The sequence below is a fragment of the Loxodonta africana genome, chromosome 1 (assembly GCF_030014295.1).
Source record: "Loxodonta africana isolate mLoxAfr1 chromosome 1, mLoxAfr1.hap2, whole genome shotgun sequence".
Classification (NCBI taxonomy): Eukaryota; Metazoa; Chordata; class Mammalia; order Proboscidea; family Elephantidae; genus Loxodonta; species Loxodonta africana.
In genome coordinates this window covers 155,603,531-155,747,709 of record NC_087342.1, presented here as the reverse complement: position 1 = coordinate 155,747,709, position 144,179 = coordinate 155,603,531, and the positions used below count along the sequence as shown (strand labels likewise).

The 144,179-nt window shown below is 35.6% G+C and overlaps 1 protein-coding gene across 1 annotated transcript; it reads left to right on the top strand.

Annotated features, from left to right (window-relative positions):
* The first annotated feature begins 29,217 nt into the window (after nt 1-29,217).
* LOC135231871 (ephrin type-A receptor 7-like) lies at nt 29,218-108,639 on the top strand. Its single transcript, XM_064289070.1, has 5 exons — nt 29,218-29,497; nt 33,791-33,855; nt 37,533-38,202; nt 106,058-106,213; nt 107,218-108,639. The coding sequence occupies exons 1-5, from the start codon at nt 29,401-29,403 to the stop codon at nt 107,625-107,627; spliced, it is 1,398 nt and encodes a 465-aa protein (XP_064145140.1). The 5' UTR covers nt 29,218-29,400; the 3' UTR covers nt 107,628-108,639.
* The last annotated feature ends 35,540 nt before the right edge of the window (nt 108,640-144,179 follow it).

Here is a 144,179-nt window from a genome sequence, read left to right as displayed (position 1 = left end):
CCAATCCTGATGCCTTGTTCTTCATATAGTTTAGCTTTTTGGATTATTTGCTCAGAATACAGATTGAATAAGTATGATGATAAAATACAACTTTGATGCACATCTTTCCTAATTTTAAATCATCATCCCATATAGATAGTTCTTAAAAGCAGAATGCTGAAGGCAGAATTTTTTTTTACTAGTTAAGCAAAACTATTATTTGGTTTTAAGAAGACTTCAGAGGATATTTTTGGTTTAAGGTTTAAAGATCACCTCCGGGCAGTAGTTTCAGGGGTTCATCTAAACTGCATGGCTCCAGAAAGTCTGGATTCCATGAGAATTTATTTCTGTTCTACATTTTCCCCATTTTGATCAGAATTCCACTCTAGAGTCTCTGATCAAAATGTTCAGTAATGGTAGCTGGGCACTATACAGTTCTTCTAGTCTCATGGCAAGAGAGGCAGTTATTCGTGGAGTTAAATAGCCACACATTCCATTAAAAAAAAAAAAAAAAAAAGTAAGCTTCTTCCTATTCCTGACTATCTTTCTTCCTCAGTTGCTCCAGGTGAATAAGAGCCAATTGTCATGCCTTAGATGGCCACTTTCAAGCTTTTAGGACCTCAGGAGCTATGTAGGAAACTAGGAGGTAGAACAGAAGCAGTAAACACCTTATTAGGCCAATTAACTGGGATGTCCCATGGAACCATGACTCTAAACCTCCAAATCAAGGAACCAAGTCCCTTGAGGTTTTTGGTTATATATAAGTAGTCTCAGCAGCTACTCTTTTTTTTTTTTTGTCATTGTTATAAACATATCTAGCACACAACAAGAAATGAGAAATCTGAAAGGAAATTAGGGAAACAATTGCATTTACAATAGCATGTCACAGAATAAAATACCTAGGAATAAATCTATTCAGGGATGTGAAGGACTTATACAACGAAAATTATAAAACACCGCTGAAAGATACGAAAGAAGACTTAAATAAATGGGAAGATGTTCCATATTCATGTATTGGAAGCCTTAATACTGTCAAGTTGTTAGTACTACCCAAAACAACCTATAGATTCAATGCAATCCCAGTCAAAATTCTAATAGCTTTATTTACAGAAATGGAAAACCAATCCTCAATTTTATATGGAATGGCAAGAAGCTCCAAACAGCTAAAGTAATGGTGAAAGAGAAGAATAAAGTAGGAGGAATCATTTTCCGATTTTAAAACATATTATAAAGCTACAGTAATCAAAACAGCCTAATACTGGTATAACAATAGACACATAGATCAATGGAATAGAATTTAGAGTTCAGAAATAAATCCACATGTCTATGGTCAAGTGATTTTTGAAAAGGGTGCTAAGTCCATTTGATGGGAAAGAAGAATCTCTTCAAAAAATGCTGTTGGGAAAACTGTAATTCCACATAAAAAAAAAAAAAAAAAACTACTATAAAACAGGATCCATGCCCCATACCATACATGCAAACAAATTCAAAATGGATTAAGGACTAAAATTGCAAAACCTTAAAATTCTTGGAAGAATATGCAGGGGCAACACTGTTGGGATAGTGTATTTTTATTGTTTATCTACTTTTATTTTAATGGGTTATTTTTTTATATTCTAATCTGTTCAACTACAAATTGAAAATAGTGATCAAGGGACATATATATAAGACAATCTATTCTGAGGATAATTTGAGCCTAAAAGAGTAAATTTAGGTTTATATCACAAAGACATATACTCTCCTTAAACAGGTCCCTGATTCTGGCCTTGAATGTGTTCCTGTAATTGTTTTGTGTCTACAAATCATTGGCTTGCCCTTTCCAGAGGCAGTGCAGGCAAGTACTACACAAATGCTGCTATTTGTTTTTCAGGAATACTCTGTATTTGAATCAAAAACAAAACAAACCTACTATATCTATTTATGTGTATACACATACACATATATTACATACAGAATATTTATATATATACATATCTGTGTTTGTATATCAAGAAGTAGTCTACTTCTTCATCTTCTACTTCTATGACCTAGACACTAGAACCTAAAGACTGACCAGAGACCAAAAAAAAAAAAATCTGTCCCCACTTATTCCTCACCATAAAGTACCTGTGCATAAAGCCACTTCCTTCAGTCTCAAAGGATTCAACCTCTCCTATGTTTGACCTCCTATTAGCATTTGTCAAGCTGACCACTCCCTTATTCTTGAAGCATGTTCTCTTAACGTACTTTGGGATACCAAACTCTCCTCTTTACTTCTTCCTACTGGCTCCTCTACTCCATGACAGCCTTTAAGTGTTGGCATCTCTGTGTGTCCTCTTCTGCATCTGTATTCTTTCTCCAGGTGATTTTATCCAGTTCTGACACTTTTAAAATGTGTGTCTTCCTATCTGACTTCTCTGTTGATCTCCAGATTTGCAGCTTCATTTGTATGCCTAGCATCTTCACTTGAGTATGTATTATAAGGGTCTTAAAATCAACAGGTCTAATAAGGGCACTGAATACTCATCACTCTCTGAAATATATTTATTTACTAGTTTTCTCCATCTCAGTAAATAATAACACTAGTCACCCAATTTCTCAGATCAAAACCCTACTATTCATTTTTGAATCCTCTTTTATGCTCACTCCACAAATCTAATGCATTTGTAAGTCCTATCAGCTCTACTCCAAAATAAGTTGGAAACAAAGCAATTTTTCCCCGGGGTTATACTACCATCACCTTCACTGAGATTTCTCCAAGAGTCCCCTAACTGCTCTCCTTGCCTCTGTTTGATTTCTCCTCTGCCTTCTTCTTTTCCCATATATTACTCAAAATGATCATTTAAAAAATGTAAATTGCATTACTCCTTTGTTTAGAACACACCGAAGTTATTCCACTGAATTGAGAATAAAACAGAAAAGTCTCATCAGGGTCTACAAGAGCTGACCTCCTCTAAATAGCCTCAAAATGGAATCGAACTACCCTCCTCAACTTCAGCCACACTGACCTCTGTCTTCAAAAAAACAATGGAGCTCAAAGCCAACTTAGAGTCTTTGTCAGTCTGGAACACCCTTTACCAAGATCTTAGTCCAGTTTTTTTCCTTCCATCTCTTTATTCAGGATTCAGCATAAATATCACTTCCTAAAAAAAATTTCCTAAAATTGTATTAAGGGTAAGTTTGCACAGCTGGTTAATGTAATTGTTGCCAATAAGTTGTACACCTGTAAAAAGTTGAATTGGTGGGGAAAAAAGTACTTTCCTTACACTTCGATGTAGCTCTCTCTTGTAATTGACTTTAGCATATTACCAGCATTTTCTAGTCTCTAAACACTTCTTAATCTCTGGATCTATAATGTTTGTTCACATTATTTGTCTCGTTTATGCAGAGTATAAGCTCCATGAGTATGATTTGTTCACTGCTATATCCCAGCATCTACCATCTGGTAGTGCTCTGAAGAAGGAGAAAAAGGGCAGGAAATGAAGGAATAGAGGAGGAAAGAGAAGTAAAAGAAGAGAGAGAAAGAAGGTATGGGAAAAAGATGGAAAGATGAGAGGTAGAAAAAAAAAGTGAATAAACACTGAGCCCCGACTTGGATTACTTGAATTGAATTAGCCAAATTCCAGATATGTTAGTAAGTTTGGACTGACACACTTAAAATACTTCTTAATGACTTGTACAATGTACCAGAAGGGGGAGGCAGATGCAAGGATATTATCCTGCCAAAGTTTGCAGTGGTTTTCAAACTTTGCTGAGGAAGCCTTTCACAAACAGTGCTAGAGCAATTGGAGCATTGGCATAAAAATAAAACTTGATCTAAACCTCATACCTTATTTTTTAAAATCAACTCAAAATCGATCACAGGCTGAAAAGTAAATGTAAAACTATCAATATTTTATTAAAAAAATAGGAGAAAAATCTTCAGAATCTAAGGCTAGGAAAAAGGTTTTAACCATGACACCAAAAGCACAATACCTAAAAAAACAAAACAAAACAAAAAAAACCTGAAAAATTTGGCCTCACCAAAATTAAAAATATATATATATATATATATATATTGAAACAAGTAGCAACTACTTGGTCCAATCAGTATGTCATCAATGTAATGGACCAATGTGATGTCTTGTGAAAGGAAAAGTTGATCAAGGTCCTTTTTTTTAAAGGCTAGGAGAATAATTACCTCTGTAATTTTTTGGCAGTTGTAGCAGGGTCCTTCCTGAAGGAAATCATTCAAGGGGTTCTGGGCCTACAACTGGCTCAAGTCTGGAAATTGGCTGAGGGGCTGTGACTCTCTGTTTTGTTAGTTCTAGCAAGACTTCTGTTCACTTGGCTAGAACGACTCTGTTTATACAGATCAAGTAAGAATTTAAGAGACTGCCCATCTATTTCTCTTCTGAGGACTCTCTGATCAACTGAATAACACCATGGGACTCTGAGTCTGATTATTGTGGTTACTGCTTTGACTCCACTGTTCATTATGTTACCTATGTCCACCTTGTCTTTGGTGATGAAGTACTGCCATTTGGCTCCTGATACCTCAGGCCAGGATCCAGTTATCCACCGGTCAATGGCAGCAGTTGTCATAAACGGAAGTTTTAAATCTATAGAGAAGAGTAACCACACGGCTCTTCAAGGATGTTGAGGCTCCCCTCACAAATTTCTTTCTTTCAGTTATGGTGAAAGGTGAGACACCTCAGGGTGGGTGACCAGGTCTTACATGATAAATCTAGTCTAACATTCCAATCTCCCTAAGACTTGGATGTATTCCTCTACAGTATACCAAGGCACTTTTGGCATTTGAACTTTCTTTAGTGTAGGTCACTTTTGGTCCAGATTTCAGCCAACCAACCAAACTGTTATAGTTCTTTCTAACCCTTCAAACTATAACACTGAATCCAGAATCTCTGCTTAGTGGACAGACATCAATAAATTCAACTCAATCCAACTTTATGCTCCTTCCACCGTTATCCACACCCTTAATATCCATTTCCACATATATTCTCAAGATTTCTGTCTATTCTTTTGGAATTCAGGTCACTTTTTAATGGATCATAGTTTGAAGCTTTCCCTTCAGAGCCTGTTGGGATTTAAGTCCAGTTATAGGTCTAGAAGAAAGGAGAGGTTATGGGGGTAGGCCCTGAAGAGAATCAGCAGTGTCTTGCAAGGTAACTGTCTTGGGGGTGGGGTGTAAGGAGGGAGAATTACAGTTTCTGTAGGCAAAGTGGGTTAATCTTCTCAGACGGGGTGGCAGGTTCTGCTTACACTCATAAAAAAAGACTCAGCAGAACTGAGGGGTTCAACACTCCCAGCTTGATCAGGATTTACCAATACATTCTCTTTCCAGTTTTCAGGATCTCACTCTTTCCCAACAAATGCCTTCACCTTACCAGGAGGCATTCTGCAAGGTTGGGAACTCAATTTGTATTGTAATTCAGCCACTCGTAGGATGATACCCCGGGTTTGGTTTTCAGAAATCTCAGATCTGTGTGTATAGGAGAATAGGATTTCTTTCAGGACAGATAAAAAACCTTTCAGGTCATTTATGCAGAGCTTGAGCTGGAAATTTGAAGCCCTGATCTCCTCCTTTTCTCTCTCCATTTTCTTCAGCAGTATTAAGAGCTTACTATTATGCATTAATTTGACAAGCATGATCTGAGGTATCAAATACATGTTCACCCAAAATTTGCCTTTCATAAGTATTTAAGTAGAAGTATCAAGTAGTGATGTCTTGTGTATCTCTATTGCCACATAATGGTGTGGTCTATCAGTGTCCTTTTTACAGCTGGAAATGGAGTCAGTAGTGTCTTGAAATCTAATTAGGTTAGAGAAACGATTTAAAAAAAAACAAAAATCAACTCATAAAACCCATCATTAAGATTCTGTTCATCTGGAACTACTCTCAGTACCAAAATATGCGTAAGTCAGGGTTCTCCAGAGAACCAGAACCAATAGGAGATATATATGAATGCATATATGAACTGGTTCACATGATTGTGGGTTAGATGGCAAATCTGAAATTCACAGGGCAGGTCAGCAGGCTGAAAACTCAGGTAGGAGTTAATGCTGCAGTCTTGAGGAAGAATTTCTTTTTCTGCAGGAAGCCTCAGTGTTTGGTCTAAAATGATTGGATAAGGTCCACCCACTTTATTGAGAGTAATCTCCTTTACTTAAAGTCAGCTGATGGTAGATATTAACCACATGTACAAAATACCTTTACAGCTTTTTTTTTTTTTTTTATAGCCTAGTCAGAAGCTCTGGTGGCACAGTGGTCACTATGAGCTGGAATCTACTCCACGGCAACAGGTTTGGCTCTTTTGGTTTTCATATACTCTAATCAAGGAGCCTTGGTGGCACAGTGGTTAAACATTCAGCTGCTAACCAATAGGTTGCCAGTTTAAACCCACCAGCTGCTCTTTGGGACAAAGATGTGGCAATCTACTTCCATAAAGATTTACAGCCTCAGAACCCTATGGGGCAGTTCTATTCTGTCCTATAGGGTCACTACAAGTAGGACTCAACTAGGAGGCAATAGGTTTTGACAGACTGGTCAAGTTGACACATAATTCCAACCTTCATTCTGGGGGTTAGAAATGCTAGGGAAAGGGGGGTGAGTGTGACTATAAACAGGTAGCATAAGGGGTTTTTGTCATGATGAAAGATTTCTGTATCTTGATTGTGGGTGGTGGTTGCATGAATTTATACATGGGTTTAAATTGCATAGAACTCTACACACACGTACACACACACACAAATGAGTGCATGTAAACCTGATGAAATCTGAATAAGCTCTGTGGACCATATCAATGTCCATTTCCTGGTTCTGACATTGAACTATAGTTTTGTAAGATATTAAAATTGGAGGAAACTGGGTAAAATGTATACAGTGCCCCTCTGTACTTTTTTTTTTTTTTCAACTTCTATGACTCTATAGCTATTTCAAAACAAACAATTTAAAAAATCACCTGGAGATTTTTCTAAAAATCCAATACTCTGGTCTCAGTTCAGACTAATTAAATCAGATTTTTTAGTTATGGGACTCAGGTGGTAGTATGTTAAAAATTTCCAAGTTATTCCATCAAAGAGCTAAGATTAAGAAACAGTGCTCTACAGCAGTGGATCTCATAGTGTGATCCCAAAATCAGAAGCAATAGCATTACCTGGAAACTTATTAATCATGGAAATTCTCTGGCCCTGTCTCTGACACCCTGACATGCTAGATCAGAAGCTCTGAGATTGGGAACCAGCAGGCTGTGTTTTAGAAAGACTTCTAGGTGATTCTAATCTACATTGTCTTGTGTGATAGCCACTAGTTACATGTGGTTATTAAGCCCTCGAAATGTGGCTAGTGCCAAGTGTTGAAATGACAATATTTTCAACATGTTAGTTTAAATAAAATATATTACTAAAATTAATTTTACCTATTTATTTTTACTTTAGTGTGGCTGCTAGAAACATTTAATTCCATGTGACTCATATGGTCTATCAGACAGTGCTGGCCTAGAACAATGATCCTAAGTATAAAGTAGAATCACCTAAGGAAAAAAAAATACTAGTGCCTCTACCCCACTCCAAATTAAATAAATTAAAATTTCTCATAATGGGGCTCTAACATTGATAATTTTTAAAAGCTTCCTGGGTGATTTTAATGTAATGGTTGGTGTGAGATTCACTGATCTAAGGGCAAGTTCTCAATTCTTTTCAGCCTGGATCCCTTTGACAACTAAATTTGGGAAAGTCTACCTCAGAAAAATGTATATTCACATACGATCTGAATATATTTTCAAGGTATTTCTAGGCACTGTATAAAGAACTCTGCTATAGGGCTTTTACATAATTTATGTTTAAGAAATTTGGGCTTTAGAGAACAAATATTTTCATGTTCTCAGATCTAGGCCTTTATTACCACACTTCATTTCCAAGTAGAGAAGTTGGATTTAGGGTGAACTGCCCATCCTGATCCTATTTGAACTCTCAGAAGGGATTTTTTTATTTACTAAGTGTCATGGATTAAAACGTGTCCCCCCAAAATATCTGTCAACTTGGCTAGGGCATGATTCCCAGTATTGTATGACTGTCTACCATTTTGTCATCTGATGTGATTTCCCTATGTGTTGTAAATCCTATCACTATGATGTAATGAGATAAATTAGTGACAGTTATACTGATGAGATCTGCAAGATTAGATAGTGTCTTAAGCCGATCTCTTTTGAGATATAAAAGAGAGAAGCGAGCAGAGAGACATGGGGACCTCATACCACCAATAAAGCAGTGCCGGGAACAGAGCGTGTCCTTTGGACCTGAGGTTCCTGTGCTGAGATGCTCCCAGACCAGGGGAAGACTGATGCATCACAAGGACCTTCCTCCAGAGCTGACAGAGAGAGAAAGCCTTTCCCGGGAGCTGGCACCCTGAATTGGGACTTCTAGCCTACTGGGCTATGAGATAATAAACTTCTCTTTGTTAAAGCCATCGACTTACAATATTTTCTTTTATAGCAGCACTAGATGACTAAGACACTAAGCATGTGTAATGAGAACTTATCCTGCTTAATTCTGCTTTATTTCCCCAATAATTATCTGCTATATTTTAATATCTACAGCTTTCTTTAAAAATGAATGCATATACTGTGATATATTTTTCCTTCTTTTGAATTTTACATATTAGCTCTACTAATGGCATTGCGAAAACTCTTGCTTCCAGATATAATGCAAGAAAATCCTTGTAGAACATTTCTTTAGAAATAACTTTATAAATTTAATTATAATATACATGGTCAAATTAATTAAAAGCCATTCATTCATTTATTAACCATATAAGAAGCACCTACTCTGTTACAACTGATGACTGCCCTGACAGGGAACACAACAGAGAACTTCTGAGGGAGCAAGAGAGCAATGGGATGCGGTCCCCAAATTCTCATAAAAAGACCAGACTTAATGGTCTGACTGAGACTAGAAAGACCCCAGTGGTCATGGCCCCCAAACCCACTGTTGGCCCACGACAGTAAACATTCCCAAAGCCAACTCTTCAGACATGGATTGGACTGGACAATGGATTGGAGAGGGATGCTGGGGAGGAGTGAGCTTCTTGGGTCAGGTGGACACTTGAGACTATGTTGGCATCTCCTGCCTGGAGGGGAGATGAGAGGGTGGCGGGGGTTAGAAGCTGGCAAAATGGATATAAAAAGAGAGAGTGGAGGGAGGGAGCGGGCTGTCTCATAAGGGGAGATCAATTGGGAGTATGTAGCAAGGTGTATATAAGTTTTTGTGTGAGAGACTGACATGATTTGTAAACTTTCACTTAAAGCACAATAAAAATTATATATATATATAAAAAAAGTACCTAGTATGTACTTGAGTGCTGTTCCAGGCAATAGGAAAAAGAATTTAAAAATTCCCTCTCCTTATGGGTTTTATGTTCTAATGATGAGACAATGAATAAAGTAAATAAAAATATTATCTATTGAGTAATGATAAATCTGTGGAAACAGTTGAACAAAGAGGATAGGGTTATCTAAGGAAAACCTTGGTTAGGAGAGGCATTTGAGTAGACCTGAAGGAAGTTAGAAATGAACTATGCAAATGCCTAAGGAAATATATTCCAGCGAGAGGGCAGGAGAAATTCTGCTCTGAGGCAGAATCATGCCTGGCCTGTTAGAAGATGAGCAAGGAAGCCAGTGTGAGAAAAAAACTGAGGAAGGAGAATAAGAGCAGGAGAGAATAGTCACCAGGTAACAGTTTGGTGAGATTGCATGGGCCATCAGTGAGTCTGATTTTCACTACTAAGTGAGATGGGAGCCCCTGGGGAGTTTCCAGAGAAGAGCGATGTGGTCTGACAAATGTTTTACAAGGATCAGTAAAGCTAGATGGTTGAAAATGGACTAAGTGGGTGGGCAATTCCAGAAACAGGGAGCCTGGTTAACAGACTAATCTGAAAATCTAGGAAACAAAACAGGTAATGTATTTTAAACTTAAACATTGTATTCCATACATACATTTCTAAGTTACTATAATCACTTTACTTACAGCCACTCTCCACCCTGTGCTCTGTCCCAGATTGGATAAAGCAGGAAGAAGAGGAGACAGCAGGAATGCATGGCTCCCTAATCTCGCTCTCTCTCTCAGGCTGATGGACGTGCCTCTAAAAGCTTCTTTATCCTTTGCTGTGATTCATAGCATCATTCATGGCACTGCTTGCTACTTCCTGCCCAGGGAAACAGAGGAATTTGGGCCTATGAAACAGCAGTGGCTTATCTAAAGCAAGCAATATATTCTCCAAGGATCAGGGTAAACTTAAAATGGGTCAAATATTACATCAAAATATATAGACAGTAAATAGTATGAAGTTCTAGCAACAAAATACTAATCTTTATGAAATTATTTGGTGGAAAAGCATTCTAAATACCACATTATTTTTCTTATATGCAAATAAAAAAAGAAGTCAGATTTCTGACTTTCATGGTTTCTTTGACAATAGAATTTGCTCAAAAACTTATTCAGTAGGATCTTTCACGCATAAACACTCACCAGATATATGGCCAAAGCACCAGTTAGTACCATGGTAAAAGCAGGCCTTCCAAAGAATTGATCCTGAGACTATTGGATATATCCAAGGGGGCGTGGGGGACGTAAAACAAAGAAATACATTTTAACCTTTACCTCCCACCATAAGCAAAAATCAATTTCAAATGCATTTCACATCCAATTATGAAAGACAAAACAAAAAAGATTTTAGAGAAAAACATAAGAAAATATAGTTGCAACACTGGATTGGCTGGCTGGTTGGCACAAATAGGTAAGTGCTGGACTATCAACTAAAACTTCGGCAGCTCAGATCTACCCAGAGGCACCAGAGACACCACTGGTCCACTCGGCAATGGACCAGGTCCACGCTGCACACAGGGGGTTGCCAGGAGTCAAAATGGACTCAATGGCAATGAACAACAACCACCACCTTGGACTAGGCAAAGATTTCCTAGACATGCTACTAAAATCACTAATCATAGAATAAAATAAGGATGAATTGAACTATATTACAATTAAGAAATTCTTTTCACTAAAAGATGTTATTGAAAACCCAAATCGATACCCCTTTCCCTTCTTTCTTTGTCTTGCTAACCACAAGCTTGTTCTGAGCAATATTTTCCAGAAAGCCACAGCAGGTACTGGCTCTGTCCACTACACCGGCCCAAATTATACTTTGGGGCATTAGCGGATCGAAGAGATCACTTCCTTCACCCAACCCTGGATCCGATTATCACCGGAAAGGAAAGTATTTCCCAGCTCACAGTGTCACCGAGCCCTTTCGAGAAGTGAGAGTTCCTACCACACGGCTGTCTGACAGAAGATGATTTGGCATCCAGACCTCCAAATGTGGACACAGGAGGGCTAAGGACAGAGTTCTGGGTACCAAACACAAGCCCTGAATGCCATTGGAAATAAAAAGCTCCCCAACCCTCTCAGGTGGGGAGCATGTGGTCTTATGATCACTAGACCCTGTGTGTGCTACTTTCTGTTTCCCTTGCAATTAGTGTCTATCTTATTTTGATTGGCTAATAGGACAGGATAAGAACCCGAGTAGCATTCAGTTACATTACTGGAGTGAAAAGGAGAACCACAGAGCGTGATATGATATCTGACAAAAAAAAAAAAAAACTGGTATGTAGATACATAAAGAACCGCTATAATCAATAAGAAATAGACATGAAAGTCAGAAAAAGAGCAAAAATCTTGAACAGAACTTTCACAAATGATGATATTCAAATGTTCATTAAACACATAAAAAATGCACTCAACTTATTTAATCATCAGGTAAATACTAAAACCACATTATGTTACCATTACACACCAATCTTTTAATGGTTAAAATAAAAAAAAGATGAAAATGTTAAGCATTGTTCAGTATATGGAGCAACTGAACTCATACAGTAATAGTGGGCATATAAATTGGTAAAATGACTCTGGAAAACTACTCAATATGTATGCTCTGTGAACCAGTAATTCTACTCCTAGGTATACACCTAACAAAAATGTGTATATATGGTTACCAAATGAAGTGTTCTAGAATGCACTATTTGTAATTTTCAAAAGCTAGGAATTATTTAAATGTGCATAACAGTGGAATGAACAGATACATTTGGCTTATTTATGGAGTGAGATAGTATAAAACCATGAGAACAAAGAAACTACAACTGAACAACATAGATGAATCCCACAAATATATGTTGAACAAATATACCAGATACAAAATAATATAAACTATTCAATTTACATAAAAAACACAAGAAAGAAAAACCACTATTAAAGGCTGAAACTGAGTAACTAGCATTTTTGAAAGCTGTTAATGTTCTCAATTCGGGAGCTGGTTACAAAAGTGTGTTCACTTTTTGAAAATTCATCAAGATGTGCGCTTATATACATTTTCTATATGGACATTGCCCTTCATTAAAAATATATGATTTTAAATTCTAAATTATTTGCTTTCAGTATGTTCCCTGTGAAGGCAATCCCACCCTGAATTTTTTTCTGATGTGTCTCTTTGTTGCCCTTTTCCCAACCTAAGGAACCCTATATTGAAGCACTTATATAATAATAAGCTATGGTGAGAAGGGAAACCCTTAACCTGATTTTGTCTGAGGACTCAGTGCCTCTTAGAGCTGAGAACTTTTAATGGCTTTGTTATTTAAAGTCTTTTACATAATATCTTCAGAAATGTTTGGGTTCACAGGATTCTGCTTTGCAGCAGAGGTTATTTTTTAAGGACCAAACGTTGTGGACTTCATTCTCTCTCATATCTACTCTAAACTTTGAGAATTCCTGCTGAAAGTATCAAGTAATAACTAACCTACCCTATGGACATTCTCTTTTCCAACCTCTTCATTTAAAAGTTACATATTCAGAAATCACCAAATCTACATGATTTACAGTAGCCCCTAAGAGGATAAAATACTTAGGAATAAATCTTACCAGAGATGTGAAAGACTTATACAAAGAAACTACAAAACACTACTGCAAGAAACCAAAAGATACCTACATAAGTGGAAAGACATATCTTGCTCATGGATAGGAAGACTTAACATTGTAAAAATGTCTATTTTATGAAAAATAATCTATAGATATAATGCAATTCTGATTCAATTTCCAAGAGCATTCTTTAATGAGATGGAGAAACAAATCATCAACTTCATATGGAAGGGAAAGAGGCCCCGAAAAAGTAAAGCATCATGGAAAAAGAAGAACAAAGTGGGAGGCCTCACTCTACCTGATTTTAGAACATATTATACCACCACAATAGTCAAAACAGCCTGGGACTGGTACAATAACAGATACATAGACCAATGGAACAGAATTGAGAACCCAGACAGAAATCCAACCACATATGAGCGGCTGATATTTGACAAAGGCCCAAAGTCAGTTAAACGGGGAAAGGACAGTCTTTTTAACAAATGGTGCCAGCATAACTGGATATTCATCTGCAAAAAAATGAAACAAGACCCATACCTCACGTCATGCATAAAACAAACTCAAAATGGATCAAAGACCCAAATATAAAATCTAAAACAATAAAGATCATGGAAGAAAAAACAGGGACAACGTTGGGAGCCCTAATACATGGTACAAACAGTATGCAAAACATTACTAATACTGCAGAAGAGAAACTAGATAACTGGGAGCTCCTAAAAATCAAACACCTATGTTCATCCAAAGACTTCACCAAAAGAGTGAAAAGATCATCTACAGATTGGGGAAAAGTTTTTACGTATGACATTTCCGATCAGTGCCTGATCTCTAAAATGCACATTATACTGCAAACACTCAACTACAAAAGGACAGGTAATCCAATTAAAAAATGGGCAAAAGATATGAACAGGCACTTCACTAAAGAAGACATTCAGGTAGCTAACAGATACATGAGAAAATGTTCACAATCATTAGCCATTAACGGAATGCAAATGAAAACCACAATGAGATTCCATCTCACTCCAACAGGGCTGGTATTAATCCAAAAAACACAAAATAATAAATGTTGGAGAGGTTATGAAGAGACTGGAACACTTATACGCTGCTGGTGGGAATGTAAAATGGGAATCGATTTGGCACTTCCTTAAAATCTAGAAATAGAACTACCATTCTAGAAATAGAACTACCATACAATCCAGCAATCCCACTCCTTGGAATATATCCTAGAGAAATAAGAGCCTTTACACAAACAGATATACACACACCTATGTTCATTGCAGCACTGTTTACAATAGCAAAAAAGATGGAAGCAACCAAGGTGCCCATCCACAGATGAATGGGTAAATAAATTACGGTATGTTCATGCAATGGAATACTATGCATCGATAAAGAACAGTGGTGCATCTGTGAAACATTTCATAACATGGAGAAGTCTGGAAGGCATTATGTTGAGTGAAATTAGTCAGTTGCAAAAGGACAAATATTGTGTAAGACCACTATTATAAGAACTTGAGAAACAGTTTAAACAGAGAAGAGGATATTCTTTGATAGTTACAAGAGGGGGGAGGGAGGGAGGGAAGGACAGGAGTATTCACTAATTAGATAGTACCAAAAAAAAAAAAAAACCAAACCCGTTGCCGTCGAGTCAATTCTGACTCATGGCGACCCTATAGGTCAGAGTAGAACTGCCCCATAGAGTTTCCAAGGAGTGCCTGGTGGACTTGAACTGCCAACCTTTTGGTTAGCACCTGTAGCACTTAACCACTATGCCACCAGGGTTTCCAATTAGATAGTAGATAAGAACCATTATAAGTGAAGGGAATGACAACACACAGTACAGGAGACTTGGGCACAACTGGACTAAACCAATAGCAAATAAGTTTCCTGAATAAACTGAACATTTTGAAGGCCAGCATAGGAGGGGCAGGGGCTTGGAGACCATAGTTTCGTGGGACATCTAAGTCAATTGGCATAATAAAATCTACTAAGAAAACATGGAAGCAGCAGTCAAGAAATCAAAAGACGCATTGCATTGGGCGAATCTGCTGCAAAGGACCTCTTCAAAGTGTTGAAGAGCAAAGAGGTCACCCTGAAGATCAAGGTGCGTTGAAGAGCAAAGATGTCACCCTGAAGACTAAGGTGTGCCTGACCCAAGCCACGGCATTTTCAATCACATCATATGCATGTGAAAGCTGGACAATGAATAAGGAAGACCAAAGAAGAGTTGACGTCTTTGAACTGTGGTGTTGGTGAAAAATAGTGAATATACCATGGACTGCCAAAAGAATGAACAAGTCTGTCTTGGAAGAAGTGCGGTGAGAATGCTCCTTAGAGGCAAGGATGGCAAGACTGCGTCTTACATACTTTGGACATGTTATCAGCAGGGATCAGTCCCTGGAGAAGGACATCATGCTTGGCAGAGTACAGGGTCAGCGGAAAAGAGGAAGACCCTCAACAAGGTGGATTGACACAGTGGCTGCAACAATGAGCTCAAGCATAACAACGATTGTAAGGGTGGCACAGGACCGGGCAGTGTTTCCATTCTGTTGTGCATAGGGTCTCTATGAGTTGGAACTGACTCAAAGGCACCCAACAACAACAACAACAATTAAGAAAACATTCTGCATCTCACTTTGGAGAATGGCATCTGGGGTCTTAAATGCTAGCAAGTGGCCATCTAAGAAGCATCAATTGATCTCAACCCACCTGGAGCAAATGACAATGAAGGCTACCAAAGACACAAGGTAATTGTGAGCCTAAGAGACAGAAAGGGCCACATAAACCAGAGACTACAGCAGCCTGAAGACTAGAAGACCAGAAGAACTAGATGGTGCTGGGCTACAACCAGTGACTGCCCTGACAGGAAATACAACAGAGAACCTCTGAAGGGGCAGGAGAGCAGTGGAATGCAGACCCCAAATTCTCGTAAAAAGACTAGACTTAATGGTCTGACTGAGACTAGAAGCACCCCAGTAGTCATGTTCCCCAGACCTTCTGTTAGCCCAAGACAGGAACCATTCCCAAAGCCAACTCTTCAGACAGGGATTGGACTGGACAATGGGATAGAAAATGATACTGGTGAAGATTGAGCCTCTTGGGTCAAGTAGACACATGAGACTATGTTGGCATCTCCTGTCTGGAGGGGGAGATAAGAGGGCAGAGGGGGTCAGAAGCTGGCCAAATGGACACGAAAAGAGAGAGTGGAGGGAAGGAGTGTGCTGTGTCATTTTGGGGAGAGCAATTAGGAATATATAGCAAGGTGTATACAAATTTTTGTATGAGAGACTGACTTGATTTGTAAACTTTCACTTAAAGCACACACACAAAAAAAATTAAATAAAAAAAATGAAAAGTTACATATTCTGCCTTCCAACTTTATTGCAGGCAGTAGTTTTACTAAATGTTTTGCCACAATGTACTAGGTATTTCCTCCCTTCCAGGCTGCTTTACTAGTTTTAGGAACCACTTTAAAATTTCATTTTGAGTTTATTATGGAAGTTCCCTACTTCTGGCATAATTTCTGTATTATATATGTTAACACTGACTATCATAACAAACCTTGGAATTTCAGAGGCTTAATACAATAGAAATGTGTTTTGTTCCTGTAAAAATTCATTTCTGATGTTCTTGGATGTGAATGGTTTTTCTCTGTGTAGGCCTATTCATCATAAAATGCCACCATCACTTAAAGCATCAGAATCTTCTACTTCCAGTCATTGGTAGGGAAAGAGGATTGGAGAAACCCTTCTTAAATGCAATGGCCTGAGAGGAACACATATCACTTCTTTGGTGAACAGTAGTAATGTGGCCTCATCTAGATGTACACGGAAAGGTGGCAAGTGATGTCTCTGTCTGTGTGCCATCGTTCTGCTCCAGTGATGTTGTTCTACCACGGAAGAAGGGCACACATTTTGGAGGACATTAAATTGCTGATGAACATTAGGTTGTCCATGATGGAGAAACCCACATTTGAGAGAACTAATCCTCTTGGTCTTTTAAGTGCTGTCCATTTTTCTGGTCACTACCTATAGGATTTCTCATTCTTTTTCCTATTTCTAGGAATTCTCTTCCTTGGGGTTGTCCCTCTTTTTTTTTTTTTTTTCACTTTTCTCTGGAAAAATTAAAATATTGCCAAGTTTCTAGAAGATGGCAGGCTTTCCTGCAAATTTGTCTTCTATAATCAACAATTAGGTTTTTGTCTTTATTTCTGTTCCACATCAACTGAAGGTAGAAAAAATGGCCCTCTAGGTTAAAGTTATAGGGTCACTATGAGTCAAAATAGACTTGATGGCAGTGGGTGGTAGGTTAAAGTGAGGAAGGGGAAAGAAAAAGAGAAACTGGCAAGTTTATTACAAAGTGTATATCTAAACCTGTTGTGTCACTGAAGCAATATTGTTTGGAGGAAGGAAACAGGGACAAAGATTTAGGAAATCTTGTTCTTTTTATCCTGGTTTTTACTAGAACAGAGTATAACACATTTTTGACAAGTCATTTAATGTCTTCTGCCTTCTATTCCTTTAGTTGAGAAGTGCATACCTTATGTACTTGGGAGGAATCCCTGGGTAGTGTAAGTGGTTAACAGGCTCAGCTGCTAACCTAAAGGCTGGTGGTTCAAGTCCGCCCAGGGACACCTCAGAAGAAATGTGTGGTGATCTACTTCAGAAAAATAAGCCATTACAAACCGGTTGGAGCACAGTTATACCCTGACACACACGGTTGTCATGAGTCAGAGCCGACTTAGGGCAACCTTGTTTTTTAGTGAACATAGGAAATATTCATTTTCTTCCCTCAACTGGAGGGAGACTTGGAGATCTATTCCTATCCCTCTTCATATTTCTTCCACTTATATTTTCTGCTATATCTCTGGTCATTCATTCTGCTTTGAGGGGTCCTTTTTCTATGCCTTTTCTTCAAGTAGTGTTGTTTTCTGGAGACTGCTTCTTTCCCTTTTTGCCTTCTGACTTTCCACAACTTTCTTTGGTGATCTCATATTTTCCCATCACTTTAATTATCATATGTTCTCTGATGATTCCCAAATGTCCAGCTTAGCTCTCTCTCCTGAGTTTTAGGCCTACATAATGAACTATGTAATAGATATTATTCATATTAGGTACTCAAATTCAACAGCTTCATTACTTGAATCTTCACACTTTCCCAAAACCTATCTCAGGCTAATAACCTTGATGTTTCCTTCCTCTTCAGCCCCCTTATTCAATGGGTCACCATGACCTATAGAGTCTATCTCCTTAAAATCTCTCAAATTTGACTTTTGTCTCTATTCTTTCTGCCTCTTCCTTTGTCTAGGCTCTTATCATTTTTAAACTTAGATTTTAAAGCTACATTCTAATGTCCTTCCTAGCCTCCACCTATACCCATTCAAATCATTATCCACAATGCAGCTAATGGGGTCTTTTTTGAAATGTCACTTTCCTGCTTAATATCCTTTAGGGATTTCTCAATTTTTACAGGTTAAAGTCCAAGTTATCCTACAGCCACAAAAAACTGCAACTGACCCTGTTCACTACTACAGACTCATCTTTTATCATTTCTTCACTTTCATTGAAGCTTCAGCCATACTGAACTATGAACACACAATACCCCGCTAATCTGCTATTCTAACACTGGAGGACAGTGTGCATTAGATACTTTAATCTTCTTTTTCTGATTGGATTAGGTAACTAAAAACTACATTTCCCAAATTCCCTTGCATCTAGATTTATGGATGAGAAATAAAAAATTCCCTTGCATCTAGATTTATGGATGAGAAATAGGTTCCATAAATTAAATAAGTTCATATGACACTTGGAAGTTGGAAGTAAAGCCACAGCTATTTCCCTCTTTTTTTAGTTTTATATTCCGGCAAGCTGCCATGGGAATACCATGTGTTTTCTGTAGTGGCCTTCTCCTGACTATTCTCCAGTTTTCTGGTGGGTGAGGACAGTTGCAGCAATGACAGACAATGGCAGTAAGATTCTCGATTCCTGCTTCCTGATCCTGGAATCACAGCAGCAAAGATGCATTCTTAAACTCATAGCTCCACAGGTGGTCTCAGGGATAGTAGCTTTCATGTTGGAGACTTCTGCATTAATCTACAGATCATTCCTGTAAGGCCAGTCTAAGGCCTGTTCCTTCAGCTTCATTGTAGGCAATCTCTAAAATAGCCTCAATGATCCTACATCCTGGACTTCAAGTCCTTTTATAATGGCCTCTTCTTAAGTGTGGACAGGACCTAGTGACCAATTTCTAATGGAAAGAAAAGTATAGGATGCAACTTGTGAGACTAGGTCACAAAAAGATTGTGACTTAGATCTCACTTGCTCCTCTCTTTCTCTTGAAGCCCAGTTTCTGGATAGAAGTAAACTGCCATGTTGCGAGTAGCCCTATTAAGAGGCCTGTGTGGTAAGTATCTGACATCTTCTGTTAAAAGCCGGTAAGAAAATGAGGTTTGTCACCATAACATGAGTGATCTTAGAAGTGGATCTTCTGAGGCCTAACAATAGCCACTTGAGTGATTTAGGAAGCAGATCCTCCTCCAGTTGAGCCTTGAGATGACCACAGGCCCAGTTGACACCTTGATCGTAACCTTGTGAGAGATCCTGAGCCACAGGACCAAACTCATAAATTGCACCAGATTCCAACCCATACAGAAATGAGATAATAAATATCATTGTTTTAAACCCCTAAATTTTCATCTAATCTGTTATGCAGTCATATATACTAACAAAAACACTTTCGTAAATTTTTACAAGAATCTGATTTTCCAAATCTAAATTCTTTAGCTTAAAATACCTAGAGTAGTTTTTGATTCCTGAAAAAGCATTTAACTTATATACTCACTGTTGTGCCTTTTACATATTGTCTTTGCTCTCTGAAATTTCCTTTCCCCCATTGCCTTTGTGGGTCCCTGGTGGTACTGTGGTTAAGCATTTGGCTGCTAACCAAAAACTTAGCAGTTGGAATCTACCAGCTGCTCCTTGGAAACTCTATGGGACAGTTCTACTCTATCCTATAGGGTAGCTATGAGTCAGAATCAACTGGATGGCAATGGGTTTGGTTTTGATTATTGCCTTTGTTATCTGACTAGCTATAGCTATTATTTGCAATCCAAGGCCAATCTAAGATGCCAGTCTTCTAAGATGCTCTCCTCAGTCTGACTTAATACTCTGTGCATACATAGATCTGTACATCTGTCAGAGCATTGATCTCATTTAAAAGGCAGTCTCTGTTAATTGTGTGTATTTCTGTTGCATATTGTTTTAAATGTATTAAACTGTTTTTTGAGGACCAGACAGACACAATTCCATTTTTTTTTTTTTTTTGCATACCAGTACCTAGGCAAAGGCTAAGAAATAGAATGTATTTTTGTAAAGTATGCTAAATGAATCCATTGCTGTTGAGTCAATTCCAACTCATAGCAACCCCATAAGACAGAGTAGAACTGCCCCATAGTGTTTCCAAGGAGCTGCTGGTGGATTCAAACTGCCGACCTTTTGGTTAGCAACACAGCTCTTAATCACTGAGCCACCAGGGCCCCTCTAATCTCAAAGAGGTAATGAATGCTATGGTATCCCATAATGTGGTAGGCAAAACGTGGGATAATGGAGTAGAGTAGTGGAGTTTTTTTTTAAGGTTGCTAAGGAAACCCTGGTGATGCAGTGGTTAAGTGCTACAGCTGCTAACCAAAAGGTCAGTAGTTCAAATCCACCAGGTGCTCCTTGGAAACTCTATGGGGCAGTTCTACTCTGTCCTATAGGGTCACTGTGAGTCAGAATCAACTCGATGGCAATGGGTTTGGTTTTTTTTTTGTTGTTGTTGAAGATTGCTAAGAGTAAAACCCAGATCTGTAGGTGATGGGAGTGGTCTAGAAAATATTTTGACAGGAGAAATGGTACTACGTGCAAATAGTTGGCATCATACAGACCAAGGAAATACAGTAGTAATTGTCTAATAAGTGGCAGTCAAAGAAAGGTATTGAAGAATTGTTAAGACGGTAGGCTATCCACATCAAGATGGTGTATTAGCAAAGAGCAAGGCTTGAAGCATAAGGCTGGGTACTGGACAGGGATCCTGTTAGAGGGATGGGGTAGTAGGAAGCTTAACTAAGGGACTCACTCTTATGAATCTAAGATAGGAATATGAATACCAAATTTAGAAAACCAGATACAGATCTTGATTCAGGCATGGAAATATGGTTCTATGCATAGATACTAAGGTGGAGTCCAATTGGTTTCTACTGTGTATAGAGAAATATGAAAAAGCTATGAGCCAAGTAGATTTTGGAAATAATATGTATATCTGAAAAATGAATCTTTCTGGATCTGTACACATGATTCAAATCAGACATTTTAAAATAAACATGATATGAGAAGCATTTAATTTTAATATTGGGATAAGTGCCTTATATGGTGAAGTCATAAAAAAAATTAAATTCTGAATTACCGGTATTACTAGAAGGCATCTTTCACTCTCCTATCTATCTGTAAAACACAACAAATGGAAAATTATATATACCATCATACTCAGATTTCATATATATCTCTAAATGCCTTTTTATAGTATATTTTCAGCACTAAAATGTATAGATCATTTATACCTTAAAATAGATATATTTCTCTAAGTGTTAAATTATATTTTAAAAAACTAAAATGGCTGAATATAGACAATTGTTTTTCTTTTTAATATTCATTATATTTTGAGATATTTGAATAGGTAGAACTCTGACACTGATCCTAAGCTTATAATAGCTTCCCACTCCCTTTTCCCTTGGTGTCCTTCCCTATCCCCTTGTACAGACTTGGAAACAAGTATAACCAATTGAATTGCAGTTGCTAATCCTGTAAAAATTACAACTCCCATTTATCTAAAATATGATGACTTATTGGATGGTTTCCCAAAAGCACCTGAGGGAACACATGTTATTATAGTACATCTTTATTTAAACTTAGAAAGTAATAGTTCCCTAAATGTTTAACCCAAAGATAAGTATCAATATATTATAAATTGTTAAAATAAAGACTGAGATGTGCCTGTATAGAAAAATTAAATCAGAATTGAGATCTGAAAAAAATTCTCATAAGGGGTCTTTTTCTTCTTAGTTAAATGGAGGAGAATTTTTTCCTTTCTCTGTACTTGTGAAGTAGATACATTGTGCTTTGTCTTTTATGGTTAACATCTATCCTTAAACAAGGCAACTTTCTGCCTGGTTTTTCACATCTCTACTTTTAAAGATTTTGCCACCAAAGCCTGCCTTTTAAAAGATTGCCAACAGAGTGACTATTTGATATTAAAATATTCAATTAAACCAAGATTGACCTCAGACATTTCATTGATCTAAAATCAACTACAGAGTGTGTCAGGTTAACCAAGCAGTGTTATTTAAAGAAATATTTCCATTAAACCAAATAATAAGAATGGTCTCATAGAATCTGAGATGGGTTTTAAATTTTTATCAAATTTTCTATCTGATTTGAATGTAGAAAAAGGAAAATAAAACTTCTTTAGACAAACCAGATGATAAAATTCTTATTGTGTATTGAATCTTCTTGTAGTTTATGGTCAATAGTTTGATCATGAAGACATCATTGCTGTTGACATGGCTGAAATCAACACTGAGAACACCTGACTGGTTACCTATTTTTCTAAACATGTGGTCCGCTCCCTGATTTTACAAGGGAACATGAGTCACAAATGCAGCCTGAAGGATGCCAGGCCTCTTGAATTTTGGGCTATGTTTCATTTATTTGTGTATGCTCCCATTGCCTTTCTAAACGTTTAATAAATATTTGAAAATATTAATTGAGTTTTAAGTCAGTATTCTCTTTATAGTTTTATAGCATTCAGATTATTTATTGCTAATCTAATTGGCCCATACTTTCTTCCAAATGCTTAGTACGTTCAGTCTACTAATGACTCATTTTATCACTGCCACACTGTATAACTTTCAAAAATTACCTTTATACAGTATTGTGAACACTCGTCCACTGCTGCAGTGATGCCTTGATCTACAGATCTCTCCAGAACTGTAGTTTCTCTCCATGCTTGACATACATGAGTATAGCTATTTTACTTCATACATAATAAGCACAACCACCACAGTTTGGTTGTTGGGTTCAGAGGGTCGTTGAACTATAGGCACATGTCCTCACTCAGCAAATTTTAAACCCAGAATTTTCTTTCCCTTACAATGAATTCTTCTTTGAGGTACCTGGCTCCTTCCCTTCTTAGTGAGAATCATTCTAATCATCCCAAATAGCCCTTCTAATATTGTTGAAACTCAAATGGGAATGGGTTGGGGTCTTATGATGCTTTTCTTCTCAAGAGGAACCTTGTTATCACAAATAATTGCCCACTTTATCCATGGAGAATAACTCTGCATGCCAAGGCAAAGGGTATTATAAGGCACTGCCTTTTTGACAGCATACAGAATTTCCTTTATACTCTTTGTCAGAGGAGGGACTACCCACAGCTTTACAGTTTCATAACTAGGAGCACTGTTCATGTGTTCCCCCCCCATAACATAGAGACTCTACTTCTAATTACTTTGATTCATAGAACCTCCTGTTGTTTAGCACTCCTCCTTAGACCTTCTTGAGATCAGCTAGGTGAATTTTGACAGGATTTTATTTTTAGTACTAACAATGGCAGAAGACGACTCTGGTGAGGAGTGGTCTCTAAAATGCTCCTCACGAAAGAGTTCTGGGAACTTCAGAGGATCCTTAAAAACTCAGGACTGTCAAGTCTCAGAGAATACATGATCCTGCCTGGCTCTGTTTCCAGGGTCAGACTTTGGAAGTAAGGAAGTAGACAGTAGGGGGAAAGAATATCTCGTCTATTTGGGGACTCAAAATTCTTCACATGTTTAATAATAAGAAGAAGAATGCAGAGAGCCTTTCTGTAACAGAATTCACGTTCTAAGGTACGTTTGAACCTCTTCAGTTGCCTTGGCCTCTACAGACTGAAACAGGTTTGTATGACAACACACACATTTCTGAAAAGGTCTTTAGTAGGCTGGCATAGACACAAGAAGAATTAGAAAAAAAGTATTGAATGGGACAAACACACACACACGTATATATATATTCATAATTAAAACAGTTGCCTTCGAGTCCATTCCAACTCCTGTGTGTCAGCAGAACTGTGCTCCATAGGGTTTTCAGTGGCTGATTTTTCAAAAGTACATTACCAGGCCTTTCTTTCAAAGAGCCTCTGGGTGGACTTGAACTGCCCATCTTTCAGTTAGCAGTCGAGCCCCTTAACTGTTCGGACTACTCAGGGACACCAAAATCATAATTCCAATACCTACTGCCATCAGGATGACTCTGATTCGTTGTGACTTTATAGGTCAGGACAGAACTGCCCCACAGGATTTCCAAGGCTGCAATCTTTATGGAAGCATACTGCAACATCTTTCTCCCGTGGAGCAGCTGGTGGGTTTGAACCACCAACCTTCTGGTTAGCAGCCTAATGCGTAACCACCGGCACCACCAGAGCTCTCCCTTATTTCAGCGTGGACTTGATTGGCCAGGACACCAGAGGTGGTCCTGGTGCCCCCTGGTGGCTATTGAATTATTACAGCTCTGGGTCTCCTTGACAAAAAGCTAAAACTTGCCAAGATGAGAAACCATGAAAGCATGTAGAACAAATCTTCATAATTTAAGCTACTTCTTCCTGTTAGTGCCTGTCATTTATGGCAAAATGAAGTGTAAGTAACAGAAAAAAAAAATCTCCCCAGACAAAACCAAATTTGAAAAATATACATGTATTCTTCTTAAGAGTCCTGAACATGTATTAAATGATTTCAAGTATCATATGCCACATTCTTCTATATTTAGCAGTTCTTTTTAACATTAGTCAAATAATGAAACAACAAAGAGTTATTTGATTCAATGCTTTTGGATTTTTTTTAAAGTACTTAGAAAATTTCATTGAATGGCACCTTTGTGATATTTGATTGGACTCCTTTGGGACTCAGATGTAAATTATATTTTTATTTGTTCAACTGTCTTAACTTAGCTCCATAATTGCAGTTAAAGAATTATGATTAAAATAGAATAAATGCTCCCAATTTATTTGAACTCAGAAAGTGGACAAAATTTTAAAGGTGCAAAACATAGTCTTGAGTTATAATCTGATTCATGACTTGTAACTTCCTGTATCGTCAGCTACATCTGAAGCTAAGAATAAGTGAAATTGCTACTGTGTGTATTTTTATAAGCTTATTTTATGTACCTTGTTACATTAAACTGCAAATAAATATTTTATATACACTACATAAATCATGGGAATGTAAATATGTTAGTTATTTTTCCACACAGTGGAAAGATTGTTTACATTTTGACTAAAATCACAACTAGAGAACCCATTTTTCTGTAATATCTATTAACTGAAACGTAATGCTTCTTTTTTGTTTATAATCAGTTTCTTCTGCACAGTACCTATTCTAATTCAGTTTAAATTACCCCTTTTTCTGTGATGAACTTGGATTTTCACATTTACCAGCTGTGAATGCATTTAGACAGTAAGTGCAAAAGTAATAGGTTCAGAACCAGTGCTTTGATGTCATTGTTGTTGTTGTTAACTATTTAGTTTGACAGCCTGGGATTTGTAACACACTGAAATCTTCAGTTGTTTTTTTACCCTCTAAAGGCCTGTTTATGACATTTAAAAAAAAAAGAGAGAGAGGGCTTTTATTTTAAATTTATGGAACTTATTCTCTGAAGTCATTACAATTTACTCTAAGGAAATATTTCACTCTTAAAATCAGAGTCTATTTCCCAGAGATAGTGAGATAAATATTAGTATTGTAATAAGTTAAAAAGAAGATAACAATTGTACCTTCATTTATAATGTGTTTTGAATTTGTGCATTTATTTCATATATGTACAGTTATGTGTGATCATGAGTAATTAGGTAAAATAACAGAGTAATCTAAAAATTGGGTGTAATTTCTTTGCATTTGATGATAGGCATTTTTATCTTCTACTATACATTCATCACAGATGTTTCAAAATGGGAAAATAAATAGAAATATCAAACCGTTTTATAGCCTCTTTTCTCATTTATTTAGAATTAGCTAAATGAAATAACTTACTTATCAAGTGCACTGCACAATGAATAAATACATTAAAAAATAATTGTCAGAATTTCAGCTTTGGCCCATAGATGTTAGTTATATACATTATCTTGCATTGCTCAGGAAAATAATTTCTTTCTAATTCATTATTTCTAACACACATACATGCATTTACTTTTCTCAAACTCACTCAAAATAATATATAAAACTCATTCTAAATAATGTATAAAAATCATAGATATAAAGCTAAAATAAACTGTTTTAAAGTACTGTGAAGAAACATGCTATTGTTATTTTAAAACAGGAAAGCTTTGTGCACTGATTTTTTTTTTGAGTGATTTCATGTATAGATTCATATGTTTTATCATTAGTTAATTACAGTCAAATTACAATTTACATGTTAATATATATGGCGAATAATACTGCATAAAGAGAATCCTCTCCTTGACTAAGCCATTTAATTTTATTTACATGCCATAACTCCTTTATCAATATACCGAGGTATGACAAAAGAAAGAAGGTTGGTAAACTTAAAAATGAGTATCATTGTGTAACTCTGCAGGGGAAACTGTCAGCAGCCTGGCACATGTGCATTTAATGTGAAACCTCTTGTCTCTAAAAATAAAAGCGAAGCTGCACATGCCTGTGTCTGGTAGAAAGAAGGGACACAAAAATGGGGCTATACCACCTACACTCATCAGAGGAGTAAAAGATGTTCTTTGGTTTCCTGGTTTTAACGGAAAGGTATTTGTATTCACATTACTGAGTATTAGTCATTCAACAGATGAAAGGAATATTTTAACCTTTAAAGGCTACCTTGGTGTCATTCTAAGAAGTGGGGATGAGACCCTGGGGAATGTATTGAAATCCTAGAGAATTTATTTTAACTATTGTTATTGTTAGGTGCCTTCCAGTTGATTCTGACTCATAGCTACCCTATACACAACAGAACGAAACACGACAGGGCCCTGTGCCATCCTCACAATCGTTGCTATGTTTGAGCCCATTATTGGAGATACTGTATCAATCCACAGTGTATTTTGCCTGCCTTCCAACCTGAGGGGCTCATCTTCTGACACTATCAGAAAATGTGCTAAGATTTTTCACTGGCCAATTTTTTTTTTTTCTTTTTTTTTAGAAGTAGATCGCCAGGTCCTTCTTCCTAGTCTGTTGTAGTCTGTAATCTCCACTGAAACCTCTCTAACGTGGGTGACCCTGCTGGTGCTTCAAACAGCAGTGGCATAGCTTCCAGCACCACAGTAACAGGCAAAGCCACCAAAGTGTGACAAACTAACAGACAAGCGGTGGATTTTAACTATTAGAAGTGGTTTAATACTTGTTAGTTTCTGTTTCTGATTTAATAGTTTTGAAGTCAACGAGTGGGAATTTAAGTTTTTAATTCTAGTGTTTTAGCTCACAACTTTTAACCTTAAAGTCTGTGTAAATATTGCTTTAACTCTCTTTAACAAGAGTGCTGCTCTCTCTCTCTATATATTTTTGTCTCTTTCCAAGGTTAATCTATTAAGCTATTACATTCTCTATGCATCTTTTAAAGAGCACTTAAGATGCTTTTAGATATAATTTCTAAAATGTTTAATAGACATAATGGCTAGGAATAGATAACATTTAAGAAATAAACTACAGAACCAAAGAAAGGTTAGAGAAGAAAGAAATTTCATTTTCTCTTTTCTGCGGAATCTTATTAGGCAAGTAAAAACTATATGAGACAATTATAAAATGAAATTTAAAAAAATCTGGGGATTGTCATCCTTGAGAAGTCTTTACTGTAAATATTAGAAACAACTCAATTCACTTTCTATTTCCAAATGAAAGAATGGAAAAAAAGCTTGGAGTCACAGGCCAGGTCAAACTTTGTCTTTAATAAATATAGACAGATCATGAGTAACTGTGATGTTTTTCTTTTAAGGAAGAAACACAGGATTGAGAAGAAAATGAAGCTCATCTTAAAAATGTGATCAAGTTACTTTGTGACCTTTGAAATTGATGACTTGGTAATTAAGGTTTTACAGTTCTTCCTCTTACTATACTGCCCCTCTCTTGAATTGCAAAGTGTCCGAAACTGCTTAATGGTAAACAGATTTCTCTAAGCATCCTCGCTGTTCTGTTCGGGTTCGGTGAATTCACTGGATATACTGGTTACATTTTTTAATTCTTAGTTTCCCTTTGAAGATACTTATGGGATAATTACTAAAAAGTAGTAAATATTTGCGGTATAGGAAGGTCTTGCTTTATGAATAGTGGTGGCATAATTAAGAGATTTATGCAGCGAAATGGAAAACGATCAAGGTAGGGCTATCCAAGGAAAACCTCAGAAAATGAAAAACACGTAAGAAAAATGATAAAGGTTCTTTTGAAAGTTATCTGTTAACATTCCACTTCAAACAAACTATTGGGAAATGCTAGGGCGGGGTGAGGGGGTGCGTAAAACAAAAGGCTTCCTTTCCCCACTCCCTTTCCACTGTTTCTTTTGCCAAAGCTTGTTGCAAACTCTTAGAAACATTGTTTAAACACAATACATTTGGCTACTTTTATTCTTCCAGGGACTGTGGTGGGTGGTACCCAGAACTGACTGCCGCTGGCATAAAAGAAAAGGAGAAGTAGAAACCCTTCAAGAAACGCGAAGAACAAAGTTACCCGACCCGCGAAGGTTGTGAGTCACAATAAAAAAGTAAAAAGCACTTTTACTTAAAGGCACAGCTCATTTCACTGTCCGGGCTTGGTGGTTGGTAACTGAGAGACAGCTTGCATTGCCTAAAAAGACCGTGAGGAGTACAGCTATACGCAGGAGTGTAAATTAGGAGCGTTATTCTCGGATTTGTTCTGGTCTAGGAAAGCTACGGTTGCTAAAAGCAGCGCGGCCACAGCAGCACGCACCTCGCCAGCTATCCCCGTCTTCCCTCTCCGAGCATCCAGCGAAAGCCGAGAGCTCAGAACCTGGAGGGAATCCTGGATTGGCAACCCGACTCCGCTCGGCGCAGATTGGCCTGCGCCCCGGACCCCGCCCCCGAGGCCTGGGCGGTCGTATCGCCAGGGCCCGCCCCCCAGCCCTGGGAATCGCTACCTGGCAGGCCAGCTGAGCCTGCCACTCAGCCCGAGTGGCGGGGGCTCTCGGCACGGAGCCCCGCCCCCTCCCCTAATTGATATTATTGGAGTGTGGAGCGAGCGGCCGGTCTGCAGTCGGAGACTTGCAGGCAGCAAACGCGGTGCGAACGAACAGGAGGGGTTGGGGGTGGACTAAAAAAACTAAACGTGGAGCAGCCAGCCGGGGACCGAGAAGGGGTAATCGATGCAAGGAGCGCAATAAAAAAAAACAGCCCACTTCGGAGCAAACAGCATTTAAAAAGCTACGACTCGAGATAACTGAAACCTAAAATAAAACCTGCTCATGCACCATGGTTTTTCAAACTCGGCACCCTTCATGGATTATTTTATGCTACATCTGGCTGCTCCGCTTTACACACACGGGGGAGGCGCAGGCTGCGAAGGAAGGTAAGGTGATAGAAAAGCAAAGTTTGTTCTGATTTATTTAGCTGTCTACCTGAACCAGCAGGCTCGTCAGCGGGGCTGCCGGCCGCGCCTCCGGCGCTGGGTGACCCTCCCCCGTCGGCTCCCCGCCCCCTCATCGCTCGGGCTGCTCCTGCCTGGCCCGCGGGCGGGCGGGAGGCTAGCCGGGCTGTTTGGAATCTCCTGCAGCCCGGTGCCCGGGGCCGTCCTCCAGACGGGAGCGGGGTTTCTGGCTTGGGCAGTCCAGAGGGAGCGAGCGGCAAAGGAGGGCGGGGGAGGGAGGTCGGCCGGTGAGCCAGTTCTCTAGGACCTCGGACGGGTCAAATGTCTCCCTCGCCCCCTCTTCTCCTCCTCTTCCTCCTCTCGGTATTCGCCTCCGGTGGGGAAAGCCGCGGCCAGAGTTTGGTCGGAGACTGGGGAGTGCAGCCCTTAGTGTCCAGCTAGCCCTCCAGCGAGCGGCGGGAGTCCGGACCCTTTCCGGCCGGGCCGAGATTTGTGTGAGCTCGGAACGCTCAGGTTACTAATGAAGTCCTCATTGCGTCGGAGGTGGCGGCCGGGCCCTGCGGTTGGCGCTCGGCCGCCGGCGCGGAACAATAACGCCGTGGAGGTGAAGCGGCGCGAGCGGCGGGCGCCCCGTGGGCCAGCGGCGTCTCCATTCAGCGCGCTCCGAGCGCGGGTCCCGGCGGCCTCGGGGGCAGCTGCAGCCCAGCGGGCACACAAGCGGCGAGCTGGGGTTGTGCAGTTTGTAACGACATGACGATTGGGTGACAAGGAGTCCCAAATCGTTTGCCCCACAGCCAGGCGTTTGAGGTGTAGGGCGGCCAAGCCTCGCCAAAGACCTGGACCCTGAGGGCTAGTTTTGACTGAAGAGGGCAGGTTTCGTTTGGTCAGCCAGTTACGTCTGTGTGTGGTTATTTATTTATTTACTTCTCCTTTGAACCGTTGACAGGAGGTAAAATACCTTTCGATGCCTGTAGTTGGAGCTGGGGAAAAATAAATCCCGTCAATGGAAATGTCTTGAGCAGTGTCACAATTCCGCCCTCTCCTCCCCGCCTCCCATGTCTTCCAGGCTGTATGTCTAAGGTGGAATTTTAGTCATTTAAAAGCAGAATAATTACTTGTTCCTTAAGTGTGGAGGATAGAGGAATGTTATCAGATTTAGGTGGGGGGTGGGGGGTGGGAGAGAAATATCGGTCCTCGCTTCATTTATTCCTGAAAAATAAGTGACTTAGTGCTCATCTTTATTTTCGTCGTGCACCCATCTTCGTTCATTCTCCACCCCCTAACACCATATCCTACTCCTTCATCCAGCCTGACCTTCTGACCCCAGTTTCCACATCTGCAACCTGTGTTGAAGTTGAACCCATTCAGAGGAAATCGTACTCCGAACTGATTGTTCGCGGAGGAATAGACGTCTGCTAGGAACGCACACCCACATACACCAAAGAATACATGCCACTCTCCTCACATTAGTGACCAGAAACATTCAATCGTGGGACCTTAGACTGAGTCCCCGGGAATAGCGGGACCTGAGGAAAAGTTTTCACCGCCGCGGCGAAGCCCGGCGCGCGAGCACACGCAGACTCCAGCAAGAGTTTGAGCTATAAATAACTACATCACTAGGGGGAGAGTTTCCCGCAGCCAGAATTTCTCGCTCGCTTTTCTGAGTTTAAGAAACGTGGAGGGGGTTCACGATCCTAGACATCTGAGTTCTTTGAATGCAGATGTGAGATGTTTAAAAGGCCGGTGGGGGTGGTGTTCTCTGTGGCGAGCGGGTGTCGAGTGCGTCCGGCTTCTCGGTTAGCGACGCTCCCGGCGCGCAGTGGCGATCTAGAGCTGTCGCTCTGGGAGCGGGCAACCCGGAACGGCCCGCGGCTTCCTCAACGCCCAGGGACGAGCGCTGGGAACTCTCTCGAGCAGAGGCCCGCGCGCCCGGGGATGGGGTGGGAGCATTTGGAGGAAGACAGGCGACCCTATTTCCCTCCCTTCCCAACACGTTCTTCGGGAGGTCAGTTCCCGCTATTGCGAGCGCGTGTAAAAGTCAGAGTCTGACGCTTGGAGGCGAAGTGCAGCTGCTGCTTTTTCTCTCGATAAGTGCTGCCGCCGCGGTTCCCTCAGTGGAGACAATTCCCGAAAGCCTCTCTCTTCCTCCAGGCTTCTTCTGAAGCCAGGGCGCCAGCGGCTCCCAAGAGTGCCCAGGTCTGGCGGAGGGTAATGGACGGTGGACGCGACTGGCTTGCTGGTCTGCAGCCCCCGCCCCGCCCAGCCGACGGCCCCGCCCCTGGCCCGGGGCGCCCGCGGCTGTCCGCGCGGTCCTCGGCTGCCTGGGCCAGGGCGCGCCGGGCCTCTCGCCCTCACCTCCCCGCGCGCGGCGTGTGTGCTCCGCGTCAGTGCTGGCGGCCGGGCTGCCCCTCTGCAGGCGTCAAGGGAGGGTGACGCGCAGTGCTCTGAGCGGGAAGGGAAGAGCGCGCACTTGAAAGTTTATTCGGGGACCGGACAGCGGTGAGCGAGACTCACTGTCAGTAAAGAGCTGCTGCTTATTAAACGCTCTCTGGCCTGTTTCTGTTTTGTTTTTATTTGTTAGCTTGTTTGCCTGTCTTTTAACTTGTTTGCCATCACCTCCCTGCCGTTGGCCACTAGCTCCCCGCCACAGGCTGTGCAGGTCGGTAACAGGACGGTGATAGACAATGCTTATCTCACTCTCAAAAACGACACAGGAAAGTCACCTGCTTTTAAAATCCGGTTGTCTCTTGTCCATGCCGAAGACCAAAAAAAAAAAAATCTCAAAAGGAAAGTACCAGAACCCACATTGTTTTCTTGTGCTTAGTTTCTATTGTTGATGGTAAAAATAAAACTTTAAAAATTATTTTATATAAATTTATTAGTCCAACGATTTACTGATGTTCCACGTGTGAAATGTAACTTGGTATTTTAAAACTGTTGTTTTCGTATTTGAAAGGGAGTCAAATGGTTGTGACCAAGGTTTTTCTGTCATAGTATCTCTGAGTCTTAAATGTAAAAGCATTTTTTGGGGGAAAAAACAAAACAAAACACCAGAAACAATGTCTTTATCTATATTCAGTTACAAGCAATAACCTTGACTAGAGAGAAGGAGGTGACTCCATAATCAACTGTTCCTTTATTTTCTTAGCATAACAAGTTTTTATTACGCTTTAGATACACCTTTTTTCCCCTAGTGATTGAGTTTTTCAGTATTTAAAAGTTCATGTAAGCATGTATTTGAAATCCAAATCCTAACATTTTGTTGAGATTGATTTTAAGCATTTTTACATACTTGAAAATATATTCGCTACTGTTTTGGACAAATCAATGCCTTTGTTAAAATACTGTAGTCAAAGAAATGTTTAAAGAGTAAAAACTCACGTATAACTTGAACCTAGTTTTACCAAACAGTGCTTTAGGAGGGTAATTGTCCTAAAAGGCAATAAAATATGTCAAATTGGAAGTATGATGTGTATTTTTGACGTTCATATGCATTCTTTTATATTTACTACACTTTATGTAAATTATAAGTATTAAGTTAATTGCATTATGCTTTTTGGTGGCATACAAGTGGAATACAACCATTTTGAAAAGTCGAGTCCAAATTTAATTATAGCATCTTGAGGATTAGTTTTGAAATATTTGGCAATTAAAAAAAATTGAAATATTGAAAACAGATATCTGACTAACCCATGAGCACCTTTTGTAAACAATAGGCAATTTATTCTTCTTCATCATAACATTAATGTATATTTTTTAACATTTATGTGTTTATTTTGGTTTAAGACACTGAGTGGACAATTAAATAATTTCCAATTCTCAAAAGGCTCTAGGAAGTATTTTTGGAAGATTACAAATTAATGACAGAATAATATGGGAGTTACACTATGTTCATTTCTTTATATTTAATAAAGTTCTGAGGGCTCAATGGTTTATATAAATAACTCTTTCTAACAAACATATAAAAAAAACTATAAAATCAAAATATGTTACAAATTTTTTTACCTTTATTTCCATACTATTGTTAAGTTTTAAAATTTATTTTAATATTTATAATCTAAAAATATGAAATATAATACTGTTTTTTTAAACCATTTTTCTCCTTAAGATAGTGGAATGTACTTGTATAAGGTGAGTATTAATTTATATAAATAAGTATCTACATATCTTAAGTCATAAAGTGATAATTATATAAAAATTACATTTATTTTGATTTATATACAAGTATGTTTAAATTTTCCATGTAAAATTTCAAAATAAAACTTTCTTTTTCAGTACTACTACTGGATTCTAAAGCACAACAGACAGAGTTGGAATGGATTTCCTCTCCACCTAATGGGGTAAGTACTTTTTCTTATAAAATAATCAACTTTTATTTTTTAAAGTAAAAAACAAAATCTGCTCTCATGGGGGGGGCACGTTATTACTGTTATTCATATTTAACCTAACTGTTTTAATTATAAATCCCTTGTTCAATATTTTGTTGTGTTCAATATTTTGTTTTGTTTATAATGAGACATTGAGTTTTCTGATTAGAGAAGGTATACTTAGAACCTGGGGAAGTGGATAAAAAAAATCTCTATAGCCAAGGCTTTTTGAGTTCCTGTTGTGAATGGAATCATACCTCAGATTCCAGGCTGTAAATGCTAACTAACTACAGGGAACATTCCTTTCACAAACTCACTTAAACCTTTTAGTTGCTTTATACTTCTGTATTGTAATCACTAGGTAGGTTATGTATAGTTCTTTAAAACAGTATGCAATCTGCTTTCCTCTTTTAAAAACAGTTTTAGCTTCATTCAAAATATGCTTTAAAATGCAACTAAAAATGTAATATAGTTAACATTTTAATGTATAAATTGCTATAAGATATTATTTAAGGTCTTCAAATTTATATCATGTGCTATCTCTGTTATTAATCAGCAGCAATAGAAGAACATGCACATAGTACAGTAAAAGTCTGCTGCGATAAATATGAGTGGAAGTTCTCCAATAAAAATCTTTTAATATAAGTAGCCCTAAACAAATGCTGACCATTCGGTTTCATATATCTAGAAAGACATGCTACTTACTTAAATTTAGTTCAGTATCCAGGTTTTCAGTTCCTTAACTGTGAGAGAGGGCACATTGTTCATTCCTTAGTAAGGAAGAAGGTTGTGAGAGAGGAGAATATACTCCATTGTTAGTTAAGTTAATCTTTGGCATAGTAAGAAATCTAGAGTCAAAAGAGCGTGAAATAGGAGGAGGGTATAAAAAGTATAACAAATCCTGCAAAGAGAAGAATGAAAGTCCAAAAGGGATTTTGTGTATAAGAACAACAGAAAATCAGTATGTCATGAACTGGAAGTCAGTTAGGAATGCAAAACACTCAGACTTTTAATTAAATTAATTTTTAGAAAGTTCTTAAAACCATATTGTAGTTATGTGTATTGGTCACAATAAATTATGGAAAAATGATGAAATACTGTATAGATTAAATGTAAAAAGTCCACTGAGTCTGAGGTATGAACGTAATACTTTTCATGGAAGTGATGTAGTTTTCATGAGTAAAATAATATATATTGTAGAAAGACATTCACTATAAAAAATGGAACACCTTTCTTGCCAGTGACAGATGTAGCCCATTTTCTACCATCCATCAATTAAAACAAATAGAGGATGGTTTTGTCTCTGAAGAGAAGTAAACTGGTATATGATTGTAGTATTTCATCCATGTAGTCCACAATATGATAAAATATGGCTGTCAATGTTATCTTGGACTTAAAAGGGCTTTTTATCAGTCCAAAGTATCTGGAGTTAACAGTTAATCCTAAATGTATGTAGGAATCAACAGATAATATTGGAAAATGATGAGTGACAATATTTTCAATATATAAAACAGTTTGGGTCACATATGATTAAATATCTAAGTGGAAATGTTACTAAGACTTATGTCTCTAAAAAATATTTTTATAAGCACACTATAAAAATACAGCATCTGAATTAAGATGTCTTTCCCAATGGTGTCATTTGTGGAAATTATTGTAGTCTCTTAGAAAGTGAGCTAATAAAACAAGAGTTGCATTAAATGCATTTATGTGGTCTCACTATTTGTTATCTATTCAATACTTGTGTTGAAATTCTCCTCTCAGGAATACATTTTTTAAAAAATGAAAATTAACTGGGTTTCATGGGTAGGGAAATTGTGTTTTCATACATAGAACAAAATAATATAATTGTTCTTAAAGTTAGAAAAGGGGATTCTTGAGATATATTCCTTTATAATGATTTGACTTGGTTTCTTCAAACTGGAGAAATGTTAAAAAGAGCACATTTATCCCTGGAGTACTCAATTTTTTTAGTAGATACCATTGCTAGCATTGCTTCTTTTAAAAATTTAAATGTCATTAACTGATCAAAATCTATAGGTCTAAATGGGTGAATTTGGGTATATGTGGCCGACTATCGTTCAAATAGATAATAAGCAGCTAACAGAAATAAAGAGAAAATATGCACACTTAACTAGTAGCAAACTCAAATCATGTTGAGTAAAAGCTGAACATGAAAATGGGTACTTTGCTGCATTTGAGAACCTTTGATAATAATAGACTGTATAATAAAACTGTAGCAGATGTTATACAACCATTACACAAGAAATTCCCGAAATGTAATATATTGTTAATTTGTCAGTCTTATTAATTTTCTAAGGACCACAGTTTTAAAAGTAGACATAAATATCGTACAGAGCATTTAAATAAGTTAATACTCTGATCAAGTTTTAAAAGTTAAACTCGTTAACCATATGCTTATTGATAGTTTATTTTCCTATTTTTTTTTCTTTGAAACAGTGTTTTAAATATTGCAACCTATAGACTTTGAACTTGAATACTAATATATTTTTATATTTGGTATTGTTTATTGGGGAAATGAATATTAGTAGATGACAGTTTCACTATTAAACCATCATAAATGTCAAATGGAACATTTTATAATAATGGTGATAAATGACCTAAACAAATATTTAAGGGATAACTGTAATTTTAGGCTTTTAAGACTATGAGAGTGAAATGCATTTGTTTATGATGAGTGATATAGGTAGTATCATACACGGTGTAATAAATAATCTTTGAAATTGTTGCAAGTTCTAATAAAATTAGTTTTTTCCTTTTTGCTTAACATATGTAATACGGGTTTACTTATAGTACACATTGTATCAATGTGTAAGTGGACAATTTCAAACATCTGATGTTTTTCCTGTCAGAAAGCTTATCACTAAATATGATCGGCATGCTAATTTACTGTATTCATTTGATTGCCTATTGCAGGTAAATTATATATAAAATGGATCACACTGTTATAAATATTGATTTATAGTTGTGTGGCTTCATGGACAATATATATATCACTACAATAAATAAATACCTCTTTAGAGCATTACTCCCTTGAGTAATATTCTCCCATCTTGAGATTATAAAATATTCTGCATTATAAAAATCAATATGTCAAATAATGCTTTTTCATTTGAAATTATTCTTAGTATTTTCTTCCTTACATTTTAGGCACACTAAGTATAAGTATAAAAGTATAGGTATAAAAGAATAAGTATAATACGGACATTAAAATGTCAACCACATTGTCAAAAATTCTGCCATGTATCCATATGTATATGCTTTAAATGACAATTTAAATAATTGTAAACTTTAGTCTGTAAAATTTTATAATCTCAATGGAGAAGGTAGACATAATAGTGTAAAAAGAAAATACTAAAAGACTATCAAAGAAATATTGAACAAAATGAAATATTTATTGTACACACAAACAATGCAAGCAACCTAAATGATTTTCCACCACCAGGATGAAATTGAACTCTGAATCCTATATTCTCTGTTTATAGTGTCTGCCAGGGTAGGAAATCAACCTAATGCCTTCAAAGATCCACATTCATGATACACTGAAAAAGATTCCTCACACACTTATTGAAACAATTATTTTTTTGCAGGATGACTGATAACATTTTTTTTTTTTTTTTATTTTACAGTGGGAAGAAATTAGCGGTTTGGATGAGAACTACACTCCCATACGAACATACCAGGTGTGTCAGGTTATGGAACCCAACCAAAACAACTGGCTGCGGACTAACTGGATTTCAAAAGGCAATGCACAAAGGATTTTTGTAGAATTGAAATTCACCCTGAGGGATTGTAACAGTCTTCCTGGAGTACTTGGAACTTGCAAGGAAACTTTTAATTTGTACTATTATGAAACAGACTATGACACTGGCAGGAATATAAGAGAAAACCTATATGTAAAAATAGATACAATTGCTGCAGATGAAAGTTTTACGCAGGGTGACCTTGGCGAAAGAAAGATGAAGCTGAACACTGAGGTGAGAGAAATTGGACCTTTGTCCAAAAAAGGCTTCTATCTTGCCTTTCAGGATGTAGGGGCTTGTATAGCTTTGGTTTCTGTCAAAGTGTACTACAAGAAGTGCTGGTCCATTATTGAGAACTTAGCTATCTTTCCAGATACAGTGACTGGTTCAGAATTTTCCTCTTTAGTCGAAGTTAGAGGGACATGTGTCAACAGTGCAGAGGAAGAGGCAGAAAACTCCCCCAGGATGCATTGCAGTGCAGAAGGAGAATGGTTAGTGCCCATCGGAAAGTGTATCTGCAAGGCCGGCTACCAGCAAAAAGGAGACACTTGTGAACGTAAGTAACATGTACTTTTAAAATTCTGATTTGCAGTTTTTTTACTTTAAATTTGTCAATATCTGAAATTCTGGGTAATAATAATAATTTGAACGTCGAGTATTCTTTATACCAGCAGCCCGGTTCTGTAGATTTTAGGCAAACAAAAATGATTGCCGACAGTAGTATCTGCACTAAAGGTATGCAATAAATATTAATGATAATGGTATTTGTTGCTAAAATTTAAATAGCCTTATGCATGACATGGCAGTCAACAGTTGTGCATTGTGCTTTGAGGTTTAAGAGAGGAGATTAGACAGGTAAACTTTAGCCTGAGAAGACCGAGGTGCTATTAAACAGGATTTAAAGAGATGTAATTCCTTTTGTCTTCGAAACTGTGTTGTTTGGGCCTATGAGTAGCAGAAAAAAGTAGAGCTCTACTGATTGGCAGTGCATGTACAAATACATTTCCAAAGTTTTACAACGATCTTTTATGGACACTACAACTTTGATTTAGAATAATCAAATTTCACTTAATAAACATATGTGTATATTCCCCCCCCCCGGGCTAGATAATAAACAAATAGTTTCCTGATAAACCATTTGACAGTAGACCACATTTTTGTGGACATGGGCCAAAGTAAAGATTTAGTTATTTTAATAAGTTGTTGAGAGTTTTCTGTTTGTTTTGAAAAATAATAACATACGAAGTAGTAAGTCTTTCTCTTTGTTTTGTAAAAGTAGATTTTTTCGTGTATAACATTGTTTGGTCCTAATAACTGGCCAGTATTTTTCCGTTTAATACTATGTCACATGAACTTTCAAAATTGATATTTATCTGTTTGTTGGTGTCCTTTAAGATACCTTATAATTAGGTTGTTATTTATGTCTCTCTAAACTTACAAAATGTAATGCTTTCCAAAAACATTTCTTTTATATACTCTTTGAACTCCTCAGCCAGCAGCATGGTTTTGTATTTGCAATTTCCAGTTACTGTAGAGGTCTCTGTAGCTAATAAAAGCAGTTGTAGTGTCACAGTTGGTTAAGTGCTTAGCTGCTAACCAAAAGGTTGGCAGTTCAAACCCACCATCTGCTCTGCAGGAGAAAATGTGGCAGGGTGCTTCTGTAAAGATTTCAGTCTTGGAAACCTTATGGGGCAGTTCTACTCTGTCCTGTATAGGGTTGCTATGAATCAGAACTGACTTGAGGACAACAGGTTTGGTTTGGTTTTATAAAAAAAAAAAAAAAAAAATTTTTGGTTGTATAGCTAATAATAATTACAACTAAATTTTTTTTCATGACTTCTATGTGCAGATACTTTTCCACGTACCTCACATATATTAGCTCATTTAAGGAGGTAGGTATCATACTGTATCTATTTTACATAATAGGAAATTCGGGTTGTTAAGGATAAATAGCTTACTTACAGTTACATGAGTAAGCAATATACTTCTTACTTTAGATTCAAGCTCAGGGCACTCTGGCTCTGGGGCCTGAGCTCTTAGCAATGATATTGCCCTATTCTCTATCATGAAACAAGGAGAATCCTAGCAAGTATTACTCTGTTTCTTAATTTAAAATGTGGCCATTCTAAATTGAGGTGTGCTGTAAGTATAACATATACACTGGACTTTGAAGGCTTAGTATCAAAAAATGTTACATACCTCAATAATTTCTATGTTGGTTACTTATTAAAATAATCGTATGTTTTATATATTGGATTAAATATGTTATTAAAATTTCTATGATTTCTTTCTACTCTTTTTCACATGACTACTCAAAATTTAAAAATTACTTATGTGACTTGGTTGTATTTCTGTTGAACTTAAATGATTAAATGTAGTAACTGAACAAGTACACTTTTCTGGCCCTGTTGGAAGAGTTAAATACTTCAAGTGGATGGTTGCTGAGCATATGAAGTACCTACGGCCTAATACTCACTTATCATCTGTATCATATCTGACGTTATGAAGTTAACTCCGATCAAATGAATGGAGATGCTGTAAGTTTAGTTCCTATCAGTCTGTTTAGCAGCCTCATTTGACACCCCCTGAAGGAGTCAAACTTGTCTATACTGTCCTCTTTTCCCATACCTCACTGGCAGAATTTCTAATTGAGTAGAAAATCCTTCAATTTCTGTATATGTGAGAATTAAACACTGGTGAAGATTTATCACTACAAGTAGGCAGAATGCTATTCCACTGGGTAAGTATAGAAATATTCTTAGTGAGCTAATCAATTCAATGAAGTACAGTGTTCTTATTGCCTCGAAGTTAGCAACAGTAACTATTATAAATATATTTTAAGAACACGGAACTAAATTTTACCTGTAAAAACAGTCAGTTTAAGTATTATGCAGATTTTGAATAATGTGAAAGTGAAATATTTGTGCAGTTCAAAATGGGAAAAATAAGAAAGCAGCAGTACATGTAAAAATGTGTAATTAAATTTAAGAAAAGCCTAGAAAATGACATTAAAATCCTGTTCCTTTAATGTTTAATAATTTTAAAGAGAATTACAGTATTTTTTATTTCATTTTGTGTAATTTAGCTCAAATGATTTCAACATTTACATGTTGATAAGAAAAAGCCAGCAGGAACTGTTTGAGTTCCATACTTCTAAGTAAAGAATTTAGTAAGAAAAAGCAGTCTTTAACTGTTTGAATTCTATACAAATACATTCACCATGAACAAAATATTCCAGTTTCTTCCAAATGAACAAAATAATACCATTAAATATGGTAACATGAAAATTGCTCACATTCATTTATTTTGGTTTCAAGAATTGAAACCACATTTGAGTATCAAAATTACTGTCATCTGCAAAATACACTAAGTTCCTTAAAAACAAAGTGAAATCACTCCATCATCATTGACACTAATTCCGTTTTGGAATAGGTGGAATTAGGTATTAATAGTAAGGACCGAGCAGTGCTTCCTTCTGTTGTGCGTAGGATCACTATGAGTCAGAACCGATTCAATGGCACCTAACAACAACAACAACAGTAAGAGTTCATTAAAATAAAAACAAAACCTGATTAAAAGAGGCAAGATGCCTCATTATGGTTCAACTGAAAGAAGATGTGGTCATTGTAAATCAAGTCAATTGTTTATGACCTAACTTTCTTAATTTTTAACACTGGTGATATTGACAGAGGAATTAAATACCTTATACTTGACCATAGGAGCCCTGGTGGTACGGTAGTTACGTGCTCGGCTGCTAACTGAAAGGTCGGCTGTTTGAACCCACCAGCCACTCTTTGGGAGAAAGATGTGGCAGTCTGTTTCCTTAAAGATTATAGTCATGGAAACCCAGTTTTACCCTGTCCCAAAAGAGTCGCTATGAGTCAGAATCGACGTGATGGCAGTGGATTTGGTTTGGGTTTTGATATACTTAACTATGATACTATGTTCATTTGCAAAAACACTTTCTCTGTTGGCATAATTCCAGTGCATTGCTGAGAGTACTTGCTTCTGGAATCAATCCAGGCCTGTCTTTATAGTATTTCTCCTGTTTCCTTTCAATGATCCTGTAAAGAGTGTGAAAACAAATTCTAGTCCCATATTGAGGGAAACCAATGTGTTTGAGAGAGGATGCGAAGGAGTCCCAAGCCAAATGAAGGTGATTAGCCACTTAAAGCCAAGTATGTAATGGTACTTGGCTTTCTGGAGTAGCAGCCCATTGTAATGTGTGTTAGGATTTTTCACATGTGAGGAGAACATAAAATATGAATAACTGTGAAACTGATTACAGTTTGATTCATTGATGTAAGAGTTTTTTTTTTTTCATGATTTTGAAAAATAACTCCGCCTTGAGAAACAATGCCACTCAAGTCTACTAATATATGGAAAACTTCTAATTCTTTAATACCATGCTTCATAGTAAGTTCAAAACATAATTCCAGTCTGTTAGCATGCTTTTATTGTCAAAAGCCCCTTTTAAAAATTTCCTTATAAGGTGTGTCACAACTTCTATGCAAACTAGCCAATGTATTTTCTTACACAAAAAGTATAGCTGTTTTTAAAAGTGAGAGCACACTGTATTGTCTTTACCTATTTAAATATTTTTGGAAGAGAGAGAAAATTGGATACTGAAATATATTTGAAACTTTTGTACAATTTGATTCCATTTAGAGAGTAGAACAGTATTTGTTAAAGTATGAAGCTCAGTATTATAACTTGCATTTGTGTATGGAATTTGCAATTTATACTGAACAGTCATGTTCATTTTCTCACTTAATCCTTACCACATCGCTAAGAACACATCTCTCTCTCTCTCAAACATACAAAGAAACTGAAGCATAGAGATACTAATAAGTAACAAAATTGGATGAGAATCCAAGCCTCCAGTTCAAATCTTTTTCCTTACTATGCCACACTACTTCCGTAAAATTTGTCTTGGACTTCAACCAGTGGATTTCAGTTACTTAAGAACTATTGAAATCTTATTCTGAGCGAGGTGACCAACCACATCCACAGTTTGCCTGGGATGCAATTGTTTTGCTTGTTGTCCTGGAATAATAATTAACACTACCTCTTTTTACTTCGAAAGTGTCCTGATTTTGACGCTAAAATGTGGTCATTAATTGTAAAAAATCCAGGAGTGTAGTGCAGTTTTTATGCATCTGTATCTGAACTAGAGATGTGATATGCTTGTATTATTTTTATAGCTTAATTTCAATTTTTTGAGTTAAGTCAAAGATGAAGAAATTTCCTTTTTGATATTTAATGTAATGGTGAATTCAGATATCATAAATTACTAATTTTTATTGTAAGAAATATCACTAATAGTTGCTTCTTAATGTTTTATATGAATAACTTAACATAGTCTATCATTATTTTAGTAGTATATAATTTATGCATATATTAACCCCATGTGTATATTATATGTATAATTCAGTAAATTAAAAAAAATTATTTTTATAGAATTAACAATATTAAAATGTGTTTCTTGATTATATTTTTGAAAATCATGCTTTATTTCCACACAAGATTAATGTGTAATTTGTACCATCAACTTTTATAAAAATAAGTCTTTATAATATATAGTATTTATAATCAGATACATACATAACATACTCACAGGTATGCAAGATACACTACAGAGTTAATAGCTCAGATTCTTGACCCACAGAGAGATTTTAAATTCTGGCTCTACAATTTACCAGGTGTATAAATTAGGACAGTTTCTGTAAGCCTTAATTTCCTTAAGTATAAAGTGGAGCTAATAAAAATAGTATCTCCCTCACAGCATTCTTGTCAGAATTGAATGAAATAATATATGTAAAAATCCTAAGAATAGTATCTGGGGCATAGCAAATAATCAATGAATGCTTGCTATTGTCATATTATCGAGAATTAAACAAGGAGTTTGCTAAGTAAAAAAGTCTTATGATAATGAATAAAGGAACATGTATCTCATAAGTCACAAATAGTTATGCCTCCTTTGAGATGGTAATTACATCCCTGGTAATTTACCTAAAGATACATTTCAATAAAAGAAAAGAAAACTTTATATGACCTTTTCCCCCAGAATTACATATAATGTGAAATATTGGAAACATTTAAATATCCAGTGTTAGAAGAGTAGATAAGTAAATTAAGGTGCATTACCATGATCAAATTTAGTCATTCAAATATCAGTGATACTACATATAAATTTTGAACTCTTTATTAATAATTATGAAAGAAGAAATAATAAGATTTTACATACACTGAGATTTAGAATTATGTAAAAATATGCGTAGAGAAAAATAGATGGGGATATAAAATATAACAATGACTATGTTGGTGTGGCGTGATTGCAGGTGATCTTTTGTTCGCTCTGTGATTTGTTAAAATATCTTGAACATTGACTTTTTCTTTTAACAGTATAAGTTATAAATAACCTGGTAGATCATGTAGGGAAAACTTGAATTGCGTCTCCCAAATCTAAGGTTTTAAATTAATTTAGCTTTGTATAAAACACAGGGCTTAGCTGATAGAGCCGTAGTATACGGCGGGTATAGTTTAAATGGTGTAAATGGGGGAAAATCCAAGGCATTTAATAAGTACAGCTCATAGATTGTGTTTGATTTTTAGTTATTAATAGTGCCAAGAGCTGTTTTAAGTGCTTCGCATAGATTAATGTATTTAATCTTATAGGGAGATTTTTTGCAAATGGTTAACACACTCAGCTGCTAACCGAAAGGTTGGCAGTTCCTACCCTAAGGCACCTCAGAAGAAAAGCCTGGCGATCTACTTCTGAAAAATCAGCCGTTGAAAACCTCATAGAGCGCAGCTATACTCTGACACAGATGGGATCGCCATCAGAATGTACTCGAGGGCAACTGGTTTTAAGGGGAATTATTATTAATTTATTTAATCTAAAGACAGACACTATTATTTCTCAACTTAGAAGAGAAAAAAATACTCTTATTGAAGTATTGCATTATATGTATGATGTATATACACTTTTTTTGTAAGGAAACTGGGGCACAGGGAGAATGGATTATGTACCCACCATCACATAGAAGCAGTCTGGCTCCAGAGTCCTAGCTCTTCCCGACAGCTTAATCACATCTTTATACATGAGTATTTTATCTGTCGCAAAGTCCTTTGTAAAAATAATCTTTCTTTTAGGACATCTTGAAAGGTGATAAAAATCTGAACATTTTCTTTAATTTATAATAATTTCAAAATATTTATGTCAGTGTCTTTTCCAGCATCTTAAATATTTCATGTGCTTTGCATTTCTCTTTTCTGCTCCAGTTCATTCAGTTCTTCATATGGCAGTCAGAATGCACTCCTTAAAACACAACTTCATATCACTTTATTATTCAGAAACTATAAATGGCTCCTAACTATATATAAAAAATAATTCCTTATTTCTTAGGCTAGTATTTCTACAATGAGCCATTATTCAACATTTGGCTTCAGACAAATAGAAAAGCAAATAAACCATCATGGGCCCTCACTATTACCTATTTCGTCTTAACCCTATCCTTTAAAAAAAATTTTTTTTTCAGTAACTCTTCTCTTCCAAATACCGATGATAGTACCATTCTCCTGGATCTTACCATGCTGTGCTTTTTTCTATCATCATCCCTATTCATAAGGTCTCACCTAGCCTATCTCAGGCTGTTGGAATTCTGCCTTTCCTTAGAAGATAAAATTAAATACCACTTGTACCCAAGTTAGAACAATCTCTCCTTTTGAATACTTAGAAATACTTTGATCCTGTATTATGGGAACCATCACATGATCTCTAACATTACCATTATTTACAATTTTCCTTTACAGCTTCTAAGCTTCTTAACTGAGGTAGTTTACTACGTACCATAGTACCTAGCACAGCACCTGCACCAAGTAAGTCTTCCAGTAAATATTTACCAAATTTCTTAGACTTACTCATATACTATCCCCTTTCAAGGCAAATATTTTCTTATTTCGAATTCATATCATTACTTAATTTCTTGTTGTATATACCTGGTCCCTATGAGTAGTCTTAAATTTTGTGCGTATGAGAACTCTTTATTATGTTTCGTTTTCCTCGCAGTATACAGCAGGGTGCTGTGCAAATAAGTAGCAAACATGAGGAGTCAGCGTCAGATTTGAAAAAAAATTTTCTCTGAAAATAATATAGCCATTTATATTCTTTTATTGTCCCATTCTCACTCTCCATTTGTCAATGTCTTTGTATGTCTTTTCCTTTTCCATTTCTTTGTATCTCTCATCTAATGACATGTAAGGCATTTTACTTTTTTTTTTTTTTAATCATTATCTATATCTTGACAAAGAGAGCAATACAAGAGCCTGATAACATTTTCTAAAAAAAGAAAAAAAAGCCTTGAAGTGTGTTGAAGTTTATCTTATATGGGAAAGTGACTTTTGCTGCAATAGTATGTCTTTCTTCCAAATTATATATTGTAAATAATTAGCTTGGATTACAAAATAAACAAAAAAATCGTAGACATAAAATCTGAAAATCAGCCCATGAACTATTATTACACTTAATTCTATAAATTGGAAATCATCTGAACTCAGTATTATGTCAAAATGCATTTCTGATATTTGAACTATACCTGTATGTATTGTTTTTTACACTCTTGTAAATTATTCACTTTGCAGAAGGTGGTAATACTTGTTTGAAGATATTTTTGAATAGGTAATGCGTACGGCCCCTTTTCCTGGAAGCAACTATTATTTTCAGTTGCTTGTATACTTTCCAGAGATATTTGTTCAAAATTTCTAAATATATATAGATATGTGTATGTATATATATAGAGAGAGAGAGAAATCGTTGATACTTAAAATTAGAATCATGTCACAATTTCCTTCTAGGACATTTTAGGCTTCATTTAAAGTTATACTGTTTTTTACTGATCTTTAATCATCTTTTTATGTATCCACAGTGTCTTTAACATAGTAATTATTCAATGAATATGGAGAGACAAGAAGAAGAAATGATGCAAGGGAGGAAGGGATAATGAAGGAAGAGAGTAAATACAAAATTAGCATTTCCGATTTATTTTTTCGTGATTTATAAGATCAGTATATGATTTCAGAGTTTCTAATTAACATAGCATTGGCAAGTATGTGTCACTCTTTTATATTTCTAATGGAAATTTAAATTTGTATCAATTTCTGGCAGGCAAGGTAGTAATACAAATCAATAATGACTTAAAACTTTGCGTTAAATTTTATTTTTCTATACAGCTTCTAGCGATTTCCTCTAAGATGCTTATCAGTAGTCTGTGGAAGATTTGATTTATGATGATATTTTGTATAATTGTTTTGTGTAAATGATATTAATGTTATTTTCATGGCAGGAATTTGACCTGACTACACATTTAAAACTTTTTTCTATGTGCATAAAAAAACTGGTGCATAAATCAGAGAGGCAAATTTCAGAAAATCCTTGTACTTCAACTTTCCGTACATTTAAGTAAAGTGAAATTAGTCCATCTCCTGCAAAATATCTCAAAAATTATTTTTATGGATGGATACCCTGATTATAATATTCATATGGGTTTAATACTTAGACAGTAGAAGGTCACAAACATACATAATTAGAGATTTTATAAAAATCCTGTAACAAAAACAATTCAAATTTGGGTACAGGCTGAGCTAATGAACTATAGACACTATATTTTGTTCTCTACCCGTAATATAAACTTTGTTAAAGTTATTGCATCCAAGGGTATACATCATAATATTTATCCTAATTAATAGCTTTTCATGGAGAATAATATGTACCTGAGATAAAATAAATGTGAATTTTTCACTCAAAGTCTGTGATCTTATGGAAAAAAAAAATTTGGAAAGTTTATTGTTTGGTTTCAGTTGTTTAGCTGTATTTGGTATAAATGAATGCTGTAAGTAGAAAGCTAGGGAAAATATATACTGGGATACAGTATTAAAAAAAAAATCACATGGCATACATTTTATATAGTGTAGACTTTTAATTCATTTATTTGGTTCCTTCATTTAAATAATTTACTGTTGATTATATTATTTCTTGCTTTCAGTGTATTAGAAAAGCAAATGAGTTGGAAATGACACGCACTGTGTTTTATATTTTAGCTCGTGTGTCACCCAATTAACACCTAGTTTAGCCCCTCACCTATGGTGGTGTTAGCCTCAGACCTGCACTGAAGCCATTAACACTATGGATTATAGCCTTTTATGGAGTCCCTAGGTGGTGTAAACAGTTAATACAATCAGCTGCCGACCAAAAGGCTGGTGGTTTGTGTCTGCCTAGAGGTTCCTCAGAAGAAAGGTCTCATGACCCACTTCTGAAAAAATCAGCCATTGTAAAGCCTATGGAGCTGAGTTCTACTCTGACATATGTGGTGTCACCATGCATTGGAATCAACTTGAATGGACTTGTTTTTGGTTTTTATAGAAAACCTAGATCTGGAGACAGATGTACCATGATACTTTTATTAATAAAGTATAAGAGCATTTGGATATAATTATTAACTATATACTTGCATTTATTGTTTATGAAAGTTGGATGGTCAGTAGCCTACATGTTAATATTACCTATTTATTTTTAAAGAATATCATTCTAAAAGAGAGTTAGAGTAGGGAAGATATTAAGGGTGGAAGTGCATAGGTAGGAAGCAGTAGAATGTATCTAAATAATACGTTCATATTAGATTTCAGAAACTTCACCAAACTACTCTATATTTTCCAGTGCTTTTGATATTTGTATCTATATTTATTTTAATAGTAATTCACTATTATTATTTAAACTAGTTCCATGTAGAAAATACTTCATGACATTAATTTAGCTAATATTAACTAATGACATTAATTTAAAAGAGGAGATGAGTAAAACTAGGAGATGAGTGCAGTAAAACTAATTGATTTTAAAACATTTCTTTACATCTTCTACTTGTGTTTTAACAAGGTGAAATACTTTACACTATCCTGTTTTATTGTGAGGGGAGCCGTGGCGATCCAGTGGAAAATTCTCGCCTTTCAAGCGCAGCACCACTTGCCTGTCAGTGGAGGCTAACGTGTTGCTGTGATGCTGAACAGGTTTCAGCAGAGCGTCAATACTAACATGGACTAGGAAGAAAGGCCTGGCAATCTACTTCCGAAAACCAGCCAATTAAAAAGCCTGTACATCACAGCAGTCTGGGCTCATTGTACATTATAAAAGATAAACTAGAGGTTTCTTTTTTGTTGTTGTTTTGTTTTTTAATAAGCAGAGTAACTGATGTTCTCATTTATGGCTCTGACAGTCCATTAATGACAAATCCCAAAGTAAAATCCGCACTTTTTACTCTTTCTAGTTTGCTTTCCACTTCAACTATACGCACAAACACTGTGTACATACAACATACATATACATGCACTTAATGTGCATACACGTGTACACACATACACATGAACACATATACTGTTCACCCACAGCCCCACCAGTGGAAAAACGAAAACAAAAAAAATACATAAATCAACATAATGAAACAAGAAAATAAAGCTTATTTTTCTCCTTGAACCCATTTTTAGATTTCTAAATAAAAATAGATGTGTGATAATCCCTTAATTTATAAATGCTGAGTAATTAAGATTTTTTTCTCTGGGAAGGTCTCAATTCACAATTAAGAAGAGACTGAAAACTCTTTTAGAATATTCTTGGATTACTGCATATCTTTTAAAAAAAAGCTACCTCAGTAATGTCTTTTAATTTCACATCAGTAGGCAAAAAATTATTAACAGTAAACTGTCCTTTATTCTTCAAGCGGGTGTTTAGGTTTCCTCTGCTGTGAGGAATTTGTGAAGGCTGTTTATGTCTAAGAAGAGAAAAGAAAATATATATTTTTTTACCTACTCTAAATTTCTGCCATATTTTATCAGATCCTAAGAAGGTGATTTTTAGCAACTAGCGTATGTTTTGGATATTGTGACTCTTGTATGTAAATGTATTTTAAAATGAGAAACGGTGTCACCTCTTATAGCATCAGAAACCGATGGTTGGGGGAGGAAACACAGGCTCTTCTGTTTAACCATGTGTTTTCTGACTTGATCTTGTGTAAGAAACCTTCAGACTTTAGTCCCTCAGCCCTTCCAAGGACAGAGTGACAGTCATGCTTCTGTAAAATCTGCTTATCAAAACTGACCTTTAAAATTAACACGTGTTAAGAAGTATAGACATCCTGGTTGTGAGCTGAAGTGGGGAAAACACGTAGCTCTGGCCTTATTATACTGAGGTGGTATTTTAGTTTGCAAAAGAGACCTGACAAGGACTTTTTAAGTTCGCTGTTTTGGCCATGCTTCTTACCGTGTCTAATGTTTATTCTGCACAAACGTTATGCACAAGAGCACTGTAATTTTCAGGGCTGAACATTAATGGTTTGATAATTTTCCTTCGTTTGCAATTTTTGCCAATAAAACAGCATTGGCATGCAAACTTAAATTCACACAGCTCTCTCATTGATTTTCAAGATTTTTAGCCGGGCTATCACTGTATATCTATTCATGCTTTTTTTCTAATATACCTTATATGGTAAGTTAGATATTCTTTTACCTCTCTGCTCCCTCTGGCTTCTTTTTTTTTTTTTTTTCCTGCGTGTTCTCCTTTTGTGCCTTAGGCTTTAGCAATAGCTTTACATTTACCACCTGAAAGTTCTACGTTATTTCTTGTTTTAAAACATTTTAGAACATACCTTCACATTTATTAAGTGGATTAAAATAGTGAATGTAATTTTCCTTCCTCATTCGGTTTCTTTATTTATTAAAATATTAGTATATAGCTGGTAATATTTTTACCCTTGATTCCTCACATAACATCAATTTTATATAATTCCGACTCGATGACAGTGGGTTTTTTTTATTAATAGTAAATTAATAAAAAAGATTGTACTTTGTTAATAACTGTTACTTATTGCAAAACTTTGATCAAATGGTGACATATTTCTCTATTTTGAACTACACCGCTTTTATGCTTCCTGTAGAATCCTTAATTAGGTATAATAGCAAATATAGTTTTTACTACTTAAGATCATTCATAATATTGATTATTTACAAAAGTTTTAAAGTTAATTTTTCAATATTAATCTGGTGAAAGAATTTCATATTGGAAAGAGGAAATGGTAAATTTAAAACAAAAAGTTTTAAACAGCAATATTGTTGGATGCCGATTAGTCGGTTCTGACACACAGTGACCCCATCTACTGTACTGTAAAACTTTCAACATTTGAATTCCAACCTGTTTATAGATCCATGAAAATAAACCACTCTTTGATCAATGTCGAAGGTTGTAGTCCCTTCGGTAACATTTGGACTGTGACTATATAAAGCCAGAAGCATCACTGTCAGTCAATATTATAAAGGAACTCAGTCAAGATGTGTATAGGAATGTCTAATCAGTTCAAGTTCTTAATCCTTTTTTTTTTTTTTCGAAAAGCTGTAACAGTTTCTCTTATGGCATGTTTAAAATCTAAGTGAGAAATGTGGAAATGATCAGCAAATGGGAGTGTAGTAATAATTTAAATAGTTTTTCCCACCAGGGAGACAGGTTATAGGTGAATGCTGAAGAGGGAACAAGGTTAGAATAATGACACGACTTCTGATCTGTAGGTTTTAAGGATTTTCTGTCATTATATACTCTTCTGCGGAGACCACAGACTACGTGTTAGGTTTGTAGAAGGCAGCATAAATATTCAGGAGCCTGTGAATTCAGCTCAGTTAAGCTTATATGATACAAGCTGAGACAAGGTTGACTTGTTGAAAAACAAAACACTGATGTATACCAGAGTTCACATTAAGCACAAATTCTTCAGTGCAGCCACTTCGTTTTTGCCACTTCCTAACAACAGCCAAGTCTGCTTTTTCATATAAGCGAATCTACGTGGAAAATGATAAAAGTTTTATTCATATAAATATAAAAGGCGTGGTTGTTTATTCATTGATGTCAGTAGATAGCTGGCTGTCACTTGCCAGTCAGACGGTGTCTGATAGAATGTTGACATTGATTGATAGTCATGTTCATGAGAATATGTTCAGGCAGACTTTTTAGGTCAGTTGAACACATAAAACCATCCTGGACCCAAATTGGGGAGTAAGGAATCATGTTGACATTTTTCTTTATTTTTGTACAAAGTTTGGGTAGAAAAAGGGGCTTTTTTTTTTTTTTTTTTGTGAAAATGTACACAGTATAACCCGCTTCATTCCAGTTTCTAGACATAAAAATCAGTGACATTGGTTAAATTCACATTGTGTCAGCATTCTTGTTTTTTGTGTTCTAATTGTTTCACTTCCATTGATTTAATCTCCCTGCCCTCGATCTTCTCATCTATGCTTTAAAATAGATGTTGACCCTTTGGTCTTATATAGGTAATTTTTTTTTTTTTTTAAGTAGTGCTGTACTCAAGGGTGACAGTCTTTACTCTTTGGGCTAAACTGTTACTTAGTAAAGATGACTTCAGGGAATAGTTTCAATTCAAGGTTTGTAGAGCAACTCAGGGCCATAATCTTGGGGATTCCTCCAGATTCAATATATCTAGCAAGTCTGGATTCTTTAAGAATTTGAAGTTCCCTCCCACATTTATCAGGATTTCTCTCTTATGTTCCTAATCAGAATGTTCAACACTGGTAGCCAGGCACCAGCTAGTTCTTCTGGTATCAAGGTGGAGAAGGCCGTGGTTCATGTAGGGACATTTGTCCTGTAGTACAATTCCTTCCCTGATTCTTCAGTTTTTGTCTCTTTTGTTATGTCCAATTAGGACCAATAGTTTTATCTTAGATGGCTGCTTGTAAGCTTTTAAGACCCCAGACACTACTGTATTTTTGCACAAATAACGCATGCCTTCTATGTTTTTTTTTTTCCATGGTTGCCAACAGTTCCAAATTTTTTTTATAGGAACATGTAATAAAAAATTGGCATAGCAGCAGTTATGAAAATATCTTATGGTAGGAGAGCATGGTTGGCAAACAAATGTAGACGGTACGTGTTGTGTAAAAATATGATACCATACTGGGAGGTAGAACCTAAACTTTAAGAACTATATTATGCCGATTGAGTGGATTGTCCCACAAGACTATGGCCCTAAGCCCCCAAACCAAGAGAACTATGAAGTGCTTGGTTATGTGCAATTAGTATCAGCATCTGTAGCCCTCCCCTTTTTTTATGGTGGTTGTTATTGATGCAAAACCATATACAACCTAACATTTACCCATTCATCCCTTTTCCATGTGCAGCTTATTGACATTAGTTACATTGGTCATGCTCTGCAAACTTCTCCCGTATTCAGGACCACCTTTTCTATTTCTATAAACAAAAAGTGACTACTGCCTAAGGAGTGCTTCCTCACCAGCCACCCCCAGTAACCACCAGTGAACATTAGTTTCTGTATATTTACCTATTCCTGGCATATCATAAAAGTGAAAACATATAATATTTGTTTTTTTTGTTATTGACTTTTTGTTCAACAATGTCCTCCAGGTTCATTCACATTGTAAGATGTTTCAGGAACTCATTTTTCTTTATTACTAAGTAGTATTCCATTGTATGTATGTACCATGTTGTACTTATCCATTTACCTGTTGATAGGCTCTTAGGTTGTTTCTATTTTTTTGCTGTCCTGAGTAGTGCTGCAGTGAATGTAGGTGTGCAGGAACTCATTTGATTTTTAAGATCAATTTTAGCTTTTTAACACCATAGTCATCAAATAAGAATAATGACTGGTTTTATTAAAAAATAAATATACAAAAAGGAGGTATTTGTTTCTGGTGCCTCTGCCTCACATCTTAGAGAAACAATTTTGATTTTGTTCACTCTGTTTTATAGAAAGAGAATTCTAAATAAGAATTGATGCATGCTTTGCCTGTACATACCTGAAAATGTTTGAAATTTTATTAGGATAATACTATTTACATGAGAGAGTAAAAATTAAAACTCATTGATGTATGATCTATATGTATTAAAAATAAGAGGGAATTATGTTCCTGCATTTTTTCCTTGAATAACTGTAGGCATTTTCTTTTTTTAATGGGCTGCTCCACATTAATAAGTATTCTTATCTTAATGATCGTGGTAAATGATATTCCCTGAAGAAAAATGTTTGGCTACAGAAATTTTAATTGATAATTATTTTGAACTCTGTTAATTTTCTCAAATTGAATGAAAGCATTAATGTAAAAACAATATGCAGAATTTTAGAATCTTTTAGTCTAGGCTTAATAATTTTTATTTCAGAGTACCTGAAAATTATTATATTTTGTCCACAGTCTAACAAGAGGGTTAACCTATTCAGGCATCCTCATTTTCACTTTTGGTAAAATCCACTTTCGTTTTTAATCCTTTCTTTTACTACTGAGGATTGGATATTTTATATACAAACCAAAACAAACCAATTGCCATCGAGTTGATTCCGACTCATAGCGACCCAATAGAACAGGGTAGAACTGCCCCGTAAAGTTTCCAGAGAGCGCCTGGTGGATTCAAACTGTTGACCTTTTGGTTAGCAGCCGTAGCTCTTAACTGCTACACCACCAGGGTTTTCATTTTATGCATACATGTATTTATTAGTTAACTCTATAGTTCCAGATATGAAAATATGTTAAATTATATTTTGCGTGGAATAATGTTTACAGCTATGTACTGTTATATTTAGAACTTCTGAGATATATATTCATTTATACTAAAAATAGTCCTTTTTCCTAAAATGTGTTACATGTAAATCTATTTGTAAGACTTTTCATCATTTCACCATTTGGGTATTTGAACATTTGGATTTGAGGTTATGTAATTTCTATCAAATTATTCAAATATCAATAACAGATCTCCAATGTATTAAAATAGCCCACAGCAAGGACCTCAAAGCAACATGTAATTTATTACACATTGTTAGAGCAACTTTGTTAGGTATTAAATAGTTTTATGTATTTTTTTAAAGTGAGAGGCCATATTTCACAAGGTCAGCCACTAGTAGAAAGCAAAAATAGTGTTGTGAAAGTTATGTAGAATAGGTACATTCATTTTAAAATATGGTAGTAACTGTATGAAGTGACTGGGGTGCACTTTTTTTCTAACTAAATAGTTAAACTGAATAGTTTTGCATAACAGTTGTTTTCATATTAGTCAGTCATCAAAATGACAGGAAATTTTATTTTCTACTTAGAAATATACTATGATATTACCTAATGGTTAATTTCTGCAGGCAAATGACATATCACTTTCATTAAAATCGTATTGGGAAACTGAGATAAATAGTTCAGTATTTTCTGTGCTGACATGATGTTTGTCTGTCTGATTGTTTCTTTTCCAATAGATAGCAGAGAAGCAATTACAAAAAAAGACATCTATGCCAAGGTTTAGCTAGCCAAAAAGGGCAAGCTTTTGTGTTTAAAAGGTAGAGAATCCAATCGATGAAAATGTCTGGACTCGTTAGCACCAATAAAGCTGAAGGCCACTGGGAAGCTCAGAGAGGGTCTTTTGTTGTACAGATATAAAGAGACCCAAACTATGACACTTTGGGGGGAGCAAGGTCAGCAAAGAAGATCATCCATCTTCTTCAGTGGCAGCTCTCTGTCAGATTCTAACCCTGTTCAGTGGAAGAACTAAGCCTCTACTGTTGACACCAACTGATTCTCAGCCAAGTGTAAATGAAGCTAATATTCACTGACCTTATGCATAGCAAATGGAGCCCTTGTGTGTCATTTGAGAAATAATGTTATCTGACACTTCAAAAAGCGAATCAAAAGCAAATGATGACTGGAGTGTGTGTGTGTATGTGTTTGTTTTTGTTGTCAAGTAAGCAAGGATGTATCCTCTAGCCATTCCACACTTTCAGTTCATTTTCGTAATAGCCACAGATTTACTATTTTGACACAAATTAACTTTGAATTATTTTCATTTATATGTCATGACATTTTACATGCAGAGCTTGATTTTCCTGCAGAACAAGCCCTTGTTTGGCTTCCTTTAGTCTCTAATACAATGCCACGTCTCAGAAAAAGAAGATTCAGTTTGTGCTAAGAAAAGATATAAATTGCAAAGACAATTCTGAGTTACCACTTCACATTCCAAACATAATGAAGCAGAATATATTTCCTTATTATTGTAAAAAATGGATTGGTCTCATTAGAGAGCAAGACAGAAAGGCTGTATTTTGTTTATCATTTGTAAAGCTTTGTCTGAAACCTCATTTTCTTTCTGTTTAGTAATGTCTGTTGCAATCAAATTGTCTTTCTTAGACTCTAAATCACATTTTTTATACATTTTGCTTACTGGGGATTATATTTAAAATTGTGCATTGCGTATTGCTTATTCTGAAGAAACTTTCACAAAAAATGAGGGTTAAAATGTACCAGTGGTCATGAATATCCATTACTTCAACAATTTTAAGTAGCCACTGTAAAAGTAAAAAAAATCACCACTGATAAATGTGGAAAAATAGTTATGGTAAACATAAAACAGTAATTTCAAAGAATGAGTGGAATTTAAGGTTTGGAGGAAAAGAGAAGTTAAAGCATAGTGTTGCATTTTCAGAGTTTCATGGAAAGGGAATATTTGACATGGTGGATTTCATGAGAATCACCAGAACAGATTTGCATCTAATTGACATCAATCATGTTTTAACTGAAAATAAACAGTTGTAAAATTTTTGGAATCTGTTTATTGATTTTTATTCACCTCATAGGTCTTGTTTATTTGTACTTGTTAAAGGAGTGAACATGTTTTCTGTTCTACGAAGATGGCATCTGATCAGTAAGATATTTTCTTCTTAGTTCTTTTTTTTGACAAAAATGAGGTAACATCATACACAAAATCTCTTCCTGGAAGTCTTTCTGAACCTAGTCATACAAAGACCCTAAACATGTGTTCTGTCAATTCTTACTATTTTTTCACATTTGTCTAAATCTAAGCACCATCCTAAGTAAAAATGATGCTCAAAGACCAAAGAGTAATTATCCATGTTGACAGTAACTTCACAGAGTTCTCACACCTCTCCCTCTCATCAGTAGTTTATCCTCTGCAGGATTTAACAATGATTATAACCCTGGTGGTGTAGTGGTTAAGACCTATGGCTGCTAGCAAAAAAGATCGGCAGTTCAAATCCACCAGGCGCTCCTTGGAAACTCTATGGGGCAGTTCTACTCTGTCTTATAGGGTCGCTATGACTTGGAATTGGCTCGAAAACATTTTTTTTTAATGTAAAAGGCAATTATTTAGAGTTGTAGCTTCATTTATGAAATATGTACAATACCTACTCATATAAAATTTTTTTTTTTAGGTATTAAATATTAAATTCAGTTAGTAAATCAATTATTTTCAAAGCAATATCCTGACGAAGAGTAAATAACTTTTATTGGTGGTGGTGGTGCTGGTGGTGATAGATTAAACTGAGTTATTTTTTTAAATATTTTGGATTAAAATAGTCTGCTTGTACAGAATTGTTGAGATAAATCCAGTACATACAAATTAACACAAACGCACGCACTTTAGAAATGACAGGAGTCACCTACCCTGGAGATAAACTTTCTCTAAGTGATCTACACAGTCTAGTCTAGTTCTCTTCATTTAAAAAAAAAAAAAAAAAATTGTGAAAATTTTTATTTTGATTAAACTTTTTACATTATTTGTCATGGGTTTTCTTGATTTCTTCAGATACCTCATTCAACAAATTTCCGTAATAGAGGAAAACAGGGAAGAATTGGTTAGAAGACAGTGCATTTTGCTACATGGAATCACCGGTTAATGAATTTAGCCAGGTGTTTGAATCTACATTGAAAAGGCCAGTTGTCCTTTATGATCTGCAGAAGTCAAATTAGTAACACTGAGCGTTAGAAGCCAAGTGCCATCTACTGCTGCTGTTCAGCACGTCTCAGCTCCTTTGCCCCGCCTGTTCAGCTCAGGCCTGCTAGGTCAGTACAGAGTTTGTGTGTGAATCGTGTATTTTGGTGTTATAGAGGCTTCTGGTAACTTTCTAAACTTATTTCTGGTTGAATAATTTTAACCAAACTGGGTTGGCTCGTCGAGCTTCTTAGTTTATTGTTAGAGGCATTGTTTGGATGGAAACTTCTGAGACCAGCATGGCATTAAATAGCATTCACGTACTATATTACTCAACATTGTTCTGTCTTCACATACAACACTGATACCTAAACAAACAAAAAAGCGAAACCCAGTGCCATCGAGTCTATTCTGACTCATAGCGACCCTATAGCTACTTCACATTTTTAGGAACCAAACAAACATTGAAATAATTGGGGTTTCTAGATTCTGGTCTGAAAGCTTTGGTAGCTGAGGGCTGTGGTTTGAGAAAAGATGCCAATAAAGGGTTACTACATATGGCTAAACAAACCACACCATGTCAGCACGAATAGTGATTTGCTAGAACAGGTCTTAAAATGACTTTCAAAGATTTTTTAATTCAATCAGACTGGAATGTCAAAGCATACTTTTCCATAATTGATTGCAATTATTGCTGTTTATTATGATTAAATGAAATTAGATATTTTCTCCTAACTAGTGTCAGGTTCAAGGAATCCTGGTGGTACAGTGGTTAAGCACTTGACTGCTAACCAAAAGGTCAGTAGCTTTGAACATACCAGCCATTCCACAGGAGAAGTATGTGGCAGTCAGCTTCCGTAAAGATTACAGCCTTGCTAACCCTATGGGGCAGCTCTACTCTGTCCTATAGGGACACTACGAGTCGGAATCTACTTGACAGTAGCAGGTTTTAGTATCAGGTTCATGATATTCTGTGAAGTAGGATATTGCTATAATTTAATAAATAACTTTTACACAAGTGTTATTTCCGTGAAAGAATTTGTATTTCTATTTATTTTCAAAGAGAAATTGAAGAATAATTCAACTAAATTCTTAAATTTACATTTTATATTTTAATTAAGCTCTCCTGTGGAAAATATAAGGTGGCACTCCGGTGGCACGGTGGTTAAAAGCTCAGCTGCTAACCAAAAGGTAGGCAGTTTCAACCCACCAGCCTCTCCTTGGAAACTCTATGGGGCAGTTCTGCTCTGTCCTATAGGGTTGCTATGAGTCAAAATTGACTTGATGGCAATGGGGTTTGGTTTGGTTGGTGAGAAATATATGATATCAAAATAGACATAATGTTTATTGTCTTTAAAATAATTATGCTTTTTAGTTTGTAAAGGGTAGGTTTGAAATGCTAATATTTTTAAATGTGAAATAATTTTTTTTTTTTTTTTAATGCCAACAACAATGTCAGTTTTTTTTCTGTGGTAGTAATTTTCTCTGTTGGGTTAGATTCATGTTGCACTAAAGAGTACTGCTGTACCTTCACAGAACAATTTATGCAAAAAAAGGTAAATGAGCAGCATTCAGTTTTGAATGCTTTAGTTAGCTTTTCCTATTTAAAACGTTAAAAAAAAAAAAAAGGGGGCAGGTTCTTTTTAGTATATTCAATAAAAGAATCATCAGGTGAATAGTGGCATCTCTAACTGAGAGTCATGAAAGTTGCTGGATTTTTTGTTTGTTATTTCAATGTGGCAATCTGAAGGGAAAAATAAACCAGCAGTTCCAATATCTGGTCTAACGTTTCCTGTCTTTTCCTATTGAGACGGCCAGGCAGAAGCACACACAGCAACTGAAAAGGTAACCGTCATCCGTTTGAGGGCATGGTTGATTTTACTTCTGATTCCTACCATGCTACTGGGGTCAAGGATTTCCGGGGAGCTTGACCTATGTTTGCTGTCAGGAAAAGGGGGTGATTTTTACTTTGTGTACCTGCAGATCTCTGAAGTTATGTGTAGATTGGAGTTTACTCTGCACTGCTGTGTCAGCATAGCTGAGACTTTCTTTGACAGTTGTAAAAGATCCTGAGATGGAAGGAATTGAGTGTAGAAATTGCTTTCTTTTGTAGAGTTAGGGACTGTACTATATAATTAAAAAAAAATTAGAATGTGCCATATAAGTTTTTTTTTTTTTTAATTTAGTTGTGCCATTTTATAATTAAGGAAATTAAATCTAATGTTGTTTGACATGCTCCAAAGTATAAAGCTTGTAATGTAAGTCAAAATCCAACTACAATTCAGATCATAGATATTTAGTTTAGGTTCACTATCTCCTAAACAATGAAGAGTTTAACATTTACTCTATCTTTGGGTAGGTGGAAGTTAAATTATGAAGTCACAGGTTAAAAAATTGGGTTATTTTATTCCATTACTCTTCTAACTGCCTAGCTAAATATCTGACCAACTTCCCTGCCTTTATATCTCCCTCCCATTGTTTCTTCTTTCATTTCATAACTTATTTATATTCATAAATATTATTTACGGTAGCTTTCTCAGGACAACAGGATCTGCTGTAAAGCCTTTCTTATTCATACTTCTTTTGTGATTGAGAAAATTATTGGTTGAGTTCTGCTACATTCAGTCGGCTTACCTTAGGCTGTCATTTGTTCTACCAAGGCATAACCATTGACATAAGAAGAGGTCAAGATGCTATAATTTGTTCCTGGCAATACCATAGAATTACATTGCACCATTTGAATATTGGGAAGTGTTTTCCATTTCTCTTTTCCCCTTTTCAGTTGTCTGCTTTTTTTTTTTTTAAGACACTTGCATCGTATCAGTAGTTTTTCAGTTGAGGATGACTCTGATATTTCCATTCACACATTTATATCTGTAGTGGCCTTTCTTGACCTCAAAGTAGAGATCAAAGTTTCCAAATCTGTTTGAACCTCTGGAGAGCTAGTACTAGGAAGGAAATCTGGAGGAATTGCTCTCACTGGAGTATACTTATAGCAAGGGTACAAGTACTTTTAAGCTAGATTTAATATTTGACAATTTAAATTATTACCCAATTATTAAGCATTTTATGGAGGAAAATGATTAAACAGAGAGTAATATATAGGGAGATTAGGTATACTTCAGTACTGCATGGAGAGTTGTTAGTTGCTGGGTGACGTAGATTCTGACTCAGTGGCCCCATGTTTGAGGAGTAGAACTGTTCCATAGAATTTTCAAGGCTGTGACCTTTCGGAAGCACATCACCAGGCCTGTCTTCCAAGGTGCTTCTGGGTGGGTTCACACTGCCAAAATTTCAGCTAGTAGTTCAGCACCTAACCATTTGTGCCACCACCACCAATGCATGGAGAGTAGAATATCAAACAAAGCAAAAATACTGGCCTTAACAAAAATTCAGTATTAAAATGGTTGTTGGGGAAAGATGTTTGGAATATAAAACCAATTTAATGTAGTTCAACGAACATTTCTGAAGTGCTTTTTGTTTATGAATAACTATGATAAATTTGTTCAGGATAGAGAGAAATTTGCATGTGTTCATAGATTGTCAAAAACACTTACAATGAATAATGTTAACAATCCAGCAATACATTTTTAACTCCATTTGAGAAATTAAATTCTACCTTACACTTTTTTTCTCTTAAAAAAAAAGGTCAAACTTACAGAAAAATAGAAAGGATAGTATGATGAATGCCCTAATGGTCTTCAGGCTTTCTTTCCAGTTTTTAAAATTTAGCACCATCTCTCCCTCTTACCATCCTTCTTTCCCTCCTTCCATCTTTCCCCCTTTCCTTCATCTATATACTGCCCCTCTCTGAACCACTCAAAAGTAAGTTATAGACATCAAGACACTTCAAAATACTCTACCGTATTTCCCCCAAACAGCCATTCTCTTCCATAAACACAATATCAGTTTTTGCAACCAAGAAATTTAACATTTAAAAAAAAATTAATATATAGTCCACATGCCAATTACCCACTTGTCTCAACATCTCAAATGGTTCTTTATACCTGATTTTTATTTTTTTCAATCTAAGATCTTTCAGGATCCCGTATTTTGTTTGGCTGCCATATTTATTCTTTCTTTTTTTATTTAGAACTTTATCTGATTTTTTTTCCATTTTTTAGACTTTTTTTTTTTTTAAGAATCCATACCAGTTACCTGATAGACTGTCCTGCATTCTAGATTTTTCTAGCTACCTTCTCGTTATTAGATTCAAGTTAAATTTATTGATAAAAATATAACATAATTGATATAATTTATGTGCCATTGCATCACATTATGTCAGTTTGTCTCAATTTTGTGATGCTAAGTTTGATGACTTAGTTAATTAAGGTTATACACACCTGTTCTCTGTATTGTAAATATACATTTTTGTTCTTATAATTAATCGGTATTCTATGGAGTGATACTTTGAGACATGTAATTATCCAGTTTCCCAACAATCACAATCTTTCACTCAGTGGTTTATCATTCACTGATGATGCTAGCTGGAATTATTTATTACATTGGTAGTTACAGAATGGTAATTTTCTTATTCCTCTTACACTCAATAGTTTGTTTTATTCAATTACAAAGAGTATTTTTCTTTTTTCATCCCAAACTTTCTTTTAAATAATACTATTATCTCATGGATTCTAATGAAAGAACAATTTTAAAGAATCCACACTTTTATTTGAAGAAGAATACTTGAATATTCATTATATTTATTTTGATGTCATTTGCTTTTAATTTTTAGGCTTGAAATTGTAGCCCACTGATTCCTGCGTTTGTTCTAAATATTTGTTTTTTACTTCCTTATTTTCTCCTGAAGAAGAACTTAATGCAACCTCATTTTATGTGTCCTTTGTAATAAGTGAATGCGTATTTCATTTTCAGGACAGTTATTCAGACATCCTTCAGATTGGCAGCATAACCCTATTAAAGTAATTATATGATGGTTAAAAATATCTCTTCAAGGCTAGAGATAGACAGAGGTGCCAGTCCAGGATCCACCACTAATTAGCTCTGTGACTAGGCAAATTACTTAATCTCTCAAGGCCTTGGTCTTCTACTTTCAAAGTGGAGAATGTTAACAGTATCTTTTTCAAGAGGTTGTGTGAGGACTGAACGATCTAATACACATAATGCAGGAGCGCATGGGAAGTAGAGAATAAAAAAAGATAATAAGGATGCATAAAAGTGAGATGATGCTTGCAAAGCATTTAGCACACTGCCTGACACATGGTAAGCAATCAATAAATGTTAGCTACAATTATTATTCAAAGCATTACTTTGTGTTTCCATTTTAGTAGATGTGGCTGGAAATGATCCAAAAGTCTTAATGATTCTACCTCCATAAAACCACTTCAACCTATTCAGTCTCTCTCCATCCTACTGAAACAGTTTTAGTTTGTCTTGTCATATCTATTTTGGAGAATATCAATAGTCTCATTTATTTGTTTGCATTTGGTCTTGCTTTCCTTCAATCTTTTTTGCACTCATCCTCCAGAGTGATTTTCTAAAAATGCAAATTTAATTATACCATGACCTTTATTAAAATATATAATCTCCTCACATAGCTTTCAGGATATTCTTTAACATCTGATTCAAAATCCTTTTCAATTATTTTTTTTCCACCCCTTATTCAGCCACACTGAGTAATTTGTGGCTTCCTAAATGCTTTATTTCTCCTTGTTGATTTTTATATAACTTTCTGCTTAGGTTGTCATCTCTTTCTGGAAGACTTTACAAATCTCGCCATCCTCCCCTATCTTCCTTATCCCGTTTCCCACCAGTCCACAGACATTTTGGTCAGGCAGGCTTCTACCTTTACTGTAATGTGTCCCATTAGATTATATGTTGCTACAGAACAATGACATTTCTTTATATCCCTTACATCTAACACTCTACCTGGCATACAGTAGGAAAACACACACACACACACACACAGACACACACACAGACACACACTTGTCGTCAAGTCGATTTTGACTCATAGTGACCCTATAGGACAGAGTAGAACTGCCTCTAAGCTTTCCAAGGAGTGCCTGGGGAATTCGGACTGCCCGCCTTTTGGTTAGCAGCCATAGCTCTTAACCACCATGTCACCAAGGTTTCCGGCATATAGTAGGCACTCAGTAAATATATGAGGGATGATTAAACAATGAATGAGTTATTTAGTTAACTTCTATAAGGTAGGGCACAAAGAGTGCTTAGTTTTTGATTCAATGTGCAGTTAAGTGCTAACAAGTAGTTTTGATGATGATGATGATGACAAAAGGGATTCTCTTCCAAAGCAAAAAAAAAAAAAAAGTTCTTTGACTCTTGAAAAGGGAATATCACGTTAATTGTTTTAAGAATAGAGGATCAATTAAGACTACTCTTAACCCTGTGGAAAACCGTATAGAGCACAGTTCTTCTAATTTATTTAATAGATTATATATCTACCAAAATGAACTCTATTGCCATGGAGTGAATTCTGATTCATAGTGACCCTGTAGTATAGAGTAGAGCTTTTACGGAAGCAGGCTGCCACATCTTTGAGCAGAGCAGCTAGTGGGTTCAAACTGCTGAACTTTTGGTCAGCTGAGAGCTTTAACCACTGCACCACCAGGGCTCCCTATATATAGCTTCACTAAGAGTAAAAGAATATGAGAGAATATAACAAAATTATTGCGTCCTCGCCTTGTTCTTAAGTTTTCTTACACATAGTATGCAAGCACCTTTTTTGATTGCTGTTAAATACATATGAGTCTTTTTCAAGTTTTTTTATTTTCAGGAATATTTTAGTATTAATTAAAAAATAAAATCTGGACCAATTTAGAGATTGCACCACCATAGAGGGAAAACAGGGATTTCTTGTGGGGTTTTAAAAAGTTATGAAACGTTTAATTTTTATTATTCCTTTTTGGGTGACATACAGAGAAGTGGGTAATTCAAACACTTTGAAATCTCTCTCTCTCTATATATATGTGTGTGAAATTTATTTCCTCACTTAATTAGAATTTACATATAATTATGTAAATAATTAGAAAGATATCCCATGTGTATTTAATAGCTTTCAAAAAAGTTCTTGCACACTATATGTTAAAATGACCTATGAACAAGGCAAGGTTGAGATAATTTCATCACACACACTCATGTATTTTATTTTTATGTGTTACTAGCCTGTAGCTGTTACTAATAAACTGTTTACATTTGCTGTAAATTGCATTATTGTGTAACAATAGCAATGGGTAGCAAGAATTCTAAAAAAAAAAAAAAAAAATTGCCATTGAGTCGATTCTGACTCATAGCGACCCTATAGGATAGAGTAGAACTGCCCTATAGGGTTAGAGTTCTAATAGATTGTTAATTTCCCAAAGGTAAATGTATCTTTCCTTGTAGGGAAGGTAAGGAAGAGATCGATATATAATTGCATATTTATCCAAAAGCAAAATTAACTATTATATAACTTAACTACCAAAAGGAAACAAATACATTGCTACTTTATGCTATTCTTCAATAGCGTAATTAATTTTGCCATATCTTATATAGTACACATATATTTTTAGTGCAACTAATTTTTGACTGTCAGCTGTGGTATACCCAACATCTCTGGATTTCTTAGTCCCATTAAAAATGTAGTTTTTAACTCATAATGGTATTCAGTAGGCCTGTTGTAAGAAATTAACACTAATTTCATGTTAGTCTACAGAAAATATTTCAGGGAGACCAATCATTTGCTGGAGGAACCCTGGTGGCATGGTGGTTAGGTGCTTGGCTGCTAACCAAAAGGTCGATGGTTCGAAACCACCAGCTGATCCATGGGAGAAAAATGTGGCAGCTTGCTTCCATAAAGATTTACAGCCTTGGAAAAAGCCCATGGGGGCAGTTCTATTCTGTCCTATAGAGTTGCTATTGGTTAGAATTGACTGGACGACAGTGGGTTTATTTTTTGATTTTTGATCATCTGCAAGTCATACAATAGAATTAATTTATAAGAATTTTTTTAAGGATATAAAAACATCTGGCCTCTAGCCCTGTTTACTCCTACGTAATTTTTCAAAGGTCAACTTCTCTCCTCAAATGCTCAGGGAATAAATCATTTAACGAGCACAATCTTAGAACCTTCTGCAGCACCAGGAAATGTGTGATTATTAGAGTGGATGGAAAATGGTGCTCAAAGCTTGTATTTTCCCATCACAACAGCTGTTGCCCCGCCTAAGACTTTCATCAGGAAAACTTCTACCCCCTCTGACAGTGTCTTCCCAAATTTATTTTCCATCCAACAGCTGGAAAACAAAACAAACAAAAACTAAAAACAAACAAAAAACTGTATCGAACATCTATTAGTAATACCTAGTACCTACAAAAATAATGAGATATAAAAGGTTACGTATAACATTAGGGTTTTGATACTATCTTTTACTGTCTTGGAAGAAGTACAACCAGACTACGCCTTAGAAGCAAGGATGGAGATACTATGTCTCACACACTTTAGACATGTTATCAGGAGGTATCAGTCCCTGCAGAAGGACATCATGCTTGGTAAAGTAGAAAAAAAAAGAAAAAAGTAAAGTAGAGGGTCAGCAAAAAAGAGGAAGACCCTCAACGAGACGGATTGACACAGTGGCTGCAACAATGGGCTTAAGCACAGCAATAATTGTGAGGATGGTGCCGGACCCGTGTTTCGTTCTGTTGTGTATAGGGTCACTATGAGTTGGAACCACCTCGATGGCACCTAACGACAACATTATCCTTTTTAAGCCCATTTCACTTCAGATAAGCTAATTTGTTTAATATTCTCAAAATGTAGCCCTTACCCTTTGGTTTCAGCATTTTTGATTGTGCTTGTTTCATGTAACCTGACACTCGTTTCCTCCATTGCATAAAATATTCATATAGTGTGAGTCTTTCCAAAATTCAAGTGTTAACTACTCCCGAAACCCCTCCCTGATTTTTGTCATCAAAACTAATCTCCTGTCCTAGAAGTTCCAGAGCATTTTATTTGTATATTTCCATGACAAATTAGTTACTGCCTAAGATACTACATTTCAGTGGTTAAGAGTGAGAGTTTTGGAATCAAGTTCTTACCGTACCACTGTGGGGAGGAGGTCGTTCGGACAAGCCAGGTGGCCATGGTTTTCTCTGTACCTCTCCCTGCTGGCATTTTTTAGGCCTCAGAACAACCTCCTACCACCTACTTTGCTTATTTTCCTTTTAAGTTAGAATTTATCACATTAGACTTTTCTCAATTTGTAATTGTGTTATGAATGTTTATTAGCCTGATATTTATTAGCAGGGTTCAAAAGATACAATTAGTCATGTAGGCTGTGGGTATAAAATAGCTGGGAGAATAAGTTTTCTTGGTCTCCTCAGCTGTGGTGCCAGTGGGTGGGTCATGTATAGCTTACAGCCCACCTAAGTGTGCCTACCTGACCAGGGGGAGACTCATGGTAGGTAAGCTCCCATTGTGTCTCTTAGCCATGATGCCAGATGGAAAGACCAGCATGGAACAATGTATATCCACTGGGACAGTTTTTCCAAAAGACAGGGGGGTCAACGTGTCATGGTACAGTTCCGTTTAAGTCTCTCACCCATGACACGAAGTGGGGTGTGCATGGAAAAGTGGTCATTTCTGCCTGGACAGCTTTTGTGCTCATCTGTTGCTTACTGTCCACTTCTTATTGTAAGTAATAAAAACTGCTTTCTATGTACTGGCTTAGTGGTTAAGAGATTGGCTGCTAACCAAAAGGTTGGCAGTTTGAATCCACTAGCCACTCCTTGGAAACCATATGGGGCAGTTCTGTCCTATATGGTCACTATGAGTCAGAATCAGCTCGGTGGCAATGGGTTTGGGGATTTTCTTTCTTCCTTTTTTTAAAATATCTTCAGGCTCAGATCAGAAGGACATGATATTGATGAAGCAATCCATCTTAGTTATTGGTGCCCTTTTTCTGATGGCTTCCTGACTATCTAGAAATCGGGTACAACCTGGGAATACATCACAGATTTGTCATGTTGCACCTCAGAGCAGGGGCTGACATTGTTGTCTCTCAATCATTTACTAGTTGTGCCCTTGGACAAATTAGTTAATCTCACATAACCCTAGTTTCCTCATCTTAAACTGGAGAATCACAATAGAATCTACTTTATGGTACTATTATTGGTATTAAACGATATACTTCGTATATATTATTGAGTCACATCCCTGGAACAATATAAGTGCTGGGTAAATGTTATTTTAACTATTAAGTGGTCTGCAAGATGATGTTTGAGTTACTTAGAAGATTTAAGGCAGTGAGACTCTTCTATCAAATGGGGGACCAGTCAAATTGAGAACTGTTAATACCAGGCTCTTAAAAGAGGGTAGAGAGTTGTTGACTAGAAGGAACAAAGAAAGTAGTAGCTTCAAACACCAACCTTCCCTAAAGTCTCACCTTTGGTTGGGTCAGAAAATCCAGCAGCTTGTGCTTCTCCCATAAAATTAATGTGGCTGTGAATGGTGGCTCCTTGCAATGTGGTGGTACCTCTTGGAAATGGCGTGAGTATGCTGGGACCTTGTAAGGACAAGTAGAGCTTAATCCATCATATAAACAGAAACAAAATTCAGGTGGATCGAGAAATGAATTTTAAGTTAGAAAACTGATGGAATGAGAATAGACAATTGTCACAAAAGAAGGAGGGGAATGATCAAGTAAACTTATTAACAGAGTGGATAGAAGTTTATCTATTATTTAGATGGTCCGCATAGAACGGGTTCTATTCCCTTTTGGGATATTTACAATGTGATACAATTACAGACTTTGAGAAGTTGATATTTCAGGCTTTTTTATGCAAAGTTGCCTAAATTTATTCGATAGAATGTGGGTAGTTGGCTTTAGCGCAAATCTTTCTTAGTAATATAGCATCTTTTACAAACTCATTTTGGAAAATGATCATCTAGGGTCCTGGAAGGAGAATGCCATAGCAGGCAAGGATTAAAGTGGAAAGGGAATAAGATACAAGGTTGAGATCAGAGTGGGGAATTTCAGAGTTAATAACTGGGAAATGAAAAAATTCTGATTGATAATGATGGCTTAGGTATGACTATGCTAGTTGACAAATGGAGATTCTATCAATTTATCTTTCCAAAAGACTGAGCAGAGAAATTAGGATGAGAGGATCACAATTTATAGGAAGAGGAAAAAATGGAGCATTATGTTACAGAATTATAGAATTTTAATTGTTTTCTCCTAACTTATTAGTTCATTGCTTCTAAAAACTATTGATATAAAGTTTTCTAACCTTTGTAATTTATGTTGTGATTAATTTACTAATGTTTATTAATTATGCGGTTGTTAGAATTGCTAAATACATATCATCACAATACTAAAAGAAGCAGATTGTTTGACCGATTGAATAAATCAAACTTAAACCATCCTAGTTTTTAATGATGTATTTTTTTTTTTTTTATAACTTTTATTAAGCTTCAAGTGAACGTTTACAAATCCAATCAGTCTGTCACATATAAGTTTACATACGTCTCACTCCCTACTCCCACTTGCTCTCCCCCTCTTGAGTCAGCCCTTTCAGTCTCTCCTTTCTTGACAATTTTGCTGGCTTCCCTCTCTCTCTATCCTCCCATCCCCCCTCCAGACAACAGTTGCCAACACAATCTCAAGTGTCCACCTGATATAATTAGCTCACTCTTCATCAGCGTCTCTCTCCCACCCGCTGACCAGTCCCTTTCATGTCTGATGAGTTGCCTTCGGGGATGGTTCCTGTCCTGTGCCAACAGAAGGTCTGGGGAGCATGGCCGCTGGGATTCCTCTAGTCTCAGTCAGACCATTAAGTTTGGTCTTTTTATGAGAATTTGGGGTCTGTATCCCACTGATCTCCTGCTCCCTCAGGGGTCCTCTGCTGTGCTCCCTGTCAGGGCAGTCATCGATTGTGGCCGGGCACCAACTAGTTCTTCTGGTCTCAGGATGATGTAGGTCTCTGGTTCATGTGGCCCTTTCTGTCTCTTGGGCTCTTAGTTGTCGTGTGGCCTTGGTGTTCTTCATTTTCCTTTGCTCCAGGTGGATTGAGACCAATTGCTGCATCTTAGATGGCCGCTTGTTAGCATTTAAGACCCCAGACGCCACATTTCAAAGTGGGATGCAGAATGATTTCATAATAGAATTATTTTGCCAATTGACTTAGAAGTCCCCGCAAACCATGTTCCCCAGACCCCCGCGCTTGCTCCGCTGACCTTTGAAGCATTCATTTTATCCCGGAAACTTCTTTGCTTTTGGTCCAGTCCAATTCAGCTGACCTTCCATGTATTGAATGTTGTCTTTCCCTTCACCTAAAGCAGTTCTTATCGACTGATTAATCAATAAAAACCCTCTCCCACCCTCTCTCCCTCCCCCCCTCGTAACCACAAAATATGTGTTCTTCTCAGGTTTACTATTTCTCAAGATCTTATAATAGTGGTCTTATACAATATTTGTCCTTTTGCCTCTGACTAATTTCGCTCAGCATAATGCCTTCCAGGTTCCTCCATGTTATGAAATGTTTCAGAGATTCGTCACTGTTCTTTATCGATGCGTAGTATTCCATTGTGTGAATATACCACAATTTATTTACCCATTCATCCGTTGATGGACACCTTGGTTGCTTCCAACTTTTTGCTATTGTAAACAGAGCTGCAATAAACATGGGTGTGCATATATCTGTTTGTATGAAGGCTCTTGTATCTCTAGGGTATATTCCGAGGAGTGGGATTTATGGGTTGTATGGTAGTTCTATTTCTAACTGTTTAAGATAACGCCAGATAGATTTCCAAAGTGGTTGTACCACTTGACATTCCCACCAGCAGTGTATGAGAGTTCCAATCTCTCCGTAGCCCCTCCAACATTTATTATTTTGTGTTTTTTGGATTAATGCCAGCCTTGTTGGTGTGAGATGGAATCTCATCGTAGTTTTAATTTGCATTTCTCTAATGGCTAATGATCGAGAGCATTTTCTCATGTATCTGTTGGCTGCCTGAATATCTTCTTTAGTGAAATGTGTGTTCATATCCTTTGCCCACTTCTTGATTGGGTTGTTTGTCTTTTTGTGGTTGAGTTTTGACAGAATCATGTAGATTTTAGAGATCAGGCGCTGGTTGGAGATGTCATAGCTGAAAATTCTTTCCCAATCTGTAGGTGGTCTTTTTACTCTTTTGGAGAAGTCTTTAGATGAGCATAGGTGTTTGATTTTTAGGAGCTCCCAGTTATCGGGTTTCTCTTCATCATTTTTGGTAATGTTTTGTATTCTGTTTATACCTTGTATTAGGGCTCCTAGGGTTGTCCCAATTTTTTCTTCCATGATCTTTATCGTTTTAGTCTTTATGTTTAGGTCTTTGATCCACTTGGAGTTAGTTTTTGTGCATGGTGTGAGGTATGGGTCCTATTTCATTTTTTTGCAAATGGATATCCAGTTATGCCAGCACCATTTGTTAAAAAGGCTATCTTTTCCCCAATTAATTGACACTGGTCCTTTGTCAAATATCAGCTGCTCATACGTGGATGGATCTATGTCTGGGTTCTCAATTCTGTTCCATTGGTCTATGTGCCTGTTGTTGTACCAGTACCAGGCTGTTTTGACTACTGTGGCTGTGTAATAGGTTCTGAAGTCAGGTAAAGTGAGGCCTCCCACTTTCTTCTTCTTTTTCAGTAGTGCTTTGCTTATCCGGGGCTTCTTTCCCTTCCATATGAAATTGGTGATTTGTTTCTCTATCCCCTTAAAATATGACATTGGAATTTGGATCGGAAGTGCGTTAAATGTACAGATGGCTTTTGGTAGAATAGACATTTTTACTATGTTAAGTCTTCCTATCCATGAGCAAGGTATGTTTTTCCACTTAAGTATGTCCTTTTGAATTTCTTGTAGTAGAGCTTTGTAGTTTTCTTTGTATAGGTCTTTTACCTCCTTGGTAAGATTTATTCCTAAGTATCTTATCTTCTTGGGGGCTACTGTGAATGGTATTGATTTGGTTATTTCCTCTTCGGTGTTCTTTTTGTTGATGTAGAGGAATCCAAGTGATTTTTGTATGTTTATTTTATAACCTGAGACTCTGCCAAACTCTTGTATTAGTTTCAGTAGTTTTCTGGAGGATTCCTTAGGGTTTTCTGTGTATATAATCATGTCATGTGCAAATAGTGATAACTTTACTTCTTCCTTGCCAATCTGGATACCTTTTATTTCTTTTTCTAGCCTAATTGCCCTGGCTAGGACTTCTAGCACGATGTTTAATAAGAGCGGGGATAAAGGGCATCCTTGTCTGGTTCCCGTTCTCAAGGGAAATGCTTTCAGGTTCTCTCCATTTAGAGTGATATTGGCTGTTGGCTTTGCATAGATGCCCTTTATTATGTTGAGGAATTTTCCTTCAATTCCGATTTTGGTAAGAGTTTTTATCATAAATGGGTGTTGGACTTTGTCAAATGCCTTTTCTGCATCAATTGATAAGATCATGTGGTTTTTATCTTTTGTTTTATTTATTTGATGGATTACATTAATGGTTTTTCTGATATTAAACCAGCCTTGCATACCTGGTATAAATCCCACTTGATCAGGGTGAATTATTTTTTTGATGTGTTGTTGGATTCTATTGGCTAGAATTTTGTTGAGGATTTTTGCATCTATGTTCATGAGGGATATAGGTCTATAATTTTCTTTTTTTGTAATGTCTTTACCTGGTTTTGGTATCAGGGAGATGGTGGCTTCATAGAATGAGTTGGGTAGTATTCCGTCATTTTCTATGCTTTGGAATACCTTCAGAAGTAGTGGTGTTAACTCTTCTCTGAAAGTTTGGTAGAACTCTGCAGTGAAGCCGTCCAGGCCAGGGCTTTTTTTTGTTGGGAGTTTTTTGGTTACCATTTCAATCTCTTTTTTTGTTATGGGTCTATTTAGTTGTTCTACTTCTGAATGTGTTAGTTTAGGTAGGTAGTGTTTTTCCAGGAATTCATCCATTTCTTCTAGGTTTTCAAATTTGTTAGAGTACAATTTTTCATAATAATCTGAAATGATTCTTTTAATTTCATTTGGTTCTGTTGTGATGTGGTCCTTCTCATTTCTTATTCGGGTTATTTGTTTCCTTTCCTGTATTTCTTTAGTCAGTCTAGCCAATGGTTTATCAATTTTGTTAATTTTTTCAAAGAACCACCTTTTGGCTTTGTTAATTCTTTCAATTGTTTTTCTGTTCTCTAATTCATTTAGTTCAGCTCTAATTTTTATTATTTGTTTTCTTCTGGTGCCTGATGGGTTCTTTTGTTGCTCAGTTTCTATTTGTTCAAGTTGTAGGGACAGTTCTCGGATTTTGGCTCTTTCTTCTTTTTGTATGTGTGCATTTATCGATATAAATTGGCCTCTGAGCACTGCTTTTGCTGTGTCCCAGAGGTTTTGATAGGAAGTATTTTCATTCTCGTTGTTTTCTATGAATTTCCTTATTCCCTCCTTGATGTCTTCTATAACCCAGTCTTTTTTCAGGAGGGTATTGTTCATTTTCCAAGTATTTGATTTCTTTTCCCTAGTTTTTCTGTTATTGATCTCTAGTTTTATTGCCTTGTGGTCTGAGAAGATGCTTTGTAATATTTCGATGTTTTGGACTCTGCAGAGGTTTGTTTTATGACCTAATATGTGGTCTATTCTAGAGAATGTTCCATATGCGCTAGAAAAAAAAGTATACTTTGCAGCAGTTGGGTGGAGAGTTCTGTATAAGTCAATGAGGTCAAGTTGGTTAATTGTTGTGATTAGATCTTCCGTGTCTCTATTGAGCTTCTTACTAGATGTCCTGTCCTTCTCCGAAAGTGGTGTGTTGAAGTCTCCTACTATAATTGTGGAGGTATCTATCTCACTTTTCAATTCTGTTAAAATTTGATTTATGTACCTTGCAGCCCTGTCATTGGGTGCATAAATATTTAATATGGTTATGTCTTCCTGATCAATTGTCCCTTTTATCATTATATAGTGTCTTTCCTTATCCTTTGTGGTGGATTTAAGTCTAAAGTCTATTTTGTCAGAAGTTAATATTGCTACTCCTCTTCTGTTTTGCTTATTGTTTGCTTGATATACTTTTTTCCATCCTTTGAGTTTTAGTTTGTTTGTGTCTCTAAGTCTAAGGTGTGTCTCTTATAGACAGCATATAGATGGATCGTGTTTCTTTATCCAGTCTGTGACTCTCTGTCTCTTTATTGGTGCATTTAGTCCATTTACATTCAGGGTAATTATAGATAAATAAATTTTTAGTGCTGTCATTTTGATGCCTTTTTATGTGTGTTGTTGACAATTTCATTTTTCCACATACTTTTTTGTGCTGAGGCGTTTTTCTTAGTAAATTGTGAGATCCTCATTTTCATAGTGTTTGACTTTATGTTAGTTGAGTCGTTACGTTTTTCTTGGCTTTTATCTTGAGTTATAGAGTTGTTATACCTTTTTGTGGTTACCTTATTATTTACCCCTATTTTCCTAAGTAAAAACCTAACTTGTATTGTTCTATATCGCCTTGTATCACTCTCCATATGGCAGTTCAATGCCTCCTGTATTTAGTCCCTCTTTTTGATTATTGTGATCTTTTACCTATTGACTTCCATGATTCCCTGTTATGTGTATTTTTTTTTAATTAATCTTAATTTGTTTTTGTGATTTCCCTATTTGAGTTGATATCAGGACGTTCTGTTTTGTGACCTTGTGTTGTGATGATATCTGATATTATTGGTTTTCTGACCAAACAATATCCTTTAGTATTTCTTGTAGCTTTGGTTTGGTTTTTGCAAATTCTCTAAACTTGTGTTTATCTGTAAATATCTTAATTTCGCCTTCATATTTCAGAGAGAGTTTTGCTGGATATATGATCCTTGGCTGGCAGTTTTTCTCCTTCAGTGATCTGTATATGTCGTCCCATTCCCTTCTTGCCTGCATGGTTTCTGCTGAGTAGTCTGAACTTATTCTTACTGATTCTCCCTTGAAGGAAACCTTTCTTTTCTCCCTGGCTGCTTTTAAAATTTTCTGTTTATCTTTGGTTTTGGTGAGTTTGATGATAATATGTCTTGGTGTTTTTCTTTTTGGATCAATCTTAAATGGGGTTCGATGAGCATCTTGGATAGATATCCTTTTGTCTTTCATGATGTCAGGGAAGTTTTTTGTCAGGAGTTCTTCAACTATTTTCTCTGTGTTTTCTGTCCCCCCTCCCTGTTTTCTGGGACTCCAATCATCCACAGGTTATCCTTCTTGATAGAGTCCCACATAATTCTTAGGGTTTCTTCATTTTTTTAAATTCTTTTATCTGATTTTTTTTCAGCTATGTTGGTGTTGATTCCCTGGTCCTCCAGATGTCCCAGTCTGCATTCTAATTGCTCGTTTCTGCTCCTCTGACTTCCTATTGCGTTGTCTAATTCTGTAATTTTATTGTTAATCTTTTGGATTTCTACATGTCTCTCTATGGATTCTTGCAACTTATTAATTTTTCCACTATATTCTTGAATAATCTTTTTGAGTTCTTCAACAGTTTTATGAGTGTGTTCCTTGGCTTTTTCTGCAGTTATCCTAATTTCATTTGTGATATCTTTAAGCATTCTGTAAATTAGTTTTTTATATTCTGTATCTGATAATTCCAGGTTTGTATCTTCATTTGGGAAAGATTTTGATTCTTTTGTTTGGGGGGTTGGAGAAGCTGTCATGGTCTGCTTCTTTAAGTGGTTTGATATGGATTGTTGTCTCCGAGCCATCACTGGGAAACTAGTTTTTCCAGAGAATCCGCTAAAAAAAAAATGCAGTCAGACCCCTATCAGATGGCTCAGGCTATTCGGATGTTAATGAAGCCTCCTGCGTCCAGTCCAAATCCCGACGAGACGGTTCCCCGGCTGGGACGCTGCTCTTCTGCTCCAAGACCAGTCACTGCCTCCCGGGGACTTCTCCTACCGGCTGCGTCCCACGCCGCCCGCGGAACCGGCTGGTATCCCTCCCGGGGTTAGTTCAGGGGGGTGGAGCAGATCTCTGTGCTTGTGCCGTACCTGACTGGTACGCTGGCTCCAGGCTCTGGAAACAATCGCTGCTTCCCCGTATTAGTTCGTTCTCCGTCTCTAAATCTGTGCTTGTTGTTCAGGGTTCGTAGATTGTTAAGTATGTGATCGATTCACTTGTTTTTCCGTGTCTTTGTTGTAAGAGGGATCCGAGGTAGCGTCTGCCTAGTCCGCCATCTTGGCTCCGCCCCTAATGATGTATTTTTAAGTGAAAAGGATTTTCTAAAGTCGACATCTTTAGTTTGTTTTGGAGAGACTAGTAAAATATACGGTTTTTAAAATGCACCTTACACTCTGATCATATTTGTGTTCCTTATTATTTCTCTTTAGTTCTAGAATTATGAAAATGAGATACATATCACTTACATATCTAATAACTTAAAATAATAACTTGGTTTCTTTCCTTATTTTCCTTTTAAGTTAGAATTTATCACATTAGACTTTTCTCAGTTTCTAATTGTGTTGTCAAGGACAGATGTGTATGAAGCACTGAATATAGATGGATTTGTGAATAGCAAATGTTATCCTTTAAAATGAACATACCTTGTGATTAGCATACTGGAGCACTAACATATTTCATAAAAATCTCTCTATATTGTTTTGAAAGAGCACTTCATTGTTTCTAAAGACATTTTCTGAGAATGTTCAGGAGGCGCTGCTTAATGGTACCTGGAAACAAATGAAAACAAGGCATTCACCTTCTGCAGAGCTTTTAATAGTTTCTGTGAAAAATTAAAGACCACCTGCCATGTTGAATTTTATGAGCGATGCAGAGGTACTTGCCAATATATTCATGAATAACTAAAAGAGAAGGATTTTATATAGTAACAAAAACCTTCAAATGGACTTAATAAAAGACAAGGCTTTTCTTTACTGGGTGGAAAGTTATCTGCTATATAGAAGGGCCTACTGAATGAAACATTTGTCCTCAAATTCCTTTTAATCTACTGTGAGGTTCTGCCTTGTACCTCACTTGGAATAATGTGCCAATTTTGTAAGGATAAAGAGAATTTTATCCTTTTTTCATTCCTTTAGCTTCTTGATGCAGCATTTCCTTGAACTTCACAGTACCTGCCTGTTTTTAGCAGCTCTAATTTCAGACTATCACTTTCCTGGACTAATGTGTAAAAACCGATATTCTCATCTCCTTGATGGAGAATATTCAAGAAATGCAACCCCAGGGAGAATGCTGCTTACTAACGGATATTCCTTTCTCCAGTCATCTTTTAAAAATTCTGTTTCTGTTTCACCTCATTAATACCTCCTGTCCTTTACAAAAACAGATTAAAATGTCTGGTATCCATGAAGGAGTACTTTTGTGGCAGCACATTGCTTTTGTATTTACGTATCGTTAAGTGGTTATTGTTCGCTACTCATACCTTAATAGTTACGGTTAAACTATTTTTTCCTTCTTCCTACCAAAATATTTGCCTTGTCCTATGAAATTTTAGAACTGACATATATTATGAAATACTTAATTGGGTTTGATTTGTAGAGTATACTCTTTGCTTTTCAAAGTTAATTTCATGTTATTCTTTCAGATTAAAAATGTTAAATGTAATTAATGACAGTTTTTTTTTTTTCCAATGTTATTGGGGTTTGAAACTTGTTTTCTAATGGGGTAAGGAGCCCAGGTTATTAGCACTAAACTAGATTGCTTTAGTTACTAGGGAGGAATGTTAAAAAACAAAAACAAAAAACCCTCTTCTTAACAGTTTCAAATATAGTTTTAGGCAAGTTGTTACTGTGAAATATACTTATTCTAATTTTACTTCTTAAAAAACATTGGTAGAGGAGTTAGCTGGTAAACTTTGACAAAGTCTCCAAGTTTCAGGACTTTTATATATGTGTAGGTATATAGGCCTAGATGGCACTGGGTTTTTCTGGGCATAGGACTAGAGTGAATTTTACTAAGGGGCTAGTTATTGCAATTTCAAGAAATATTAGAGAAGCCATTTTCCTTTGTTGCGAATTCATTCTAGTGATGAGGGTGACAGGTATTCTGTTGTTATTATTAATAGCTACACTTTCACTTTTGAAAGGGTCCTGATCCTGATGATAAATTATATAGTTATCCTCCACGTAAAACTTTTGGCCCCCTCTTTCCACACATTTTATATATTTCCAAAATAATCACTTTCTAATATATTCTTGTGTGTTTCAGCTTTTTTAAATATAGAAAATAATTACCTTCCATGTCCAAAATAAATTTTATATATTCATAAATGATAATTTTACCCATTAACAAAAATAAAAACAATACCCCCATGTTAAGTTATTAAACTCAGGTATTTATATTTCATGATAGCAAGCTGAATAGTTATAATGTTTTTGGAGTCAGATTTAGAGCTGAAAATATAAAGCACCTTATAGGATTACTTGTCAAATGCTACTAAATGGAAAGAAAAGTTATATTTTTAAAGAAGAGGCAATTCAACCTTTTTGCATCTCTTTCTACCTTCTGGAATTAATGTGGGTTTAGAGTGAACTTGCATTAAGGCAAGTTTGATATTCGTATTTCATTAAATATTTATGTTCTGACCATACTGCCAACTAACTAATGTGAAACATAATTTTAGCCTGGACAATCACAGTAGATTTTTTCCCAATATCACTTATATTAATACCAATATCTATTTATGATTTTATTCCTTTCAGTTATATTCAGTATTAAAATCCTCCTGCCGTCAAGTCAGTTCTGATTCATAGCGACCCTGTAGGACAGTAGAACTACCCCATAGGGTTTCCAAGGAGCGGCTTGTGGATTGAAACTGCCGATGTTTTGATTAGCAACTGTAGCTCTTAACCACTGTGCCACCAGGGCTTCTTATTCAATATGAGTGTTTATGATTTTTGTCTCCATTTCTATGTGGAATGGTTAGTGAATATGCCTATACATTTATTAAATAATTAGAAAATTATACCAGATAGAATTTACTCAGTTGCCAGATTGTGTAGTATACAACAAAGCTCACAGGTCTTTGGCAGAGGTATAGATCTAGACGGAGGGCATTCTACTAGAAACAGAACTGCATTCAGAAATGGATTGTTGGCCCATTTTTACGACCTACTAGCATTATAAATTTGAGTAAGTTACTTAATCTTCCTGAGCCTCCATTTTCATCATCTAATAAGGGAAATTTGCTTGTCTTGTGTATCTCACAAAAAGGAGCTCTGGTGGTACAGTGGTTAAGCACTTGCTAGGGTGCTAACTGAAGGCCTGTAGTTTGAACCTACCAACTATTCCGAGGGAGAAAGATGTGACAGTCTGCTTCTGTAAAGATTACAGCTTTGGAAACCCTGTGGGAGCAGTTCTACTCTGTCCTGAAGGGTTCCTATGAGTTGGAATCAATTTGATGGCACTAAGTCTAGTTTAAAGGGTTTGAGTGTCTCATAAGAACCCAATTAACTATTGTAAATCAAATTGCTTTTTTAAGTTCAAGTATTCATTTCTGAATTAGATCTGCATGTGTTCTGAATCATTGGGAGGTGTTTATACTCTAGTTTCAACTCTAGGAATCTAGTAAAAATCTCTTGATTCTACCTCCAAAAGATTCCTTGTATGTCCAGTTCTCTCTAAACTAAATGATGCATCCTACGGCTTTCACCTGATGGTTGCACCAGCCTTCTCTCTATTCTGCTTCCTGCTAATCCATTGTAGCTCTAGTGATCTTTCTAAATACAGTCTTATAATGACACTGTCCTCTTAAATCCCTTCAGTGGCTTTCTGTTGCCCTTGGGATAAAATAAAAACTTCTTAACTCCTGCCCCTGCCACTTTTTTCTAGCTTTGTCACTTGTGCCCCTTCCACTTGTATCCTATACTCCAGACACATTGACATGCCATCATTGCCTCAGATGTGTCATTTCTGCTCTTTCTTTGCCTGGGACAGTTTATTTCCATTTTCTCCTGAGTTATCTCTTAATTGTCGTGCAGGTTTCAGTTATACCGTATGGGATAACAGTTACGTATGCACCTACGGTGATCTCTTTTCATAACACATTATAATTTATTAAATTGTTAACTGTTGGTCTTTTTACTAGACTGGAAAGCTCTGTGTCATGGTGCCTCTAGTTTCTAGCATAATGAGTACATAAAAAGTCTTCAAAATATTTATTGAATGAATAAGTGAATGACTGAAACAAATCAGGATAGTGCAGTATCTGAGGCGAGTTTTTAAAAAAAGTCTTGATGCAGTTTAACTATATGAGAATTTCAAGGGAATAATGGACAAGAATTAACTTGATATTAGGAGTGAAAGAAGATAGAAACTTCCAGGTTTTCTGCTATTGAAGGAATAAATGACAACTTTTCTTTTTTTAACCTTTTTAGTTTTCCGTTAGAATGAACCCTGTAAATGGAGATGCTGGAAATTTGAAATAAGGGACACTGATATGAGTGATGGGATGGTGATGATAACAATTCTGTCAAATATATACTGCAGATTTTTAGTTTTTTAAAGACTATTTTATAGAATTATTTGAAACGAGGTTTATTTCTGAGCAAATCTGTATCTTTAGCTGAAGAGCTTTGAACAAAAAACAAAGTTTATGATGAGACTAACTTTGGTAACTCAAAGTTATGTTCTATTTTTTAAGTATGAAAAAATACAGCGATAATCCTTCTTTATTATGTTTAGTTAGGGAAGGACTTAATTAACAAAGAGATACCTGGACTTCAGAAATAAAGCTGACAGAGTCTGTTTGGAGTAAAGCAAGGTTCCCAGTATTGATGCTGTTGACATTGTGTGCTGGATACTTTTTTGTTGTGAGGACCTGTCTTGTGAATTGTAGGATGCTTAGCAGCATCCCTGTCCCTGCCCACTGGATTCCAGTAATTACCCCCTTCCCTGTCCCACTGTGATAATCAGAAATGTCTCCTGACATTACCAGATGTTTTTTGGGGACCAGAATCACCCACACTTGAGAATTATTGCACTGGAAAATTAAAAATTATATCTTTAATACCATTGGTAGGAATACTTCGATATTGAATCCTTGTAATTTCCATGTATATTATTTCTAAATCTCTTATTTTCATGGTGATTATTAGCTAAATGTAAAGGAACGATGTGACTATACCCTCAGATCCCACCGGCAATGTGGAAGTGGTGCGGACTCTGCCTGTTTCAGGAAGCAAAGATACCTACGGAATAGAGTGGGAGATGGGAACTTAAAAAAAGAAAGGACAATTAATTTGCATTTTGGGGGTCAGCCTCCAAGAAGAAAGGAATGAGCACATACTGGCCTGTGTGAATCTTTGACTTGAGTCCTGAAATTGAATTCTTAGATTTTTCTAAATATGAGACGTCAGTTATAGAATGTGTATTTATGTCATAGTGGTTTATTTTTTTTTCAAATATGTTGGTATGGAAGGAATTGAATGCTTATTTTGTAACAGAATGACGTGATTATCCAGAAAATTGGCTGCATATACACCTGTAGGTGGGAGACGCACCTGTCTTCTGTTCTCATACATTACCATTACTTGTGTTCTCAAAGGGTTCCTGTCGGTTCTTTGGTTACAAACTTACTAGTGTTTTATTAGCATACAGAAATGAAACTACAAAGAGAATTTATCACTTTAACTTGATTATTACTGGTGACACTATGGCATACTTTCTGGAATGTCTCCTTTGTCTTTTCTTACTTGCTTCATTATTAATGATGAGAGCATCCTTACTCCCTTCTATCTACCTTTTCCCATATCCATGTATCATAAATCTTAAATAATGAATTCTGTGGGCATATTGTCTAAGAAAAATAATCACAAGATAAACCCTAAAATATTATTATTTTTTTTTCCATTTTGGGGGTCAGGAAGGTCCTTCAAGTCCTCTTCACTTTCCGCAAGCAAGGCTGTGTCATCTGTATAATGCAGGTTGTTAATGAGTCTTCCTCCAACCCTTATGCCCCGTACTTCTTCATATTGTCCAGCTTCTCGTATTATTTGTTCAGCATACAGACTAAATAGGTATGGTGAAAGAATACAACCCTGACACACACTTTTCTTGACTTTAAACCAATCAGTATCCCCTTGTTCTGTCTGAACAACTGCCTCTTGATCTATGTAAAGGTTCCTCATGAGCACAATTAAGTGTTCTGAAATTCCCATTCTTCATAATGTCATCCATAGTTTGTTAAGATCCACACATTCGAATGCCTTTGCATAGTCAATAAAACAAAGGTAAACATCCTTCTGGTATTCTCTACTTTCAGCCAGGATCCATCTGACATCAGCAATGGTATCCCTGGTTTTACATCCTCTTCTGAAACCAGCCTGAATTTCTGGCAGTTCCCTGTTGATATACTGCTGTAGCCATTTTTGAATCATCTTCAGCAAAATTTTGCTTGCATGTGATATTAATGATATTGTTCTATAATTTCCACATTCAGTTGGATCACCTTTCTTGGGAATAGGCATAAATATGGATCCCTTGCAGTCAGTTGGCCAGGAAGCTGTCTTTCATATTTCTTGGCATAGACGAGTGAGCACCTCCAGCGCTGGATCTATTTGCTGAAACATCTCAATTGATATTCCATCAACACCTGGAGCCTTGTTTTTTGCCAATGCCTTCAGAGCATCTTGGACTTCTTCCTTCAGTACCATCGGTTCCTGATCATATGCCACCTCTTGAAATGGTTGAATATCGACTGATTCTTTTTGGTATAATGACTCTGTGTATTCCTTCCATCTTCTCTTGATGCTTCCTGCATCATTTAATATTTTCCCCATGGAATCCTTCGCTACTGCAACTCGAGGCTTGAATTTTTTCTTTAGTTCTTTCAGCTTGAGAAATGCCAAGCGTGTTCTTCCCTTTTGGTTTTCCATCTCCAGCTCTTTGCACATGTCGTTATAATACTTTACTTTGTCTTCTCGAAAGGCCCTTTGAAATCTTCTGTTCAGTTCTTTTACTTCATGAATTCTTCCTTTTGCTTTAGCTGCTTGATGCTCAAGAGCAAGTTTCAGAGTCTCCTCTGACATCCATCTTGGTCTTTTCTTTCTTTCCTGTCCCTTCAGTGACCTCTTGCTTTCTTCATGGATGATGTCCTTGATGTCATTTCACAACTCATCTGGTCTGTGGTCACTAGTGTTCAGTGTGTCAAATCTATTCTTCAGATGGTCTCTAAATTCAGGTGGTATATACTCAAGGTCATATTTTGGCTCTCGTGGACTTGCTCTGATTTTCTTCAGCTTCAGCTTGAACTTGCATATGAGCAATTGATGGTCAGTTCCACAGTTGGCCCCTGGCCTTGTTCTGGTGGATGATATTGAACTTTTCCATCGTCTCTTTCCACAGATGTAGTCAATTTGATTTCTGTGTGTTCCATCTGGCGAGGTCCATGTGTATAGTTGCCGTTTATGTTGGTGAATGAAGGTATTTACAATGAAGAAGTCGTTGGTCTTGGAAAATTCTATCATTTGATCTCTGGCATTGTTTCTATCACCAAGGCCATATTTTCCAACTACTGATCCTTCTTCGTTTCCAACTTTCACATTCCAATCGCCAGTAGTTATCAATACATCTTGACTGCATGTTCGATCAATTTCAGACTGTAGCAGCTGATAAAAATCTTCTATTTCTTCATCTTTGGCCCTAGGGGTTGGTGCGTGAATTTGAATAATAGTCGTATTAACTGGTCTTCCCTGTAGGCGTATGGATATTATCCTATCACTGACAGCGTTGTGCTTCAGGATAGATCTTGAACGCTCTTTTTGATGTGTCTGTCAGTTTGTCGTACTGTGGGGGCTTGTGTGTTGCTGTGATGCTGGAAGCTATGCCACTGGTATTCAGACACCAGCAGGGTCACCCATGGAGGACAGGTTTCAGCTGAGCTTCCAGACTAAGACAGACTAAGAAGAAGGACCCAGCAGTCTACTTCTGAGAAGCATTAGCCGGTGAAAACCTTACGCATAGCAGTGGAACATTGTCTGATATAGTGCTGGAAGATGAGCCCCCCAGGTAGGAAGGCACTCCAAAGATGACTGGGGAAGAGGTGCCTTCTCAAGGTAGAGTAAGCCTTAATGATGTGGATGGAGTAGAGCGTTCAGGGCCTTCATTTTCTGATGTGGCACGACTCAAAATGAGAAGAAACAGCTGAAAACATCCATTAATAATCAGAACCTGGAATGTACGAAGTATGAATCTAGGAGAATTGGAAATTGTCAAAAATGAAATGGAACGCATAAACATCAATATGCTAGGCATTAGTGAGCTGAAATGGACTGGTATTGGCCATTTTGAATCGAACAATCACATAGTCTACTATGCTGGGAATGACAACTCAAAGAGGAATGGTGTTGCATTCATCGTCAAAAAGAGCATTTTAAGATCCCTGCTATACCTTCCCTCTATTTCAGAGACCTTCAGTCTCTCTCCAGTGCTCTTTGTTTGAGCATTGTTTACCTTGCCTTTCATTTGCTCCTTACTTATGTTGTGTGCACCTTTTGTTCCTGTGAAAAAATGGCTCCTAAAAAGCAATTAAGTGGTCAAAGCAATCCCTTGAAGGCTAAGTGTGAGGGTGTTGAGGAGAGCAAGAGGAAGGAGTTTAAGGCTAGTAAGGGATGGCTGGCTAGCTGTATAAAAGGAGATTTGGTATTGGGTGATGTTGAGACAGCATCTGTGTTTCCAGAAAAGCTCAAGAAAAACTCAGGGAAGAGAAAAGCTACCTTCCAGAGCAAGTTTTCAGTTGTGATGAAATAACTATTTACATAGCATTTACATTGTATTAGGTATTATAGGTTATCCAGAGATGACTTAAAGTATATGGGAGGATATGAGTAGGTTATATGCAAATTTTATGTAAGAGACGTGAACATCTGTGGATTTTGGTATCCGAGCAAGTCCTGGAACCAATTCCTCCTGAATACTGAGGGACAACTGAATACCTGTAGTGAATTCCCTTCAGGAAGTTTAGCACCATATAACTTACTGCTCAATATAAATATTTCTAGATTTGAGTCTGAATATTTCTTTAAATGCTCTAATTAAATACCTTTGTAAAACTTCATATTATTTTAGTGCTCTCTGTTGGGTAGAAATTCAATATTCTACTATATTTTCATTAATTCTTATGACATTTGATATATATTTCTTCATTTATTGCTATAGTGTTTCTCTCTGAAAGTTAATAGCAAGACTACTTGTGAAACATTGAGGTTTTACTTAGTAAGTTAATAGTAAGACTCCTTATGAAACATTGAGGCAAAACTGTATATGGTTTTACTTTAGTCTGATTCATAAAACCAACTTTGAAGTAATATTTATTTACCTGTTGCAAAAAGCATGCAATAATGTGTTGATCCATTAGCCAATGGAAGGCTTATAATAAACTTGTGATTCTTCTCAAGAGGGCATACTGGAAAAAGATAGGATGACAAATATAGCATACATCTTTGATAATCTAGAGAGGTAACTTTGGAGAGGTGATAAATCCTGAGAGCTAAATATACTATTAGTTTTATACTATCATCTAATCTCACTCATTAAATTATCTCATGTAATGCTATGCAGTAATCTTGTGTGGTAAACATTTGGTAAATCATAGGAATATGAGATTCCAAAGAATCAGGAATATAAGTTGAATGGCAATATTGAGAACTTATTGCATAGTTTTTTCACAAATGATGTTGAAGAACAGAAACATGATTTAAAACTATATTACTACGTGCAAGGCTTTCTGCTCTGTCAAAGTATTGCTTGAAGAAATTTAGCTGTGAGATTTGCTATTTATAAGAAGTCACTGCTTCTGCTTTATACTTGACACAAATCTGTAATCCATCTGACAAAGTTATTGAAGACCTTCTGTTTGGGGCACCTGGATTTTACGAAAAGATCGAGAATTATGGCTCTTGGAGTTTTCAGTTAACTTTGCCATTTTTGGCTTTTGATAGTAAAGCAGCAAAGTGGAATTTTAGATTATAATAATAATATTGAATATAACCTATACAGAAAATGTGAAGTCTAGTGGTGCATTCCAAAGATAATTATAAGTATTAAATATGTGTTATATATATATACGCACACATTTGTGTATATATATTCACTTTATATTATTATGTATCATTTAAATATTTAAATAGAAAACAATAAATACCTGAATCTAGATAGCTATTTTGACAATTGTTTTATATAATATGTGCCTTATTTCATAAGTCTGCGTACTCTGGTTCAGATGAGAGTGGTATATTCTAAAAATTCTCTATTCACTTTGACATATAACTTTATTTCAGAGGGTACTGGGAGAATTCATTTAATAAAATATTAACAAATCTGACACATAGATATTAAAAAGGCAGTGTCAATATATGAACTTCCTCAACTATTATATTTTCCATGTTAAAAGTAGAATGTTTAACCATTTTAAATAGCGCTTAGGTTATTAGCTCTACAAGGACAGTGTGTTACAGCTAGATATTAAACCCATTTTGAACTAACAGAAAACTATTTAGAAGTTTGGACAAACAACATGCCATTTGGGAACTTAGAAAATTTATATAGTGGAGGTACAATGAAGAGAACATGTAGAGAACAGTGCATTGTATTTTGATAAAGATTGTTTCCTCCAAATTCTAATCTTGCCAAATATTTTATTGTGCTTGACATTGTCCATTTGTATGATAAGAAAAGGGTTTTAGTCTGAGAAAATCAAAGAACTTCAAAACCTTTATTGACACTGTGTCTAGACATATTCCTTTTCCATCTGCAACTTGAAAAGATTCACCTTTTAGCCTCTTACTTAAAGGAATATTAATTTAAACTACAAACTAACAGTGTTGAAAAATGGTAAAAGGAATAGTTACATGCTTACAAGGCTAGAACTGTTTCTATCCTTTTTTAATAGCATTTGGCAAGAATCACCTATTGTCATGTCAAGAATAAAGCTCATTATGGTAAAATGAAATGAATGCACGATAAATATTTTCAAGTATCAAATGACTGATTTTTGTGTTGGTGTTCATCCAGTCACCAGAGGTGTTTATTATTCATAAATTCTTAAAGACAGTGCTTTGTTATTCCTAAATTACATAGGACTAAGTTGGTCACCTTTTAAATTTAGACAGTCTGTTTATTTAGACACGTTCAACTAGTTTCTTATTAGTCCTTTGTTAAACATTTATCCAAAAGGGTACTATTTCAGTTGAAAAAAAATCTCTAATAAAAAATATTGCCTGACCCACTCCACCTGGTATCCATCTGTGACTGTATGTCTTCACAATCTGTCATCTGCTTTTCTTCTGTATGTTCTTTACCACTTCATCTGAACTGCTTTATTCCTCTCATTTTCTCTGTTCTGGTTAGTATAAATTGACATTTCCAAATCTTTAGTCAAGTTTTATAATGATTTGATATTGGTTAATTAGGAAGATTGACTGTACTATCAGCTTTCTATACATAATATTATTTTATAATACCATTAATATAGAGATAAAGTCAATCATCATATTCTGGTTTATCCTTTTCTTTATAAGAACTGTCAACAAATTTTTAATTTGGAAATGTACACATTTACATTCCAGTAAGGTCCCGAGTTAAAAATGTCCAACTTACGGACAGCTTGTACTTAAGAATGGACTACCATAAAGCCTCTTGTATTAAAAATTTGAGTTAAGTACAATGGTTAGTAAGAATGCATGTACTACTTTGTGATGCTTATGAAAGTATTGTGTGACTTCAGTTGTTTGTGGGCTTGAGGGAGGAGAACATCGTCCTCCTTTTGAAGTTGCATCACGTTGAGTGTGTAACTTTGTATTTGGCTTAAATTTTCCTCTTATTTAACCTTGTAACCGTTGCCTGCAAACTGCAAACTCAATGCAAGTGATGGTGATGCATCAAAGAAAAGGAGTAGGATCATGATTGAAAATAATGTGGAAATAATAAAGCGATTAGAAAAAAGTGAAATGCCATTGGTCATTGGAAAAGGGTTAGGCTACAGTCGGTCAATGGTCAGAACAATTTTAAAGGATAAACTGAGAATAATGGAGCATGTGAAAGACTGCACCGATGAAAGCTACAGCTATTACCAGGCAATGCAGTGATTTAATTATTTGAAATAGAAAAGCTATTGATGATTTGGATAGAATATCAAAATCAGCATAATATGCCTGTTAGCCTTTGCTGTTGTTGTTAGATGCCGTCCAGTAGGTTCTACTCATAGTGACTCTATATACAACAGAATGAAACACTGCCGGGTCCTGCACCATCCTCAAATCATTACTCTTGAGCTGATTGTTGCAGCCACTGTGTCAATCCATCTCATTTTCACTGACCCTCTGCATTACCAAGCATGATGTCCTTCTCTAGGGACTGATCCCTCCTGATAACATGGCCAAAGTATGTGAGACGAAGTCTCTTCATCCTTGCTTCTAAGGAGCATTCTGGCCTTAACTTTAGTGCAAGAAAAGGCTCTAAGACTTTTCAATTATTTAAAAGTTGCACATGTGAACGTGATCGTGTTGAAGAATTTGTTGCAAGCAGGGGCTAATTGCTGTGAGTGATTTTCCTGAAATGTTGAAAAAAAATGTTGAGGAGGGTGGTTACTTGCCAGGTGAAATATTTAATGTAGATGAGACTGGCTTATTTTGAGGAAAAAAAGCCTAAAAATACCTATATTTCTAAAGAGGAAAAACATGCACCAGGCCATAAGGCATCAAAGGATAGGCTAACGTTATTGCTTGGGGGTAACACATCTGGGGATTTCGAACTCAACTGTTGCTTCTGGATTGCTCCCAAAATCTGAGGGTACTTCACCATCATATCTTTAAGGCATTTCTTCCTGTTATTTGGAAAGCAAATGCAAAAGCCTGAGTTACAGTTACTATCTTTCAGTATTGGTTCTGGAACTATTTTGTCCCTGCTGTTGAACATTATTGCTTGGCCAGGAAAATTCCTTTCAAGATTCTCCTTGTGCTTAACAATACACTCTGACATCCATGCATGTTAGATGACCTTCACCCCAATATAAATATTGTATTTTTACCCCCAACATCATACCACAACTTCAGCCAATGTCAGGGAGTCATAGCCTCCTTTAAGGCCTGTTACTTAGGGCAGACCTTCTCACAAGCAGTCAGAGTACCCAGGATAATGTGATGAGCTTAAGGTAGTTCTGGAGGAATTATAACATCTATGATGCCATCCATGTCAAATCTTGGAATGAAGTGAAGCCGTCAAATATGAAAGGAATATGGAATAAACCGTGCCCCCAATTCGTGCATGCTTTTCAGGGGTTTACAGCTGATGACATCGCCAAAGCCAGGCAAGCTGTGGTTGACGTTGTTAATCAACTGCAGTACTTAAGACTCCTGTACTTAAGAACTAACCAATGAGGACTTTATATAACTAGAGCAGCAGATGATAACATTTAAGGAAGATGACTGGGACCTAAAAACTCCAGAACCAAAAAAAGTTTTTGATAAAAGTTAGCTGAAGCCTTTCACCTCATTGAAGCAGGAATGGCAAAGTTAGAGGAGCAAAACCCTAATACAGAGAAGTTCACCAAAGTTTACCATACAGTTAATGAGGGCCTCAGCTACTATAAGGCCATTTATGACGAGAAAAAGAAAGGCTCTGTACAAACCTTCCTTGATGCCTACTTCAGGAAATTGAATCCAGTAGTAACCACCTTCTCCCAGCAGCAGAATCCAACCCTGATTCTCCAACACCAGATCCATCTTCTCCAACACCAGGCTCATCATCTTCAACAGTAACCATCTTTCCATCATCTCCTGTATCATCCAAATTATTAATGTTATAATGTTACCTCACAAATGTCCTTCCAATGTGTGAGACATCAGTGGAATGAGAGTAAGGGTTAACTTTTAATCATGATAATTTTTTCTGTCTAAACTGTTTTAAGAACTGTTTCTGTAATTTTTTTTTTACAGTACTATATAGGAGCCCTGGTAGTACAGTGGTTAAGAGCTTGGCTGCTAACCAGAGGGTCAGCAGTTTGAATCTACCAGCTACTCCTTGGAAACCCTATGGGGCAGTTCTATCTCCTATAGGGTTGCTATGAGTTGGAATCAACTTGAAGGCAATGGATTTGATTTTGGTTTGGTATACCTACACATACGCATACACAGATTCTCTCTTTCTCTTCAGTAGAGTGCTGTTTGTAGTTACTTTCATTATTACTATACTATAATATTTAAGATGTTTCACTGTATTTGAAAGTGTTTCTTAAGTGCTTCATATACATAGAAAGGTAAAAAACATACTGTATACTAAGACAAACATTTGACTAACTGAAGCTAAATAAAAACCACATGTACCTGTTCCAACTTACCTACAAATTTGACTTTAATAGAGACTTATGAATGAATCTTGTTTGTATCCTGGGAAATGTCTGTATTGTCTTTATGGTGAGAAAACAGTATTTCACTTCTATATTTCTCAGTTACTTCCAATTGAAATATATGTATGTATATGTCTTGAGTCCAAAAAAGGTGGTCCAACCAAATGTGTAAGTTATCTAATGATATCATTAATATCACACGCAAGTAAAATTTAACTGAAGATCATTTAAAAATGGCTACAGCAGTATATCAACAGGGAATTGCCAGAAATTCAAGCAAGATTCAGAAGAGGATGTAGGAACAAGGATATTGCTGCTGATGTCACATGGATCCTGGCTAAAAGCTGAGAATACCAGAAAGAAGGTCATTTAAAAATGGTTGCAGCAGTACATCAACAGGGAATTTCCAGAAATTCAAGCCAGATTCAGAAGAGGATGTAGAACCAAGGATATCACTGCTGATGTCACATGGATCCTGGTTGAAAGCCTAGAATACCAGAAAGATGTTTACCTGTGGTTTAGCGACTATGCAAAGGCATTCAACTGTGTGGATCACAACAAATTATAGATAACATTGCAAAGAATGGAAATTCCGGAAAACTTAATGGTGCTCATGAGGAACCTAGATCAAGAGGCAGTTGTTTGAACAGAACAAGGGAATAAATACGGCGTGGTTGAAAGTCAGAAAAGTGTGCATCAGAGTCGCATCCTTTCACCGTATTTATTCAATCTGTATCCTAAGGTAATAATCCAATAAGCTGGACTATATGAAGAAGAATGGGGCATCAGGATTGGAGGAAGACTCATTAACAGCCTGTGTTATGCAGATGACACAACCTTGCTTGTGAAGAGGACTTGAAGCACTTACTGATAAAGATCAAAGACTACAGCCTTCAGTATGGATTACACCTCAACCTAAAAGTCCTCACAACTGGACCAATAGGCAACAGCATGATAAAGGGAGAAAAGATTGAAGTTGTGGAGGATTTCATTTTACTTGGATTCCTAATCAACGCCCGTGGAAGCAGCAGTCAAGAAATCAAAAGACACATTGGATTGGGCAAATCTGCTGCAAAAGATCTCTTTAAAGAGCAAAAATGTCACTATAAGGACTAAGGTGCCCCGACCCAAGCCATGGTGTTTTCAGTCTTTTCGTATGATGTAAAAGCTGGAAAACCGAAGAACTGATGCCTTTGAATTATGGTGTTGGTGGAGAATATTGAATATACCATGGACTGCCAAAAGAACGAAAAGGCCTGTCTTGGAAATAGTACAGCCAGAGTGCTCCTTAGAAACAGGAATGGAGAGACTTCGTCTTACATACTTTGGACATATTATCAGGAGGCATCAGTCCCCAGAGAAGGACATCTTACTTGGTAATGTAGAGGATCAGGAAAAAAGAGGAAGACTCTCAATGAAATTTATTGATACATTGGCTGCAACAGTGGGTTCAAGCATAACCAATATCATGAAAGTGGTGCAGGATGGGGCAGTGTTTCCTTCTATTGTACAAAGGGTTGTTATGAGTTGGAACTGATTCACTAGCACCTAACAACAACAATGTTTTGAGTCCAATGCTCTGTAGTAATCACAAGTCAGTGTTTGTGATTAATTTTTCTGCCCTCACTCTTAATGTTATGATACTTTCTGTTTTTATTCAGTTTTCCTCCTTAGGTTCAGGATTTAACTTGATAAAAGTGAAATATTTTGTGTATGTTATAAATGAGTTTTATTTTTCAATTTTTTCATGATACCCCTCATTGGTCATACATCCAATGAATTAATTTATCTTAGAAGTGTATGAAATTGAATAGGGAAACAACAAATGTACAAAAGGGTATGTGGATATATTTATGTGTTTGCGTACACTATAAAGCAAAAGATATAGTAGCCCATTGTGTTTAAATTAGTTTTGTTTACAATAATTGTTTTAAAATTCAAAGGAGAACCTTGGAAATGACTTTTCATAATGTAAAACATCAATGATATCTCTGTTTCACAATAGAAATGTCAACTATAAGAATTTATTTTAATAGTGGTCTGTCTAGTTTCAAATTACTAACAGAAATGAAAATATTTGTGTACTTATTGTATGGCAGTTCTAGGTAATCTAAAACTAGAGTATTATTGTTTTTAAATTTGGAGAGATTATATATCTAAAGAAAAAAATTCTTTTTGAGGAGTCTAGAGAAAGAAAACTATTGTTCATTAGCTCTTTGGCTTAGAAGGAAACCCTACAGTATATGTTTTGTTTTATAAGTCACTACTTAGTTGCTTTTTTCTCTCTTGGAACTTCCCTGCTCCATGTTCTAAAAAGATGCTCCAATTACACTCTTATAAAACAGTTTGCATCTCATTCATACACTTGCTCATTTTTCTGTGTTATGGATGCTTGTAGAATCCTATTAAGAATAATAAAAAAAACTTTCATCTTAATGCGCTGTACAGTTATTTCCCTGGGAAGTACAACAGTGAGTTCCTTAAGAGTGAGAGCCCATAAAATGTCTCTCTTTACTGACATAGCCAGGACTGTACTGACCTCTCCTAAGAATGTGCCACACCATTCTCATTGATCTGGTTACTAAGAAAATTTTCTGAGTGGATAACTTTGATAACTGGACTAGTTATTGCCAGATGCGTCATGCTGTAGGATGAGTGAAGATCCTTTATTCTTTCATTCAGTAAATATAGGTTGACCTCCTGCTGTATTCTGGACATGGCGCTAGGCTTTGTGTGTCTGTGGATACATATGTTATAATTCCTGCCTTTGAGGGGCTCACACTGAGCTAGAGGAGATACACATAAAGAAATTACATCGTAATTGTGGCCTAATTGTGGTATGTTGTACAAAGGACAAACTCTTTAGTAGCCCTAGGAGGTAAGAAAGTATTATGGAAGAGGTAAAGCTTTACATTGATTCATGAAGGCTCAGCTAGTTATTCTTAGAAAAGAAAGTAAACTAGGTAAGGTGTCTCTAACAAAGTATTTTTTCTAAAGACTTTATTAAAAACATAAATAATAATCTATAGGTATTTTGGCTTTTTGTTTTTATTTTTGCAAGATGCTATGAAACAAAGTGGATAGAAAAGAGATAGAGTTGAATAAGATTATTTGCTTGATGTGAGATAAAAATTAACAAATAATTGACTGACTTTCTATTAATAAAGGGTAGAAAGTATGGAAACATAATCAGATAATTCTTACTATTTTGTTACTAGTTAGCAGTTTCATTTATCTCACAGTTATGTATCTCTGTGTCTGGCCTTTTTTTGTAGATAGGTCTTTTTCTGAAAAAAGAATTGAGCTCAACATTGCTTTTTTATGAGGATTTATTTTGTGTGTTATTTTCATTTGTTTGTAAGAATTGAAGATTGAGTGAATTTCCTCATTGTCCTAATGCATCTTTTTAAAATGTCATGCTGCAGGGTAAACTGATTTCTCTGTGATCTACAGAAAAATTTCCACTTATGTAACAGAATAATTATTTATCTCCATACATGTTCAAACTGCTTTAAACTGCTCTAGGGTTATTTGCTTCCCAAGACTTAGTATTGATCCACATTTTAAAAGCAACTGAAGAAGGAACAAATTGCCTTCACAAAATAACTAGAAAAATTACTTTAACAAATAATTTTGTTTTAATCATTTTTTGAAATTTTTGCAGAAAGCTGATGGTGAAAAGCCAGTATCTTGGACTAATTTGCATAGAACTGCTCTTAATTTTAAGAAATTAAGATGAACTCCCTTTTTTTTCTTTTTGGCTATGTATCTTTCAGACTTCTACAGATACATAGATTTAAGTATAATGTGGGAGAAAAACCAATTATTGATGAATCACTCATAAAATAGTCTAATTTTAATTCACTGAATTGAATGAAAAATGTTCACTTTATTAAATATAATATAATGAAATCTCAACTGTTTATATATGTAATTCTTATGCAGCTGAATGTTGTGTAAACTTGAAGCAACCTGCTCTTAAGAAATAGTCTTATATTTACAGATCCACCATTAGCCTCACGGAAAAACTGCCACAAATAGTCTTCCAGTTTAAATATAATTGGTCGATAATGTGTCCCTACACAAATTTCCTGCATGTCTACTTGTGCTGAATAATTTTCTCAGTTCACATTGATGAAATGTTACGGCTTTGGCAGGAAAGGTGACTTTAGAGTCAGTATTCACCACTGAAATGGCAGATAAACATTTACACTTTGATGAAAACATTGTGAAAGATGCAAATTGAGGCACTATATTAATAATTTATATAAAGAGTTTCATATAAGATATCAGAAACTTAGTTAGCTTAAGCACATAATCAACCACTTGATTATCTATGCCATTTGAAGATGATAATGTAGTATTTAGAAGTCATCATGTTGCCTTTTAGCAGACATAGCACTTTGGCCCATTGTTAGGTATATTGTTGTTAGATGCCATAGAGTCAATTTTGACTCATAGCGACTCTGTGTGACCAGGTAGAACCACCCGATAGGGTTTTGTAGGCTGTAATCTTTACTAGAGCGGATTGCTAGTCTTTCTCCTGCTGAGCCACTGGGTGGGTTCAAACCACTGGCCTTTGAGTTAGTATCCTAGCCCTTAACCGTTGTACTACCAGGACTCCACGGGTACAGTGTCGTTAGATAGTAATTATTTGGTCAGGGAATGAATGAGTAGTTGGGCTATATTTCATTAATAATTAATTTGCATTTCTTATTTGCATACACATGCAATAATGGTAAAGATTATCAAGGGTGTTAAGTAGAGTGGGAGCCAAACTTTTCATGAAAATTAACTTTGTAAAATAATCATAATAATATACTTGTGGAGTGCTTATTCTATGCCAGACACTGGGGTAAATTCCTCACATAAATTATACCCTTTAATTCACAACAATCTTTTGAGTTACTCTTATTATTATTATCTATTTTAGATGTGGAAAAAACTGGGCACAGAGAATTTTAAGAGGAGAGTCACTCAGGTCTTTTTCTAGAGGACAAGTGTATTGCCTTTTTAGGATCTTTAAAGTGAAACTTTATGTGATAAAATTAACAATGTCTATTATTCAAAAGGGGGCTCTGGTGGTGCAATGATTAAATCTTTCAGCTGTTAGCTGAAAGTTTGGTGGTTTGAATCCATCAGCTGCTCCAAGGGAAAAAGATGGGGCAGTCTGCTTCCGTAAAGATTACAGCCCAGGAAACCCTATGAGGCAGTTCTCTGTCCTATAAGGTTCCCATTAGTCAGAATTGACTAGACGACAATGGGTTATTATTAAAAACTATGAATTTTATCTTGTGAGAGATGATTTTTAAAATGATTATGTGAAAAGAATACTGACTTTTAAAAGAATTCTTTTAGTAAAATGAAATAATACTGTGGCATAAATAAGCCACATTTTTTAGTTGCTAAAAATAAGTAATATCATATCTAAGTTTATTTAGCTGTTAGTTATTGTTAGGTGCCGTAGAGTCAGTTCTGACTCATAGTGACCCTGTGTACTTCAGAATGAAACACTACCCGGTTCTGCACCATCCTCACAGTCCTTGTTATGCCTCAGCCCATTGTTCCAGCCACTGTGTCAGTCCATCTGGTTGAGAGTCTTCCCCTTTTCCCCTGACCCTGTACTTTACCAAGCATGATGGCCTACTCTGGGGACTGGTCCCTTCTGACAACATGTCCAAAGTATTTAAGATGTAGTCTCGCCATCCTTGCTTCTAAAGAGCATTCTCGTTGTACTTCTTCCAAGACAGATTTGTTCATTCTTTTGGCAGTCCATGGTATATTCACTATTCTTCACCAACACCATAATTCAAAGGCATCAACTCTCCTTCAGTCTTCCTTATTCATTGTCCAGCTTTCACATGCATATGATGCGATTGAAAGTATCATGGCTTGGGTCAGGCGCACCTTTGTCTTCAAGGTGACATCTTTGCTTTTCAGCACTTCAGAGAGATCTTTCACAGCAGATTTGCCTAATACAATGTGTCTTTTGATTTCTTGACTGCTGCTTCCATGGCTGTTGATTGTGGATCCAAGTAAAATGAAATCCTTGACAACTTAAATCTTTTCTCCGTTTATCATGATGGTGCTCATTGGTCCAGTTGTGAGGATTTTTGTTTTCTTTATGTGGATGTGTAATCCATGCTGAAGGCTGTGATCTTTGATTTTCATCAATAAGTGCTTCAAGTCCTCTTCATTTTCAGCAAGCAAGGTTGTGTCATCTGTATAATGCAGGTTGTTAATGAGTCTTCCTCCAATCCTGATGCCATTTTCTTCACAGTCCAGCTTCTCGGTTTATTTGCTTAGCACACAGATTGAATAGGTATGGTGAAAGGATACAACCCTGATGCACATCTTTCCTGACTTTAAACCATGCAGTATCCCCTTGTTCTGTTCAAACAACTGTCTCTTGATCTATGTACAGATTCCTTATGAGCACAATTAAGTGTTCTGGAATTCCCATTCTTTGTAATGTTGTCCATAAATTTGGTATGATCCACACAGTTGAATGCCTTTCCATAGTCAGTAAAACACAGGTAAACATCTTTCTGGTATTCTCTACTTTCAGCCAGCATGTATCTGACATCAGCAATGATATCCCTTGGTTCCGCACCCTCTTCTGAACCCAACCTGAATTTCTGGCAGTTCCCTGTCGATATAATGCTACAGCTGCTTTTGAGTGATCTTCCACAAAATTTTGCTTGCGTGTGATATCAATGATCCTGTTTGATAATTTCCATATTCAGCTGGATCACCTTTCTTGGTATAGTCATAAATATGGATCTCTTCCAGTCAGTTGGCCAGGTAGCTGTCATCCAAATTTCTTAGCATAGACTAGTGAATGCTTCCAGTGCTGCATCCGTTTGTTGAAACAACTCAATTGATATTCCGTCGATTCCTGGAGCCTTGTTTTTCACCAATGCCTTCAGTGCAGCTTGGACTTCTTCCTCCAGTACCATCAGTTCCTGATTATATACTACCTCTTGAAATGCTTGAACGTTGACCGATTCTAATTTCCCTTATGTTAAGTGCTTTTAATCCATGGAAACCCTATAATACTATTTTGCTGCAGATTTGAATTAGGGTTAAGATTATCCTATCCTATTCCTTTGTTTTTTTTTTTTTTTTTTAGTCCTTTTCCAGTGGGGGTACTAACTCCTAAGAAGATTTCAGTATAAATTTAATTTTTATCCATATGGTGATCTCTCAGAGAAGAACTGTGAGAACAATACTGAGTTAAATACAGAGAAGTTTGAATTTCATCTTTCTTTTTATGGGAGTTGATTTTAAATAATTTACACGGTTTAAATTTTTCTTTTCTGGGTCCTTACTTGCATGAGCCAGAGTGAATGTGCCCATCTCTTTGAATACAGAGATGGTTTGACAACAAGGCACTGTGAGAGTTAGAGGAGCATTGCTAGGCAGAGCGATGATCCCTGACAGGCAGCAGCAGACACTGTCAGGAATGGCACGCAGATGCAGGGCAGCAATGCTAGAGCCTGTCTTTCACACTTGTTGTTGCACCTGAAAGATTAAGTAGGTATGCCATTTTATGTGCTTTTGGGGGAAATAGTGGTAGAAATATACATGTTTTCAAAGATAGCATTTCAGTTTAAACAGCTGTAGGGCCAGGCAGTGGTTAAAATGCTAGGCTGCTAACTGAAAGTTCGGTAGCTCTAACCCACCAGCCAGTCCACAGAAAAGAAATGTGGCAATCTGCTTCTGTAAGGATTTATAGCCTTGGAAATCCTTTATTGAGTTCTCCTCTATCCTATAGGGTTCCTATGAGTCAGAACTGACTCTACAGTAATGGGTTTTAGGGTAGTTTAACAACTAGATAATTGATTATTGTGTTACTGTCACAAGTTTCTTGCAAAATAGAAATATAAGAGTAACTAGTGTGTCCATAGCAGTTTAGAGTTAATAAAGGATATTTTTATTAATCTCACTGTTCCTCAACAACCTTTTGAAAAAAAGGAAATTGAAGCATAGAGCTGTGAAGTGATTTTGCCCAAATTACATTCTAGTAAGTAGTGGAATGGATTTGAACACAGGTCTTTGGAGTTAAAATCAGTTTCTCTTTTGTTATACCACATTACCTCTTTCATAGAGTGGAGACTTGTGTGTTGCTATGATGCAGAACAGGTTTTAGTGGAGCTTTCAAGTTAAGACAGACTAGGAAGAAACACCTGGCAACCTACTTCCAAAATATTCAGCATATTAAAACTGTGGATCACGAAGGTCTGGTCCCATTGTACTTGGGCTCACATGAGCCACGGCCAACTTGATGGCAGCTAACAACAATAATATCCATAAAGCAGATTAAATAAGAAGACAGAAGAAACCTGGAATGTTCAAACTTGACATTTTTTCCTCTTTTTTTTTTTAATCATTTTGGCAATGACATCAAAATTAGGGTGATTTTCTGGTAAAATAAAGTACTTTAACTCCAAACTTCAGTGAAAGTCCTAGCATCTGACAATATTTCAGACTGATAATTGAATAAAGGGGAAAAAACTTCATTTTTGTAATACTTTGTTTTTATTTGTTTTACATTCTAAACCTTAAAAACAAAACTTTTAAAACCTTTTTATTTTATATCTGTTTCCTTTCTGCTATATAATATCAATGATTTATTATGTAAGTGACACAGATAACACAAATATATGTATATATGCCTATACATATATATATCTGAAGTGAATTTTTCTTTTTAGTTTTAAAAATTCCTTGTTTTTAGCACTTCAGCTCCTGTTATTAAACCTTGACATTCCACAGTGTTTCTATTCCAAACTATTACAAGTTTGTTATAGGGCAATATGGATGATGCCTTGCAAACCAAAATACACTCATTACATCATGTTGTTTTTATCCTCCCTGCTCACTGTTCATTCTCATTGTGAGAAATCATAGCATATCAGTGACAGGAGGTCTGGATTTCAGGCAGACTTTTGTAATTATTCCCACTGAGGCACTGTCAATAGAATTAAAATAAAGACTCTGGATCTGTCCATCCCAGATGAGGTCAGCACTTTGAGCAGTGGGAATACTATTTCTACAAGCTGTGCTTTCCCCTTTGTATTATGGAAGCATAGATATTAATATTATACAAATATTTGAAAGCTCCTATGGAAACAGACTAGCTTAGCCTGAATTAAGTAAAATTTCCATCTGCAATAAATAAAATAATGGCATTCATTAGAATCCCTAACTATGTATGTATGTAGATTCTACAATAATGTTAAAGCCCAGAAAGTTTCAATTATAGAACAATCCACTTATAGTTCATAATTAATAAACTCTTTACAGCTGCATAACTGGCCCGGAAACATCTGCATAGCCTCATATTTTACACACATACACATACACATAATTTCTTTTTAAAAAAGTTCAGTTGTGCTTAAAATCACAGGTCTGGAAATGGAGTAAGACCTGTGTTTGAGGGAGGGGATGGGGAAAAAAGAAAACCAGCCCTTGTCTGGCAAAGTCATGTGGGTAAAAATAATAATATTTAAGGCCTCTTCAGATATCCAGTCACAACTATATTTGTACGTAAAAAAACTCCCCTAATATAAGGGTGGTATGAATAAAAATAATCGACTCAATGGCACTGTTTTTTTTTTTTTTTTTTTTTTTAATGGATAAAAAGAACCCTGGAGGCACAGTGGTTAAGAGCTTGGCTGTTAACCAAATGGTTGACAGTTTGAATCCATCAGCCACGCCTTGAAAATTTTATGGGACAGTTTTGCTATGTCCTAATGGGTCACTATGAGTCAGAATCGACTTGACAGCAATTTTTTTTTTTTTTTTGGTTTTTATAGAAAAAAAATTATTTTTAAGTTATAAAATTACTGCTCTACTGACTAAAGTGAATGCATTAGATAAGTTATAATTTATGAGACTCTAAAAATGTACCCCAAATGAACAAATGTACAAAAGAGTATAGTGATAATAAATTTTTGATAGTTTTTTTTTTGTAATTTATAGTTAATTTATTAGACCTAAACACAAATCTAGACCTAATAGATAAATACAGAACATACAGAAAAGCAAATTAATATATCCTAGACAGGTATATTCTTCTGTTTTTTCCTAATCTTTGCCTAATTAAATGTTCATATTTGAAATTGCTTTTTAAAATGTATAGCAAATTTATTGAGATGTAATTAACATAACATACAATTGACCCATTAAAGTGTACAAGTCAATGATTTTTATCTCATCAGAGTTTTACATCACCACAATGTTTTAGAACGTTTTCACCTTCCCCAAAAGAAACCCATAACCATTACAGTCACTCCTCATTTTCCCTTCCTGCCCCAGCATCTTGCAGCCACTAATCTCTTTCTGTTTTTGTAGATTAGTCTGTCCTGAATATTCCATATAAACGGAATCATATAATATGTGGTCTTCTGTGACTAGATTCTTTTCACTTAGCATAATTTTTTTCAAGGTTCACCCATGTTTTAGTGGTTATCAGTAAATCATTCCTTTTTATTGCCAAATAAATATATATTGTGTATATATACCACTTTTTAAAATCTATCCCTTATTTGATGGACATTTGGTTATTTCAACTTCTTGAATATTATCATGAATAATTCTGTCAGTATTGTCAAGTATAGTTTTTTACATGGACATATGTTTTCATTTCTTTTGGGTATATAGCTAGGAATGGAATTACTAGATCATATAGTAATTTTATATTTAACCTTTTGAGGAACAATCAGACCATTTTTCAGTGTAGCTGTACCATTTCACATTCCCACCAACTGTTTAGAAGCTTTCCAATTTCTCCACATCCTAGCTAGCACTTATTATTATCTGTGTTTTTTTTATTATAGCCATTCCAGTGGATGTGAGTGGTATCTTAGTGTGGTCTTGATTTGCATTTCTTTGATGGCTAATGACGTTGAGCAGCTTTTTATGTGTTTATTAACCATTTGTATATCTTCTATGGAAAAATATCTATTCAGATCCTTGTCCATTTTTAATTGGCTGATTAATGGATTTTAATTTTTTTTTTACATTTGAATTTTGAAATTCCAATCTATAAAGTTTCTCAATAATATTTCAGTTTACCTCATTAATTTTATGCTGAAGAGATTTCACTATTATGGATTTGGAGACTTTTCTAGTCTGAAAAAAAAAAAAACCTAGAATCTCTAGGAGAGTGGTTTTCAACATCTAAAAAGCTTTTAAAATATAGAAATGTGTAGGCCTTGATAATGATTTAGGGATGATGATGCCCCTGAATTTTCAGTGTCTGTAGTGTGCATCCATGAATGGCAGCAGGGAAGATATGGCTTATCAGTGCCCCACTGTCCAGGATAGTGTCAGGTATTCTAGGATGGAACTTGGGGCTTATGATTTTCAAAAAAAAAAGAGCCCATTAAGAACCAGGAAATCTTTCCTGGCTATTCAAGAACTCTAGATTAGGTGGTATTTTGGGGATAACTCGTTTATGGGAGCAGACCCTTAGAAATATGATCAGACAGGATTTCCCTCAAGCTTAACCCTGTAGGTCACGAACAAAGAACTAAGGCAAGTCTGGGTATTAGGACTCTCATTCAGAAGGAAGAGATTTGCAGTTTCATCAAATTGCTTGGTTTAAAGAAGTGCAAGGAGTGAATATTTGCTGGTGGCGTTTAGAATAGCCTGTAGGATTTTAATTTAAGAATGCAGAGGAGTTCATACCTGCACCCCAACTGTTCACAAACTGCCTCATGCCTGGCAGCCTGTTGCTTAAATGCTTGATACCCATTGAAGACTACTATGGAATTACCTGATGGTTAGGATAATTTAATTGAGTATCATCATATAAGGTTTTAATATCAACTTTCTTATACAGTAAAACGTCTGAAAGCCGGAACCTGTGTAAGGCAGAGACTTGTCAGAGAAGAAAAACTCAAATATATCCCACTAAATACAGAGCAACAGGAAAGTGGTGATTGCACCCTGTGAAAGTGGAAAACTTATGAGACCCCAAAAAACAAGGCAGTCCCCTCTAGTTCCGGCTGTCACAGGTTTCACGGTATATTGAAATATCTTTGTGTTCAGAATTTAGTTATATGTGAGAAGCCTTACTGACTTTCGTGTTTCCTTAAAATAATTTAAGTTTCAATATAGTATTTGAACCAATTTAGTTAGATATATATTCTTATTTAAAATAATTGAAATTAAATATAATTATATATTTTTTATAGAGCATATATTGTAATACTATATAGCATATGTAATATAATTTAGTAGATATAGTAGATCGTATTGCAACTGTCTAGTATTCAGAAGTTTTATGTGTGTCCTAGATTCTCTTTTTCTTTGGTGGTTTTCTGTTTAAAGAATGGACTAAATGAAAGCTTGCTTAGTTTATGCAATCTGATAAGATTACAGTTCTTGACCCTAGAATAATGAACTTATGTTATTTTATTCATTAAGGCCCTATGGATTGAAAAAACAGTCAAAAGAATCAATCCCAGGCTGTTGTGGTAACAATGAAAAATAGTGTTATTAAAATAATAGGTGAAAGAGTATTTTTCAAAAGTAATTAAGTGTTTAAAACAAATTTTATATCTCAAATTTTCATCAATACAGTGAAAGATTACTTTTTTAAAGAATACTGAGTTAAAAAACCAAATCATCAAAGACAGGAAATTAAAATGGTATGTTTCTTATTGTAACTAACTTTACCATGTGCACATATTATACTCATTAGATTTTGTTTCAAGTTCAAATACTATTGAACAAATTGAGAAATAAAGCAAAGGAAAAAAAAAGTAAATCTCTGCTACTGCACATTTCTAGAAAGTTACTCTTGTATATTTCATGGTTATGAATAAAGAGAATTTGTCTTTGATTGAGGTATCAGAAGGAATTTACCTTTAAAGATTTTTTTACCAGCACTTTTTGGAAAACCAGATGCATTTACAGAGAGGAGAAATTGCCTGGATTTCTTCGTAGCCTTTTTGGGAGCAGTTGGAGAGCTCTTCTAATACTTTCTTATGTGGATGACTTCAGATGTGCCACTTCTCCCCAATTTATCTCGTTGAGTATTTGATCCTATCTATTTCATGTAGATACCTCATCACAATTTCTGATTTTCAGAGCATCTGTTACTCCCTTTTAAAACTTTTTAACAGCTAATTGCTCACTCTTATCCTAAGAGATATGGCTTAGGTCTTCACATGTTCCAGGCTTTATTCTTAACACTATAGCTCCAAAGATTTTGCACTTATTTTTAATAACTCTAAATTGATAGTCTCCGTAGAGGTTAAATGAAAACTATCTTGTTACAACTTATTATTTTCAATATTAACTGAACTGAGACAGAATATTACTTCAAAGAAAAAATGTTAAGACTTTTATGACCACATTTTTCCGGTAATGCCTCTACAATTATCTGCTTAATGATAGCCACACACGTACTCCGTAATTTTGCAGGCATCTTCAGTGCCAAAATGCATGGTGAAATTGAGACTACCTATTTAATATCTCCCCTGTAAGGTGTGCTAGGGTATTATTTCATAGTTTTCTAGATTAACGTAATAGCTTTAAACTATTAATGTGTATAATAAAAGTATAATAGGGGCTCATTGAAAATTAATTTTTAGGAATGCTGAAGCCCTTGAGACTATTAAATGAGTGTCAAACTTTGGCTTATTCAGCAGTGAAGGTTGGTGGAATAGCACATGGCTGAGTGTCATCAGTCTTGTGTTTTAAGTCCAGTTCTAACCTAGACGAAATGGAATTATTTGAAGAACAGGTTCCTTTTACTTCAGATCTGTTCTCCTATCTGTTAAAATGCTAATGGAATTTAATGCAATTTGAAAGTGGAGTGATAAGAGCTTTAATTTTTTCTATACTAGGCATCATATGTGCTCTGTAAATCATGTTAAGAAGTACACTTTCTTATTTGTGAGGAAAGTGGGACTAACCCTTTAGTTGAAAACTTTATTTGCAATGGGAGAGTAAGAATTCTGAGGGCCTTCACCTGGTAGATTGCTACCTAAAAAAACCCAGTAAAAAAAAAGTATTGAAAGATGTGTTGCTAAGCAAAAGGGTGGCAGTTCAAATCCACCAGCCACTCCTTAGAAACCCTATGGGGGCAGTTCTGTAGCGTTGTTATGAGTCAGAATCAACTTGATGGCAGCTGGTTTTGTTTTGCTTTATTTTTATTTAACCTTTATTTTTGGAGATGCAAAATCATGTTACTGTTGTGTCCCCTATCTCCTCCCTGCTCATTAACCTCCCCTTCATTATAAAGCAAGTGAACACACATACAAATACATAATGTCATTAAAGGCTATCAGGATACATCTCTCTGTCTCTCAGGACACTTGTCTCTTTCTCTTTTTACTTTTAATGCTTGTGAGTAAAGTATCATATTCTCTGTTGTGTGGGACGTTATCTCTGAGATGCTTATAAATTACCAAATCATAGGCTCTGTTCTTTGAGCTACAGATAATATATAGATCAAGATACGTGAATATTTAAACTATTCCTAAGGTTCATAAGAAAAGAATTTTCATCCTGAGAAATCCATGCTAAATCCTTTAGCCTACCAGTTAACCATTCTTTTAGATAGCAAGATCATATTTTCAGAAATGCCTTAAAGTGTTATGTTTTTGTTATAGTGTAATCAATGTCATTGTTCTCTCTGTGCCTTCCATTTATAATAACTGCTACTAAAAACATGTGAAGATGCTTTAAACTTCTTTATTTAATATGTTTGCAAGTGCTTTCTACTGATATGAATTGAGGAAACCAACACAGCTGACTGGCTTCTGAGGGCAATAATGAATCGTATTTTAACAAAGAGATGATTGAAATTCTATTTAGATATTCATTTATCTCTCCATATAGGTATCTCTGTCTGTCTGTCTACCTATCATCTACCTGTCTGTCTGTCTATTGCAATATAATATTTCTTTAAGTTAAGCCTTTAAGTTACCTAGGATACTTATCTTTCATGTGAAACTCAAAAGATGATTTTGAAATTTCAGTTATATCAGAGTTACGTGTCAAATAATCAGCATGTGAACAAAAGTAGAAAAAGACTCAACTTCTTTCTGAGAATGTACCGTCTTAGTAGGTTAGACTCATTGATTTTTTTCCCCAAGAGTGAATGTATAATTAAGTTTCTGAACAATGCCCAAGTTGAGAACATGAAAATAAACTTGAAACTAAGAAATTAAAAGTTATAATTGAATTCATGTTGAATATTCACTAATATTTATTTGTGGATATGGTTTATGTATTTGGTTAAATTTTAAAGTCACTAACATTTAAATACCTACTCATATATTTAATATTAAAAGTACATTGAATGTATTCAATGTATGATACCATCAATTAATGAAGCATTTACGGCTGTCAGAGTACAAAGACAATTGCTGTCCTGTTTTGGTTTAATGAAACATTGGTTGAAATAATGAAAATTTTAACTTGCTAAACTTTACGTAAAAAGAAGTATATAAAATGTTCCGTGATATTAAACGGTTCACAGTGACCTGATTTAATAGCAAGTAGAATCTAGTGAATAAGAGCAACTTTGCTAGGTAGTAACAGAGATGTTCTCTGCATATGTCTGGCCATTGCCTAGAGCAGTGCTATGGTAGTGTGACTGAGCCCTTAACCTATCTCAGAGGAGGAGGAGAAACAGTGTTGTTATCTGTTTACAGTTCATGTGCCTCTCTCCTTGTTTCTGGTGGTACAGCAATCCCCCAATCCATGAAACTTCACTACTTTTAGTAACAAGTGGAAAGCAACCTGTCTTATAACTTAAATTGGTTGAAATTACACCTCCAAGTTTCCTGAAAATTTGGGGAGGGCATATATTTCAATCATATTCAGGTGGAATTTTAGTATATCATTATTATTTCTCGGCTGTTAATTAAAATAAATATTTTTTATTATGAACAAAATTAGAAGATAAAAAGTTAATTTACATCTATATTAGATTAAGAAAATATAACTTTGAAGTGTCCTGATGCAGACCAACAAACAACTTAATTATATTGAAATCAAAGTTATTCTGAATTAAATATCCTAAGAATTTGTCTAAATAACTTACAGTGGTATTCAGTTGTGGGCCCTAAACTTTGGAATTCCTGATTCTAACTGCATGGGCAAGTTGTTGTATCCTTTTTATTTTTGGTTATTTTGCTTTAAAATTGTAGTATCCTAAAACTGGGTTTTTGATATTCACTAAAATAAATATTTTATCATAAAGAGCTGTTTTTCCACAAAATCAAATTGTACCTTTTCTCTTTGCTAAATATTACTAAAATTAAAATAATAATGTTCTTTTTACTCTCATCTTCCTATTTTCACTGTTTTTTTTTTTTTTTTTTTCTTTTGCCTATACAGCCTGTGGCCGTGGGTTCTACAAATCTTCCTCTCAAGATCTTCAGTGCTCTCGGTGCCCAACTCACAGTTTTTCTGATAAAGAAGGCTCCTCGAGATGTGAATGTGAAGATGGGTATTACAGGGCTCCATCTGACCCTCCGTATGTGGCTTGCACAAGTAAGTTCTTAGGAATATGTAAGTAAAGAAGGACTTTCCCATCCCATCCATTCATTTGTAACATTGTGACATCCTTGAGATAGGTATTGAACTTGTGAATACATTCTCAGTCTTAAATTTTCTCTGAGTAGACAAGGTTAAACAATATTATAAAATAGATATATCTTAGGTCACCTTCAGTGTAATTTTCATGTCTGCAAAATCAAGATACATTTTACTAACAGTTTTACATGTATATAAATAAAATATAAAAATTATTAGAGTCTTGCATAGATATGAAGTGTGATTAAAAAATAATGGCTTTGGATTAAAATTCCAGTACTGAATAGAGCAAGAGTCTTGGTACTTCAGTTAATGAAAGTTTGAGAGACCTAAGGAGCACTGGTGGTGCAGGAGTTAAGTGATCTGCTGCTAACCAAAAGGTTGGTAGTTCCAATCCATCAGCCAGTCCTTGGAAACCCTACGGGGCATTTCTACTCTGTCCTATAGGGCCACTGTGAGCTGGAATCAACTTGGTGGCAGTGGGTTTGGTTTTGTTGAGAGATCCAAATCCAAAGCCAACCCCAGACACTACTATAAATAATTCTTTAGCACATTAAGAAGGAATAAATGTATTCTTTGTGATATGGTTAAAGGAAAACTATTTTAAAACAACCGTACAACTGTTTTTTTTTTTTTTTTTTTTAGGTGTATTAACTGTTCCTTTTTAATTACTTGCAAGAAAAATAGCCAAAGACTGTGGCAAAAGTACAAAGACAGTTGCTATCTTGTTTTGGTTTTTATGTATTAAACAGAAAATATATAAAGCCTTTTGCCAAGTGAATTCAAGAAGGCTTTTATATGATTTCTCGTAATGAAATGTTTATTTGAAAGAAAGCGTTTCAGCTAGTTTTCTCTTTGGTCATTGAGCCACTCGCTTAATGCCTCACATAGATCCTTTCTTTACTTTAGTGTAATTTCTATTTTTGCTTATTTGCTTATTTTTTTATTATTTGTTTTCAAAGGACCTCCATCTGCACCACAGAACCTCATTTTCAACATCAACCAAACCACAGTAAGCTTGGAATGGAGTCCTCCTGCCGACAATGGGGGGAGAAATGATGTGACCTATAGAATATTGTGTAAGCGGTGCAGTTGGGAACAGGGTGAATGTGTTCCCTGTGGGAGCAACATTGGATACATGCCCCAGCAGACTGGATTAGAGGATAACTATGTCACTGTCATGGACCTACTAGCCCACGCTAACTATACTTTTGAAGTTGAAGCTGTAAATGGAGTTTCCGACTTAAGCCGATCCCAGAGGCTCTTTGCGGCTGTCAGTATCACCACTGGTCAAGCAGGTATGTTTTTGTGTTTGTTTTCACTGAGTGAACAATGCACCAGCATAAGTGAGGTGTCTTCCTTCAATAGTTAGTTAACTTGTCTATACAGAACGTGATTATTCTAGTTCGTTGCTTACTCACACCTTCAACTTCTTTGTTGTTTCTCCTGTTTCATGTTAAACCATTAGTATACTTGTTAATATCTCCACCAAAGATCTGGTAGGAGAAATAAAAGGAGATGAATGTGAACCAGTTAAGACTGACATAAAACAAGCAGTTCTGTTGGAAGATGTAGAGAAGGAGGAGAGGTAAAATATTGGAAAAAATGCGGTATAGGATATTTCCCACATTTTTATTTTTTTATGTGGTACATGCTCATGATTATAATCTGAACATACTTAAGAATAATGTAAAAGTCAGCTGCACAGTCTTAGTATTAACCAATTTATACTACATAGAATATGATCTGTGTAATATGTGGCAAGTCTGCATTTAAATTTGCATGAAGGAATTTTAAGTTCATCAATAGATTTGTGATCACATTAATGGCCATAATACTAGAATAAGTATTTGGCAGATATCATGAGGGTTTCAAAAGAAATATCATAACCCCAATAATTGTGAGCTTGTAGCTTAGCCGAAAAGCAGTTTTTCCACATATTTTCTTACTGGCCTTTGAGATGCTCTTCTCAGTGATTCTTTGTTGGCGTAAGTGTGTTTTGGGAATACAAATTGGGAAGGCAGTTTCAGAAATTATAGAGTCTCTAAACCTTCAGAAGTATCATGTTATTGAAGAACATTTCAGAAATTGTGGATTTTCTCAATCTTTTGAAAAATTCTTAACTGCTTAAGGAATATGCTGTGTATTAGATGGAGCCAAGTGCTATGTCATTGTCATTAATAAACTTAAACCTGCGCTGGAGCATTGAGTTGTGCGAGCATTGTAATAGGCTTATAATAAGGTCCTCTTGGTCTTTGGCTGGCCGTCAACTATTAACCAGTTTTATCCTAAATTCTTCGGCATAGACTAATCTATTCTTCCTTTTCATGCCAATTTTAATAAAATGTTGCTATTTAAATTATATCTACAGAGTGAAAACTGTGCTTATGGTCTCATGCTTACCATTTGGAACAGCTTAGTGGCTTCTTATCCTAAAAGTTTTGTTCTGATGTTTATTTAAAAGGCATTGTCACGTCAGAGCTCCTGTGTAAAAGCACATGTCTGAAGGTAAAATAACATAGAAACTTTTAAATCTTCAAAACTGGACAAAAGAAATAACTGATATCTGGACTTATTAAAAATATTTATCCTATTAACTATTCTTTTGAAATGCTGTTGGCATTGAGTATTTTTACTTATGTTGCTTTGTATTGAAATTTGCCATAACTTTATGGCAAGTGGGTTTGAAACATTTTAGGTGCATTGTTGTGACACCAGATTTAGAAACATTAACAGAAATTCTTAGCATACGGAGTGAGAATAGCTTTATTTTATTACTGCTGATATCAAGTGTAAGAAAGAGTATTTTATTAACTTTTGAATATGACCCAGAGATGCTGAACTGATACTATAGAGTTTAGCACATATTCCACTTTTGAGATGTTTTCTTGCTCTTTAAATATCTACTGTTTAATTTTCCAAGTTAATAATAAAAAAAGTTAATAATACTTGGGTTAAATAGGTCACATAGGTCACATTTTCGATAAATTCATGAATGAAATATCACACAGTAGTCAAGCAAAATGGCTCTGATTGTGTTCTGGTTAAGAGCAAACTAGTTTCTTGTTATCTTTTGTTTTTGACAAATGATAGAAATGTAAAAAATTAGATTGCTGTGATGGTTGCCCACTCTGTACATTTACTAAGAGAATTGTATACCTAATATTAATAAGTTTTATGGTATGAAAATTATGCCTTCATTAAGCTCTTCAAATTTTTCAAATGAACAGATATCATCAAGGTTAAAAAAGAAAACTAGGTTTATACATTTATATTAAAATATTAGTTCACAATTTTCTAGTCTTTACTACATCATGAACAACTCATGATTTTACACTGTTAGCTTTTTCTACTATAAAAAAACAAATTCATTTAAATAAAGAATTAAACTGTAGTAGTTTTAATTTATTTTTTAACAGAAGAAATTTGCAATTTGTTAATAACTACTGTTCTATTGTGTTTGGATACCCACTGCCCCCCATTGCCAATATTTTGCCCTTTATAAAGGAGGGTATGATTGGAAACTGTGTTTAAGTTCATGACTGTCCACTAAAACCTACGTTAGTTCTTGAAATTCTCATTCTGCATTAACTAAAGAGCATCACCTTCTACCTAGTTGATGCTGCAGTCACTTCAATAACAAATTTAAATCTGGATCTCTGGTCAATTATCCTCCATCAACAATTCCCTGATTCCTAGAATAAAAGGTTTACTGAGAGAATCTGCATCTGCCTGGGAAAGAATAAAGGGTAAGGATGGAAAATAATCAGCCAGTATTTGAAAGGTAATGTGTACACTTCTCAGTTCCTTTACTATTAAGTTTGGAGTCTGGAACTTGAGACTAAGACACCCCATATCAGTGTGTGTGTAAATGTAAGTGCATTGAAGACCTCCAGTCCTTTCTTCAGGATAGGAGTAGGGACACTGGCATTAAAGGACCTGGGTTCCAGCCCTTTCTCTGCCTTTATGAAGCACATGCTCTTGGCTGGATCACTAAAATTCTATGTGAGTAAAACAAAAAAACCAAACCCGTTGCCGTTGAGTTGATTTTGACTCATAGCAACCCTATAGGACAGAGTAGAACTGTTCCCATAGAGTTTCCAAGGAGTGCCTGGTAGAGTCGAACTGTTGACCTTTTGGTTAGCAGCCGTAGCTCTTAACCACTACACCACCCAGGTTTCTAAACATGAGTAAAATGGGTATAAAATAATATCTACCTCTTTTATTATCTTGTTAAATGAGATGATACTAAAGAAAATTTTTAAAACTCTTTATTGTCATAAAAATGCTATTGCAGTGAGTAGTAACATGAATGCTTTTTAATCCTCTATTTACGTCACTCTTTGTTAACTTGTCAAGGCAAAACACACTAAATCTTTATTTCTGTAATAGTAGAATCCTAGATTGCCTTGAAAAGACTGTTGGTAAAGTTATGGACATCAAAGGAAATTTTGGTGAGGACTCAGAAGGAACTGAGGAGAGCTATAGAGAAAGTCTCTGTTGCCTTAGAGAATCCATATTGCACCAGCAACAGAACGTTGCTAGAAATGTGGACAGGAAGTGCATTTTTGTGAGGCTTTAAAAGAACATGAACAAGTGATTGAACAATGGAGGACAGACGATGCGTCTTAGGTAGTGATAAAGAACTTGTCTGAATTATGTTCAAATATTTGGTGGAAGGTAGAACTTGGAAGTGATGAACTTGGATGTCTGGCTGATGAGATTTCTAAGCAAGATCTTAAAAGGGTCACTTGGTACTTATAGTAAAATCGAGAGGAAAGAGATGGACTTAAAAATGAACTGTGCAAAATGAAAACAGAACTTAAAGATTTGGAAAATTCTGTTGCACAAACTAAGGACACTTGTTCTAGAATGTTTACCAGGGACATGGCTCCATAATCTTTTGGCAAGGCGATTAAGCCTGCGATAGGTGGATCTAACCAACTATCACAGCAGAAAATACATCAGCTTAGATTGAAGGAAACAGAGAAAGAACAAAATTAAAGAACCCTGCCTGCCTCTTGGAAATCTACAGGCAGGAAACGGGCTACAGGAGCTATATCTCTTGTTCTCCAGGAAAAGAAAAGGACCATCCCCGGAGCCGATCAGAGATCAGCAGAACCATTGGAAAGAGCACAGGAAGCAGGGCTTTCTTGGTTTCAAAGAGTGGCACCATGGTCTCTTGGATCTCAAAGATGCGGCCACAACCTCCTAGGTTTCAAAGAGTCAGATCTTCACCAGCTCAGTTCTGGAGTGTGGGGCTGCCGTGAAGGGTGTGCCAGGGGGATGGGTCCACTGCCCAAAGCTGAGAGGCAGAGGTGCCATGCCTAAGGGGCAGAACAGGGACTGCAGGGACCAAGGGATAGGGTCACCACAGAGACGGACTAGGCAAATGGGGCTGCCCAGAGCAGAAGGAGCAGAGTTGCCATCCCAGTGGACCTGGAAGACGGAGTTGAAGCCTAGGGCTGAGGGACCTCTACCCAGAATCTAGAGGCCATGGCCAACAGCCAGAGTCTGGAGGGTGGGGCTGTTGCCCAGATGGCCTCAGAGAGCAGAGGATTATTTTCAAGTCCTGAGAGCTAATATAAATTGTTCTACTGGGTTTTGGACTTGATAGTGCCTGTTATCCCCTTTCCCTCCAATTTCTCCCATTTTTAATGAAAATGTCTACCTGTACCTGTTCCACCATTGTCCTTTGGAAACAGATAACTTGTAATCTAGATTTCATAAGTTCACAGATGAAGGGAAATTTTGCCCCAGGATGCAGTATGCCTAAAGTCTTAACCTGGAGTTGATTTAGATGATTCAGAAGATGAGAGTTTGGATTTGGAGTTGATTTTAGACTTTTGCAATGATGACGTGATGGGGTGAATGTGCTTTGCATGTTGCAAGGACATGAATTTTAGGGGGCCAAAGTGTGGAATGTTATGGATTGAATTGTGTCCCCCCCCAAATATGTGTTGTAAATCCTAACCTCTAGGTGACTATTATCCTGTTTTGAAATGGGTCATCTTTGTTATGTTAATGAGGCAGCATTAATGTTGGGTGTATTTTGAGTCAATCTTACGAGATTTGAAGAGATTAAACAAGCATATGAAAAGCAGATGGGGAAGAGAGATGGCAAGTTACAGGAAAGTTGCCCAGGAGCAGAAGTTCAGAAGGTTCAAGAATATTCTTCCTGAGCTAACAGAGAGAGAAAACCTTCTCTTAGAGCCAGCACCCTGAATTCAGACTTCTAGCCTTCTAAACTGTGAGAAAATAAATTTCTGTTTGTTAAAGCCATCCATTTGTGGCATTTCTGTTATTGCAGTGCTAGAAATAGCAGCACCAAGACATGTTGCAATGTGGGGAAAAATGATTGGGGCCCAGAATTGGCAATCAAGTGTTATAACTTTCTAAGAAGGAAAAACTAATTTTGTTTGGACTATATAAAATCTGACTGTTATCTAGTCACAAATTATCTTAAGCTCCAAGTTCTTATTTAAACCAATATTTAAGATGAGAAGTATACGAAAAAGCTTAATTCATTAATATTACCATTTATATAATTTTTGTATTTTTTGGTAACATTACATAAAAAATATATATATATACATAAGCAGACTGAAATATATATGCCTTTGTAATGATGTTGGTTTTATTAAGGATGATATTGACTTATTAAGAGTGAAATCACAGAGATCCAGCTTATGTACATTGGAGATATTTAAAAAAATATGTGAGGGGGAAAAAACATACATTTGGTTTATGGCATTATGATCCTCTCATTTTCCCTTAGCTCTGTTGAACAAATATGATCTTAAAGCTTCAGGTATTCTGAAGAACTGAATATTTAAATATAACTTTTTGATATTAATTCAGCTTACCTACACCCATTGCCATTGTGATAGCGACCATATATTCAGCTAAGTATCTATAATTACTAATTAGTGTGCACTTAGTGTCTAGATGCTGTTGAGATGAAGGTTAAGAATGGTCCTTTCCTTCTGAGGAGTTGACACTGTGGCAGATATACATTTATTTACACACTGATGATGTAGCTATAATGTGAAGCATGCTGTAGAACAACATGCTGGAGGAATATGTCATTCTACCTGTGGAAAAACGGAAGACCTCACAGAAAAGATGCCAGTTAACCTAACTCTCTAAGAATGGATATGGTTTTTCCAGATCTGGAACAATAAGTCATACTCTAGGGCCTCAGAGGACCCCCCCCCCAAGTTAAAACATTATAGTCCTTCCACAGACCAAATAAATTAGTATAAAAATGGTCTGTGGAAGTATGAAAGTTAATAAAAACAGATCACCCTAAAATTACTTTCTCTTTCTATAGTATCTTCATTCACTCTGAGATAATCTAAACAATTTTTAACTTTGTTAGAAAAGACAATACAAAAATATAATATGTGATCTCTCCTCAAAGGGACTTTGCCATTATCCTTCAGGACAGGAACTGTGTCATTTTAATCTGTTTCTCCACCATCTAACAGAGCTCTTTTTGTATACTAATCACTGTTGATTGCAAATCATTGATTGCTGAGTGATATGCACTGGTATTCTCCAACTTAAAACAGTTCAAGTTACCACAAACTGCACTTAAACTGTCCTTTTTGTTTATTTTTTTGTACATCTTTTTGTTAGTAATATGTGCCACATAGAATGTTGCACCATGTTATTTGCTAATGTTATCACCTTCATGACAATCCCCAAAGACAAATGAAGATTAGATTTATAAAGATACTGATAATAAAAGGCAATAATAATGAAAACTAAAAAAAAAAAATAGGTATTCAGCTTATGTCAAAACTGATTTATGACAGAGTCTTCCTGACAAACCCTGTCCTAAGTTGGGGCCTACCTATATATAGAAATTATTGTTGAAAACTGTTAGTGTACTCTGCAAAGCATCACTAAGGAATTAGGATAAAAACTGATACCTCTTTAAAGAGGTTTAGAATGTATGTATTTTACCAAGTTTGGCTCCTCAGGAAGTAGACACATAGATGGAAATTAATGAGTTTTACTAGGGAGTGCACTAGGGATCAACATCACCAGAAGAGAAGTGAAGGTAGCAGGAATGACTAGAGGGGAAGTTGAGTTGTCCTGTAGTCTCATTGGAGTCCTCAACTAACCCCATGTGGGGGTTCTTCATCAGTAATGGACCTTCAGAATTTTCCTGAATTAAACAGAGGGTGGTAGGCCTTTATACCTGTGTGTCATCCAGGCAATGGAAGGAACAAGATGTCATTCCAGACAAGGAGATTGTGAAGGGGGCAGATAACTGAAGTTTCAACTCTGGGAGCTATTTTAGCAGCTGGGCAAATAAATTCCTCTGCCTTTCACCAAAGGGGGTGTTGGTAGCCCATTACAACATCCACTAAAGATAGTTAAATCATGTAAAATAATAAGAGGGACAGAGTTTGAGATGTATTTAGAGAATAGTAGCATAAAATGAATCAATAAAGATTTGTGGGACAGATTTATGGGAAAGTCTATTTTTAGGAAAATAAACCTTGTTGATTGACTGTAGGGGAATCATGAATGTTTTTTGAACAGGCAAGTGACATAACTGACCCTGACTTAAGTTCTAAACTTTTGTGTATCTTCTACAGTACATTTGATGTATTGCATATAGTAGTTGGCTGTTTAAAAATAAATAAAAAAATAAAAGTCTCCTGCCTAGCCTTTGCAGAGGGGAGCTATGTAGAAGACATGTTTTGAAAATACAAGAAAACATCAGAGAATCTGTCATTATGGTAGAGACATCTTAATTCTTTTCAAAGATAGAAAGTCTCTCAAAAAAAAAAAAAACTTTTTGTCAACATCAATTTTGTTGTTTAGGGATGAATGATTTTTATATCACACAGATATGTTGTTAGAATTTGAAGTAAATTTGTGAGGTTGGTAAGGCAAGTCTTAATACCATTTTACAGTTAAAAAACTGAAACTTAAGAGTGTGTGACTGTACAAGGGTCATCAAGATTATTGGAGTCAAGCACACTGTATTTGCTTCTTATTGTAGTTAGTTGCTATAGAGTTGATTCCCATGCATGGCGACCACTTGTGTTCCACAGTAGAACTGGTCCATAGGGTTTTCTTAGCTGTAAGTAATCTTAACAGAAGCAGATCACCACCAGGCCTTTTCTTCGGTATCTCTGGGTGGGTTTGAATCACCAATCTTTAGGTAGGCACTCAGTGCACAAACCTTTTGTATGCTTAGGAACTTGCTTACCTCAGAATTATTAAGGGTGTTTATGTAATATTGCCAACCCTGGTGGCATAGTGCTTAAGAGCTACGGCTGCTAACCCAAAGTTGGGCAGTTTTCCTCTACCAGGTGCTTCTTGGAAGCCCTACAGAGCAGTTCTACTCTGTCCTATAGGGTCACTGTAAGTCAGAATCGACTTGACAGCAAGGGATTTGGCTTTTTTTTTTTTTAATGTAATATTATAGTGGACTTCTGCTGAAGAACTTAACCTATACAAGTTTATATGGGAATTTGCAGATTGAGTCGATGGTCTGATGATAAGCACTGTTGAATGAAAAGGGGACATACTATGAAGTGTTATTTCCTAGGATATTAACAATGAATATAATCTCTGGGAGATAGCATTGATAAATATAGTATTTTTCTTCTGGCTGTCATTTTACTGTACTTTTCAAGAAAATTAAAAATAGCCACATCTATTTTAATTTGGCTAGTTTCCCTTATATTTTCCAATGTCCAGATCTGATTTCTCTGCTGAAATTAAGATTTAATTCAGTATTTCCTTTACTTTGATTTGTAATATTAATATAATGTTCCAGATAAAATATAAACATAGAGTTCTATGATATATGATATATTATACATAAGCAAAAATTATACCAAAAAAGACAATACCAAAATTCATTTCCTTTCTGTGTCAGAAATATCTTTACTCACATGAGTTAATGTAACTGAACTGTGACTATTTTTTTCTCATAAATTAACCCAGATTATCTCTCTTCAAAGGTTTAAAATAGTGGTCCATCTTGTTATGTGTTCTTTAGATAAAATAAATTCAGGTAAGTTTATATATTTTGATGTTTCTTAGAAATGTATAAGCTTGATTTTATACTTTAAGGGAACATGATGTAAAGAAAATATATTAGTGTGTGTGAGCAGATACCAATTATATCAAGTAACATTAAGTGCAGCATCTCCACAAGATGACAGATATACGTGGGGGGAAAAAAAACATTTTGCAGAAATAATGTTCATGGTTTTAAAAACATAGACATGCACATTTATGCCATCTGCAGAGGAAAGTCAACCAACTAAGATTCTTTTTATAATAAACTGTTCAAAATGCCATTTCTGTTATGATTCTAATCATTTTATAAACCTGAGCTATCTGAAAGGCATAGCAGGATTAAATCATGCTAATTCATGCCACAGGGCATAACATTTTAGTAATTCATAGCTTTGCTTAGTAAGTGGGAGTTTTAGACTTTGTTAGTGAAATTTGATTTTTTAATGCCTAAGTATTTTAGTGAAACCTTTAATTTTAAAATATACATCTATATGCCCTGACAGTGCAGTGGTTAAGAACTACGGGGAGCTACAGCTACTAACCAAACAGCTGACAGTTCGAATCTACCAGCCACTCCTTGGAAACCATATGGGACGGTTCTGCTCTGTCCTGTAGGGTTGCTATGAGTTGGAAATGACTCAAGGTTTATATGTATTTTTAAATAAAATATACATATGTGTGTTTTAATCAATAACAGTCTCCAAAGAAAAAAAGTAAATATATATATATATATATATATATATATATATATATATAAAGAACTATTTTGATAAAATTTTAATTAGCAAAATGCAACTATGTTGGCTTTAATATTAATAACCAGAACTTACTAGTTGCCATGGAGTTGAGTCTGACTCATGGCAACCCACGTGCATCAGAATAGAACTATGTTCAATAGAATTTAAAATGGCTGATTTTTTTTTAGAAGTAGATCTCCAGGCCTTTATTTCGAGGAACCTCTCTCTGGGTGGACTTAAACTTCCAACCTTTTGGTTAACAGCTTTGCACCACCCAGGCTTATTTAATTAAAATGATATATTTTAATTTAACTTATGCAATGGATCCATACGATCATGTATTGAAACTGAAATTTTATGATTTGGTCATGAAACTGTAGATATATTTAAAATTTTAAAATGAGTTTTCCACCGTAACTTGGTATAGTTTTAGACAAAAACTTAAAGTATTAGAGATACAAAAACCTTTACTTTTAAAAACTTTTGCAGTATTCCAGATTTTGAAAACTTCTGAAAATATAATTTACCTTTTTATGTCACATGGAATATCGAAGAAAGCACAAACAGGGACCCTGATCTAAGATCTTTTTTGTTGTTGTTGTTATTACCTAGGACTGATATTTTAAACGCATGGCCACAGGTTTTCATAAATTCATGTGTTTTCCCTCTTGTAGTTTTGTGAGTGTTTAAGAGCATAGAAAATAGCTGTGCTATAATTTGTCTCAATTAAAACATGTGTTAGGACATGACACTAAGAAACTTGTGTCCTTACCTCCACCGTTTATCTTGCCATTCCACCACCACCCTTTTCTAATATTATAAATATTTGTAATGAACTGTTTATGCTGATATTGGAGTTAGGGTGACAAGTTAATCTGCATATTGTTCAGTGTCAGTTCTGTTTGTAGACCTCTGAAATAAAGCTAGTGTTTCTCTCATTTTCAATTTTAAGGTATCTTAATTTTTACTTAAATTATTTAATCTCAGAATTGCTACTTTGTGCATAATGATGTTTAAGTGTCTGGGAAGAAAGAGTCAGTTTGTCCAATAAATATACTACCCTTCCCTGGGATAATTTAATATCACCCTGCTATTCCAGGAAGTATTTATTTTCCATACCCATCAGGACGTCTAAGGTGTGCACTCTTTTGCAGCTGGGACGGGGTATTGGGAGTTGTAGAAATAGTTTGGATTTCTGTGATTCTTCACCCTCAAAAAAATACCAAACTTGTCTAGTGAAATGCTTTAGTAAGAGCTAGAAAGACCAATAGTAATGTATTCCTTTTGATATCCAGGACAGTTTTTTTTTAACAGAGCTAACTCATTATCTAATAAATTATGGAAGGTGCTACATCGACTGTAGCAAGACATTCAATACAAGGTAAATTATGAGTTTTGTCCCTGAATTTTCAAGCTTGAGCAAGTTTGTCATATTTTTGGCATTTTTAATCCAGAAATTTCTACATGATTAAGAAGTAAGTGCCATTTCAGGATTCTCTTGTAAGAAAGTTTTTATAGCTCTCTATTTTGGAGATTTAAATAGAATTTAAATCATTAAAATTAAGCCTCCTCTAAATAGGCTTTTCAAAAAATATATGACTGCCCATTAGGACCCTTATCCTGGTATAGTGCATAATGATAGAATTATGCACAGTAATTCTTATTATATGTTCTGCTCTTATTAGGAGATCTTTCTTTTTGCTACTGTCAGTTTGTTGGGTAGAGATTATAGAGATTTGAAAATGCATCTACTGAAAAAAATATAAAGAAATAACCACTTTATTTTGAAAGTAGTTTGTTCAAGTGAAATCTAGAAAATCTCTTTTAACTGAAATATAATTAACCTGACCATCTCCCTATTACATTTAGGGGGAAAAATACAAAAAGCAATAGCAGGGACTTAGGAAAAATATGCAGAATTTCAGGGTACACCAGGGCTCAATTATATTAAATCTAGTTCTTCTTTTTCTGGAGCTATTGCAGTACTATAAATCATGAAAAACAGCAAGTCATATGTTATATAATAGGATTGCTATGCTAAGAACACAAATTAACACAGTTGTAAAATATTTCCAACATGCATGGAATCAAGACGTGTTCTTCGGTTAATCTTTAGTTGATCAAAACTGGTACCTGATTTATTTGGTGCTGTTCCACTCTGAAAACAGGTTTAGATCCATGAATTGTTTAGGTAGTTCTTACTTAGCAATCTGTTGTGGTCATTTCCCCCAAGTGTTTTAAAGAGGTAGCATTGTGGATACAGAAACAGTTTCAAAATTTCACTTAAGAGCAAGAAATCAATAAACTGTATTTCAGAGAATAAAAATCCAGTGGATGGTAATTTCATACATTATTCATGTATATACTAGTATACATAATATTAATTGGTGATGATGCTGATTCAAAAAATTTGGGCCTATAAATTTGAAGTACATATTTAGGTTCTCCACAGTCCCATTGCCTACCCACTGTTACCTCCAACTATACACATCATTTCAAGCCTGGATAAGCTGAGGGACATTACCTTGAAAAAGGTAGGAGGTAGTCTTTAAATTGACAAGCATTTATTTAGTTGTTGTTCTGTGCTCAGTACCAGTGTTAAGAGAGTAAATGTTGATTATTTTATCCTTGCTTTGTTGGTGATGAATTGAAGCAGATTTTATTCAGACATGCAGTCTGGTGGAATGATGCGGACCCACCCACAAGAACACCTGTGGTAACTCACCAGCGCAGTAAATTAGAGCTACAAGAAAAAGACATTGATCCAAGAGGATCATTAACAGCTTTAACCAACTGATCCAAGTAATAGGGTAAAGGAGAGAACACTATCAAGATCTTGCTTTTCAGATCTGTTGATTACAACTGCAAAAGCCCAATTATTACTTATTTTAATTTCACTTGTTTTATGAATTGGATTCTCTTTGTGTTATTATAAGCAACGAACAAGGATCAATTAAGAGGTTAAAAAAACACAAAAATGGGAAAAAATTATCCAAATTTCCTGCAGCCCATTTACAGAAAGGTCGGTCACAAAGGGAGAGATAATTGCTGCAACCCAACAAAATTAATTGGAGAAGAGGCAGAGCAGATGATGTATGTTCTGTGACAAAGTATGTGGCAGAGATGTACAGACAGACCTGTAGATGCTTGCCTTGTTTAAGACACAAGGACGAGAGAAGGAGATCTGTGAAAAACAATTAGCACAGCTTCAAAGTGCACAGTTCTTAATTATCCATAGCATGTTGACATCAGATAATTAGTGTCCCAATTTTTAATAATATTTGGTCATTAACTTCCATATATAGAAGGATACAGAACATTGTCTGAGCACAGCATTCATAATGGCAAACGTATAATAATAAATGCAGAGATGTAGGTTAAGCCATATCACTATTGTATAGCATATTCAAATATTGCTGACATTCTTAAGCACAACACCTATAGCTCCTGTTACGTCAGGTTGTACCACCTGTGATCTGATGTATTTGTATGTATAGACATGTATACAGACAGTTATAACTCTATGTGTTTTAATTTCATGTGTATTATGAACACATATACATTCTCAATCCTGGCGAGAAATTCATAATTAAATGCAGTGAATCAGAAAGGGAATTGGTGGAGCTGATGCCAAATTAATGATGAAACCTCCAGTATTATCATAAGAAAAGGGCATATTAAAATGAATAACATATATGCATTCAAATTAGCACATTAGTTAAAAACTTATTTGTTATAGCTGTGATTATAAGCAGAGAAATATTACCTGTAATTTTGCAGTATTTTCACATTCTGTCTGTTAGAATAAAGGTAATAAATACAGGTTTGTAAATTCAGAGTTGGTTGGTACTGCAGAAATATATAGGAATTTATAAATTCAAGCTTATTAAAAAATTGACTAATTCCTCCATCTAATCCTCTTAAAATGAGAATTCCTTGTAATATGTACCATACACTAAGCAAATATACTATGTGAAAACCCAGTTTACTCAAAATTATTGAATGATTTTTCACTTTGTAAAATAATATCTGGGGTTCTGTTAAATTTAAGGAGAAGCATTTATATGTATGATTTTCTTCATAAAAATTTACTTTACACATGATTTTTAGGGCATGTCTTTGGCTTAGTATGCAGAACATGATTAAGAGGAAAGTTTTAGGATCCATAGGATATCAAAACAAATTTTTACTGTGTGTATTGGAAATCAAGAAAATAGATGTAGGGATGGTGGTAGGGCTTAAATATAATAGATGCAAGAGTCATAAGACTATAAATAGGTGATAAATTAATGAATGGCCTTTCCTGGGAAGAGATGTTGGAGCTATAATTAAAAAGTTTGAGGTTGAGTTTTGAGAACAACAGCAGTAAGGAGATGATAGAATATGAAAGACATGTGACAAAGACCAAAAGGGGGTAGCCAGGCCAGACTGATTGGAGGACTGTCACAGTAACCAAGGGAAGGGAAATTTTCTCAGAATCAGTTGATTATAGAATCAAATGTTACAGGTGGTCAGTAGAACGAAGACAGAAAAAAGTCCATTGGATTTGACAATTCGGAACCATCAGAAACAGCTTTGCTAGACAACATGGAGTAGAAAATGTCATAATCATATTTCTCATGGTTGAGAACAAAGGCTTACACTATGGGATGTGTGGTATAAATGCTCAATGTGTGCTGAATTGAATTGTAATAGATTACTTTTTATGCTGACTTCATACAACATTTATCAAACTAGTAATGACTCTAAGACAGAGAATTAGCCTGAATTTTCTTTGGAAAAAAAAAAAAATTACTGCCTTTGTTCACTTCTAATTCATTATCATACCCTTGTTTTCTCCTCATTTTGACATCTCATCCTGTTTTCACATACCCTGACATCATCAAGAACCCAAATTTAGCGTCACATAAATTTTGTTGCTGAGAACCTGATAATCTCAGAAACAGAGGTCATAAAAGGAAAGATGTTCATTCTAGAAGGATAAACTATGAATTTATAATTATAGCTCCTCTAGTATACTTGTCATTCTTAATATCAAATATTGCTATAAAATCCAATGATTGATTATACGCATGTCATTGAGAGATTCAGATTTGTTACTAATTTTGTATAGTTTTTGTATAAGTTGTACTTTTTATTTTTATACTTCTTTTTCTTCTTTCTAACATACTTAAAAAAAAAATGTCCCATATCATGTGTTCATCTTTAAATAAGGTAGGAGAACCACCTAAAAGGAGACCTAAAAGTTTGGAAACTTAATCCTTGTATTTTCAGTATTTGTTAGTATTGATAAGCATTTACCTTTTAGTCCCATTTCCTGTATTTTTAAAGATTGTATAAACAAAGAACAGTTAGCCCAGATGCTATTTCAGCAAACCACGGATTTTAATGTCATTTGTAAGTTACTTCTGGAGCACCTGTTACACTAAATACTGGGGTTATATTTGAAAAGATACTAACTGATCTCCTGTAGGCTACTGTCTGACTACCTTTATGTTTCATTATTTTCTTCAATCCAGGGATGAAATGGGTGAATGGATCTTAGTTACAGAGTTCTGGTGACTCTTTTCAGACCATCTTTCTGGACAACCATCAGCTAATCTGACAAATCATGATCGTTTGCTTTATAGTTTGGTTGGGATTAAGTTACTAACTGGAACCTCTGCAGGGAATGTAAAGAGCAGTCAAATGTGTCAGTTGTTTGTCATGCCTGTTTTCAATTTTAATTGGTAACCTTTTGCAAAGGAGTAGTATAAACAGATAATTTCCTGATGGATGTATTTTTATACATTGACTTTTAGTACTTTAAACACAAACAGGCCCTGTGTATCAAACTTATATCTCTAAAATCTGTATTGTGTGCTTGCATGTGGATTTTTTCAGTTTTCAAGTTTTCAACTTGTGTAAAGAACTACTGTGGTATAATTTCTTTTCATTTAAAAACAATTTTAGAAATGTTACTTTGTTAGAACTAGGTTAAATCATTTATAATGAGCCTTTTAATTGCCTCTAGGTAATAATGCAAAATAGGTTTTTATTATTTGATCAACTTTGAAGGATTTTTAGGTGATATTTGGATGGATTGTTGACGAATTTGAATTCAATTTCATCTTTTTTCATACTTAAAAAGAAAATGTAATTTTTTTTGAGAAGTCACACAATTGAGGGTTTGTAATAGTAAGTCAAGATTCACATTATTATTTAAAGTTCACCATAAAACAAGAACATTTAACTTTTATGCTAAGGTTATTATTATATTTTTTTCTGGTAGTGACTTCTTTTTGTGAATTTATTTCATATGCCATCTACTGCATGATACAGTTTTACTGTTCGACATAAAGTTTGTTCTCACTGATGAGAAAATTGTTATGCATTTTCTTTATACAGTTCAGTAAAATCAAACTGTGTTCATTAGTTAGGGCAGGTAAAGAAGTAACACGTAAAGCCGTATTTCCAATAACTGTCATTTAATTGGACATTTTGTTACATCTATCTTTTGTCAGGTGTATAATGAACATACCTAGGAAGCTCAACATAGAAATTAGATTTAATATCCCTCTGGGTAATTGAAATTACCCTGCAGTTTTTATAGAATACTATTATTTATTGTTCTTAGACTGTAAATAAATGTATCGACAGTAAAGAATTAACAGCACATCCAGGAAGACTTTATTTAATAATGATGATGTAAAATACTTCTTGTGCTATTCGATTTATCTAATTTATAACTCTGTTTGATTACCCCAGCATGCCTTTCATCTGTAAGAATTGCACCCTGGGGACTAGTCAGCTTATTAATTCATCACTTGCCTTATTTTATGGTTGCAGTCCCCATTACGGTATGAATGTCGAGTGATATTCTATTCTGAAAGCTGCCAGCCAACTGGTTCCAGTCTATCTGACCTTTTGTTTGTAACTATGATCCTAATGGTTTTTCTATTGGCTTCTGTTTCTAGTAGGTTAGAATACAATCTACCTTTTTGTCTTGTGGTATCATGATGAGGATAGGATAGCAAGAATGAACTCCACACCTGCAATTACAGTTTTATAGAGTACAGACCTGCTTCAGGTTAACCTGTACGCTTTTTTAAATGCCTTTTGATTTATCTGTCACCTGATCCATCAGCAATGAATAATTTTCATGGAAGGTGCACTTTAATTACATTCCCATTTGACTTGCATTATCAAGCTCTATCTAGGTAATTAATCTCACCAAGTATCCAATTTCAGCCTTTATTGCTGGCAGGCAGGCCTCCTGAATTATGTGTGCTTGACTGGGTCTTTGGTCTTTTTTTATCAGGCAGACCTGTAACAGATCTGGGGCCTTCCAAATACTGGAACAGTGTTTTAGAAGTCTCCTTAGATAGTGTGATTGTATTTGACATCACTCGTATATGTCCATAATCACTGAGTCTTACAGATTACTGTAATCATGAAAACAGTATTAAAATTGACATTGGCTTCACTTCTTGGTGTAGCCAATGTGCATGACACTTTGTATGTGGGGTATGTGCTACATTGTTAGCTGTAGCTAACAGCCAAATCATCTCATAATATGTTTGCCACAGTTATGGCATAAACTTCAGCATGTGCTTTAAGTTCAGGATTTAAGATGGTATGAATTGAGGTGAATATTTGGTTTAAGGTATAATTAGATCAAAATTAGAATCACAATTTTCCTCCAGCTCTACATTCTATCATATGTTCTGTTGTTCTCTAAAACCTTCCTTATTCTGAATTAACAGATAGCTCACTTTATGTTTCCCTATCCTTTGGTTTTGATAATTTTCTTTCCTGAATTATCCACACTAGTTAATGCCAAAGGTCTTTGAACTTTATCAGCTTAGTTTCTGTGTTATATAATAATTCTGAATATATAATTTGCCTTTCTCTTACAGTCTGGTTTTATGATTTTCAAATTTGAAAATTATGTTTATTGTATATATAGTATTTTACTTCTTTACTCTGAGGACATTTCAAAAAGCACTAAAGAGTTCTGTGAAAATCAAACTAAAAAATAGTGTAGGTGGATGGGCTGTCTGTTGGAAAGTGATCCAAATATATGATATTATTATATGCCATAGATTGTCAGATTTGCAGAAGACTGAATAGGTTATAATGTTTACACAGTAAGATAAATGGGAAAATTTGGAGTGATGATACTGGGAAAAAGGATGGGTACTCTTCCAACTTCTGCTATCACCTTTATTTAGGTAACTCCATAAATCTCCACCTCTAGCCTTAACCTCTCTCACAAACTCCTGCACTGTATCTCCACAGGGCCATAGTTTGTGAATGCACTTATAACAGTGGCTAAGAGCTCAGCTGCTAACCAAAAGGTCGGCAGTTCAAATTCACCAGATATTCCTTTGAAACTGTGGAGCAGTTCTACTCTGTGCTATAGGGTTACTATGGGTCGAAATCTACTCGAAGACAATGGTTTATCATCAAAACAAACTCAAAACAGCTGAAGTCTAAATTTATTTAAAAAATAGTCTCTTAATATGTGACCTTAATTTGGCCCTTTTGCTTTTTTAGGAAAATAATTGAACATATTTTAGTTTAGCATATATTGAGGATGGATTCCCAAACATTTATCTTTGTGAAAATCACAGGATGTTTCTTTTTGCAGTAGTATAATTGCAAGAATGTATAGAAACATTTTACTATCCGATATATTTCTAGAATGAAGGTAGAATATTTTAATAAGATTAGATATGGTCATAATAATTGTAAGTTTTTTTTGATAAATTAGCATTAAATCAGCCAGAAAGATTTATTACTGAATGTGTTACAATTATGACTTCCTAACGAATTGTGTCTGCACACAGACATGCATACACGTACACACATATGCATGCAGATATGTATATATCATGTTGCATGACTATTCATGAATTCTTATGTATTTTTCAATAAGTTTCATTTATGAACATAGTACACACATATACTATACCTAGTAATTAGGTATATTGTTGTTAGTTGCTGGCAAATCAATTCCAATTCATGATGACCCCATGTGTGCAGAATGGAGCTGTTCCATAGGGTTTTCAAGGCTGTGACCTTTCGGAAGCAGATTGCCAGGCTTGTCTTTTGAGGCTTCTCTGTGTAGCCTCGAACTGCCAACCTTGCAGTTAGTAGTAGAGTGCTTAACTGTTTGAGCCACCCCGGGACTTCTAATTAGATAAATGTTATCTCTTAAATAGATATATTTTCCTCTTAAATATCAATAGCCAAATAAAAGGTTTATGGCTTTTTAATATTTGTCCCTGAATATAGTTTCTTTTTTTGGTCCCTCTGAATCTTGAGAGTTCATGCTTTTCCATAATTGATATTGTTCCCTGTAACCCCATTTTGAATTGGGAAAATAAATATATTTAACCTACTGCTTATAGATAAAGGGGCCAAGATTTTAAATAAGAGAGAGACTATTTGTATAACATCATATAGTGAATCAGTACAGCCTAGTTTAGAATTTTATTTTTTTTTAACCAGGAATATTCCACTTGAACAATTTTTTCTTTTACGTATTCTTTAGACGTAGATTTTTATAATATATTGACATGACAAAAGTATGTATTGCTTAGGTGGGTTTACATAGCCAAGAAATATATCGAGCCAAGCATTTGATTCAGTTTCTATATAATAGCACATGTACAGAAAGATACTTAAAGACATGCCAAACAATTTGGGCTTAAAATGATGGATTTAGAATCAGAATGTTTGAATTCCAGGTTGAACAAGTTGCTTTGTGACCTTGGGCAAGTAATGTAATCTCTATGTATTACTAATTAATCTCAGTTTAATATATCAAAGCAGTACATGCAAAAGTGTCTCATAAAGTAAAAAGTATTTTGCAGTTGTAAGTTGATGATGTTGATATACGAGAATGGAATGTTGAAAGGCTGTGCTATAACTTTCACTCCGGCAAAGCACAGTCCTGGAAAAATTACAAGCTAGTACTGATTATTACACATGATTAATTTTGCCTTCACTTTTACAAAATGTGGCCCTCTGAATAACCAGGACTACAAAAGGATAACATTATAGTTGAATACTCTTGAAACTAATAATGTTGACATTACTGTAAACCTATTTCTGGAAGCCATGATATATCAAATAATTCCAAGAATTAGTAAGAGATGTGTTAGATATATATGATTTCTTAAAAATAAACTTTGAATCTTTAAGACACCAGTTTACAATAAATTAAAAACCTATTCTTAGTAGCCAGTTTTCATATTGTTATATGTTTTAAAAATGATGCTAAGCATCCATGTTATGTTTTATCCCCATTTATTTTTGAAAAAACCAATTAAGAAGTGTGATAAAATGTTGGCACCTTACTATACAGTATGTGTATTATGTCAGTGTTAACTATACGCACACACACGCATATGTTCTCTTTACTTCTCTATCAGAATAAGTGTCCACTTACACTAATTGGCTGTATTTATATTGTATTTTGAGGATTAGATATCAGAAAAGTGGAACGGAATGATTTTATAGAAAGCACACTGAAAAGATTCTAAAATCAGCAATTCAAAATTATTGAAATTTTAAAGAACTATCCTAGTATCCATCTCCATTAAGCAATAAGAGAATAAAACATGTCCTATTTTTGTGTTTGATTAGTATTAATGTTACAGATGTGGGCGACAAATTTTAAGTATTTTGAAACATCCGTATTTGAAATTTAAGCCCACTTAGGGTAAATGAAGAGGAAACAAGAAGAATATTATTTATAACAACTCTGATTTGGAGAGAAAGTTGAATTTCAGTGATGACTCACATTACATAGAATCACAAACACAATATACCCTTGTGCATTTCTGTATGAGCTTAGTAGGTAAAAAAAATCCTGAAAATTGTTCTCTCATTTAATTTTTTTTTTTTTGTTTCTACTTTTCATTGCTTCTTTCTCTGTTGGCTAGAAAATGAACCCCTGAAACACACACACACACACAGCCCAGCATAGATTATTTAAAACTATTGGATAAAAAAAAGCAAGAAATGGGAAACCAAAGAAGGATGTAAAACACAAGGGGATAAAAAGAGGAGGCAGAAGAACATGATTTTCCACTGCCTTTTAATTTTGGATGGAATAACATATGATAGCAGTTCCAGACCTTCCTTTACCTCAGAAAATTGTTTTCTCTAGCTTTTACATTTCCAGCCCCAGGGGCTGTTGGTGGGGATTTTTGGCAATATGACTGAATATTATTGGGTTTCATGTCCTAAGCTTTTATGCTGTTTAATATATTCCTTCTTTCTCTCTCTCTCCTTCCCTTTTTTCTATCTCCCTTCCCTCCTCACTCCATCCTTCTTTCTTCCCTCACTTTCTCCCTCCCGTTTGTTTTGGTGGTAAGCAACTAGGTAGGGAGGAAAAACATGCTACAATATAAAACTACTCTCCCAGAGTCATACAAATGATGAACAAAGAGCAGGTTGTTCCCTGAGAATTCATTTTTTTTTTTTTGCCTCCAGGATGCTGCTGCTTTTTCCTTCCTGTGATATTTAGTTCCCTTTCTGAGGGGCATCTAACTTGAGAGCTGCAGGTTTGAGATCAGTGGTGAGAATAACAACAGGCTTGTCTGTGATACTCTGCTGTTTGATATGGAAAAATATGGGAATATTGTCTTTCTTTTTTTTTTTCTTAGCTCTCTAGGAAAGAAATCTCTCAATTACCTACTGAATACATTTACACAAAGCTGAACAAATTAGAAAGAAAAAAAAGTGCTCTTCAAGGCCCTCTGAAAACAGATTTTCTTCCCTTCAGACGCTTAAAAATTCTTTTGAGTAAGGTGCAGAACTATGCCCAAACTTAGGTAGCTTTTTCTAAGGTTAGAATTGGCCGAAGAACTACCCATAGAAAAATAGGTCTCATTTCTAATCTATATTCCAAGAATAAAAATAGAATCTTCTGTTACAGCCTTGTTAATTCAATGTGTAAACACATTCACTGTCTAAAAGATCTTGTGATTCTGACCTTTTAGAAATGGTGTGCGGTCACCAGAATCTTGCTTTTGATCCCTGGTAATCTTTGACATTATTGAGCAACCTTATCCTTGAGGATCTTTTTCCAGTGTTCTGGGTCAGTCTCCCATCGGAGAAAAGTGAGCCTTTGAATTGTGGATTTGAAAAGAAAGCAGCAATACACTCTCCTGTTGTTTCAAGTATTTTATGTAAAGATTCTCACAGTAGTGAATGTGCCTTAAACTAAATACACTAACACAACACCGTCAGTTACTTTTTTAATTGTTCTTTTATACTTCACTTTTATGTCTCTTCCCTAACCACTCCCAACTCCCACCCTTATAGATAGCAAACAAAAGAAACAGGTTGAACTATACAAGTTTGTTTTTTCTTTCTTTTTTATAGTGTTTTCTAAAGGTATTAGGTTCAGTCACTCCAAACAGCCTTCAAATTTGTGGTAAAATTGTTCAATCTGAAGAAGGATATTATTCAAAGAAAAAGGCTACCCATGGCTGCTTGAGTGGTAACTGCTGTTGGGGCTGGCATTGGAGATGAACTCTTTCACTTCATTTGTTCTTATAAGATGTATAGACTCGACAGCACTGGGTTGGGTTTTAATTCTCATTAGGTGTAAAAAGTTTTAAACAGCTGTACATTTGACTGCCCACCAGGATTTCAAAGTGTTATGCACACTATATCAAAGCAGTTTATAACATACAGCATATGAATAGATTCTGAAACCTTCACTTATGCCTTGCATTTGCCTGGTTTTACTGATGCTAAACTCATTGAGGAGAGGGTAAGGAATATTCCTCTGAGCAGCCTTAAAAGTCAAGTGCAACCTTGCCCATGAACATAAAGTTATGTGATGGTCGTATATTATTTTTATGTCTTGTTCTATAAAGCTATATAGTAGTTGAAAGATCTGAAAGCTTTGGTACTCAGAAAACTACATGATCTGTTTAGATTTTGTTTTCCTTTTAAGGCACTTAGTCCTTTAAATATGCTTTTAAAAATATATGAATTATGATTAAACATTATCTAATTTGTATTGAATAGAAAGGATAATATATGTGCTATCTTACCTAGGTTCCAACAAGAAAGATGCATTATACTTCTCTCAGATACTGGGTATGTGTTCAGGTCTCTGTCCACCAAATCCATAAAATATCATGAAATGGATCAGGGAATTTCACATGTGTGATTTGAATCATAATAGTCTTTCACTGCAAAATATCAAAATAGTTTCTGTGTACTTAAGTTTTCACTGAGAGCAAAGGAAAATGATCTCATTTATACTTGTTCATATTTCAGTGAGAAATTGCTGTAAGAATTCAAAAAGTTTAAGTAGTTTCTAGATCTCCATTTTAACTGTTTTAGATAGATAGTATGGAATTTGAAACTAAAAAGCAAAAACTGTGAATGACTATTGAAATATCACCAAATTACTTGTCAAGAGTCAAATAGGGTCTTTTTTTTTTTTTCCTCTTGCCCTTTTTTTCCTTACTACTCTAAGTCTTTCTGGTGGTCTGCTTCACAAAACACAGGTGCTTTAAAAAAAAATATATATATATATATATATAATTATTTCATTTTTTAAAAGTAATTCCTTATGTCCCTAATGACACCCAGAACTTAAAGAAATCCTTTGGAATTATAATGTAAATACCAATGAAATTGTAAAATGCCTAAATAGAATTTATATCCCAGGTTTGGTCAGGGCAAAAAGCTTATATTACAACTCTAGACAGATAATACATCACATATGTAGATGATTATGCTTTGCATTAGATGAAAAGTCTCATTTCATTCTAATACTAAAAACAGAAGTAGGAAGAATTTTTACAATATTTCTTGAATACTCCCATAAATTTTAGGAAGCAGAAAAAGTAAGACTGACATTACATAAAAGATATTGAGGAATTCAGTCCTGCCTATTAACACTTTATTGACTCCCTAGGACATAAAATCATGCTAGTTTGTGAGGATTATATTATTATTTTGAATGCAGGGAGGAATTAAGCAAATTGTCCAAGGTGATAAAACTGATGAAGAGACAGGGCGAGGCTATCACTGAAGTCAGACAGGCCCTGCGGTTTATCGTCTTATTCCCTGGGCTGTACTACTTCTTCCTGTTCTTGATGTTTATCCTTGCATTGTAATGTTTCTAGAAAAAAAATAAAACTCTAATAAACATGAGATGCATGCTCATAATGGAAAATTTCTAAATAGGGTCTACACATCATAACCTATATCACTTTTGGCCTACGTGTAAAGGTGAATCATGCAAATATATTCATGGCTATCAGGGAGTGAAATGGATTTGCATCACACTTTTAACCTTGATATTTGTGGGTTTGATTAGAAACATTCTAGCTATAATTCATGGAAAGGCCATAAGGATTTAGATTTCAATCAAGAGTAGCAGAAATGGTAATATCTAACATGTTTCCTTGGACATTTTACCAACATTATACATTAAGTTTGCTCTGTAGTATTTGCAAAGTGTTTCAAATTGTAGAAAATGCTTAGGCAGGCTAGAGTGCATTATATTAATTTAAGAATATGTCAGATTATCTCTAACAATATTTAACAAATGTATGTTATTTTTATAAATTTGAACTGGCATTTTTCATGCTTAAATTAATAACTTAAAATTTAATTGCTTTAAATCTTTGTAGAACACATTGTTGATTATATCAGATTTTTTGGAAATTTGAGATCCAAAAGCATTTTTGTGACATATTATCCTAAGTAATATGTTTTGGTATATTGTGTTGAAAATTTAAGCGATGTCTGAAATATTATTTGCTTTGCCTTCAGAATTTTAGGTGTATTAATAGAATGTGCACAAAAACATACTTATTTTTATAAAATATTTTCCATGTACAAATATAGTACAATATAGCATAAAAATACACTTTATTGAAGTTATAATTGAATTCTTGCATAGAAACTACATTTAAAAAATATAAGCCACTTAGCAAAGATATAAATGAAATTTACAATTTTAATACAATTTCATAATAAATTAAAGATTACAAATATTACAAAGCCTACATCCTATAGATAACTGTTCATTGTTTAAAGTGCGTTCTCCTTACTAAATTCACAGTGGAGATAGCAGAAATGTAACTTCTTGAGTTAGAGTAAGAAGAGTTATAATTTCCAGTATTGTATTTTATTTAATATACATTATTTATCTGCCTAGCTATTTATTTTTTTTTTAGCTATTTAATGTTCTCAAGAAACTCCTTCCCTCTCTTCCTTTGTTCTTTCATTCTTCCATTTTTGCTTACTTGATTCATCTTCCCTCCTCAGCCTCCTCCAGATTTACTGAGCTTCGCTATAAACATACTTTGAATCCAATATGTGAGAATATTCTTAAACAACTGCTGTTAAAAGTGTTTTCAAAAGAACAAGTATCAAAAAAGGTCAAGAACATAGTAGGTTCATAATTCATATTTTTCAGAAAACTTATTAATATGTAATTTATGCCTCTTTGTACTAGCTGTTGAATTGAACACAATAAGTAAATGTGACTTAGAATTGTCTCTGTTTCCCTTAAGGCAGAGTTAAATAATGAAAGCCTATTCATTCAGTATTGGCTTGTGGATGTTATAGAATAGGTACAATGATGTGGTGGTTTACATTAACAGCTAAAAAATACAAAATGCATACTTTTGAAGAAATAATTGAAAAACTGAACAAAGGCATGATGTGATTGAACTGCCCTTGGCCACACACAAATTAAACTGAGAAATTATTGAATAAGAAAGCATTGGTGCCTCAATTATTTTTATATTTCAAGTGAAATCGTTCTTTCTCCTCAATTACTCAGATTTTTTTTTAACTCTTCATGAAGTCATTTCCTTGAAAAAAATTTGTGTCTATACGTAAAATAAATGTAATGTTCATTCTATAAAGAATCTCTTCTTAATATATCCTAAAAGAAAAAAAAAAAAAAAACAGATCTATGCTTATGTTTACGGGAGCTCCAGAATATGCTTTCATATTTCTTTTCTAATGAAGTAATTGATGGCACAGTGACCAAAAACTCAGCAGTTCGAATCCACAAGCCACTCCTTGGAAACCCCATGGGGTGCTTGTACTCTGTAATCACATGGCACCTAAAAACAATAACAATGAAGTAATCAACAGATTTCAGGAAAACATGTGTTCAAAAGTTTCAGAACTTGATAGGATTTAAGGATGAGAAAACTGAGAAAAGACCTTTGAATTTAGCTATAAGTGTACCCTTGGACTCAGAAGAGGACAAGGAGCAAGGAATATCATTGCTGATGTCAGATGATTCTTGGCTGAAAGCAGAGAATACCAGAAAGATGTTTACCTGTATTTTATTGGCTATGCAAAGGCATTTGACTATCTAGATCATAACAAATTATGGATAACATTGTAAAGAATGGGAGTTCCAGAACACTTAATTGTGCTCATGTGGAACCTGTATTTAGACAAAGAGACATTTGTTTGAACAGAACAAGGGGATACTGCGTGGTTTAAAATCAGGAAAGTTGTGCGTCAGGGTTGTATCCTTTTACCGTACTTATTCTGTCTGTATGCTGAGCAGATAATGTCAGAAGCTAGACTATATGAAGACCACGGCATTAGGATTAGAGGAAGACTCATTAACAACTTGCAATATGCAGATGACACAACCTTAAAGCAAAAAGGACTTGAAACACTTGCTGATGAAGATCAAAGACCACAGCCTTCAGTATGGACTACACTTTAACGTAAAGAAGACAAAAATCCTCACAACTGGATCAGTAAGCAACATCATGATCAACAGAGAATATACTGAAGTTGTCAATTTCATTTTAGTTGGACCCACAATCAATACCCAGTCAAGAAATCAAACTACACATTGCATTGGGCAAATCTGCTGCAAAAGACCTCTTTTAAGTGTTAAAAAGCAAAGATGTCACCTTGAGAACTAAGGTGTGCCTGACCCTAGCCATGGTGTTTTCAGTCATCTCATATGCATATGAAAGCTGGACAATGAATAAGGAATACTGAAGAATTGATGTCTTTGAATTATGGTGGTGGCAGAGAGTACTGAATATACCATGGACTGCTGGAAGAATGAACAAATCTGTCTTGGAAGAAATATAGCCATAATGCTTCTTAGAAACAAGAACGGTAAGACTATGTCTCACATACTTTGGACATACTATCAGGAGGAATCACTCCCGGGAGAAGGACATCATGTTTGGTAAAGTAGAAGACCAACAAAAAAGAGGAAGACCTTCAACAAGATAGATTGACACAGTGGCTGCGACTATAGGCTCAAACATAACAATTACAAGTGTGTCATGGGACCAGGCAGTATTTTGTTCTGTTGTACATGGGGCCATTATGAGTCAGAACCGAATGGATGGCACATAACAAGAACATGCCCCTGGACACCCTAGAAAACGTGGTTTTAATATAGTGGTATGACTATAAATATGGAAAATAAAACTACGTAAACTCTGTTAGGTCATCTCTGTGTACTTATTTTCCTAAAGCACAGTATATCCCTTATTTGTAGTATTTGCCAGAATAACTAAACTCTTGAAGTTTTACTTAATCCTCCATGTTGTTGATTTAACACTCCAACATCTGCATTACTTTTCTCTAAATAGCCATTACTTTATCAGAAATGTTTGATATAAATGCCCACTCTTGCTTGTGATCCTGATTAGGCAGATCTTGTAATGAAAAGCTGCTTATGAAATTTCCAGCCCTCTGATTAGGTCTGTGTCTTCTCCATGCAACAGCGTTCCAGTGTCTTTTGCAGAGTAAGGAGTCAGTAAATGCTTGGCACCTTCTGAGATGCCTTCTAGGCTGATACCCAAGTTAACAAGGAAGTTGTTGTTAGTTGCTGTTGAGTGGATTCCAACTGATGGCTACCCATGTGTGCAGAACAGAGCTGCTCCATTGTCTTTTCAAAAGTGATTTTTCAGAAGACGCCTGTCTTCCAAGGCATCTAAGGGTGGGTTCAAACTCCCAACCGTTTGGCTGCTTGTTGAGTGCTAAGTCATTTGCACCACCTAAGGACTCCTAAAGAGGAGGAAGAAGGAATAATAATTATTTGCCTTTTGAGAAAATGCTGTTGATTGCCTGAATAAAGAGTCACCTTCATCCTATAATTACTACTTTATGCATTGTTTCAAAAATAATTTAATTACTATGTTTAGCATTGTATAACAAGGATTATTCTAATTTCCCTTAGTCATCTCCTCCTTTCATCCTCTCATCACTCACTGACAAGGATATTTTTCTCCATTCCCAGAAAAAACGTAGTTTTTCTTTTGGCCAGTTTAAAATTACTGATCTGTTTATTCTCTCGGTAACATTTACATTGGTAATAATTTAATTCCTCAGTGTCATTTCTTAGTAAATTTCTGATCCAAGCGTGGATCTTTATTTTTTATTTTACTTCAGCTGTTAAGTGTAGTGGAAAGAATATGGGCCCTGGATCCAGAAAGACCTGTTTTCACTTTCTCTTCTGCCATGTTCTCATAGTATGAAATAGACCATGCACAGAACAAAAATATTTTATATATAACATTGTTAAAAATATTTGAGAAAATGCCACCAATATTTGAGAAAATCCAGGAAGTCACTAATTTCTTTTTTTAGCCTCAGTCATATTTTTAATGGGTGGAATGATGTACTTTCAGAGGTGTCCCTTATTTTTAAAGTCTACCTGACCAATTTCCACCACCCTTCTGTTTTTTTTTTTTTTTTTTTTTGTCATACTGTGGTGGCTTTCGTGTTGCTGTGATCTAAGAAACTATGCCATTGGTATTTCAAACACCAGCAGAGTCACCCATGTTGGACAAGTTTCAATGGAGCTTCCAGACTAAGACAGACTAGGAAGAAGGACCTAGCAGTCTACTTCTGAAACTATTTGGCCAGTGAAACTAATGAAGAGTAGCAGAACATTGTCTGATGTAGTGCTGGAAGATGAGTTCCTCAGGTTGGAAGGCACTCAAAATATGACTGGGAAAGAGCTGCCTCCTCAAAGTAGAGTTGACCTTAATGAAGTAGATGGAATAAATTTGAGGACCTTCATTTGCTGATGTAGCATGACTCAAAATGAGAAGAAACAGCTGCAAACATCCATTAATAATTGGAACCTGGAATGTATGAAGTATGAATCTAGGAAAATTGGAAATAGTCAGAAATGGAATGGAACATATAAACATCATATCCTAGGTATTAGTGATCTGAGAAGGAGTGTTTTTGGCCATTTTGAATAGGACAGTCATGTGGTCTACTTTGCCAGACACAAAGTAGAAGAGGAATAGCATCACATTCATCGTCAAAAAGAACATTTCAAGATCTATCCTGAAGTATAACGCTGTCAGTGATAGATGATATCCTGTAAGGATGACCAATTAATATGACTATTATTCATATTTATGCATTTAATCCCAAAGGTGAAGAAATTGAGGATTTTATCAACATCTGCAGTCTGAAACTGATCAAGCATGCAATCAAGATGCTCTGATAATTGCTGATGATTGGAATGCAAAAGTTAGAAACAAAGAAGGATCAGTAGTTGGAAAATAAGGTTGTGGCGATAGAAAGGATGCCAGATGTTGCATGATAGAATTGTATAAGACCAATGACTTACTCAGTGCAAATACCCTCTTTTAACAACATAAACGGCAACTATACACATGAACCATGCCAGGTGGAATACACAGGAATCAAATCGACTACATCTGTGGAAAAAGCCATGAGGAAATTCAATATATTCAGTCAGAACAAAGCTGACTGCAGAACAAACCATCAATTGCACATATGCAAGTTCAGGTTGCATCTGAAGAAAATTAAAACAAGTCTACAAGAGCCAGAGTATGACCTTGAGTATATCCTACCTGAATTTAGAGACCATCTCAAGAACACATTTGATACCTTGAACACTAATGACCAAAGACCAGTCTAATTGTGGAATGCCATCAAGGACATCATACATAAAGAAACAAAAGGTCATTAAAAAGGTAGGAAGGAAAGAAAAGACTACAATGGATGGCAGAAGAAACTCTGAAACTTACTCTTGAACACAGCTAAAGTGAATGGAAGAAATGATGAAATAAAAGAGCTGAACAAAAGATTTCAAAGGTTGGCTTGAGAAGATAAAATAAGGACCTAATGACATGTGCATTAGACCTGGAGTTAGAAAAACAAAAGGGAAGAACATGCTTGGCATTTCTCAAGCTGAAAGAAGTGAAGAAAAAGTTCAAGCCTCGAGTTGCAATACTGAAGGATTCTATGGGTGAAATACTGAATGGCGCAGGAAACGTCAAAAGAAGATGGAAGGAATATACAGAGTCATTGTACTAAAAAGATTTGATCAACATACAACCATTTAAGATGGTAGCACATGATCAAGAACCGATGGTATTGAAGGAAGATGTCCAAGGGCCACTGAAGACATTGGGAAAAACAAGGCTCCATAAATTGAGGGAGTACCAATTTATGAGTCGGAATCGACTGGACGGCACTGGGTTTGGTTTGGTTTGGTTTAACAATTTAGATGTTTCAACAAACAGATGCAATGCTGGAAGCACTCATTCCTCTATGCCGAAAAATTTGGAAGACAGCTACCTGGCCAGCCGACTGGAAGAGATCAATATTTGTACCCAGTCCAAAGAACGGTAATCCAACAGAATAGTAAAATTATCAAACAATATCATTAGTATCACATGCCAGTAAAATTTCGCTAAAGATAATTCCAAAAAAGTTGCAGCAGCACATTGATAGAGAACTGCCAGAAATTCAAGCTGGATTCAGAAGAGGACATGAAACAAGGGATATCATTGTTGATGTCACGTGGATTTTGGCTGAAAGCAGAAAATACCAGGAAGATGCTTTCCTATGCTTTATTGACTATGCAAAAGCATTCAACTGTGTGGATCATAAGAAATGAGGGATAACATTGCAAAGAATGGGAATTCCAGAACACTTTATTGTTTTCGTAGGAAAACTGTACATAGACCAAGAGGCATTTGTTTAGACCGAACAAGGGGATACTGTGTTTTTTAAAATCAGGAAAGGTGTGTGTCAAGGTTGTCTCCTTTCACCATACTTGTTCAATCTGTATGTTGAGTAAATAATGCAAGAAGCTGGACTATGTGAAGAAGATCAGTGCATCAGGATTAACAACCTGCGATATGCAGATAACACAACCTTGCTCGCTGAAAGTGAAGAGAACTTGGAACACATATTGATGAAGATCAAAGACTACAGCCTTCATTATGGATTACACCTCAACATAAAGAAAACAGAAATCCTCTCAACTGGACCAATAAGAAACAGCATGATCAACAGAATACATTGACGTCATCAATGATTTCATTAAAGTTGGATCTATAATCAATGCATATAGAAAGTCAGGAAAACAAATGAGTTACTGCATTGGGCAAATCTGCTGCAAAAGACCTCTTTAAAGTGTTAGAAGACAAAGATGTCACTTTGAGGACTAAGGTTTGCCTGACCCAAGCCATGGTATTTTCCATCGCCTCATATGCATGCAAAAGCTGAATAATGAATTAAAACGACCAAAGAAGAATTGATGCCTTTGAATTATGGTGTTGGCAAAGAATATTGTGTATACCATGAAGTGCCAGAAGAATGAACAAATCCGTATTGGAAGAAGTACGTCCAGAATGCTCCTTAGAAGTGAGGATGGCAAGACTTCATTTCATGTACTTTGGACGTGTTATCATGAGGGACCAGTCCCTGGGGAAGGGCATTGTGTATTGTTGCAGTGGCTGCAATTATGGGCTCAAACATAACAATTGTGAGCATGGTGTACGACCTGATATTTTGTTGTGCTATACCTAGGGTCACTGTGAGTTAGAACCAACTCAATGGCAGCTAACAACAACACAAGACCAGTTATATTGGGGGAGTATTTGAAAAATCAAATATGTCAGGATTCATGGTATAGTACTCTCATTTTTTATTAGGTGTGGAGAAAAATTCTTGGAAGATGTCTTGGACCATATGCTGTTGCTCTGTTAGCATTTCTAAAAATGACGATTTCATTTCCATATTTGTGTTAATATTGCTTATAGTGTGGCTTCAATGTTAACTGACAAAAGCTTTCAACCTTTTATGTTTGTATTTAAACTGCTGATGATTGACAATTAAAATATTTAATTACTTCTGATTAAAAGATACATGATAACTGTTTAGTGGCCGGTTTCTCAGACAGAGCTTGATGGACATACTCTGCAGTTATTTATCTTAGGTATGTATCACTCAATACAGATCTGAAAAAAGAAAAGATATTAATTCAATGCAACTGACACTAAAATACAAAATTCTTAAAAGAGAAATGTTAAAAGTTCAGTGGTAGTAGAAATTATTTACCACAGTTCTATAAGGAGTTAGTTATTTGAGTGTGTGTGTGTGTATGGTAACATAGGTCAGACTTTCACAATTATGATGTCATCATTAAAACTTTGTTTTGATAATGAAAGATATAAATGGATTTTTATACTGCAGTTTTGGTTAATTTGTTCTGTAAAATGGGACCTTTTCTTCTAGTTAATTTTATTTTATTGTTTATTCAAAGTGTTGTTTTAACTGTGGAATATACAGCCTGCTTAAAAAGACTACGCCATCTTTTACCTCTTTTTCCTGCAGTAAATCTTCCCTCATCACTGAAGTTGTGTACTTGGAGGGGGGAAGTAGAGGGAACATTGATTATGTAGGGCTCCCATGGGAATTCTCTAATAAAAATGTACTGTTGCCCAGAGTGAAGAGTATCCCTCTCGTGCTTTACCAGGAACCAAATCCTGGGAGGAACCTTAGTGTCCCAAAATTGTAAAGTTGGGTAAGACCACCATACCTTTTGTCTGAGCAGGGAAAATCAATAAGAGTGTGACATCTGGTCTTCTTCTAGGAAGACATGGACTCTGTCATACCAAAACACTTCCCAGCTGGTGATGCTTGAAAATTCACCAGCAAGATGTTTTCTTTTAAAACTGTCATTTATTCAGTCATTCATTCTTCATTCTTTCATCACTTAAAAATATTTATTCAGCATTTATTAGATTTCACACATTATTCTAGGTGCTAGAAGAAAGCAGCGAATCAAAAAAAAAAAAGTACACACACACATATACAGATACGTGCTTACGAAGCTTCTGGTTGGGTAAGGTGGGGGTGGAACATACAATATAGTAAATGTGTAAAATATGAAAAATTTGATGATGGTATACAAATAAACAGTGTAAGGTAGGCATGAATGGAATGTTGGAGGGGTTACGATTTTTAAAGGCTATAGAAAAGGCTTCATTGAAAATACATTTGAATAAAGCCCTCAGGTCCTCTGGATAGTCAACTTCCTGTTAATGAAGAGGAAAAATGGGTATAGTCTTACCTTGCAAATTCAATAAACGCATCATTTCTTAGTTTTAAAAATTACCTTCTATACTTGGCTCTGTTTATAATTCTCAGTGAATGATTGGAAATCATCACATACAGAGGATTTTTAGATTAAATGCTGGTCAGCCTTTCTTCTAAATAAGTTATAGTATTAGGTATATCTATCCCCATATATTTTATATCAATAAAGCATTCATATAAAATCACTCTTCAGTGTTATATTGAGATTTGGGTTCGGTTTCACCCATTTGTTCAACAAATATTTATTGAATGTTTATTGTTTGCCAGACAATTTGCTGAGGACTGGTGATTTAGTGGTGAAATAGGCATGGCCTCTCAGAAACCTAGACTCTTGGGGGAGATAGGTATCAATCTCTCCCATTTTTTCTTCCAAGACAGCCATGAGAGTATCCTTGAAAGTTACAAGATTTTTAGTACATGAATCCTAATCAATGAGTAGAATTATAATGTTTGGCAAGATATCAGGCAGTTTATAAATCTAGGATTATTACTCTTGAATCTTTGATAGATCTCAATGATGACAAAGAGAGGATGTTATGTCATTTTTTTTCAGTAAGCATAGGCATCGATACAAAATCTATCTTAACAGATAATTATTTAATCTCATGTTTGATGATAACCATTTTTCTGGACAAATGGTTGAATAAGCAAGTTTTATTCATCGATAGTTATATGATTCAAAGTCCTGCAATGTGTGCCTGAGTAAACATAAAGTGTTAAGTATAGTAGTCTGTTCAGAACATATTTTTTTACTGCAGTCAGAACTGGTTAAATGTACACCTGTTTTCAATATCCAGAAAAGTGGTAGTTCATTTTGTTGGAATATTTTAAATGAGTTAATTCCTCTACTCATTTTATATCTTTTTACCTGGACACTCTAGGTAGACCTACCTTAACAAGGTCAGGCATAGGTGTGAAGAGTAGGAAGCACAGGATGTTGTATCCTAACTTTTATCATTTAAAGCAAAACTTGCAGTTATGGAAAAATGTGAACAGTTAATCCTAGGAGATGTTTGTTTCCTTAGTCATTAGTGCTGCCATAACAGAAATACCACAAGTGGATGGCTTTAACAAAGAAACTTATTTTCTCACAGTCTAGTAGGTTAAAAGTCCAAATTCAAGGCGTCAGCTCCCGGGGAAGGCTTTCTCTCTCTGTTGGCTCCAGAGGAAGGTCCTTGTCCTCAATCTTCTCTTGGTTAGAGGAGCTTCTCAGGTGCAGGGACCCTGGGGTCCAAAGGATGTGCTCTGCCCTGGTGCTGCTTTCTTGGTGGTATGAGGTCCCCCATCTCTCTGCTTGCTTCTGTCTTTTATATCTGAAGAGATTGCCTTAAGACACAATCTAATCCTGTAGGTTGAGTCCTGCCTCACTAACACAACTGCCACCCATCTTCCCTCATTAACATCATAGAGGCAGGATTTACAACATATGGGAAAATCACACAATACCGGGAATCATGGCCCAGCCCAATTGATTGGCACATTTTTGGGGGGACATAATTCAATAATCCATGACATACATTTGTATTGAGTCAATTGCCCATCACTGGTTTGGCCTATACTCTCACATAACTCAATAGGCCTGACATTTGTTTTAATACAGGGTTACACTATGGTGAGAGGTGTTTCTCATTTAGAGTTTCATTTGTTAAAAATAAAATATAGAAAGAGTAAGTGACATGATATTGAAATTCCTGTGTTGTAAAAACCCTTTAGGACTAATTCTTTCTAAATTCCATTGGTCTGCTGTAAACTTAGAAATAAAATTGAGCTATATTTTATACAGGTATCCCTCTATGTACATATATTATTCTTAGCAATTCTAATGTTTTTCAGCTGGTAGAATATTAAAAGAAAATTTGGTTTATACCATAGGTGTTGGTATGCATTGTCATTTGGAATTTTTTTGTTTGTTTCTTCCTAGGAGGGAGTGCAGATATGGAGGGTGGAAGATATTTTCCTTCTAAGACACTTGCCTGAAGAAAATCTCTATTTGTACTCCCTCCTCCTTTCTCTCTCCTCCCTTGCACTCCTGTTTTTTTATTGTACATAATCCCAGGACTAGAAAAGCTATATTTACTGGGAAAGAATAATTTTTTTCAAGATTGCCATTAGTAAGTAGAGATATAATGCAAAAAATAAACCAAATGCACTGCCATTGAGTTGATTCCAACTCTTAGTGACCCTGTAGGACTGAATAGAACTGCCCCATATAGTTTTCAATGCTGTAAATCTTTTTACAAAAGCAGACTGCCACATCTTTCTCCCACAGCAGGGCTGGTGGGTTTACACCGACCCTTCATTTAGTAGCCGAGCACTTACCACTGTACCATCAAGGTTCCTAGAGGTAGAATAAACCAAAAACCAAACCCATTGCTGTCAAGTCGATTCCAACTCATAACGACCCTGTAGTACAGAGTAGAACTGCCCCATAGAGTTTCCAAGGAGTGCCTGGTGGATTTGAACTGCCAACCTCTTGGTTAACAGCTGTAGCACTTAACTACTATGCCACCAGGGTTTAGAGGGTGAGTGGAAAATCTATAGATAATTTGCACATACCCCTTCTCCACCTACACTATGAACCTCTCTTCTCTCTTGTTATAAATACACAATAACATTTTCCTCTGCTTTCTGGCCAAGATTTTGATTTGTAAGAAATGGCAAAGTTCTAAGTGCTTTAAGTTTGCTTGCTAGGTGATGGGAAATGAAGGCTTGTGCTGCTCTGTAAGAATCTTGAAATCAGCCTTGAATCTTTCTTTTCTTTACCGTCTTTCTCAAATCTGAAAGAATGAACCCCTCTACTTGTTCCACCATAATGCACACATATTTTGTAAACCATAGTCATAAGATGGTAGCATCTAGTAGTAGTGTACACAGTTTTGGGAAAACCTAGGTTCTTTTTCCAAACTTTCCCCTCAGTAATATGCCGTATGACTTATGTGACCCCATTTTTGCCTCAGTGACAATCCTGCTGTATTGCTGTACTTCATGTTTTTTGTCTGCTCTTAGGTTTCCCATACTCTAATAATGAGTTGTTTGTAGATGATCCTTCCCCAAGCAAGCAAATCTAATAACCATTGAGGATTATGGAATCATCTTTAGCAGCACTTTAGATTTTCAAGCTGAAACCTTTGAAAATTACTTGAAATTTCATTGGCTCCTCTGAGTAACTGAGACCCAATTCAAAATGTTTTGATAAATGTTATAAGGATTTAACTATAAGATTTTCTTGTTTGTTAATTTCTTATTCAGTAGGCAGATAGTTTTCCCAGGACAAGCAGTGTGTGTTTTTTTTTTTTTTTTCCCAAAGCAAATACATCAAAAGGTAGTAGAAGTAATTCTGCCTTAGACAGAAAAATCACAGAAATATTTCTTGTGCTCAAAAAGCCTGTCTCCGCATTTGTGGATGGTTTAAGATTACTTTTGGCCAGTTAAAGCAGGCCACTGATAATACATAGAGGTAGTTTTTTATTCATGGTTAAACATATGAAATATATAAGTGGAAGGAATCCTGGAGTTAAGATTTTAATATTTCAGTTGTAGATAGCTCTTTTTGAAAACATAGCTTTTTATACAGATTTGGTGTGAAAATGTTTAGTTGAGCAGATGGAGATCCAGCTGGTAGAGTATATGTCTGTCAGGGTAGCTGGCATTTAGCTACATCCAAAAATGATACCAAACTGAAAGATGCTAAAGAGCAGCATTGTATGAAAGCCAATATGATACTA

What these genes read in the sequence shown, in the direction of transcription:
- LOC135231871 (XM_064289070.1), top strand. Translation starts at nt 29,401, where the DNA reads ATGGTTTTTCAAACTCGGCACCCTTCATGGATTATTTTATGCTACATC. An exon ending in GGCGCAGGCTGCGAAGGAAG is followed by an intron (nt 29,498 to 33,790) that starts GTAAGGTGATAG and finishes TTTCTTTTTCAG; the next exon opens with TACTACTACTGGATTCTAAA. An exon ending in TCCGTATGTGGCTTGCACAA is followed by an intron (nt 106,214 to 107,217) that starts GTAAGTTCTTAG and finishes TTGTTTTCAAAG; the next exon opens with GACCTCCATCTGCACCACAG.